The sequence below is a fragment of the Podarcis tiliguerta genome (genome assembly GCF_965153285.1).
Source record: "Podarcis tiliguerta genome assembly, chromosome: 12".
Taxonomy (NCBI): Eukaryota; Metazoa; Chordata; class Lepidosauria; order Squamata; family Lacertidae; genus Podarcis; species Podarcis tiliguerta.
The window spans coordinates 54,970,376-55,114,554 of NC_139545.1; the positions used below are offsets into that span (position 1 = coordinate 54,970,376).

General features: G+C 46.5%; 1 protein-coding gene and 1 long non-coding RNA gene across 3 annotated transcripts; one reads left to right on the forward strand and one right to left on the reverse strand.

Annotated features, from left to right (window-relative positions):
- Window positions 1–50,869: 50,869 nt before the first annotated feature.
- On the forward strand, window positions 50,870–54,410 carry LOC310661098. Its single transcript, XR_014503703.1, has 2 exons — window positions 50,870–52,396; window positions 52,772–54,410. It is a non-coding gene; the product is annotated as an uncharacterized lncRNA (long non-coding RNA).
- MYL3 (myosin light chain 3) lies at window positions 54,273–93,854 on the reverse strand. 2 transcript variants are annotated; one of them, XM_083406812.1, is made up of 7 exons: window positions 93,553–93,854; window positions 81,300–81,327; window positions 72,176–72,325; window positions 70,928–71,101; window positions 65,171–65,248; window positions 63,254–63,303; window positions 54,273–54,626 (listed from the first exon to the last, which is right to left on the reverse strand). In XM_083406812.1, the coding sequence occupies exons 1-6, from the start codon at window positions 93,682–93,684 to the stop codon at window positions 63,275–63,277; spliced, it is 591 nt and encodes a 196-aa protein (XP_083262938.1). In that variant the 5' UTR covers window positions 93,685–93,854; the 3' UTR covers window positions 54,273–54,626; window positions 63,254–63,274. The 2 variants fall into 2 exon arrangements, with proteins under 2 accessions (XP_083262938.1, XP_083262937.1); XM_083406811.1 differs by having other exon boundaries at window positions 63,268–63,303; window positions 93,553–93,847.
- Between the last annotated feature and the right edge of the window lie 50,325 nt (window positions 93,855–144,179).

A 144,179-nucleotide genomic window follows, 5' to 3' on the forward strand; every position in this document is an offset into this window, starting at 1 on the left:
GAACACATGAAAAAGGGGTGTGTGCTGAAGGAGACTCTTGAGAGTCCCACGGACTGCAAGAAGATCAAACCACTCCATTCTGAAGGAAATCAGCTCTGAGTGCTCACTGGAAGGACAGATCCTGAAGCTGAGGCTCCAAGACTTTGGCCACCTCATGAGAAGAGAAGACTCCCTGGAAAAGACCCTGATGTTGGGAAAGATGGAGGGCACAAGGAGAAGGGGACGACAGAGGACGAGGTGGTTAGACAGTGTTCTTGAAGCTACAAACATGAATCTGACCAAACTGCGGGAGGCAGTGGAAGACAGGAGTGCCTGGCGTGCTCTGGTCCAGGGGGTCACGAAGAGACGGACACGACTGAACGACTAAACAACAACAACAAAAGGGGTGTGTGGTTGCCTGTATGAGAACCTAAGCACTGTGGGCATCAAACACCAGTCTCTCTCTGAGTGCTTGAAGGAATCTGTCAGGGAGGATGTGAGTTTGATCCCAACATGTGTCTATTTATAAACTCCCAAGTTTTATTTTTGAATGCAAAACAAGACCCGAAGAGGTGTTGGGGGCAGAGAAAACGCTTTATTTGTGTAGGTTCCTGCTGCCTTGGAACATTTGAGTGGGGCTTGCCAGTGGCCGAAAGAGCTGTGTGTAGCTCTGACATGAAAGCCGCATTAAAAGTCAAGTTGTGATGAATTTTCTGTTGCCCTTGGCAGAGGCCCTTGGACGCGGAAAACCTTCTGCCCGCGAGCCAGGAGGAAATCTCACGCAGATGACTGCCTGGCTTCCAGTACCTTGAAGAAACGACAATCTCCCTTTCCCTTCTTTCCCCTTTAAGTGTTTTCACAAATTTCAAGACGTGAAACCGGAGCTCTGCTCTGTGTGAACGAAATGGGCTTCTGGCTGGCATTCTTGGCAAGGACCAAGAGGAAATAATTCACTTTCTTTATTGTTCGGTGCGTGCAGGAGGTATTTTTGTTTTCCCCAGGGGAAAAATAAAGGAGAAACTCCTTAACTCTCTCCCACCCTGACCTCCAGCTCCACCTAGACTGACCTGGGAAGAACTTTAGCTGTGATTTGGCTCGCCATCTGCGCAGGCAGGAATTTAATTTAATTCCACATGCCTCTTATGGAAGCTGGGCTTCATCAAACACTGTTCTCACCTTCCAGTGCCGCAAGCATTTGACGGTCCCGTTTGCCACAGTGGGGGAGCAGCGAGGAAGAGGATGGAGGGGTGAGGATCGGGGGCGGGCGCTCAAATGGAGGCTAAATAAAAGGTTGAGAGAAATGTGAGTAATTAACTTGGACAATTGATTGCCTCTTGACGTGGTGACAGTCACCGGGGTCAGGCAGCTTTAGAAAAGGATTTGATGAATTTCATGGAGCAGAAGGTTCTGAATGACTCTTCTGTTCTCTTCTACGTGCAATTTAACCTGTCTCTTGCTTCTTTAGGAGAAAAGGAGAATATATAAATTATCCTTTTTTCCACACCGGTTATAATCGTAAACATTTCCATCATGTTACTCTCCCAGTCATCATCTCCTCCTAAACTAAAAATTCCAGAATGCTTTAATGCAGTGGTTCTCTAAGTGAGCAATACTGCCGTTGTGTGTGTGTGTGTGTGTGTGTTTGGGGGGGCGCGTGGGTTGGACTACCTGGGGGTGGCAGGGGGTGCTGGCAGTGTAAAGTTGGTACCACTACATCACATTCAACAAATTTGTTAAATTAATTACGCGGGATAGTTTTACTTGAATTTTGTATAAATGTGTAATCAGTTGCTACTGTTTTGAATTTTATTGTGTTGTTATCTTCCTGAGTGGGTTGTGCAACCCACTGCAGTGGTACCTCGGGTTAAGAACTTAATTTATTCTGGAAGTCTGTTCTTAACCTGAAACTGTTCTTAACCTGAGACACCACTTTAGCTAATGGGGCCTCCCACTGCAGTGTGATTTCTGTTCTATTCCTGAAGCAAAGTTCTTAACCCAAGGTACTATTTCTGAGTTTGCATAGCCTGTAACCTGAAGCGTCTGTAACCTGAGGTACCACTGTATTCTGAATAATGCATTTTATAGGGCAGAAGAGGGATTCTTCAGTTGCTTCTTGAACTCCCTCCTCTGCTTCTGCCTCGGAGTCTGAACTGCTCCCTGTCACCAGCTCTTCCTACTCACTAAACCCTGTCGCTCTTTAAACATCCAAGCCCTCTTCCAAATCTTCTCCCTCTGACCTCTCCTCTGTGTCCCACCACCAATCCCCTGGCTCTGAACCTTCCTTCTCTGGGGGTCTCCCTTGAGAGTTCCCCCCAGAGCTGGAGTAAGAGACAACTGCCACCCCAATTGCCTTCTGCATGAGTCTTTAGGGAGGGTGACATCTTGACCTTTGTCTTAGGTAGCAAAATGTCTTGCAATAGCCCTGTTCCTTAGTCTCAGATTTGCTGCTATGAGCTCAGCAGGACAGCGACCAACAGAGTTGGCTCCACCAACCGTTAGCTCTGGCGCCACCTACTGTTGACCTCCCTACCAGTCCCAAGGGGCACCCCTGGGGCCATCACTACATCCCGTGGCAATGAATTTCATAATTATACGGTGTGCTTTTCGACTGTCCTGACTCTTATTTCTGGTGACCATTGGGTGACCACAGGCTTTGGTGCTAGGGGAGCAGGATAGCTGCTTTCTCTATAACCAAGAGAATGAAGAAATTCACTTCAGCTCCAAGCCATGCTTTAGACAGCCTGCTTTTGGACTTACGAAAGCCTAAACCGCAAGTGCCACCAAAAATAGCTTTCATCCTAGGTCCCCCCTCCCTTCTTAACCACCATGAGCTGGAAAATTTCCAAGGTCAGGGGGTGTTAAGCCTTGCCTTTAAGCTATCGGCCAGCTCCGATTGCAGGCTCGCTTCTGATGTCCTTAATTACGTTTTTCCACTCGGAATCAACTCTCTTGCCAACATTTAGCAAAGACTGAAGTCACCGAAAGCAACAGGCAGGTTTGAGAAGCTGACATCTTCTGTGTCCGGGCCAGAAGCGGGGAACCTCAGAACTGAGAGCTAAATGTGGCCCTTCATGCTTTTCTATCTGGCCCTCATGACTCACTCGCTTTGATTGAGGCATCTCTTGACATTTCATGCAGTTTGGAGAGGTCCTTTTAGAGCTCTTTGCAATCTCTGTTTCCTTTTAGCAACCCTGAACGATTTAGTATCACCAGCAAACTTGACCAACCCATTGCTAACCCCTAATGCTAGATCGTTTAGTAAAAATGAAGCTCCCAGTAAGTTCAAATTCATTCTTATGGGGTCTGAAGCAATGGCCACTGACCAAGAATGAGTGGATAGCTGAATGAAGGCTTTGACGCCATGAAAAGGGAATATTTCATGCCCGCAGTCTTTAGGAGAGCCAGTGTGGTGTAGTGGTTGAGAGCGGTAGTCTTGTAATCTGGGGAACCGGGTTCGCGTCTCTGCTCCTCCACATGCAGCTGCTGAGTGACCTTGGGCCAGTCACACTTCTCTGAAGACTCTCAGCCCCACTCACCTCACAGAGTGTTTGTTGTGGGGGAGGAAGGGAAAGGAGAATGTTAGCCGCTTTGAGACTCCTTAAAGGGAGTGAAAGGTGGGATATCAAATCCAAACTCTTCTTCTTCTTCTTTTTCTAGGAAAGAAATTTAGAATAACGCTGGCAATATCATAATGCAGATATACAAATCTAGGGTACAACAGTGTTTGGAAGACTGCGTACCGTTCTGGCTGCCTCACTGCAAAAAGGATATTGTGGAGTGAGAAAAAGTTTTTTTAAAAGGGCAATCAAATGTTCAAGGAGATGAGTCCCTTGTGAAGAAAGGTTGAGCATTGGGTACTTTTGGGATGAGAGTAAGAAGTACGTGGTCAGGATGCGGGTGGCGCTGTGGTCTAAACCACAGAGCCTAGGGCTTGCCAATCGGAAGGTCGGCGGTTCGAATCCCTGCGACGGGGTGAGCTCCCATTGCTCGGTCCCTGCTCCTGCCCACCTAGCAGTTCGAAAGCACGTCAAAGTGCAAGTAGATAAACAGGTACCGCTCCGGCGGGAAGGTAAACGGCGTTTCCGTGCGCTGCTCTGGTTTCGCCAGAAGCGGCTTAGTCATGCTGGCCACATGACCTGGAAAAACTGTCTGTGGACAAACGTCAGCAAACCTCAGTCAGTAAAGTGAGATGAGCGCCACAACCCCAGAGTCGTTCACAACTGTCAGGGGTCCTTTTTAAGAGGTAGAGGCAAATGGTAAAGGGACCCCTGACCATTAGGTCCAGTCGTGGCTGACTCTGGGGTTGCGGCGCTCATCTCGCTTTACTGGCCGGCTCATGCGGCCAGCATGACTAAGCCGCTTCTGGCGAACCGGAGCAGCGCACGGAAATTCCGTTTACCTTCCCGCCGGAGCAGGAACAAGTGTTATTAAAATCCTAATGTTTTTATCTAATGTTTTTATCTGCTTACACCGGTCTCCTAAATAACTTGTAAATTTTCCCCATTCTTTCTTAAATTTTTTGACTTCTTGGTTTCTGAGCTTTCTGGTCAGTTTTACCATTTTGGCGTACTCCAACTGCTTAATTTGCCATTCCTCTCTGGTGGGGACTTTGTCTTCTTTCCATCTTTGGGCTAATAACATCTGTGCGGCTATGGACGCGTACATAGAGTCTTTTCTGTTCCTTTGGTATGTAGGTACGCTTTCAACCTGCCAGGTTGGCAGGAGCTGGCACAGAGCAACGGGAGCTCATTCCGTCATGGGGATTCGAACCTCTGACCTTGCGATCGGCAAGCCCAAGGGGCTCAGTGGTTTAGACCACAGCGCCATCCACTCTGATGATATGATAGGAATATTAGAGGGAGGAGCTGTGGCCATTAGCACTGCATGGCGCTGGGCTAGGCACTTAGCTTCCTCCGGATGATGCTTGTGTGTCGTGCATCTGACATCATATATGTGCGACATGCAATGTGCGCATGACATCGAGCATGTGATACAACACTGCCCCACGCTCAATCTCTGGCCCAAGCCAGTGCCTCTGGTTAATAATAATAATAATAATAATAATAATAATAATAATAATACTTTATTATTTATACTCTGCCCATCTGGCTGGGTTTCCCCAGCCACTCTGGACGGCTTCCAACAAAAGATTAAAAATACAGTGGTGCCTCGCAAGACGAAATTAATTCGTTCCGCGAGTCTCTTCGTCTAGCGGTTTTTTCGTCTTGCAAAGCAACCCTATTAGCGGCTTAGCGGATTAGCGCTATTAGCGGTTTAGCGGCTATTAGCGGCTATTAAAGGCTTAGCGGATTAGCTGCTAAAAGGCTATTAGCGGTTTAGCGGCTTAGAAAAAGGGGGTGGTGAGCGGAAAAAAATCTCAAGACTCGCAAGACATTATCATCTTGCGAAGCAAGCCATAGGGAAATTCATCCTGCAAAGCGCATCGAAAAACGGAAAACCCTTTCGTCTAGCGGGTTTTCCGTCTTGCGAGGCATTCGTCTTGCGGGGCACCACTGTACATTAAAACACCAGTCATTAAAAACTTCCCTAAACAGGGCTGCCTTCAGGTACCTTCTAAATGTCATATAGTTGTTTATTTCCTTGACATCTGATGGGAGGGCATTCCACAGGGCAGGCGCCACTACCAAGAAGGCCCTCTGCCTGGTTCCCTGTAACCTCCCTTCTCACAGGGAGGGAACCGCCAGAAGGCCCTCGGAGCTGGACCTCAGTGTCTGGGCTGAACGATCAGGGTGGAGACACTCCTACAGGTATACAGGACCGAGGCTGTTTAGAAACACCCTGTTTCATCCAGCTCTCTTAAGTGGATGAGAGCTGAATGATAACAGACTTTTGTCCCTTTTGTCCCGTGGGCTTAGCATAAGTCGTTCCCTGATGGGTTTCTCTCAAGCAAAATACAAACAATTAGGGTAATGACAGGGAAAGCACACTAATTGGCTAGACCAAAGGCGCTTGTTTCACCACCCACTCTCTCATCTCCCTCCTGTGCCCCGCAGGAAGTTTTTGATGAGGTGGATCTGAAAGGAAAAGAATGAAAACAGTGCTCCTCCAGGTGTGAAGATATAAACCAGCTTCCCTTTTTCCTCTTGGCAGTGCGCATTGTGATGTTATAAATATGGCTTTATTGATACATGCCGGAGGACAAAGAGGCTGCAACCCACTGAGCAAGATCTGAATGCAAAAAGAGACACCTGCAGCTCTGCCTCTCTTTCAAATCAGAACCAGTGAAGGCGGTGAAGGTCCTGTGTGAGTGCCTGGAGGCAGTTGGAGGATGGATGGCGGCTAACGGATTGACATTGAATCCTGACAAGACAGAAGTACTGTTTTGGGGGGACAGGAGGCGGGCGGGTGTGGAGGACTCCCTGGTCCTGAATGGGGTAACTGTGCCCCTGAAGGACGAGGTGCGCAGCCTGGGAGTCATTTTGGACTCACAACTGTCCATGGAGGCACAGGTCAAATCTGTATCCAGGGCAGCTGTCTACCAACTCCACCTGGTACGCAGGCTGAGACCCTCCCTGCCTGCAGACTGTCTCGCCAGAGTGGTGCATGCTCTAGTTATCTCCCGCTTGGACTACTGCAATACGCTCTACATGGGGCTACCTCTGAAGGTGACCCAGAAACTACAACTAATCCAGAATGCGGCAGCCAGACTGGTGACTGGGAACGGCCGCCGAGACCACATAACACCGGTCTTGAAAGACCTACATTGGCTCCCAGTACGTTTCCGAGCACAATTGAAAGTGTTGGTCCTGACCTTTGAAGCCCTAAATGGCCTCCACTCTGGAATAAATTATTATTATTATTAGTAGTAGTAGTAGTAGTAGTATTTGCACGGGGGAAACATTATGCATTTTTTCCAGTTAATGAAAAATAAACTTGGACTGTAAAGAGCGTGGTTTGCCAACAGCACAATACTGCAAGATATTCTCTCCTCCCTTGGGGCTTGCTTCTTTCTTGAACATGTCCAGGGATCAGGGATCACATAGTTAAAAGCAATAACGTAACATCACCGTGGGTGAAGGTTTGAGTCTTGCTTTCTGCACCACTGTGGCAGCCTTCGTTTTGTACGGGCCAGTCTTGACAGACTCTAGGGTTGTGCGCCCATCTCACTCAAGAGGCCGGGGGCCAGCGCTGTCCGAAGACACTTCCGGTTCATGTGGCCAGCGTGACATCGCTGCTCTGGCAAGCCAGAGCTGCACACGGAAACGCCGTTTACCTTCCCGCTAGTAAGCGGTCCCTATTTATCTACTTGCACCCTGGAGTGCTTTCGAACTGCTAGGTTGGCAGGCGCTGGGACCGAACAACAGGAGCGCACCCCACCGCGGGGATTCAAACCGCCGACCTTTCGATCGGCAAGCCCTAGGCACTGAGGCTTTTACCCACAGCACCACCCGCGTCCCAAATTATATGGTAAGTACCACACAATAATCTCTAATTTCTTCTGTTGCTCATTCTTCAAATCATGCTCGCGATTTCATCATACTATAATATTTCTTTAAGTATTCTGAAAATGGCTTCCATTCTTCCACAAAACAATCCTCATTAGGTTCTTTTGTGATCCATAATCATGTTGCCTGGCTTTTTAAAAAATGAAATAAAATGCACACATTCATGAAAATAACCTCCCAAACAAAAGATGCATATTAGGGGAAATCATTTCTGAAAATGAATACAGTGAGCAAAATTTCATACAAAAGCATTTGCATGAGGAGTAATGATCAGTAAAATGCTGATGAACAGTAGTTGTTGTTGTTGTTGTTTTAAAAAGTAGTTGCTAAGTGAGGCATGAATGTTGCAAACTGAGCTCAAGAATGGAAAAGTGCAAGAAACCAAAACTTGAATGATTTATTCATCCCTTCCTGAATGCACATACATTTATTCAAAGAACACAAGACCCAGAGCCAGTCAATTTATTTTTACACCTCTCTCCCTCTCTGGCAGTGAAAATACCAGGATTATAAATCAAATAACGAGACCATTTGCTTCCCTTTCCTGACAATCCAAATCTGCCGCTCGAGGCAGCCACCTCATTTTGCCCAAAGGTAGGGCAGGCAGGCAGGCCCTGCTTCTAGGCTGATGGAGTTATTGGACATGCAGCCGACCAGGGAGCACATTTAAGAAACAGCACACCACCTTTCCCCGCAGGATTAGCCATGTCGTCTGTACAAAACAACACAATCAGTTGTTCTCTCAACTCGATTTCCCTGTTCATTCTGCTGCCAAAATATTTTGATTGCTATTTAACAGAAACAACAAATCGAAAGAAAGGAAGAGGGTGGGTGTGTTTGCAGTTTAATAAAAAATTGATTTCCAACCTGTTGAAAATGAATGTTTTTCTTTTAAGAAAAAGCTCCCGCAGTCTCCAAATTAAGTCTAAGCTTTGGCCAATAAAGCTCCTGAGGTCATGAATGGATGAAAGCACATGAAGAATATGCTTGTGCCAATCCACACAATAAGACACTCGAGAGCTAAAGTTAAGCTTGGCTTCAGGACGCAGGGTGCATTGTATATAGATCCAGAATTCACCACACCTCATTCTCTGTCTTCCAAAAAGAAATAGTTTCCCAGGCCCTGAAGACCCACCAATATTCCCATCACCTGGAATGGAATTGGACATTCCAGTTTCAGCGGTGAACCTCTGGAGTTTGGCAGGATCGGTATAAAATCATTCCTCTGCTCCTCTGCTCAAACTCAAAGGAGCAAAACCTGGTGATTTTGCCCTGATTTCCTATGGTCCAGGACGCCTCTGTTTATTTCCGGAGCAGTACTGAAACCCAATGGATGAAAATCTGAGCCGGAGAAGGAATTCTGAGCCGGAGAAGGAAGGAAGGAAAACAGGAGTGCCTGGCGTGCTCTGGTCCAGGGGGTCACAAAGAGTCAGACACGACTAAATGACTAAACAACAACAAGAGATCTCTCAGTTCCAGTTCCACGATGTGGGTTTGTTGTACTGTATACATTTTCTAATTCGGTACCACGCCAACCAAAGGATGGTATGTTTCTTAAATTGGGATTTCCACAAATCCCTCGGGAGTAGTTGGGGTTGAAGAAGGAAGCCATGGAGTTTATTTAAATCTCTGCAGGACTGTTCTTACGCTCTCAGGACATAAACCGGACTTCACGTTTCAGAGCTGTGAAATTCTTTTTCGAAACTAACTTTTTCTCGTAAAGGTTTCACATTTCTTCTGCCAGTTCATCTCCCCAAGTTTAATGCTCTCAGAGAAGCTGCATTGTGCTGAAGCTATTGTGGAACAGAATAAAATATTCTCAAATAACCCTTATTATTTTCAGCAAAGCATCAGCGCCATAAATAACATATGAGCCGGAAAGAGCAAGGGATAGATGGGGCAGAGGAACAATGAGTGCTGAGTCTTTAATGATCTTAGGAGAGACCTTGGATATAGTTTCACCAGTGAAGCTGTTGAAATCTGGAATAAATATCTCAATAATGTTTGCAGAAAAGGTGGGGGGTTGAGCAAACTTTGTCCTCCTAACACCCATCTTTAATATTTGAGGCCACTGACAACATGCCCATTTTTGACCTTTGTTTGACATTTTGTTGTTGTTGTTGTTGTTTAGTTGTTTAGTCATGTCTGACTCTTCATGACCCCATGGACCAGAGCACGCCAGGCACTCCTGTCCTCCACTGCCTCCCCCAGTTTGGTCAAACTCATGCTGCTAGCTTCGAGAACACTGTCCCACCATCTCGTCCTCTGTTGTCCCCTTCTCCTTGTGCCCTCCATCTTTCCCAGCATCTGGGTCCTTTCCAGGGAGTCTTCTCTTCTCATGAAGTGGCCCAAGTATTGGAGCCTCAGCTTCAGGATCTGTCCTTCCAGTGAGCGCTCAGGGCTGATTTCCTTAAGAATGGATAGGTTTGTTCTTCTTGCAGTCCACGGGACTCTCAAGAGTCTCCTCCAGCACCATAATTCAAAAGCATTAAGTCTTCGGCGATCAGCCTTATTTGTGGCCCAGCTCTCACTTCCATACATCACTATGGGAAAACCATAGCTTGAACTATACGGACCTTTGTCGGCAAGGTGATGTCTCTGCTTTTTAAGATGCTGTCTAGGTTTGTCATTGCTTTTCTCCCAAGAAGCAGGCATCTTTTAATTTCGTGGGTGGTGTCACCATCTGCAGTGATCATGGAGCCCAAGAAAGTAAAATATCTCACTGCCTCCATTTCTTCCCCTTCTATTTGCCAGGAGGTGATGGCAAATGACCAGTGGCCATATTCTTAGTTTTTTTTATCTTGCCCCTTTTGAATTATTGCTGGATTCTGCCAATAAGATAGAACAAGGTCTGGTGTCTAGGCTGCAGAATAAAATATTGCAGAACTGTTTAACCTCCTATTCACCAAAGTGCTGGAGAGAATGTGGAGCATCAGGCTCTAATCAACATTGCAGGGGGTGGACATTTCAGTTCTGTGATTCTATGGACCTGCATGGCAGACATGAAGCCTAGCTGTCCTGGCTAGTAAGTCATCAATAGTCCTCTACTCCATGAATTCGTCTAATCCCCCTTTAAAGCCATCTAGGCTGGTGGCCTCCTGGGGGAGCAAGTTCCATAATTTGACTAGGCATTGTGTGAATAATGACTTTCTTTCATCTGTCTTGAATTTTCCAATATTCAGCTTTATTAGATGTTCAGCTCTCAAATCACTGCAGCTCTTGAATCCCAGATCACCAATGAACTGGAAAGAATTGTCTTTCTTTCTTCCACTGTCTGCATAAGCCTGATGATCGTCTTCCAAAGCAACTACTCTATTCCAAACTTAAAAATGGAAAGCGTAATGCTGGTGGTCAACAAAAGAGGTTTAAAGACTGTCTCTCTGTGTGTGTGTGTGTGAGAGAGAGAGAGAGAGAGACCACAAGGGCTGACATTGATGCCAAAATCCAGCATTGCCTGAGCTCTGCAAGTGTGACTTTCTCCCGATTGAAGTGCAGAGTGTTTGAGGGCCGGGACATTCGCAGGGAAACCAAAAGGCTTGTTTTCAAAGCTATGGTACTACCAACCTTACTATATGCTTGTGAAACATGGACAACTTAAAAACGCCATCTCCAGCTCCTCGAAAGATTCCATCAAAGGTGTTTCTGGAAAATCGTACACATCACTTGGGAAGACAGGCGAACTAATACCAGTGCACTGGAAGAAGCAAAGATCACCAGTGTGGAAGCAATGATTCTTCAACATCAACTTCGTTAGACTGGTCATGTTGTGCGGATGCCGATGATCGCCTTCCAAAGCAACTACTCTATTCCGAACTTAAAAATGGAAAGCGTAATGCAGGTGGTCAACAAAAGAGGTTTAAAGACTGTCTCAAGGCAAATCTAAAAAAATGTAGTATAAACACCGACAACTGGGAAACACTGGCCTGCGAGCGCTCCAGTTGGAGAACAGCCTTTACCAAAGGTGTCATGGGCTTTGAAGACACTCAAACGCAGGACGCAAGGGAGAAACCTGCTAAGAGGAAGGCACGCTTGGCAAACCCTCACTGTGATCAACTCCCACCCGGAAACCAATGTCCCCACTGTAGAAGGACGTGTGGATCCAGAATTGGCCTCTGCAGTCACTTACGGACTCATTGTTAAAACCATGTTTATGGAAGACAATCTTACTTGGCTATGAGTGATAAGAAGAAGAAGAAGAAGAAGAAGAAGAAGAAGAAGAAGAAGAAGAAGAAGAAGGTAGCCCTGAAGAGTGTTCAGCAAATGTTTTAGAAGTATAACAAAAGGCGGTTCCTTGTTGCATGAGAATTGCGTGATGCTGTAGCGATTTCTTGCTGACATCAGATGAGTCTCACAAACTCGGGGTTGGGCAGGAGAAATTTGCCGCTGGTGTAAGCTCTGACCTATCACCGCATATTTATTTCTTAATTCTGAAGATCTTGTGAACAGCCTCTTCACTCAGTCACAGTCACAGTTATAGTTATGCAGCCTTTTATTCTCTTTTTACTGAGCTATACATCCTATTGACTTTTTGCAGCTGTGTTTACAGAAATCAATAAACACAGTTTTATTTTTATTTTGTAAAGTTGCATGTGAATCTCTCCCGTCACATTGAAATACTGCCCAGCTACTTTTCGGAGGCAGGAGCGAGAAGCTATCGCCAGTAACAGTATCTTGACTGAGCTTCATTAATATGCACCCAAGTGTGGAAATGGAACACTCGTAAATTAGATTCCCTTCTCTCCCAGCCTCTGCAAATACTGTCTTCTGGCTGCTGCTTGATTCTGTACTAATTTCCATTTGAAGCTTGTATGGCACACCAGATGTCAAATGTGAGCTGGTAGGCCTTGGTTATATGTGTCCTCTGGTGTGACAGGCAGTATAGGCTAGTGGTTAGAGTGCTTGACTGAGATCCTGAGTTCAAATCCTTGCCCAAGCACAGCGGCGGAGGAAGCCACTCGGGTACCTGGGGCGACGCGCCCAGGGGAGGAGCAACAACAACAACAACAACAACAATAATAATAATAATAATAATAATAATAAATTTTATCTATACCCCGCCCTCCCCAGCCAGAGCCAGGCTCAGCGCGGCTAACAACATTAAAATTACAGTAAAAGCATAATAGGAAGGGGAAAAAACCCAATTTAAAATACAGGTTAAAATGCAATTTAAAATGCAGCCTCATCAAAACCGTAAGGGGAGGGAAACATAAGGGTCAGACTGAGTCCAAACCAAAGGCCAGGTGGAACAGCTCCATCTTGCAGGCCCTGTGGAAAGATGTCAAGTCCCACAGGGCCTTAGTCTCTTGTGACAGAGCGTTCCACCAAGGCGGGGCCAGTACTGAAAAGGCCCTGGCCCTAGTTGAGACCAATCTAACCACCTTGTGACCAGGGACCTCCAAAGTGTTGTCATTTGTGGACCTTAAGGTCCTCCGCAGGGCATACCAGGAGAGGCGGTCCCGTAGGTACGTGGGTCCTAGCCTGCATATGGGCAAGCTGCCCATAGGGGTGGGGCGAGGGCAGGGTAAGCCGCCAATAGGGGCGGGGCACACCATGGGCCCTCTGGGGTCTGCCTGCTTCCTCCCATTCAGCTGCCGTTTGAGCAGCGCAGATAGCTAGCTACCTGAAGCTTACAGTTGCATCAGGTCTGCAGTATTTCTTCTTACTGAGGGTGTGTGTGTGTGTGTGTTGTCGTCTTAGAACTGAGCAGTATCTATAATCTTTTCGGTCCAAATTTACATGTCTGATGAGAGAAAGAGCCTTTCATCTCAAACAACTGAGGGACCAAACTGATCAAAGGTGTTTCTCTTTTCATCAAAGTCCTAGGTGTGAATCACAACTCAGACTAGATGAGCAAGCTCACCCGTGCTTGCCTCAGAAATCTTGCTTATTTCTCCCTCAGGCTTCCTCAAGACTTAAAGTTCACCTGTATGTTTGATATTTATCTTAAGCTGGGGGACGGGACGCATAGTCCTATTCACCCACCCACTACACAAGTATTCTGCCACTGTATTCTGCTCTGGTCAGACCTCACCTGGAGTACTGTGTCCAGTTCTGGGCACCACAGTTCAAGAAGGACACTGACAAACTGGAACGTGTCCAGAGGAGGGCAACCAAAATGGTCAAAGGCCTGGAAACGATGCCTTATGAGGAACGGCTAAGGGAGCTGGGCATGTTTAGCCTGGAGAAGAGGAGGTTAAGGGGTGATAGCCATGTTCAAATATATCAAAGGATGTCACATAGAGGAGGGAGAAAGGTTGTTTTCTGCTGCTCCAGAGAAGCGGACACGGAGCAATGGAGCCAAACTACAAGAAAGAAGATTCCACCTAACCATTAGGAAGAACTTCCTGACAGTAAGAGCTGTTTGACACTGGAATTTGCTGCCAAGGAGTGTGGTGGAGTCTCCTTCTTTGGAGGTCTTTAAGCAGAGGCTTGACAACCATATGTCAGGAGTGCTCTGATGGTGTTTCCTGCTTGGCAGGGGGTTGGACTCGATGGCCCTTGTGGTCTCTTCCAACTCTATGATTCTATGATAAGCAGCAATAAAACTTTTTTTCTTTTGAGAAGAGAAAGGGGGTGACCCCCAGGAGGGAGGATTTGCTTGAGATAGGTCTTGCATGCTTCTCCCTAGCTGATTGTGCTCAGAAGCACAATTTCCTGATGGTGCTCATGGGGTGTGGAGTTTCCTCTGGCCCCTGAACTGAACTGGGAGGCAGGGGAAATTACAACCCCTGCCTCCTGGAAGGAAATCTATCCATCTTCGAAAAATGCATTCCAGGAGAAAACAGGACAGGGCTCCAGCATCTTTAAGAGCCTTCTAGGTTAGGGAATTCCACCAGGGTTCTTCTTATTGTTAGAATTCCTGCTCCGTGATTGCAGTCATGGGATTGTTGTCTATCAAATGCTGGTACAGTGGTACCTTGGGTTAAGTACTTAATTCATTCCGGAGGTCTGTTCTTAGCCTGAAACTGTTCTTAACCTGAAGCACCGCTTTAGCTAATGGGGCCTCCTGCTGCTGCTGCGCCACCGGAGCGCGATTTCTGTTCTCATCCTGAAGCAAAGTTCTTAACCTGAAGCACTATTTCTGGGTTAGCGGAGTCTGTAACCTGAAGCGTATGTAACCTGAGGTACCACTGTACTATTTTTAAAAAAACTTTATTGCAAAACAATTTACATATAACAACACAGACAAACAAAGGCAATATCTCAATGACAACTAAACGTTAGCTAACAACACATCGTCTAACATCACACACACTTTTGACTTCCGATTCACCTCATTGTGCTTTCTACATATTCTTAACCTTTACACATTTCCTGTTAGATCTGTTACATATGCAGAAAATTTTCTACATTTATAGTTTTCCTTAATATTCAAGATTCAATCTAGACCTGTCAGGAGATTTGCATTTTCACAATATTGTTTTAGATATTCTTTAAATGTTATCTGTCAGGGAACTGCCATCGGAAGGACAGGAGGTGCAAGGGCTCTCTGAGGCTGAGAGAGACGCAGCAGCGGAAGAGGGAACCAGTAGAGGGGAGAGCAGGAACTTCAAGGGAAGAGGAGTCGGAGGAATGGCTCAGAGACGCTTCCAGCGAAAACAGCGGGGAGGTCTCAGGACCTCCTATAGGGACACCTATTCCTCGCCGGAAACTGTCACGCCGAGAGTCCAGAAGACGTGTTTCCGTTAAGGAGCTTTTATGTTGGAAACGATTCCGAAAGCAACCACTTTCGGATTCTGCTAGCGATTGACGCAGCCATGCTGGAGGGGCTCCGTCACAGGCAGAGGTTTGAGAACTTGATCAAACTCTGAGGGACTTGCAGTTTACGCACAAGCAGCTCTTCATCCCATCACAGCAATCCGAAAGTCACCGAAAGCTAGCTTGTGACAGGGAGAGGCATCATGAGCGAACCAGCCGGAACCGGAGGAGCAGGAGCAGCTGGAGGAGGTCCAAGCCTGGAGGAAAGGTACAGAGCGTTGGAGATCCAGCTTGCCTTGCAAACGGCGAGGCTGGAGGAGAGGAGGAATCAGGATGCAGAAAAGGGGAGGGAGAAAACCACCCCGCTCACCAGAAAGATGCCAGGATTGGTGCAGAAATTCGGGGGGGACCCCAGAAATTATCATGCCTTTAGAACAGAGATGCAATACGCTCTCAACCTGCAGTTTGATGACTTCCCCGACGAGGAATCGCGAGTGGCTTTTGTGATTAGCCATCTCGAATCAGGGGCGAAGGACTGGGTTAGACCCCTGATGGCAGCGAATAATGAGATCCTAAAGGACACGATGAAGTTTTTTCGTGCCATGGACCTGATGTTTTCCAGCGACATTGAGCAGGGGGTGGTGCGAAGGCAGTTAATGGCTTGCAAACAGGGGAGCCGGTCCGTCCGTGAGTACTGGACTGAGTTTACTATGTTGATTCATAGATTGGGGTGGGACCTATCATCGGAACCCATTCAGATGCTTTTCGAAGAGGGGCTCTCTTCGTCCCTTAAAGATGAACTTTCCCGGGCCCCCAGGGCGGAGTCTATGGACCAGCTGACTAAATCCGCGCTGGCCATAGGAGCGCGCCAGGAAGCGAGGGCGTTGGAAAGGCGGGAAGGAAAAGGAGAACGTTGGAGGGAGCTCCGCATTCCAGACATTCCAGAGCCGCCTTTCCCGCCGGCAGAGCCGATGGAAGTTGGAACAGCGCGGGCGCGCGCAGTTTCAAACCTCGGTGAAGGGCGGAAGAAGGAGGGAAAGAGCACCAAGAAATGTTATCTCTGCCAACAGCCAGGACACTTTGCCAGAGTCTGTCCACAAAGAAAAGAATGGCAAGGGATGGCAGGAGCTGTTGGGGGAGAAGAGGAGGAAAGCAAGGAGCAAGTAAAAGCCAACGCCTGGCTGCCACCGTCGGGGCACAGCAGCCAGGCCACAAAGCAGTGAAAGTGCCCACGCCGGAACCTCCCAGACCTGCTTTAGTGATAGAGGTGTTGCTAGAGCTGCCAAACGGACACCCACTACAGATCAAGGCGCTTTTGGATTCAGGCAGCTCCTGTAATTTCATGAGTAAGGAGTTTGCAGCTGAGCACCAGATACAGACCATCCCCTTAAGTAACCCCCTGCAGGTGACCACGATTGACGGCAGAGAGCTGTTGGGAGGAGAAGTGAACCAACAGACAGTCCCCATGATAATGAGGGTGGCAAGGCACACCGAAAGGATAGCGTTTAATGTGGCCACCTTGGGAGGAGCTCCCATCATTTTGGGGATGAGCTGGCTGGCACTACACGATCCTCTAGTGGGCTGGCATCAGAGGGTGGTCTCCTTTGGGTCAGCGCATTGCCTCGAACACTGCAAGCAGGGGAAGGTTCCAGGAGAAGCTAGACTCACCCTAGCCGGGATGGAGGTAATGAATAAAGGGAAGGTGCCTCCGCAATACGCAGATCTGAGCAACGTGTTTAGCGAAAGGGAAGCGGACAAACTGCCGCCGCATAGACCCTTTGACTGTCAAATCAACCTACTCCCTGGAGCTCAACTCCCAGTGGGCAAGCTGTACGCCATGTCAGACAGGGAGATGCAGGAGTTGAGGGAGTTCATTGACAAAAACCTGAAGCGAGGTTTCATCAGAGAGTCCCGAGCGGTGGGGGGCAGCCCAGTGTTTTTTGTGGACAAAAAAAACACAGATAAGCTGAGACTTGTAGTGGACTTCAGGGCCCTAAATGCCGTGTCGGAACCCCTGGCTTTTCCTATGCCCCAAATTGATGACATTCTGACCAGGGTGAGGAAGGGGAAGATTTTTACAAAACTGGACCTGAGGGGGGCGTACAATCTGATACGCATAAGGAAGGGGGATGAATGGAAGACCACCATGTTCACCCCTTTGGGAGCATTTGAATACCTCGTAATGCCCTTCGGTCTCCAAGCAGGCTCAGCATGTTTTCAAAGTTTTATGAACCACGTCTTGGGACCTTTGCTCTACAAGAATTGTGTGGCCTTTTTAGATGATGTGTTGGTGTATTCGGAAGATGAAGAGCAGCATGTGAGGGACGTGCGAGAAGTGTTGGGCCGGCTACAAGCCAATCAGCTGTGGGTGAAACTGGAGAAGTGCCAGTTTCATACCAAGGAGGTGGAATTCCTGGGGTACCGCTTGTCAGACAAAGGATTGGCCATGGATCCCGGCAAGGTCCAAGCGGTACTGGAATGGAAGACACCGAAGACCAGGAAGGATGTGCAAAGATTCCTTGGGTTTGGGAACTTTTATCGGAAGTTCATCAAGAACTTTGCACACTTGACGGCACCCATCACCGACTGCCTCAGTAGGAAGAAGAAATTTGTTTGGACGGCGGAGGCGGAGCGAGCATTTGAAGAATTGAAAAGGGCTTTCGCCTCGGAAGAACAACTTCTGCATGTGGACTTACGGAAACCCATGAGAGTGGAGACAGACGCGTCTGACCGGGCAGTAGGGGCTTCTCCAACCGGGAAGGAATACGTCGGAGTGGAGACCGTGCGCCTTCTTCTCGAGGAAGCTGAATAAGTCCGAGCGGAACTACACGGTGTATGACAGGGAGCTACTCGCCATTCACGAAGCGTTCCGGAGGTGGAGACATTTGTTAATTGGGGCACAACACAAGGTGCAAGTGTGCACCGACCACAAGAATTTGGAGTATTGGAGAACGGCTCGAGTACTCAACCAACGACAAGTGAGATGGGCACAGGAATTCTCCAAATTCCACTTTGAAATTTGTTATGTGCCAGGCCCAGAAAACGTCAGGGCGGACGCTCTCTCACGCAAACCAGAGTATTTGGAGGGGGAGGGGGCAATCGAAGAAAGACATGTCATCCCTGAGGACCGGTGGGTGTGTGGGGCGGCGCTGGTGGGGCGACGAGAACTGGTAGAGGAAACGGAAAATGATGAGTAGGCCCAGGATAAGCTCAGAGGTCTCAGGGGAGAGGGGGAGAGTCCCGAAGGTTTTGAGGAAAGAAATGGGGCACTGTATTACAAAGGGGCGCTGTATATACCAGGAGGGGAATTGAGGGGAAGAGTACTCAAGCAGTTGCACGATAGCCCCACAGCGGGACATTTTGGACAACACAAGACCATGTGGATGGTTACCAGGGAATTTTGGTGGCCCAAGGTGAGGGAAGATGTAAAGGAGTATGTAAGACGGTGTGACCAATGTCAGAGAGCCAAGGGGGAAAGAAGGGCGCCGGCAGGGTTATTAGAACCATTACCCACACCAGAACGGCCTTGGGAAGCGGTATCAATAGATTTTATGACGGATCTGCCAAAATCCAAGGGGAAAACAGCCATCATGGTAGTAGTAGACCTGTTAACCAAGATGTGCCACTTTGTAGCATGCTCACATGCAGTCACAGCGGAAGAGACAGCTAAGTTGTTTGTGGAACACATCTTTAGGCTGCACGGCGCCCCCTTGAGGGTGATCTCAGACCGCGGCAAACAATTTACTTCCAGGTTCTGGAGGAAGCTCATGAGCTTACTGCACGTGGAAGTCAATTTTTCGACTGCCCGACACCCTGAAACCAACGGGCAGGCGGAAAGAGCAAATGGCATCCTCCAACAATATCTGAGGTGTTATGTCAATGACCGAGAGAACGATTGGGTCGAAAAGTTGGCGCTGGCAGAATTTGCCTACAACAATGCGGAGAATGTGTCCACAGGGATGAGCCCCTTTTTGGCTAATTACGGGTGTCACCCCAGGGCTTTTCCAGGGGAGGGAGGCGAGAGATGGAGCGTCCCAGCGGCCGAACATTTTGTAGAGGCGATGGAAGCGATCCATCGTCAGCTCCAGCTCAACTAAGAAAGAGCCAAGGCTCAATATAAGAAGCAGGCAGACAAGAACAGAAGGGAAGGTGAAACCATAAGGGTGGGGGATCAGGTGTGGCTGTCAACCCAAGGGTTGCCGTTCAAAGGGGGTTGTAAAAAATTAAGACCCAAGAGATTGGGACCCTTTGAGGTCATTCAGCAGGTCAACCCAGTGGCTTTCAAACTCCGGTTACCCAGCCACATGAAATTGCACCCAGTGTTCCACAGGTCGTTACTGTCACCGTACAGGGGGGGACGTGAAGGGGAGCACACCAGGGGACCACCCTTGGAAGAAAGGGAAAGAAGCAACCATGTAGCGGAAATCCTCGATTCCAGGTGGAAGGGAAATCAGGTGGAGTATTTGGTGGCGTGGGAAGGGGAACCGGAGTCAGAAAACACCTGGGTGACTGCAGGGGAGGTCAATGACGAGGTTTTAACAGAAACGTTCCACCAAAGATTCCCGAGGAAACCACAGCCGGTAGCACGGTTTAGGAGGGAGTATTTCGGCACCACCGACGAGGAAGAGGAACTGGAAGGATTCGCGGAGTCGGAGTTGGAAGAGGGAATGGACTCCGATGACGAGGAGTATCGAGAGACCAGGAACAGCAACCAGTGGAGGAAGGTGTTCGAAACCTCGGACGATGAGGAAGGTTCTTTCGGGGGTTTTACCTCCTCACAACCCGTAGGGAAGGAGACGGGAGGGGGTGAAGGGGGCCCTGGAGGGGAGGTGGATGTCAGGGAACTGCCATCGGAAGGACAGGAGGTGCAAGGGCTCTCTGAGGCTGAGAGAGACGCAGCAGCGGAAGAGGGAACCAGTAGGGGGAGAGCAGGAACTTCAAGGGAAGAGGAGTCGGAGGAATGGCTCAGAGACGCTTCCAGCGAAAACAGCGGGGAGGTCTCAGGACCTCCTATAGGGACACCTATTCCTCGCCGGAAACTGTCACGCCGAGAGTCCAGAAGACGTGTTTCCGTTAAGGAGCTTTTATGTTGGAAACGATTCCGAAAGCAACCACTTTCGGATTCTGCTAGCGATTGACGCAGCCATGCTGGAGGGGCTCCGTCACAGGCAGAGGTTTGAGAACTTGATCAAACTCTGAGGGACTTGCAGTTTACGCACAAGCAGCTCTTCATCCCATCACATTATCCATTCTTTATACACTTTCCGGTTTGAGTTTCCTCTTATTTAAGGTTACCAGTCCTGTCCCCCCCAAAGAATACGGGGACTCTCTCTTTTTTTTTTTTTTTTGAAAAGAGAATTAAAAATAAAATAAAATTAAGAAGTAATATCTTCTCTTCTGTGATCTTTGCTTCTTCCAGTACACTGGCATTAGTTCGCCTGTGATGTGTAAAAAATTTCGCACACACACAAAGGCGGACTAATGGAAGATTAGTTTACGACAGATATTAGTAAGAAAACACATACAATTGCCAATCTTTAGGGAGTATTCTTTTTCGATCTGCAGCAAGTGGAATGGAGCACGAGTATAAATAAATATCTGCAAATTGAGATGCGATAGATACATCCTTCGTTTTAGCTTCTGGAGGGACCCCCAAGATGTCTCGGCAAGATAGGCTCTATGGAGGGGGGGCTGAGGGCCCCCTCAAATTTTCAAGCAGAGGGCACCCCCTCAAGCCTTTGGCTTGGAGCCAATTTGATTCCCTCCCTCTCTTTCTTTTTTCTTTTCCTTCTCCTCCTGCGATGAGGCTACATTTTAATATTTTAATGTTCCATTATTTTAATGTTGTACTTTACTTTTGTTTTTAAGTTGTAATCATTCGTCTTGTTTTTATTATTGCTTGTAAGCCGCTCTGAGCCCGGCCTTGGCTGGGGAGGGTGGGGTATAAATTAAAAAATTATTATTATTATTATTATTATTATTATTATTATTATTATTATTTGCAGGGACAAGGAGGTGCGCTGGCCCAGCAAAGCGTGTTCTCCCTAAAATGAGAGCATGGGTTGCTGTGGGGGCCACCAGGCCAGCCCTCTGTTGCCAGGCAGGTTAATGGTTAGTGCCTGGCGCAATGATTGGGTAAGCGGGTTGCTGGGGCAAATTGCATGTAGCAAATTGTGTGGGTGGGACCGTAGGCTTTAAATATTGGGGCTCGCTGCTTCTGCTTTCTCTTTCGCAGTGAGCATCGGATCACCAGCCCACCCGCTCGCCCGCCCTGTGTTCCGGTTGACCTTGCTTTGCTTGTCATGGGGTCGTCTGCCATTGGGGCAGGGGCCTAGTAGAAATTTTGCCATTTGGCTGATTGGCTGGTGCCATCTGGTTTTTGCCTACTACTTAGCAATTCGTCACAACTTGTAAGGTTGCGGTTAGGCATTGGTTATAAAAATTGGTGGTGGAGGGGTCAGGATAGGCTGTGCCTGCCCCTCCAATGGTGCTGGAAGGGAATTCCATTAAAGGAATCCTGGGGCTTGCCACGATGGGACCAGGGCCGGCATGCCTTGGGGAGCTGGTTGGGTGAGCAGTGAGGGACTGTCGCTCAGCTCAACTGATCCCCAGTGACGTAGCATGGGGGTGCAGGGGGGGCTGGGTGCACCGGGCGCAACATCTGGGGGTTAGGGTTAGGGGGCGCAAATCCACAGGTTAGGGGGCGCAAATTACTTGCCTTGCCCCGGGTGCTGACAACCCACGCTACGCCACTACTGATCTCCAACATTGTTTTCCCTTCACTGGCGTCCGATGGAGTTCGGATAGTCAGTTCTGTCCCAGGCGGGGGGACAGATAGTCATAACCAATGCCTAAGCAACCACTCACAGATTTTGTATTTTAATAAAGTTGTGGCCAAAATAGTGCCAAAAACCTTAAACTAAAATTACGTGTGAATTGTGAATTATTTCGATGGGTGGCTTGGGGACCTCCACATGCAAGTGCCAGAAGAAACTGCCATTGGCGATAGAAGATGGAAAACCTAACGCTTGGTTCAGATTTGTATCTCGTCCACCCATTTTTAGCAAGCAGAATGCTTTTCATATATAGGAACCAGTTCGGTCTTCCATAGCATTTAATTAGCAAAACGTTAACCATCTGCCTCGCAGTGCAACATAAACTTCAATAGAATATTCCTCAAACGAGATGGGCTTTTTTGTCGTCGTTTCTTTCGCTTCGTGCATCGTTTGATCATCAAACGTACTGATCACTGCTTCTCAGCTTATTATTCAAATTCTTTTGCTTTCAGTTCTTGCAACCCACACTCTCTTTCCTAACAAACTCCAGATCAGATCGGCGACGCGGGGTGTGTTTTTGCACGAAGTGGGCTTCGAGGTTCAGTGATGTAGCCGGTGAGGACCCCAGACGGGGTCAGCTCAAGACATTTCGATGCCTGAGGCACAGCAAAACATGGCACCCCTCAACCTGATATTCAGTGGTAGGCTACTCCTGAACTTTGAGGCTCAGTTTCAGCTATGCCATTTAACAGCCCTTCCTATACCCCCTGCATCTGGATACGACTCACCTGCTTTTGAAGCCTTCTGACCTTGTGGCTCCTTCATCACATGAGAGGGCATCCAGAACCTTCATTATGCCTTTGAAGGCCACTCCAATCTCTGAGCGGTGCGAAATTCCAGGGATTTCAGGCGCTTATCCAGGGTTTGATTTCCTCGGGATGAGGCACAATGGAGACTGTGGTGTCTTTAGGATATATGGTATATTTAGGTAAAGGGACCGCTGAGCATTAGGTCCAGTTGTAACCGACTTTGGGGTTGCAGCGCTCATCTCGCTTTATTGGCCGAGGGAGCCGCCATACAGCTTCCGGGTCATGTGGCCAGCATGACTAAGCCACTTCTGGCAAACCAGAGCCCCGGCCCCTCGCCCCGTCCTCTAGATAGCTAGAATGGAAGTTGGAGCCTTACTGTATCATTAGCGATTTCTAGGTGAGTGACTTTTTTCATTTATTCCCTTGCCCTGCTCCCCCCCCCCAAAAAAAACGGTAGATCACTGCCAGTTTTTAATTGTGTGAGTAGATCACAGTCTCTTGGAACTATATACAGTGGTACCTCGGGTTAAGTACTTAATTCGTTCCGGAGGTCCGTTCCTAACCTGAAACTGTTCTTAACCTGAAGCACCACTTTAGCTAATGGGGCCTCTTGCTGCCACCGTGCCGCCGGAGCACGATTTCTGTTCTCATCCTGAAGCAAAGTTCTTAACCCAAGGTAATATTTCTGGGTTAGCGGAGTCTATAACCTGAAGCGTATATAACCTGAGGTACCACTGTATATATAGTTTTCAGGTTGTGGATCGCAGGAAACCAGGAAGTACCAGAAAGGGTTACTTCCGGGTTTCACCGCTCGCACATGCACAGAAGCCCTAAATCGCTCTTTGCACATGTGCAGAAGCACCATATTGTGTGCTGCGCACGCACACACGCGCAGACACAACACTACATGTTATGGACACTGCGGGTTGCAGACGTGCCTCCCCCATGGATTATATCCACAACCCGAGGTTCCACTGTACTCATTTAAACATCCTTAAAGTATTAATGACTTTCCTTCTTCTCTTTCCATGGTTCATTTTGCGTGTCATAAATCCCTACATATTTTACAAGGAGTATACCGTCCAGCATTCCATTACTGTATTACATACTGTATTAAATGTCTTAATGCTGGCAATGTTTTCAAGTGTACACAATTTCCCCCCATATATTCAATAAGCATTTCCCAATCTTCTCCAAAGGTATGTTGTTCTTGTTCTCTTATTCTATATGTTAAGTCTGCAAGCTGTGCATATTCCGTCAGCTTAGGTTGACATTCTTCTTTGGTTGGGACCTCACTTGTTTCCCATTTTCATTTTCCAACAAAACACGGGCCACAGTAGTGGCAAACATAAATAACATTTTTTAGGAATTTCCGTCTGAATTATGCCCCAAAAAAGTACTCTGTATTTTTTTTTAAGGTGCATTTAAACATTTTTTCCCAATTCATTATAAATTATTTCCCAATACCCTTTTATCCTTTTACAGGTCCACCACATATGAAAGAACATTATTCCAACTTGACTATTCTATAACTTTCCTGTGGCGTTCGAAACCTCTTGAATCCACTGGGCCCAATTCCATCTGCAGAATTTCTCCTTTCTGATCCCTGCCAGATTTCAAGTCTCTCCTCATTACGCCCTTGAAACTTCTCTTTCCCACACCTGTTACCTATTAAGCTGAAAGAGGGAGCTCTTGCCCAGCAGACATTGAGAATGTCGGAAAACTTTGCTCTCCAACGAACTTCCCGCCTCGTTAACTTTTACGAGTGGGCAGTGCCCTTTGTACTTTAGTGTCAACTAAAGGGGGAACAAAATGCATTCTCCAGTTGTGGGGCCCATTATGAGTCTAAAAAGGGACGTCCCGTAGTCCAGAGACCAGGAATCTGGAACACTGCTCTGAAAAACAGTTGTTCTTTTATAATTGGTTTGGCCAATTGTGTAACTCTCTCTCTCTCTCTCTCTCTCTCTCTCTCTCTCTCTCTCTGTGTGTGTGTGTGTGTGTGACCACAAGGGCTGACATTGATGCTGAAATCCAGCATTGCCTGAGCTCTGAGAGTGCGGCTTTCTCCCAATTGAAGTGCAGAATATTTGAGGACCGGGACACTTGCAGGGAAACCAAAATGCTTGTTTGCAAAGCTATTGCACTACCAACCTTACTGTATGCTTGTGAAACATGGACCACTTATAAACGCCATCTCCAACTCCTCAAAAGAGTCCATCAATGGTGTCTCCGAAAATTATATACGTACATCACTTGGGAAGACAGGTGAACTAATACCAGTGTACTGGAAGAAGCAAAGATCACCAGTGTGGAAGCAATGATTCTTCAACATCACCTTCATTGGACTGGTCATGTTGTGAAGATGCCTGATGATCGTCTTCCAAAGCAACTACTCTATTCCAGACTTAAAAATGGAAAGCGTAATGCTGGTGATCAACGAAAGAGGTTTAAAGACTCTCTCAAGGCAAATCTTTAAAAATGTAGTATAAACACCAACAATTGGGAAACACTGGCCTGCGAGCGCTCCAGTTGGAGAACAGCCTTTACCAAAGGTGTTATGGGCTTTGAAGACACTCAAACTCAGGACGTAGGGGAAAACGTGCTAAGAGGAAGACACGCTTGGCAAATCCACATTGTGATCAACTCCTGCCCGGAAACCAATGTCCCCACTGTGGAAGGATGTGTGGATCCAGAATTGGCCTCCACAGTCACTTACGGACTCAGTTAAAACCGTGTTTATGGAAGACAATCTTACTCGGCTACGAGGGATTGCCAAAGAAGAAGCAGAAGAAGAAGAAGAAGAGGAAGAAGAAGAAGAAGAGGAAGAAGAAGAAGAAGAAGTGTGTGACAAACCAGGACATAAAAGGTGTCATTAAAACCAAGGAAAGAACTATAATGTTAGCAATCAAGATTGCAGATGGACGTTTTCACCAAATCAGCCTACCGGCACACAGGAATCTATTTTATGCCAATTTAGACCATTCTCCTAGCTAGCTCAATATTGTCTGCCTCAGGGATAGTCAACACGGTGCCCTCAATAGGTTGTCGGACTCCAACTCCCATGATGCCTGGTGTCTGACCTTGTTGGTTGGTGTTGATGGGACTTGGAGTCCAACAGCATCTGAAGGAGACCATCTTTGCTGTCTCTGGTCTACATTAACTAGCATCACCTCTCCATTTTTTTCAGACAAGTGTCTACAGCCCAGCTACAGCCTTGTTAGAGGCTTTCTTGCTAGCCTGGTTTCTTTGCCTGCAGTTCCCTCCTTTGCCCAGAGCTTGGTGGGGGCGCACTAGCTACACCTCTGCTTGACATCAAGTTCCAGATTCCTGCTCTCATAGCACTGGAATGTTGACTATGTTTCTGGGGTTTCATTTTCTTTCATTTTCTTCAGTCTTCTTGTGCCGAACTCCTAGAATCTGGATTCTTGGGATGCAGGATTTTGATCGTGGATTTGTGACAAGCAGTGAGTGCAAATGTTATCCTAGCAGAGGGACTTTGGGTCTGCACAAATCACATTTTGTACATTTTGAAGGAGGGTCGATTCACACACACGCAGCAACTCCTGCTTGTGAGCAATCTTGCATGTGTGAAACAGCTGCCAGACTTGTGAGGATAGCTGTCTTTACCTCCATGGGAATAGGATCAGTGGCGTAGCGTGGGGGGTGCCGGGGGGGCCGGCCGCACCGGGCGCAACATCGGGGGGGGGGGCGCTCGCACTCGCAGCTCTCTGCCCCTACCTGGCTCACTCACTCTCTCTCACTGCAGTGCTGGCTGTGCGAATCTGATCCGAGCCGCCGGGTCGCCGCCCGCTGTGGAGGGGAGGGTGCCAGGCGTGCGGTGCGGTGCGGAGAGAGAGCGAGGGACTATCTGGGGGAGGGACAGTGCAGCGGGGGGGGCCGCAAATTACTTGCCTTGCCCCGGGTGCTGACAACCCACGCTACGCCACTGAATAGGATGGCATTTTTTTTAATATTAAAAAACTTATTTATTAATGCAGCATAAAACAGTGCTTATTCACGTATCATTTCCATAAGATTGAGAACAAAGAATACTTTTATACTGTCTGGAAACCATAAGGTTGAATGTTATCATGAAAATTCTCTTTTATTATTATGATTTAAAGAATTGTTTAGTTTTTCAGTTTAAAGTTTTACAGTCAATCATCAAACAACCAACATGAAAACAAGATTCCAAAGAATCTCCTGAATTTCCCTCCTCCCCTTTGTGGGTCCTTTTGTTAACCATTTCCTCCTGCATCTTTTATAATAATCCAAATCTTTTAGATCTCCACTATATCCAAAATTCAACTATAAGTGTTATTCTTATCCTACTAATGATTTTAGCTATTTACAATGGTTTTCAAGATAAATTATAAAATTTCCCCATTCCTTGTCTTCCTGATTTCTGATTCTTCCAGTCATTTTGGCCATTTCTCCATAATCCACCAACTTAATCTGCTATTCTTCTTTGGTAAGGATTTTGTCTTCTTTCCATCTCTGGGCCATTAACATCCAAGCAGCTGTGGTCGCAGGTTATCGTGAAAATTCTCATTCCCAAAGTTAATAAAGAGTCACTGTTTTTCTATAAATCTGTCAGCTTGGGATTTAGAAGAACCTCTTGTGGAATAAGTTGGTTTTCTTAATAGTGCGATTTCCGCTTTTTCAAAAACCCACTAATCTATGGTCCATGCTTCCAAGATGGGGAATGGTTATAGCTCAGTGGTACAACATCTGCTCTGAATTCAGAAGGTCTGAAGTTCAATAGCACCTCCAGGTAAGTCTGGAGCGCAGCTGCCAGTGTAGAGAACATTGAGTTAGATGGACCAGTGGTCTGACGCAGCATATAATAAAATAATAGTAATAATAATAATAATAATAATAATAATAATAATAAATTTATATCCCGCCCTCCCCAGCCGAAGCCAGGCTCAGAGCGGCTAACAACAATAAAAGTAACACAGCATTCTAAAATCAATTCATTCTAAAATCAACTCAGAATCAAATTAATGGCAACCATTGGGCTAGAGTTCTATGAGGATTACCGAAGGAGGGGGTCAGACTGTGCCCTGGCCAAAGGCCTGGTGGAACAGCTCTGTCTTGCAGGCCCTGTGGAAAGATGTCAAGTCCCGCAGGGCCCTAGACTCTTGGGACAGAGCGTTCCACCAGATTGGGGCCACAGCTGAAAAAATCCCTGGCTCTGTTTGAGGCCAGCCTAACCTCCATGTAGCCCGGGACCTCCAGGATGTTTTTGTTTGAAGACCCTAAGGTCCTCTGCGGGGCATACCAGGAGAGGCGGTCCCGTAGGTACGAGGGTCCTAGGCCACATAGGGCTTTAAAGGTCAAAACCAGCACCTTGAACCTGATCCTGTACTCCACCGGGAGCCAGTGCAGCTGGTAGAGCACCGGGTGAATGTGATCCCACGGCGAGGACCCCGTAAGGTGTCTTACCGTGGCATTCTGCACCCTCTGGAGTTTCTGGGTCAGTCTCAAGGGCAGCCCCATGTAGAGTTAGCTTCCTGTGGTTCTAGTGCAAGAAAAGACACATTCTGGCAGCACTTAATAAGTTTAATACTAATTGTCAGTCCCCCATTTTTATTTTCTCTCTTGGAAGACACAATGGGGTTATTTTGGGAGTATGTAGGCAAGTGGCTGCCTGTTCTCCATTGAATAATCGTCAAAATATTGTTTCAGAATTGGCTGGTATTAGGATAGGTCCCAAAATGATATGAAATCAGCTAGAGGGAAGTTATTACAATTAGGAACGCTGGTGTAGGAACGGCATATTATTGCCGTCAAACCAACGATTCATGTTTTGCCAGACAGACACATGAAAGGGCTAAGGTTCACAGAGCTTTCTGATAAAACGTGCTAGAGAGAACTCTGTGAGATCACTTCCTTTGTCCGCCTTGGCAGGAAGCTGTACATACTTCCTTCCTGCCTGGGCAGAATTCTCTTTCTTCATCATGCCATCATGAACTCTGTAGCTCAGAGACCATTTATGAACTTACATTTTGAACTTTTGTAATTTAGATACTAGTTAGAAACCTGCCCTCATGTTGCTACTGTAATTGCTACTTCAAGACCTAGACTATGTAAGTAAATGCTACTTTTACTTCTTCACAAACCAATGTCTGTGTGATTGTAATTTTTAGGAGGGAGAAAAGAGGTAAAAAATCAGCATTAAAGCATCCTGGATTATTCTTTCTAGAAAGTTAAATCAACCTTACCTTAGCTTTCAAGTTTACAGCTGAAAAGGACGGTAATCTGCTGATCTCACTCACGTGAGCAAGGAAGGATAATAGCTAAATAATATATCCTCTCCTAGTGCCTAAATGCATTCTGACAGTGGGGAGAGCAAAGGCTGTCCATCAAACTCACATACCAAACTTGCCAATGGAATCATCTGACTTAGCTCAGTTGATTAGAGTGTGGTGATTATAATGCCAAGGTTGTAGGTTCAAGCCCCATGTGGGACAGCTGTATTTTCCTGCATTGCGGGAACTTGGACTAGATGATTGTCAGGGTCTCTTCCGACTCTAAAATTATGGAATCATTTCGTGGAGACGAATCAGCGTATAGAGGGAAGGTTCAAAAAATATCAACATGGTGCCTAGGGAACAACTTGCACCTTAATATCAGCAAGACAAAGGAGATGGTGTTGGACTTTTGGAGGAAGAGAGGAGAACCAGCCCCACTGTACATTGGGGAGGGCTGTGTGGAGAGAGTCTCTTCCTTTAAATTCCTAGGAGTTTATCTCAGTGAAGACCTTACTTGGAAAATAAACGTAACCCAGGTGGTTAAGAAAGCCCAACAGAGACTCCATCTCCTCAGAGTATTGCGGAAGAAGGATGTCAAACAACATTTGATGATCTCCTTCTACCGGTCCACAATAGAAAGTGTCCTTTCATACTGCATCACAGTGTGGGACGCTGGTTTGACATCAACTGATAGGAAGTGCATACAGAGGGTGGTGAATACAGCACAAGATATTATGGGCTGTCCCGTGAATCCACTGGATGAAATAGCGGAAGAATGTTGCCTCAGGTGAGTGAGGAAAAATCTCAGGGATGATTCACACCCTGGCCAGCACTTTCTTGATCTCCTGCCCTCGGGCAGAAGATATAGAAGCAGGATTAGTCGCAACAACAGGGTAAAGAACAGCTTCTATTGTGGGCTGTTAGGCTGCTGGGTGAAAAGATAACAACAGGGCAACTGACTTTCGGGTTTGGTGGGTGTGCGTCAGCAAACGAGGGGAATTAAGACGAAGAGAGCTGAGTGGGGGGTGCTCGTGCAATCTCACTGTATACAAGTTGTGCAAGCGACAATAAAGTGTTTCCATTTCAATTATATGATTCAATGAATCATGACTGAAGTAAAACAGAGCCTTGATGCTGCACATATTTAAACTGTGGAATTTGCTTCTGCGACGGCTGCCAGCTTGGATGATTTTAAAAGAGGATTGGATAAATTCATGGAGGAGAGGATTATTGATGACGACTAGCCATGACGGCTCTGTTTTGCTCCCACAATCAGAGGCAGCAATGCTTTTGAAGACCAGTTGCAGGAAACCATCAGAGGAGAAGGTGTTTCTTGCGCTTGAATCCTGCTTGCTGGTTTCCACAGGAACCTGCTTGGCCCGTTTAAGAACAGGATGCAGGACTAGATGGGCCATTGGCCAGATTCAATAGGTTCCTCTTGTGTTCTTATGTCCCCTGTGTGTTTTATCTTCTGGGCATGATGGCCTGGGAATCAGATTCAGAGGCTGAACCTGAGGAATCCCAGCCTGCACAGGAGTCCCCGCCTCCAGAACCAGCTGAGCCGGGGCTGGGGCATGAGCCTGAAGGGTCCTCACCTGTGCTGGACCCTCAGGAGCAGACACCAGCTGAGTCTGCTCTGGCTCCTGAGATGATGGAGGACCCATTGCCTGCAAGTGCTCCACTCTCAGCCCCGTCAGAGGAAGCTGAGGTTGCCTCTGGGTCCGGTAACCCTCCAGCTTCCCCTGAGCTGCAGAGGCTCAGGGCAGAGAGGCGGAGGGAACTAAGTTCTCACAGGAGGAGTGCTTGCCTCCAGGCCAGGAGAAGCGAGTCACCTGTGGACCGGGACTGCCCTATGCCTTGGGGCAGAAAAAAGCCAGCCAGCCCAGTCACAGGTTGCGGGAGCAACACTGTTGGTAACCTGTTCCTGCCGGCACCCTGTCCTGCTCTTCTGCCAGAGTTCCTGACCTCACCCGACTCCCTGCCTTGGACCCTGCTTCAGCCTTGACGGACAGCCTCCATACCACAACCTCGACCTCGGACTGGACTCGGACCACGCCGCTCGGTAACCCCTCAGGACCAGCACACTGGGACTTTGAAGGAGCTCTGGAGCTCTGGAGGAAAATGTCCTTCTGGACCTGCCAAAGGCAGATGCAGGCAATGGGAATTTGACCGCCAGGTGGGGATCACTGTGTCCCTAAGGAATGCTTAAGGGGGCTGAGCCAATGCAAACAGGAACTGAGCAGGAAAAGCAAACAGTTACTTGCTGCATTGTGGATGTTTACTGGGGCCTTTTGCAGGCACCAGAGGAGGTGCTGGCAGATGCAAAGTATCTAGGGTTGGGGTTGATCACACCTAGAGGAGTTCATATAAGGCTGAAACGAATGTATTCCAAAAGGGGCCTCTCAAAATTCTCATCTGCTGTTGACTATTGGGTGGATAGCCGCCAATATTTAGCCATTTGCGGAATATTCGCAGAATGTTTGCTATCCATATTTGAGAGCCCATCATTCTATATTTCAGCAGCCGATATTTCACACTGATATTTGAATCCAGCAGCTGAGATATCACATGCTTTGGACACTATTTGATGAGCTAAAATACAGCAGTTTCCAGACTTGGAGTTGTCTCCGGTATCAGGACAGGGGGTGTGAGACCTTGGACAGTTGCTGCCAGCCAGGGTTTGGCAATACTGAGCTCAATGTACCAACAGCTCGTGAGCCATCTTCTTATTCCTAGGGCCTTGGAGTTTGCAAACTGTTCCAGGCTCGCATTCCTAGACCTTCAGAGTGCAGCCTTGTGCAAATCAATACCGTTCCCCCCAGCGATGGCCTCTCTAATTAGTCTCAAATGTGTATTTAGTTAAGGAAATGTCTAGGGAGCCCAGCAGTAAAGTTAATTGCTTGCAAAGGTTTTAATGGTGATCTGATTGCATTAGCTTTCGACTGTTGCTGACTTTGGCAGCGGGCTCTGTAATTTTCACCGAATTTATTCTACCTTTGACCCTAGACCTTCCTGCCCCCCTTTGAAACCTGCTGCGGAAAATGCAGCCAATGAATTTGACTTTTTAGTGCGCCTCGGTCTATTTTTAGGTATGGGTGTTTGGTGGAGAATCTGCATAATTTCAAATATTCTAGCCTGGATAATCGTATGGAGACTGTGGTTCTGTATGAATTTCATAAGGGTTTGCTTTTAATTCGCTTTAGGGAAATCGGCAGTGAATTCTTGGGAATGATGAAAGGAGAGTGGTTTAATGGCTCAATGCAGTTGACTGTGAACCAGGAGGTTGGTGGTTTGAGCCCATCCGGGGATGGCTGTGAGCAGAATTCCTGCATTTCAGGGGGTTGGACTAGATGACCCTCGGGTTCCCTTCCAAATCTGTAATTCTATGATTTTATGGTTGAGTTGCTCACCGTCAGTAGCATAGCGTGGGTTGCGAGCACCTGGGGCCATGTGGAGGGGATGGCTGGGAAACAGGCGGAGAATACATGGGCATTTAACTGCTTAATCACGTCCACATCAGCTCATCAAACCAACTTGTTGGTTTGACCAACTTGTTGGTTTGACCAGTTAAAGACGAGGAAGTTAAATCTGTAATGATTCAATAGGTGAGAGATTTTGGATATCTTCTTCTTTGGCAATCACTCGTAGCCAAGTAAGATTGTCTTCCATAGACACGGTTTTAACAATGAGTCCGTAATGACTGTGGAGGCCAGTTCTGGATCCACATGTCCTTCCACAGTGGGGACATTGGTTTCCCTGTTTAGAGAAGCTTTTAATGTTTAATAGATTATTGTATTTTAATATTCTGTTGGAAGCCGCAAAGAGTGGCTGGGGAAACCCAGGCAGATGGGCGGGGTATAAATAAATTATTATTGTTATTGTTATTTCCAGGTGAGAGTAGATCCCGGTGAGGGTTTGCCAAGTGTGCCTCCCTCTTAGCACATTTCTCCCATGTGTCCTGAGTTCGAGTGTCTTCAAAGCCCATGACACCTTTGGTAAAGGATGTTCTCCAACTGGAGCGCTTACAGGCCAGTGTTACCCAGTTGTCAGTGTTTATACTACATTTTTTAAGATTTGCCTTGAGAGAGTCTTTAAACCTCTTTTGTTGACCACCAGCACTACACTTTCCATTTTTAAGTTGGGAATAGAGTAGTTGCTTTGGAAGACGATCATCAGGCATCCACACAACATGACCAGTCCAACGAAGTTGATGTTGAAGAATCGTTGCTTCAACTCTGGTGATCTTTGCTTCTTCCAGTACACTGGTATTAGTTTGCCTGCCTTCCCAAGTGATGTGTAAAAATTTTCGGAGACACCGTTGATGGAACCTTCCGAGGAGTTGGAAATGGCGTTTTTAAGTGGTCCACGTTTCACAAGCACACAGTAAGGTTGGTAGTACCATAGCTTTGCAAACAAGCATTTTGGTTTCCCTGCAAATGTCCTGGTCCTCAAACACTCTGTGGGAAAAACTATGGAAAGAGGATTTAAAATTTACAGCATGTTACATGCTGAACATGTACATGCTGAACATGTACAGCTGAGCTGAGCATGAACATGTACATGCTGAACATGAACAGGCTGTGGTCTAAACCACTGAGCCTAGGGCTTGCCGATCAGAAGGTCTGCAGTTTGAATCCCCGCGACGGGGTGAGCTCCCATTGCTTGGTCCCAGCTCCTGCCAACCTAGCAGTTCAAAAGCACATCAAAGTGCAAGTAGATAAATAGGTCCCACTCTGGCGGGAAGGTAAACGGTGTTTCCGTGCGCTGCTCAAGTTTCGCCAGAAGCGGCTTAGTCATGCTGGCCACATGACCCAGAAAAACTGTCTGCGGACAAACTCTGGCTCCCTCGGCCATTAAAGCGAGATGAGCGCCACAACCCCAGAGTTGTTCGCGACTGGACTTAACTGTCAGGGGTCCTTTACCTTTTTTAAGTAAGCAAAAATGTATAGGACTAGCTCAAATGTATGTTGGAGATGTAAGGAAAAGGAGGGCACCTGTTATCACATGCGATGGAACTGTAAAAAGATAAAGGAATTCTGGGAAATGATATATAATGAATTAAAGAAAATGTTTAAAATAGCATTTGTCAAAAGACCAGAAGCCTTTCTCTTAGGAATTCTAGGTGCAGACATACCGAAGGATATGAGAAAACTATTCATGTACAGCTGCAAGGATGTTACTTGCCCAACGATGGAAAGAGGAGAAGATGCCGTCAAAAGTGGACTGGCAGATGAAACTATTAGACTATGCAGGGATGGCGAGATTGACAGGGGAAATCAGAAATCCATTTAGCTCCATATTGTCAGTATGGACAATATGGAGCTAAATAGACCAATGGTTTGATTCAGGGGAAAGTTCCACCAGATGATGATAGGCACCCAGTTTTTGGTAGGTATAATGCCCTGTGGATGTCCTAGGCAGGCTAGGACACCCCCATCCCATCTGGGCCAGCTAAAGAATACGTCTTCGTCAGCAAAGCCCCGCAGGCTGCGTCGGAGCTCCCCCATCTATAAAAAGACAGGATATTTTGTTTCCAGCGAAATATTAAATCCCCCATTCTGTCACACCTCTGAATGGTTTCTCGCTAGGGGTAGAAAAATAATACTATGAAATTACCCTTTTAATAGATGGTTATATATACATATAGAATAATTTTAGAATTCCTTCCTTTCAGGACCGTTATTCTTGGTCGGTGGCCAACCATGTCTGGAAAAACATTGGCAGAGACTTTTGCGGGGGTGGCGCAGAGGGCAGGGAGTTAAGGGGGCAGGGAGGAGAAAAAATTATGAATCAGGAGGAGAAATGGAATCACCCTGGTGGGGGAATAAAGTCTTTATGTGGTCCAGTCTTTGGGCTTTGGCTCATTTCTGGGGCTTGGGATGAGGAGCAGCAGAGAAGCACTTTTATAAATGTGGGATTGCATGCGGAAGTCAAACGCTCCATAGAAAACTCGGCTGTGTGCTGGGCCCGGGGGTAACCCAAGCAACGCACTCCAGGTCCAGTCCTGAATCCACGGGTTCCGCGAGGAGTCAGTCCAACAGGGCCAAGGCAGGAAACCAGGCAAGGACAGGCACAGGATCTCAGGCAGGTTCTGGCAAACAGCAACATTGCTCGTGCAATCTGGGGCAGGGTCTTACAGCTTTTTATCTCTGTCGGGGTAGCGGTCGGTCCTGATTCCCCGGCGACTCACCTCCCTGTCTCGCCCGAAGGCAAGCACTCCTCCTGCGAGTACTCAGGTCTCTTCTTCTCTCAGACCTCAGTCTCTGCTGCTCGGGAGACGTCGGTGGGTTACTAGACCGAGGGGCCCCCTCAGCCTCCCCTGACCAAACTGGTAGTGGAGCAGCTGTAAGTGATGGCCCAGCTGAAGGCAACGAGGGCATCCCCACATCTGGAGCCAGGGCAGGCTCGGCCCAGCTGGTGCTTGTTGCAGGGGAACCTGTGCAGACTGGGGCTCTTCAGGATCAGGCCCCAGACTTGGTTCAGGTGATGCCTGAGGCAGAGGATCCGGTGCAGACTGAGTCTCCTCTGGTTCCGAGCCCGAGCCCGAGTCCCAGGCCATCACAGTCTGTCAACGCTGGACATTCTGGCACTCCAACATGGAGAACCTCAGACCTATAGGACCTGTCATGGTCTGGTTGGGCACAGAGGAATAGTAGGAGGTGATGACCCCTCAAGGGAACTGTAGGATGCAATATATAAGTAGCAGTCAAGTACAACATCCCTTGTTTTCCTAGAGTGGACATGCAGGGGAATGTTTGGTCCAGCCAGTTGACAGCTTCCTGTTTCCTCCTGGCTGGGACATACAGTACTTCCTTTGAATGTGACTAAAGGTGGGCGTGACCTTACCTGTCCAGGTAACAAAAGGGACAAGGCACGCAGCACTCTTCCTCTTTTTGATTCCCTCCGTTATTGGAGCAACTTTTAGCTAGAGATGCTCTGTCGGCTTCCAGCCAACAGAGGACACTAGGATCATCCCCTTATGGGATAATTCCAAATGTATATACTTTGTAACCAAGTCTGCCTTCAGGGATCCATCTGTGAACTAAATGTGAGTAAACTACTTTTATATACAGTGGTACCTTGGTTTACAACCATAATCTGTTCTGGAGGTTTGTTCATAAACCAAAACAGGTTGTAACCCAAGGCACGCTTTCACCAAAGGGACCTCCTCCGCAAAATTGTTCATAATAATAATAATAATAAAGTGTTGTAATCCAAAAAAAGAAGTTCGCAAACTGGGACACGCACTTCAGGGTTGGACGTGTTTGTAATCCAAAACGTATGCAAACTAGACTGTTCGCAAACCAAGGTACTGCTGTACTTTACACAAGATTATGGTGTGTTTATTCTTTTAAGAGGGATATAAGGGAACTTAAAGGGAAGCGGATTAAACCACAGAGCCTAGGACTTGCTGATCAGAAGGTCGGCGGTTCGAATCCCCACGATGGGTGAGCTCCTGTTGCTTGGTCCCAGCTCCTGCCAACCTAGCAGTTCGAAAGCACTTCAAAGTGCAAGTAGATAAATAGGTATCACTCCGGCGGGAAGGTAAATGACCATAGATAATATGTCACTGTTATTTTTTTGTAAACATTTCCCATTTTGGGGAAAATAATTGTTTGGTGTTACCTCTTAACCTATTTGTTAGTTGAGCCATTTCCACATAATCTAATAATTTATTTTGCCATTCTGTTAGTGATGGGGAAACAATTTAAGCACAATAAAACTGCGTCTTGCTCATGGGTGTTAGACCAATGTTTTCTCTCTTTCCTTTTTTGAATCCCGTTTCTTTTGTCATCAGTTGCCGGAGGGTGATTGGGAAGAAAGTGCGCAGGACTGAAGTTTTATTTCCCGCACAGCGCCAACTTAAGCGGCCTCATCTCTCCGGGTTCTTAGCGTAGCAGCAGCAGCAGCAGCAGCGGCATCGCCCCTGATTTCTCCAAGCCAGGTGTTCCTTGTTAACAGCGTGGCTGAGCAAAGAGGAGATGAATGAAAAGTCTTTCCAAGAGCATGGGCTAGAAATAGCTCTCCAGTCTTCCCTCCTGCCAAATCCATCTTCCCACACTCAGATGCTGTGACTTGCACACATCTGAAGTGCGCAGGCTCCTGGGGTGACTCCAGTGGCATAGCGTGGGGGGTGCAGGGGGGGCCGGCCGCACCGGGCGCAACATCTGGGGGGGCGCTCGCAATTGCAGCTCTCTGCCCCTACCTGGCTCACTCACTCTCTCTCACTGCAGTGCTGGCTGTGCGAATCCCATCCGAGCCGCCGGGTCGCCGCCCACTGTGGAGGGGAGGGTGCCAGGCGTGCGGTGCGGAGAGAGAGTGAGGGACTATCTGGGGGAGGGACAGTGCAGCGGGGGGGGGGCGCAAATTACTTGCCTTGCCCCGGGTGCTGACAACCCACGCTACGCCACTGGGTGACTCTAGATGGGGCTGGATCCACACAAAGCTAGCAGCGCTTTGCTCTGCGGAAAGCAAGGAGACTTTAGCCATCAGGGCTGGAGTCTACTGATGCCAAGATGCACACACCATCTTAAAATAGGAGGGGAGGCTCTTTTGATCTTGCCAAACTTTCTTGCTAACCTGCCACCCTCACCCATTTTGCTTCAGCTCCGTGCTTTGCAGTCCTTTTCTAAAAAAATTCATTCATTCATTCATTTATATAATTTATAAATTTAACAATTTAAAAGACTCATTTTTACATCTTTAATATATCAATGACTTCCTTGCTTCTCTTTCCATGGTTCGTTTTACAGTGGTGCCCCGCAAGACGAATGCCTCGCAAGACGGAAAACCCGCAAGACGAAAGGGTTTTCCGTTTTCAGAGGCACTTCGCAAGACGAATTTCCCTATGGGCTTGCTTCGCAAGACGAAAATGACGAAAATTTTTGAGTTTTTTTTTCGCTCCCCAACGCCTTTTTCTGAAGCGCTAAGCTGCTAATAGCCTTTTAGCAGCTAAACCGCTAATCCCTTAAGCCTTTAATAGACGTTAATAGCCCTTAAACTGCCAATAGCGCTAATCCGCTAATGGGCTTGCTTCGCAAGACGAAAAGACTCGCGGAACGGATTCTTTTCGTCTTGCGAGGCACCACTGTACATACATATCATAATTCCCTGCATATTTTACAAATTCTATACCAGTCAGTACAGGTAAAATAAAGGAGCCCTGGTTAAGTCCAGTCAAAGGCTCATCTCGCTTTCAGGCCTCGGTGGTCGGCCTTTGTCCACAGACATGTGGCCAGCAGGACTAAACCGCTTCTGGCACAACAGGACACCGTGATGGAAACCAGAGCGCATGGAAACACCGTTTACCTTCCCGCTGCAGCGGTACCTATTTATCTACTTGCACTGGTGTGCTTTCGAACTGCTAGGTTGATAGGAGCAGGGACAGAGCAACGGGAGCTCACCCCGTCGCGGGGAATTGAACTGCCGACCTTCTGATCAGCAAGCCCAAGAGGCTCAGTGGTTTAGACCACAGCGCCACCTGCGTCCCATGCCACACTCAGTAGGAACTGGCCACTGAAACCGCACTTAGAAATAAACCCCACGAAGAAATAAAGAAAATATTAAGAATATCATATAATAAATGGCCAGAGGCATTCCTTTTAGGAATTTTAAATGACGATATTCCAAAAGACAAAACTTTTTTCTTATACGCAACGACTGCAGCAAGAATCCTGATGGCTAAGTACTGGAAAGGGAATCAATTACCCACTAGGGGAGAGTGGCTATTTAAACTTTCAGAATACTTAGAATTAGCCAAATTGACAGACATAATAAGACAAAAACCAAAAAGTGCAGCAAAAAAAGGATGGGAGTGCCTAAATGAATACCTCAAAAGTCAAGGTTCGAGGATAGAAATCTGGCTGAGTCTGGAATAACCTTGTGAAGTGAAATGATATGAAAGAAGGATTTATATCTAGATGTTAGGATAGAGATAATAAAGAAAACAGGAAAACAGGAAAGACACAATGAGAGATAAAGGATCTGCTGTGGGATTGGTGGAAGTCAATGTCTTGTTGTTTTAATGTTTACAATATTAACTTGTAAGATATGGATTTCTTTTGTTGTTGTTGCTTTCTTTAGTTTTCGAATGTTGATTTTTGTGTGTTGTGTATTGTTATTTTTCGACATCTTTCGTGTGGTTGTTGTGCGGTAAATACTAATAAAATATATTTTAAAAAAAGAAAGAAACCACCCTTAGGCTCCTCAACATTGAGGGGGCGCGGATCTTTCCCAACAGATATTGAGGGGGCCAAAGACACCTTGGCCCCATAGAGTTGGTGCACCTGATCAGAAGATAGTGTCAAATTTCATTCCCACTCATGGTTGAATGAGCAATCAGTCAGACAGCGTCTATTACCACTTTCGTTAAAGTCAAGCGGATTCTCAAGGATAAGGGTTCTCTAGGCAATCAGTCTAGTCAGGCAGTCAAGACATTTGCCCGCCAAGCAATCAACACACCTGGAAGCCTTTTCCCAATCATTTCCTTGTGGATTTCCTCCTATGACGCTTTGGCTCCCAGTTGCTGGTATTTTGCATTCACATTTTGTATCTTTATGTTGGGAACTGCCCCGTGATGTTCGGATGAAAGGCTGTATACCAATTTAATGAATCATGGAATTAGCTCCTGGTCAGAAGACACCCTGCATGACTCAGGTGTATAAAGTTCTCATCTTGGGAAGCTCACTGTGAACTTCTCCCTTGTTCTCTTAGAATGGCAATGGCACCCACCTGATAAGTGCCCCAACTGAACTCCAGTGAGCTCTGGTTGAATAAAAACCCTGACTAACACCAAGGTGGGACGCGGTGTTAAACCACAGAGTCTAGGACTTGCCAATCAGAAGGTGGGTGGTTCGAATCCCCGCAACGGGGTGAGTGCCTGTTATTCAGTCCCTGTTCCTGCCAACCTAGCAGTTTGAAAGCACGTCAAAGTGCAAGTAGATAAATAGGTACCGCTCCGGCGGGAAGGAAAATGGCATTTCCGTGCGCTGCTCTGGTTTGCCAGAAGTGGCTTAGTCATGCTGGCCACATGACCCGGAAGCTGTACGCCGGCTCCCTCGTCCAATAAAGCAAGATGAGCGCCGCAACCCCAGAGTCGCCCACGATTGGACCTAATGGTCAGGGGTCCTTTTACCTTTACCTTTAACACCAAGGTACTCATTGACCACAGGGACGCAGGTGGCGCTCTGGGTTAAATCACAGAGCCTAGGACTTGCCGATCAGAAGGTTGGCGGTTCGAATCCCCGCAATGGGGTGAGCTCCCGTTGCTCTGTCCCAGCTCCTGCCAAACTAGCAGTTCGAAAGCACACCAGAGCAAGTAGATAAATAGGTACCGCTCCAGCGGGAAGGTAAAGAGTGTTTCCATGTGCTCTGGTTTCCGTCACAGTGTCCTGTTGCGCCAGAACCGGTTTAGTCATGCTGGCCACATGACCCGGAAAACTGTCTGTGGACAAACTCTGTCTCCCTCGGTCTGAAAGCAAGATGAGCACTGCAACCCTAAAGTCGCCTTTGACTGGACTTAACCATCCAGGGGTCCTTTACCTTTTTTACCTAGTCAGAACCATTGACTCCCAGTACATATCCGAGCACAATTCAAAGTGTTCAAACACCTTTAAATCCCTAGATGGCCTTGGCTCAGTACAGTGGTACCTTGGGTTACAGGCACTTCAGGTTACAAACGCTTCAGGTTACAGACTCTGCTAACCCAGAAATAGTACCTTGGGCTAAAAACTTTGCTTCAGGATGAGAACAGAAATCGCACGGCAGCGGCACGGTGGCAGTGGGAGGCCCCATTAGCTAAAGTGGTAAGAACAGTTAAGAACAGTTTCAGGTTAAGAACGGACCTCCAGAATGAATTAAGTTCTTAACCCGAGGTACCACTGTATACCTGAAGGAGTGTCTCCACCCCCATCGTCCAACCCGGACACTGAGGTCCAGCTCCAAAGGCCTTCTGGTGGATCCCTCCCTGCGAGAAGTGAGGTTACAGGGAACCAGGCAAAGGGCCTTCTTGGTAGTGGCGCCCATATATCCAGGTTTTCACAGACATTTTGCTGATTAAGCCAAGATCTGCCCAGCTGCCATTTTGCTGAGCGGTTCCCAGATGTATCCAGGAAAACCCAGACATAAGGCAGCCCTAGTACAAGGCACCTTCCAACTATATTAGGGATTCCATTCTGGATTTGTTTAGGGTTTCCTCCTTTAACCTTTTCTTCTACTGAAGATGTCCTACAAGGCAGTGGAGCTTTAGGATCAGAGTTATTCTCCTGGAAAGCCGAGTGCAGGGTGGGGACCAAACTACCCCAGAAGAAACACGATGTGTCCCCCCGCAAGAGGTACTTTTGTTGTTGTTTAGTCATTTAGTCGTGTCCGACTCTTGGTGACCCCATGGACCAGAGCACGCCAGGCACTCCTGTCTTCCACTGCCTCCCGCAGTTTGGTCAGACTCATGCTGGTAGCTTCAAGAACACTGTCCAACCATCTCGCCCTCTGTCATCCCCTTCTCCTTGTGCCCTCCATCTTTCCCAACATCAGGGTCTTTTCAGGGAGTCTTCTCTTCTCATGAGGTGGCCAAAGTACTGGAGCCTCAGCTTCTGGATCTGTCCTTCCAGTGAGCACTCAGGGCTGATTCCCTTCAGAATGGAGAGGTTTGATCTTCTTGCAGTCCATGGGACTCTCAAGAGTCTCCTCCAGCACCATAATTCAAAAGTATCAATTCTTTGGCAATCAGCCTTCTTTATGGTCCAGCTCTCACTTCCATACATCACTACTGGGAAAACCATAGCTTTTACTATATGGACCTTTGTTGGCAAGGTGCTGTCTCTGCTTTTTAAGATGCTGTCTAGGTTTGTCATTGCTCTTCTCCCAAGGAGCAGGCGTCTTTTAATTTTGTGGCTGCTGTCGCCATCTGCAGTGATCATGGAGCCCAAGAAAGTAAAATCTTTCACTGCCTCCATTTCCTCCCCTTCTATTTGCCAGGAGGTGATGGGCCCAGTGGCCATGTTCTTAGTTTTTTTGATGTTTGAGCTTCAGACCATATTTTGCGCTCTCCTCTTTCACCCTCATTAAAAGGTTCTTTAATTCCTCCTCACTTTCTGCCATCAATGTTGTGTCATCTGCATATCTGAGGTTGCTGATATTTCTTCAAGAGGTACTACCCCTCCCCTAACACCCCACATACCCCAATCAATTTAAACAAGTGAAGCAAGCCTGTGAGTAGGAACTGAGACACGACACACAAGGAAAACAGAACAGGTTGGGAAAAGGAAAGAGAAGCCCTTTGATTTTTATTACTATTTTAAATATCCAGTGCATTCCGAGCTCTGCCTGTTTTTCAAGGATGCCGAAATAAAACACTACAAGCATCCGCATTAAAATAGGGGCAACCAGCCCCATTGCCATCACATGTAATGCATGTAGCGATATGTCGAAAACAGCACATCCAAATCATCTAAGCCAGGCATCCCCAAACTCGGCCCTCCAGATGTTTTGGGACTACAAATCCCATCATCCCTGACCACTGGGTCCTGTTAGCGAGGGATGATGGGAGTTGTAGTCCCAAAACATCTGGAGGTCCGAGTTTGGGGATGCCTAATCTAAGCAGACGTTCTACAGCTTATTGCTATACAAAATTAATTGCCTTTAATACAAAGGCCGACAATTTTGGGTTTGTTTTTTTCTTCCATTCCTCACTGCTCCCAGCTGTTTCAGAGAAGGATCAGCAAATTCAAATCAGCAAATGCCAGCTGGCTTATTTTTTCCGAACAGGAATTACAGGGATTTCTTTGACAAGATATTTCTAATTGGCCCATTCTCTCTCTCTCTCTCTCTCTCTCTCTCTCTCTCTCTCTCTCTCTCTCTCTCCTTTCTGCCCTGTCTCCATTTATTCGCTTATTACTGCATTTAAGAATTGCATCCTATGCAGCCATTTCACAGCATAGAACGATTGTGTTTCCCTAGCTGCACCTCTTTAAAAAGAAAAGGAAGAATCTCACAAATACAGTGGTGCCCCGCAAGACGAATGCCTCGCAAGACGGAAAACCCGCTAGACGAAAGGGTTTTCTGTTTTGGAGGTGCTTCACAGGACGAATTTGCTATGGGCTTGCTTCACAAGACGAAAATGTCTTGCGATTCCTGGGGTTTTTTTCCCGCTCCTCACCCCCTTTTTCTAAGGCACTAAGCTGCTAATAGCCTTTTAGCAGCTAATCCGCTAATCCCTTAAACCTTTAATAGCCGCTAAACCGCTAATAGCGCTAATCCACTAATCCGCTAATAGGGTTGCTTCGCAAGACGAAAAAACCGCTAGACGAAGAGACTCGCGGAACGGATTCTTTTTGTCTTGCGAGGCACCACTGTACGTATACAGATAAACAGACGGTATGGAAGGAGAGGCAGCGTGGTGTAGTGGTTAGAGTGTTGGACTAAGAACTGGGAGAGACCAGGGTTCAAATTCCCCCACTTGGCCATGACGCTCACTGGGTGACCTTGTGTTTGGCAGTTGCTGCCTCTCACAGCCTATCCCACCTCACAGGGTTGTTGTGAGGATTAAATGGGGGGGGGGGACTTGTGTACCACCTTGAACTCCTTGGAGGAAAAAGTGAAACTGAAATGAAATGAAATGGAAGGAGCCTCCCTGGTGAATTGGTATAAAATGGTCTGGAAATGGACACTTTGCTGAGAAATTCATCAATAAAGGTAGAATAGCACAAGGTATAAAATGAAAGGCGTCCTTTACGGCAGAGTGGTAGAGTTTTATTATGCGTACAGTGAAGCATGGCTATAAAAGATTTCGTACTTCCCAGGTGCACAGCCTGGGAGTCATTTTGCACCCACAGCTGTCCATGGAGGCGCAGCTCAAGTCTGTGTCCAGGACAGCTGTCTACCAGCTCCATCTGGTACGCAGGATGAGACCCTACCTGCCTGCACACTGTCTCGCCAAAGTAGTGCATGTTCTGGTTATCTCCCGCTTGGACTACTGCAATGCACTCTATGTGGGGCTGCCTTTGAAGGTGACCTGGAAACTGCAATTAATCCAGAATGCTGCAGCTAGACTGGTGACTGGGAGCGGCCGCTGAGACCACATAAAGACCTATATTGGCTCCCAGTACGTTTCCGAGCACAATTCAAAGTGTTGGTGCTGACCTTTCAAGCCCTAAACAGCCTGGGTCCTGTATACCTGAAGGAGCGTCTCCACCCCCATCGTTCAGCTCAGACACTGAGGTCCAGCTCTGAGGGCCTTCTGGCGGTTCCCTCCCTGTGAGAAGTGAGGTTACAGGGAACCAGGCAGAGGGCCTTCTCAGTGGTGGCGCCCACCCTGTGGAACGCCCTCCCACCAGATGTCAAAGAGAAGAACTACCACCAGACTTTTAGAAGACATCTGAAGGCAGCCTTGTTTAGGGAAGCGTTTAATGTTTAACAGACCACTGTATTTTAATACTTTGTTGGAAGCCGCCCAGGGTGGCTAGGGAGACCCTGCCAGATGGGCGGGGTACAAATAATAAAATATTATTATTATTATTATTATTATTATTAGCCCTTTTGCTTGATTTGATCATTGTTATCTTTGTGTTATCTTTTGCGGGCCTCAGGAACCTGGTTATACAACGTGGACTTGAATGGACTCTTCAGATCTGGAAGGAGATTTTTTAATATAGTTATTTAATATAGTAATTAAATAAACAGAGAATTAAAAATAATTAACAGATCTCTCACACACACGTTTCCTGTAACTGTTGCATCAAGTAATGAAGACAGAGATTAAGCCTTTCAAGTAAGTTAAACCTTCCCGGTAATTTAATAATACACCGATCGGCTCATTGGAAATATTATATCCTGTGATCTGTTCGTTATAATGCAGACCTAATTTCCAAATGCTTTTAATTTTAATTTAGTGCTCATTACCCCCACCCCAGAGAAAAGTTTCTTTCCGCTTCTTTGATGACTTTGCATGCAAACTTATTTGCTTTTTGATTTATTCATTCATTTACTCACTTGGACCATTTCTGGCTCTCCTTTCGAAATGCCTGCTTCTATTTGGGTTTAAATTTTGTGAGCTCTAACCACTCATCACCACCACTCCCCTGGCTTTGAGCCTTCTTTCCTTGGGGGTTCCCCAGCTACTCCCTTCAACCCGTCCTCTACCTGAAGGAGCGTCTCCACCCCCATCGTTCAGCCCGGACACTGAGGTCCAGCGCCGAGGGCCTTCTGGCGGTTCCCTCATTGCAAGAAGTGAGGTTACAGGGAACCAGGCAGAGGGCCTTCTCAGTAGTGGCGCCCGCCCTGTGGAACGCCCTCCCACCAGATGTCAAAGAGAACAACAACTACCAGACTTTTAGAAGACATCTGAAGGCAGCCCTGTTCAGGGAAGCTTTTAATGTTTGATGCAGTACTGTATTTTAATATTTTGTTGAAAGCCACCCAGAGTAGCTAGGGAAGCCCAGCCAGATGGGCGGGGTATAAATAATAAATTATTAGGTAAAGGTAAAGGGACCCCTGACCATTAGGTCCAGTCGTGACCGAATCTGGGGTTGCGGTGCTCATCTCGCTTTATTGGCCGAGGGAGCCGGCGTACAGCTTCCGGGTCATGTGGCCAGCATGACTAAGCCGCTTCTGGCGAACCAGAGCAGTACATGGAAACGCCATTTACCTTCCCGCTGGAGCGGTACCTATTTATCTACTTGCACTTTGACATGCTTTCAAATTGCTAGGTTGGCAGGAGCAGGGACCGAGCAACAGGAGCTCACCCCGTCGCGGGGATTCGAACCACCGACCTTCTGATCGGCAAGCCCTAGGCTCCTTGGTTTAACCCACAGTGCCACCTGCGTCCCAAATAAATTATTATTATTATTATCATTATTACTATTATTATCATCATTATTATTATTGCAATTGACTTGACCAAAGTCAGAAAGGAGCATTCTTCTCCTAACCATGAAGCCCCCCCCCCTTTTAAGAATTGTTTGGAAGGTGCCAATCTCAACAAAATGGCCAAGTTGCCCACAGTGAGAAAGGAAATAACCAATGCAGACAGCGTTTTGTGGGAGCGAGTAGCCACAATGCCCATTTCCTTGCCCTTGACCTGAAGCACTACTAGACATGATGTAAACGCTCAATCATTGTTCCTGGGATTTGGGTTATGGTGAGTTGGGCTGTTTGTGTATCTGTGGGCGAGGGAGAGAGAGAAACAGAGAGTTCGCCAGTGGGCTGCAGGATGGATATTGGAAATGACAAGTAGTTGGGTGAGGTTTCTCCAGATGATTTATGATACGCAAGATGGTTTCATGGTCACGTACTGAGGTCGCTTTGCGGCACAAGTTATTCATAGATGCAAGATCATCGGAAAGTCAAGTTTCAGAAAACAAAACTTTTGCTAATGGGTTCAGAGGCTGCGCTTGGTTCTACATAGATCTGCCTTCCCCAAGCTGGTTCTCTCCAGATTTTGTTGGACTACAGTTCCCATCATCCCTGACATGGTGGCTGGGGCAGATGGGAATTGGAGTCCCATACCATTTGAGCCCCACCCCCCAATTATTAACTGATCTATAAATCTTAGAATCACAGAGTTGTAGAGTTGGAAGAGCTCCAAAGCATCATTTAGTTCGTCCAGCAATGCAAGAATAATTTGTTAAATTCAACTAATTATTTTGTTAATTCCTGGTTGTCAATCTGTTCCACCACCATCAACCACTTTTGAGACTTTGGTGCTCTTTCAGGAGGAATGTCCACCATCAGATCAGAGGTTTTGTTCCTTAAGGCTACTTGCCATTGTGGATTTCCTGAAGGCAACTGGTTGGACACTTTGAGAACAGGATGGTGGACTAAATGGGCCACTGGCCTGATCCAGTAGGCTCTATTTTCTTAGGATCTAAGGTCCCCACAAGAGGGTGGAGCCTGGGAAAGGTAGTATGAGAGGCAAAAGCTTTCTAAGGCCCTGTTTTGCTTTCCACATTTCTTGGAGCAGGTCTCTCACTTGGAGCTCTCCGTGGTGCTGAAATGCCCTGTGGACTCCAGTATGAGGACAATGGTACCTCGGGTTACATACATTCTGCCTGGACACTGAGGTCCAGCACCAAGGGCCTTCTGGCAGTTCCCTCCCTGTGAGAAGCCAAGTTACAGGGAACCAGGCAGAGGGCCTTCTCGGTGGTGGCACCCACCCTGTGGAAAACCCTCCCACCAGATGTCAAAGAGAAGAACAACTACCAGACCTTTAGAAGACACCTGAAGGCAGCCCTGTTTAGGGAAGCTTTTAATGTTTAATAGATTGTTGTATTTTAATATTCTGTTGAAATCCGCCCAGATGAAACCCAGCCAGATGGGCAGGGTATAAATAAATTATTGTTGTTGTTGTTGTTGTTGTTGTTGTTGTTGTTGTTGTTGTTATTATCCAAGACATGAGGATGGGGGCAACCATACTGTACTCTACTGCCACAATGGCAGGCAGGCGGAAAGTGATATCTCTGCTTCAAGAACCAGGCATTGGGGGCCTTGACAGCCAATATGGCTCCACAATATAAATTATCATCATCATCATCATTATTACAGTGGTACCTCGGGTTACATATGTTTCAGGTTACATACGCTTCAGGTTACAGACTCCACTAAGCCAGAAATAGTGCTTCAGGTTAAGAACTTTGCTTCAGGATGAGAACAGAAATCGGGCTCCGGCGGCACGGCATCAGCAGGAGGCCCCATTAGCTAAAGTGGTGCTTCAGGTTAAGAACAGTTTCAGGTTAAGTACGGACCTCCGGAACGAATTAAGTACTTAACTCGAGGTACCACTGTAATCTATTAAACATTAAAAGCTTCTCTAAACAGGGCTGCCTTCAGATGTCTTCTAAAGGTCTGGTAGTTGTTGTTCTCTTTGACATCTGGCGGGAGGGCATTCCACAGGGACGCCATGTGATTTCTGTTCTCATCCTGAAGCAAAGTTCTAACCCGAGGTACTATTTCTTGGTTAGCGGAGTCTGTAACCTGAAGCGTATGTACCACTGTATTGTATTTTAATATTCTGTTGAAAGCTGCCTAGAGTGGCTGGGGAAACCCAGCCAAATGGGCGGAGTAATTATGATGATGATCACAATGTTCAGTAAATAAACCAGAAAATAACACTTGCGACTATAATTTTTCCCTTTAATAGTTTTATTGTGGGGGGCGGGGTGACCTTGCTATGCCTCTGGATGGAGAGGAAGAGATCAGCTCAAAGCATCTTTGAGAGCATACCCCAACTGGGGCTCTCGATATGCATTTGTGACATTTGAGATGTCCGGCGATCCCCTCTCCCTGCAATCGTTTTCCCATATGCACCCAGTCAATTGTCTTCAGGACTTGAAAGGCGATGTCCCAGGATAGTGATTGACTCACGCCAAGGACAGATCTGGCGATTATTTTTAGCTTCTTGGAAGAGCAACTGTGTCCAGGACAATTCCTCCTCTGGAGAGTCCTTTGTTCTGGGGAGAGAGGCATGAATTGATTGCTTGGGACAGTTGCGGCTTCCTGAACTTTCGCACTGGCAGGACACTCGTTTGCTCCTGTTCCTGTCAGTCACGAGTTCGAAACACCTGCGTGGTTGGGCGATTTGGGTTGGCGGCTCATGCTATGGGCTTTGTTTCCTTGTGAAGAAGCCGTGGTTCTCTTTGGGGTGGCCGGACAGGTGTTGTGTCATAAAACATGCAAAGATTGACAAAGACAAAAGGCAATTCTGGGAGAGAGAGATATGCTTTTCCCCCCCACGGAACAAAGGAGCTCTAAATAGCTCAAAAATAACCGGATGAAGAAACTGATATGGCCCCGTTGTGCTCTCCAGAGATGTCCTGCGGGCATCAATTTATGTCTTCTCAGGTTACTAGACCCCATAAGGGTCTGAGAATGCAAACAAGGCTTCCATGAGATGAAAAAAAAAAATTAAAATAAACAAAACACGGATAGGTCTGATCTGAGCTGAAACAGGCCATTCTTTTAAAGAAAATGTTCTCCCAATTTAAATCTGCTTGTAAATATAGGCTGCATTCACATAGCAGTTCATCCCCTTTCCTCAAGCTTTCCCTAACAGTTAATTTCCTCACTCTTTGAGTTTCCACACACTGTAAAATCCACTTCCAGAAATACAGTGGTACCTCGGGTTACAGACGCGTCAGGTTACATACGCTTCAGGTTACAGACTCCGCTAACCCAGAAATAGTGCTTCAGGTTAAGAACTTTGCTTCAGGATGAGAACAGAAATCGTGCTCCGGCGGCGCAGATGCAGCAGGAGGCCCCATTAGCTAAAGTGGTGCTTCAGGTTAAGAACAGTTTCAGGTTAAGTACGGACCTCCGGAACGAATTAAGTACTTAACCCGAGGTACCACTATATAGCAGAATACAGTCTTCTACAGATTCATTTCCAAGTTCTTTGCAAACAGTTTTTTGGTTTTTTTCCTGGAAGCAGATAACAAGCGCTAAACTTGTGCTATGTTCTGCTTTATTTCCAGAAGTATACGTAATAGACAGTCTTTATAGAATTCCTTCAAATCATAAAAAGTTCAAAATGAAATCTTTAGTCTCAAAGTCTCTGAAAATCTTTAAATGAAGCGAGGTACCAAACTTAGTACAGTGGGAGATAAGCTGTGAAGCTTTGTGTATTCAACAATGATGTCCAACACTGAACGGTAATTCTGGATATTGACTACCGTTTCATAGAATTCTTCCTCAGCGTGGTGGGTGGATATAGAATGCTTCATAAACCCATCTTATTTTGAATGAATGTGTATAAATGAAAATATCAAATGCTGTGGAACAGTGCTCATTCGAAATAAGATGGGTTTATGAAGCATTCTATATCCACCCACCACGCTGAGGAAGAATTCATTTTGAACTTTTTATGATATGAAGGAATTCTATAAAGATTGTCTATTACATTAGCGGACACGGAGCAATGGATCCAAACTACAAGAAAGAAGATTCCACCTAAACATTAGGAAGAACTTCCTGACAGTAAGAGCTGTTCGACAGTGGAATTTGCTGCCAAGGAGTGTGGTGGAGTCTCCTTCTTTGGAGGTCTTTAAGCAGAGGCTTGACAACCATATGTCAGGAGTGCTCTGATGGTGTTTACTGCTTGGCAGGGGGTTGGACTTGATGGCCCTTGTGGTCTCTTCCAACTCTATGATTCTATGATTCTATGATATGCTCATCGTGTTGCCTAGACATTGTTGACGTTCTCTTTGCAAAACAGGGGCTTGTTTGGATACTCATTTCCAGAAGTGGCTTTTGCGTCACATGAATGCTCAAATATAATGTGGAAATAAACAGTATGGGAAACCTCCGGAAAATGGAATAGATGGTTGTGTGGATGCAGCCACAGAGTTGTGTGAAGATCATAGAATCATAGAGTTTGAAGGGACCCTGAGGATCATCTAGTCCAACCCTCTACAATGTACATGCAACTGTCCCATATGAGAACCGAACCCGCAACCTTGGCGTTACCATGCTCTAACCAACCGAGCTATGGAAAGGTGTGGTTTCCCCTACCCCTAAGGGCTCCAATCCAAATACAGTGGTGCCCCGCAAGACGAATGCCTCGCAAGATGGAAAACCTGCTAGACGAAAGGGTTTTCCGCTTTGGAGGTGCTTCGCAAAATGAATTTGCTATGGGCTTGCTTCGCAAGACGAAAATGTCTTGCGATTCCTGGGGTTTTTTTTCCGCTCCCCAACCCCTTTTTCTAAGGCACTAAGCTGCTAATAGCCTTTTAGCAGCTAATCCGCTAATCCCTTAAGCCTTTAATAGCCGCTAATAGCCGCTAAACCGCTAATAGCGCTAATCCGCTAATGGGCTTGCTTCGCAAGACGAAAAAACCACTAGACGAAGAGACTCACAGAACGGATTCTTTTCGTCTTGCGAGGCAGCACTGTAAAGTGTGCGATGCATTAATAAATCTGAGCCCTGCAGATTAACTGTTCGAGGAGGAAGGAGTGCAGGTGGGAATTCAGAAATAATAATAATAATAATAATAATAATAATAATAATAGTAATTCAGCCCCCCATTCTTCTCCCAAGCAGCTGACCATTGTATCACTGTCTATTTTATTGTGTTTAAAATATATTGCAAACCTCCTCGAAAACTTTGAGTAAAGCATTCTGGGAAACAATTTATAATGAGTTGAAAAAAATGTTTAAAATAACGTTTGTAAAAACAAACAAACCCAGAGGCTCCCCCCCCCCCATTAGGAATCTTAGGTGCAGAGATATCAAAGGAACAGAAACTATTATTTGTGTATGCGATGACAGAAGCACGGATACTACTGGCCCAGAGATGGAAAGAAGATTAAGTCCCAAGCAGAGACGAATGGTTGATGAAGATGATGGACTATGCCAAAACGGCAAAATTGACCCGGAAAATCAGAAACCAGGAAGAGAAGAACTTTAAGAAGGAATGGGGGAAATTTACAACGTACTTAAGAGAACACTGTAAACAACTAAAACAGTTGGCAGGCTTTGTGTAATGCTTGTAATGTACAAAAAATTATGGTTAAAATGGACTATTTTAAAAAAGAAAGAGAGAAAATAAGAGAAGCAGTTGAAAAAAGATTGATAATGGTAACCAGGGAAGGGCAGAGGAGAGTTGCAGAATTCAGGAAATCCTAAATCATGGGTAGGCAAACTAAGGCCCGGGGGCCGGATCTGGCCCAAGTGCCTTCTAAATCCAGCCTGCGGACGATGTGTTTTTACATGAGTAGTGTTTTTACATGAGTAGAATGTGTGCTTTTATTTAAAATGCATCTCTGGGTTATTTGTGGGGCATAGGAATTCGTTCATTCCCCCCCCCCAAAAAAAATAGTCTGGTCCCCCACTAGGTCTGAGGGACAGTGGACCGGCCCATGGCTAAAAAAGGTTGCTGACCCCTGTCCTAAACGATGATCTTTGAATTTTAATTTGCAACGTAAAGGTAAAGGTAAAGGGACCCCTGACCATTAGGTCCAGTCGTGACTGACTCTGGGGTTGCAGCGCTCATCTCGCTTTATTGGCCAAGGGAGCCGGCGTACAGCTTCCGGGTCATGTGGCCAGCAGGACTAAGCCGCTTCTGGCGAACCAGAGCAGCGCATGGAAACACCGTTTACCTTCCCGCTGCAGTGGTACCTATTGATCTACTTGCACTTTGACGTGCTTTCGAACTGCTAGGTTGGCAGGAGCAGGGATCGAGCGACGGGAGCTCATCCCGTCGCGGGGATTCGAACTGCCGACCTTTTGATCGGCAAGTCCTAGGCTCAGTGGTTTAGACCACAGCGCCACCCGCGTCCCTTAATTTGCAATGTAACACTTAATAAAAAAAAGTTTTGAGAGAGAAAACTTTTGAGTAGTAGTCAGCGTATAAATACTCCTAAGTAGGTCAGCAAGCAAATAAATAAATAAATGATGATGCAAATATTTATTATCCAGGTACCAGGCAGCAGGGACGCGGGTGGCGCTGTGGGTTAAAGCCTCAGCGCCTAGGGCTTGCCGATCGAAAGGTCGGCGGTTCGAATCCCCGCGGCAGGGTGCCCTCCCATCGCTCGGTCCCAGCGCCTGCCAACCTAGCAGTTCGAAAGCACTCCCGGGTGCAAGTAGATAAATAGGGACCGCTTACTAGCGGGAAGGTAAACGGCGTTTCCGTGTGCAGCTCTGGCTCGCCAGAGCAGCAATGTTACGCTGGCCACGTGACCCAGAAGTCTCTCCGGACAGCGCTGGCCCTTGGCCTCTTGAGTGAGATGGGCGCACAACCCTAGAGTCTGTCAAGACTGGCCCGTACGGGCAGGGGTAGCTTTACCTTTACCTTTACCAGGCAGCAAAAATGGACAACTGTTAGTCATCAACAGATCGCTCGACGGAGGGGACTTTCCTCCTTCTGCTCCCAGGTTCCCAGACAGACAAGGAGAAAGTGTGAAGGTGTTTCTTTGATGTCTTCTTCTTCTTTACCTGCAGAAAGTGTGAGGTTCGATCTTTGTTGGCATCTTCCGGTGGATCCCTGGAATCCCTGGAGAGCCAGTGTTTTTGTTCAGTGGGGAGAACACTGAGTTAGGTGGAGCAATGGTGTGACTGAGTATAAAAGCAGAGTCCTCTTTTTCTTTCTGGCAAGCTTTGTTTGGCTTTGTTGAGGTTGAAACCTGACAAGGCAGAAGTACTGTTTTTGGGGGACAGGAGGCAGGCGGGTGTGGGGGACTCCCTGGTCCTGAATGGGGTAACTATGCCCCTGAAGGACCAGGTGTGCAGCCTGGGAGTCATTTTGGACTCACAGCTGTCCATGGAGGCACAGGTCAATTCTGTGTCCAGGGCAGCTGTCTACCAGCTCCATCTGGTACGCAGGATGAGACCCTCCCTGCCTGCAGACTGTCTCGTCAGAGTGGTGCATGCTCTGGTTATCTTCCGCTTGGACTACTGCAATGCGCTCTACGTGGGGCTACCTTTGAAGGTGACCCGGAAACTACAACTAATCCAGAATGCAGCAGCTAGACTGGTGACTGGGAGCGGCCGCCGAGACCATATAACACCAGTCTTGAAAGACCTATATTGGCTCCCAGTATGTTTCCGAGCACAATTCAAAGTGTTGGTGCTGACCTTTAAAGCCCTAAACGGCCTCAGCCCAGTGTACCTGAAGGAGTGTCTCCACCACCATTGTTCTGCCCGGACACTGAGGTCCAGCTGCGAGGGCCTTCTGGCTGTTCCCTCCCTGCGAGAAGCCAAGTTACAGGGAACCAGGTACAGGGCCTTCTCGGTGGTGGCGCCTGCCCATGGAACTCCCTCCCACCAGATTGTAAGGAAATAAACAGCTATCTGACTTTTAGAAGACATCTGAAGGCAGCCCTGTATAGGGAAGTTTTTAATGTTTGATGTTTTATCATATTTTTAATATGCTGTTGGGAGCCACCCAGAGTGGATGGGGAAACCCAGCTGGATGGGTAGGGTACAAATAATAAATTATCATCATCATTATTGTTATTATTATTATACATCCCAATAACCATTTTTGTGAAATGGCTAACTTCTCTGGAACATGAGGTAGCTTTGCTAGCTATAACCATTTTAGCACAGCTACATACAGGAGCCAAAGATTAATGCTTTTGTGTGTGTCAGCAAGAGAAGCCTAATAGTGCTTAGTTGCCAGGACTATCTCTAATAGTAGTAAATAACTATTTTGTTACTACTAGTAGTAAATTACTATTTTGTTACTACTAGTAGTAAATTACTATTATGTTACTACTAGTAGTAGATGAGGACTACAATTTCAAGCTAATCGAGTGCCAGCATTGGTCATTCCCTAGAACAATGAGTCGCAGCATCCGAGCTCAGGGATCTGTAGTCTTTATTACAGGATAAAGACAGGGATAAGGTGGAGGTGCCCCAAAGAATTAAGGGGATGGAAAGAAACCAGTGGAAGTGGGTCTGTGGAGAGGGTTGAGCTCATTCGGGAGAAGGAAGCGGAGGTGGCTGTTCCAAGCAGAGGGAACGACATGGCGGAGGATGTGAGGAATAGGGTAGCTGGTGGCCAGACAGAGTGAAAAAGACCCCATTCCAGAGGGACAGAGACAAACACAAGACAGTTGATGGAATCTGAGCATCGATTCCAATTAGAAATACTAATTCCAATCCACAGGTTCGGTTGAAATCCAATCTCGATATCCAGTTCTGGTTGACGTGGCCTAAAAACAAAGTTGGAAACAAAGTTTTATTCATTTGCTACTGCAGTTCAGAAACACTTGGGGGCTGACCACATAACACCAGTCTTGAAAGACCTTACATTGGCTCCCAGTACATTTCCGAGCACAATTCAAAGTGTTGGTGTTGACCTTTCAAGCCCTCAACAGCCTCGGCCCAGTATACCTGAAGGAGCGTCTCCACCCCCACCGTTCTACCCGGACACTGAGGTCCAGCACTGAGGGCCTTCTGGTGGTTCCCTCACTGCGAGAAGCCAAGTTACAGGGAACCAGGCAGAGGGCCTTCTTGGTAGTGGCACCTGCCCTGTGGAACGCCCTCCCACCAGATGTCAAAGAGAAAAACAACTACCAGACTTTTAGAAGGCACCTGAAGGCAGCCCTGTTTAGGGAAGCTTTTAATGTTTGATGCATTACTGTATTTTAATATTTTGTTGGATGCCGCCCAGAGTGGGTGGGGAGGCCTGGCCTGATGGGTGGGGTATAAATAAATTATTATTATTATTAGCAAAAAAAGAGAAGAAATTAAAACAAGATGGGGTGAGAGATCGGTCGATGGATCGGTCGATGAGATAGATAGATGAGATAGATAGATGATAGAGATGATGGATAGATGATAGATAATAGATAGATAGATAGATAGATGATAGAGATGATGGATAGATAGATGATAAATGATAGATGATAGATAGATGATAGATTAGATAGATGATAGATAGATGATAGATATAGATAGATAGATGATAGATAGATGATAGATAGATAGATGATAGATAGATGATAGATAGATAGATAGATGATAGATAGATGATAGATGGATAGATGATAGATAGATAGATAGATGATAGATAGATAGATAGTTAGATGATAGATAGATAGATGATAGATAGATAGATAGATAGATAGATAGACAGATGATAGATAGATAGATGATAGATGATAGATAGATAGATATAGAAAACAGTAAGTATGGCATAATGACTAGGCTGTTGGACTACAACCTGAGAGATGAGAGTTGAACTCTTAATTCAGCTATGAAGCTCACTGGGTGGCCATAGGCCAATTGTTGTCTCTCAGTCTAACCTGTGATACGTGAGGATAAAATGGTGATGGGGAGAAGTCTGTTTGCCACCCTGAGCTCCTTGGAAAAAAGCTGGAATATACGTATAATGATGATCGAGGAAGTCAGACTACACTGAAAGTTAACTTGGATTTTGGAAGTAATGACTGCTTTTTTTCTTTTTTCTTTTAGTATTGTAAGATGTTTTGTTTTGTGTTTTTTTTCTTATATTTGTTATAAATGTGGAAAATCAATAAAAAAAATTGGGGGGAAAAAGATATCAAACCACCGAGGGAAATAGATAGAGATATAGATGATGATATAGATGATGATATAGATGATGATATAGATATAGATATAGATATAGATATAGATATAGATATAGATATAGATATAGATATAGATATAGATAGATATATAGATATAGATGCAATGGGCAGCGTTGGCTACAACTTCACTAAATTACTCAAGGCAAGAAGTCGCAGAAGAAGGAATCTGGGAAAAGTGCCTATATAGGAGCTGTAAGTTATCTGACGAGAACGGGCCGCGAGCCAGGCAAGTACTTGACCCCTGTGGGTCAAAAAAATAAGCCGTGGCCGGATGTAACAAATTGCTCCAGATTATCGAGATTTCGCAGCCTGTGCAAGAAAAGGAGCCAGCAAAGGAGGCTGCTCTGTGTGTGGGCTGAGAATTAAACAACATCCCACATGGGAAAAGGTATCGGAAGAGACGGAGAGTGACTCACGAGCTCTGGGATAAGGAAGGAGCAAAGGTTTCCACGTGGTGGGTTTTGCTGCTGCCTGGTAAGATGTGGGCTTGGATGGTTTTAGACAGGCCGGGTGAGCTCCCGTTGCTCGGTCCCTGCTCCTGCCAACCTAGCAGTTCGAAAGCACATCAAAGTGCAAGTAGATAAACAGCGTTTCCGTGCACTGCTCTGGTTCGCCAGAAGCGGCTTAGTCCTGCTGGCCACATGACCCTGAAGCTGTACGCTGGCTCCCTCGGCCAGTAAAGTGAGATGAGCGCTGCAACCCCAGAGTCGGCCACGACTGGACCTAATGGTTTGGGGTTCTTTTACCTTTAATGAAAGCTACCAGTTAGCAGAGCTTCCATATTCAGGGGCAGTATATCTCTCTCGGTACCAGCTGCTGGGATTGGCAATCTGATTTCTTTATGCCCTGCTTGGGAGCTTCCCAATTTGGACTCACAGCTGTCCATGGAGGCGCAGATCCATTCTGTGTCCAGGGCAGATGTTTACCAGCTCCATCTGGTATGCAGGCTGAGACCCTCCCTGCCCGCAGACTGTCTTACCATACTGCTCTGGTTATCTCCCGCTTGGACTACTGCCATGCGCTCTACGTGGGGCTACCTTTGAAGGTGACCTGGAAACTACAACTAATAAGAAGAATAACTACCCAGACTTTTAGAAGACATCTGAAGGCAGCCCTGTTTAGGGAAGTTTTTAATGACTGATGTTTTAATGTATTTTTAATCTTTTGTTAGAAGCCACCCAGAGTGGCTGGGGAAACCCAGAAGTAAGTGTCTAAAACCCAGAAGTAAGTGTTCCGGTTTTCGAACGTTTTTCGGAACCTGAACGTTTTTCAGAACCCAAACGTCCGATGTGGCTGTCGGCTATTGTTTCCAGGACACCTACACCAATCACAAACCCTGCCTTGGTTTTCGAACATTTCAGAAGTCAAACGGACTTCAGGAATGGATTAAGTTCAAGAACCAAAGTATCACTGTATTTGGCACTTTTGTTATTGCTGTTTATTTTGAGTTTTTGTTTTTGAGGCTTTTTCAGTTAATTTGTTTTTGTGACTGTGTGGAACCCAGTTCAGCTACTGATTGATTGATTGATTGATTGATTGATTGACTGATTGTGTGACTGTGGAAATGCATCAAAGCCCCCCATTCAAACAAGGACTATCATCAGTGCATCTAAGAAAATAATAATAAATTTAATTTTTATCATCTACTGTCTTATTTATTTTATAGTAAATTGCTGTTTTAGGGGTTGCTTTAAAAAATCTGGAACAGATTAATCTGTTTTGCATTACTTTCTATGGGAAAGCGAGCTTTGGTTTTGAAACGCTTTGGTTTTGGAATGGACTTCCGGAACGAATTAAGTTTTAGAACCAAGGTCCACCATAAGTGAGTCTGTCTGAGCGACTCAACTCACAAGGAGGGATCGACTGTAAAGATCCCCAGAGAGGGGACAGGGATCCTGCAGGTTCCTTCACAAATTACTTGCTGTGGTCTACTCTGTGGAGTCCATATATTAGAGATGGACAGAGTAGCCAATTCTGTCCTGTTTCATTTCACTGGAACTCAGTTGCAGATCTGTTCCTTTGCGTGCAGATTCTGTGATTTTTTTTAAAAAAAAGATGTGCGCACGCAAAAGTTGTGCACACATTTAAAATGTGCTCGTTTGCAATGTAAACTGCACATTTCTAAAAATGTAAAAATAAGAATCCTTCGGTGATTTTCCACTATTTCATCTAGAAAACATACTTTTTCCATTAGATTTTAACACAAAATATATATTTTCTGTTTTCATCTTTTGCACACTAAGGTAAAGGTAAAGGTACGCCTGCCCGTACGGGCCAGTCTTGACAGACTCTAGGGTTGTGCGCTCATCTCACTCTAGAGGCCGGGAGCCAGCGCTGTCCGGAGACACTTCCGGGTCACGTGGCCAGCGTGACGAAGCTGCTCTGGCGAACCGGCACCAGAGCAGCACACGGAAACGCCGTTTACCTTCCCGCTATAAAGCGGTACCTATTTATCTACTTGCACTTAAGGGTGCTTTTGGACTGCTAGGTGGGCAGGAGCAGGGACCGAACAACGGGAGCACACCCCGCTGCAGGGATTCGAACCGCCGACCTTCCGATTGGCAAGTCCTAGGCTCTGTGGTTTAACCCACAGTGCCACCCGCGTCCCTTTTTTGCACACTACCAACTGCTTAATTAAATCCCATGCTGCTTCGGCAAATCCTGAGAAATGTACATCTCACAAGGACTTAAGCCAGTTTGGGAGCCTCAAATCTGATTGGTCCACTGTGGAAAACAGACCAAACCATTTTTTCTGGTCTCTATCATGTACTTCCAAAATGAAGATCAGAATAACACAGTAAGTTGCTGTGATGAAAGGAAAAGAAAGAAGGACGAGGGAAAACATTTTTGTTTTCTTTCTGCTCCTTATTTTTCCAGCCTTAGGTTCAGTCCAAATTTCCACATCACTTTCTGATTTTTTTAAAAAAGCCCTTTTGAGTAATTTTCAATTCAGCATCATGCAGCAATTTTCTCCTTATACACACATTATTATATTCCATTTTGTACAAAGTACACATCTTGCCAGCAAATCGCCCCAGTTGGTGATACATTTTGTATATTCTTCTGCATGCATTACCCTAGTAAAATGGTACCTCGGGTTAAGTACTTAATTTGTTCCGGAGGTCCATTCTTAACCTGAAACTGTTCTAACCTGAAGCACCACTTTAGCTAATGGGGCCTCCTGCTGCTGCTGCTGCGCCATTGGAACATTTCTGTTCTCATCCTGAAGCAAAGTTCTTAACCCGAGGTACTATTTCTGGGTTAGTGGAGTCTGTAACCTGAAGCGTCTGTAACTTGAAGCGTCTGTAACCCAAGGTACCACTGTATAGACATTTTTGGGGGGTAGGTGTTCCTTAGCCAGAAAACAACCTTGCAAAATTCAGGGAAATGCTTTTTTTTTTTTTTAGTTTATGGTTTGTGTATTGTTTTTGAAGAGGTAGGTGTGCCTTCAGGTGTGAACAGAACCAAATTTCTCCCCCCACATCCATCCCAGGGAAGGTGGGGGGTTGAGACAGGAAAGCTGATACAAACAGAAAAGAATATGCTTTGACGATGGATAGCTATTGCAGGGCAAAGAGTCTAAGAACATCAGTGTGATGGCCTGGGACTCGGGCTCAGACTCGGAACCAGGGGGGGGTCTCAGTCCACACTGTATTCTGAAGGATTTCCTGGCTCTGTGAAAGCTCAGCATAGCCCTCCTGGCTACAAGTCATCGGTGGCCCTTCTCTCGTCTTCCACAAATTTGCCCAATCCTCTTTTCAAGCCACCCACGTTGGCAGCCGTCTCTGACTCCTGTGAGAGTTCCATAGCTTAACTCTGTGGTATGTCAATAAGTCCATCGTTTATCTGTCCCAAATCTTCCAACTCTCAGCTGTGTTGCATGCCCTTGAGTTCCAGCGTTAGGAGACAGGGAGGAAAACTGTCCCCTGTCCTCTTTCTCCTTGCCATTCACTCGAACTCAGCATCCTGACTTTATCTTCTCCTCTGGTTTGCTCTCTCCCTGGGGTTTTGCTGACCGGATGAAAGCCCATGTTTTAAAGGGCTTCGGCCCCACAAGCTGGGATAATTTCAAATCTCCCTGAGCAAACAAGATCAGGAGGCAACGACAGATAAATAAACCAGAGCAGCGGGAAAACAGGAACTGATAGCACAGAGTTTGGATTGTTTGCTAATTTATCTAAGACACACAGATTGTTTCCCCCCCCTTTTGCCACAAAGTTGTGGTTGCATCCTAGGTCACTCACCCCCCCCCCCCAGCCTAAAAGATATCAGCTGAGGTTCTGAGAAATCAGATGTTTATGTTGTTATTCTGTGTGTGTTTTTCTTCCAGGAAGAAATATGGACTCAGTGACTGTGGAAGAGCTGATCGGAGCTCCTTTGCAATGGCAAAATCGGCTGCGTTCTACATTTAAGGCTATAGGATACCACTTTAAACAGCTCTCGTTTGCCCCTAAGAATCCTGGGAGCTGTAGTTTGTTTAGGGGGCTTAGAGTTGTTTGGAGGTCCCTATTCTCTGCCCACAATGAAAAACCTAGACAGCATCTTAAAAAGCAGAGACATCACCTTGCCGACAAAGGTCCGTATAGTTAAAGCTATGGTTTTCCCAGTAGTGAGGTATGGAAGTGAGAGCTGGACCATAAAGAAGGCTGATCGCCGAATAATGGATGCTTTTGAATTATGGTGCTGGAGGAGACTCTTGAGAGTCCCATGGACTGCAAGAAGATCAAACCTCTCCATTCTGAAGGAAATCAGCCCTGAGTGCTCACTGGAAGGACAGATCCTGAAGTGGAGGCTCCAAGACTTTGGCCACCTCATGAGAAGAGAAGACTCCCTGGAAAAGACCCTGATGCTGGGAAAGATTGAGGGTGCAAGGAGAAGGGGACGACAGAGGACGAGATGGTTGGACAGTGTTCTTGAAGCTACCAGCGTGAGTTTGACCAAACTGCGGGAGGCAGTGGAAGACAGGAGTGCCTGGCATGCTCTGGTCCACGGGGGTCAGGAAGAGTCAGACACGACTAAACGACTAAACAACAACAACAACAACAACAATTCTCTGCCCAAAGCCACAATTCCCAGAGTTCCCTAGGAACAGGGATTGATAGTTAAACCACTCTGAGAATGGCAGCTCTTTGAGGGGTACAGGGTCATCTAGTCCAACCCCCTGCAACGCAGCTCAAGAGTCCATGACAGATGGTGTGGAGGACTCCCTGGTCCTGAGTTGGGTAACTGTGCCCCTGAAGGACCAGGTGCGCAGCCTGGGAGTCATTCTGGACTCGCAACTGTCCATGGAGGTGCAGGTCAGTGCTGTGCCCAGGGCAGTTGTCTACCAGCTCCATCTGGTATGCAGGATGAGACCCTACCTGTCTGTGGACTGTCTCGCCAGAGTGGTGCATGCTCTGGTTATCTCCCGCTTGGACTACTGCAATGCGCTCTACATGGGGCTACCTTTGAAGGTGACCCAGAAACTACAACTTCTCCAGAATGCAGCAGCTAGACTGGTAACTGGGAGTGGCTGCCAGTCCTGAAAGACCTACACTGGCTCCCAGTACATTTCCGAGCACAATTCAAAGTGTTGGTGCTGACCTTTCAAGCCCTAAAAGGCCTCAGCCCAGTATACCTGAAGGAAAGTCTCCACCCCCATCGTTCAGCCCAGACACTGAGGTCCAGCTGGCGGTTCCCGCACTGCAAGAAGCCAAGTTACAGGGGACCAGGCAGAGGGTCTTCTCGGTAGTGGTGCCCATCCTGTGGAACGCCCTCCCATCAGATGTCAAAGAGAAAAACAACTACCAGACTTTTAGAAGACATCTGAAGGCAGCCCTTTTTAGGGAAGCTTTTAATGTTTAATAGACTATTGTATTTTGATATACTGTTTGAAGCCACCTAGAGTGGCTGGGGAAACCCAGCCAGACGGGCAGGGTATAATTATAAATTATTATTATTATTATTATTATTATTATTATAATTATTCAACCTCCGTTGAAAAATCTCCAAGGAAGAGAGTCCACCACCTTCCAAGGAAACCTGTTCTGCTGTTGAACAGTGCTTACCGTCAGGAAGTTCCTCCTAATGTGTACTTGAAACCCAAACCACTTGATTCTTGTCTTTTGACTCAGTTGGTTTGGTTCCTACCCTCAGGAGCAGCAGAAAACAAGCTTGCTCTATATTCCATGGACAGCCCTTCCAGATATTGGAAGATGGCCATCATATCTCCTCTTCTCCAGGCTACACATACCCATCTCTCTCAACCGTTCCTCAAAAGTTTTGGTTTCCAGACCCTTGATCGTCTTGGTCTTCTTCCCCTGCACCCATCCCAGCTTGTCAAATAAAGCCCTTCATTTTGGATAATCAGCAAGGGCTCTTCATTGAAATTATCGAATAATGGAAAGCTATATAAATATAGGGACGCAGGTGGTGCTGTGCTTAGGAGCTTAGGACTTGCCAATCAGAAGGTCGGCGGTTCGAATCCCCGCGACGGGGTGAGCTCCCATTGCTCGGACCCAGCTCCTGCCAACCTAGCAGTTCGAAAGCACGTCAAAGTGCAAGTAGATAAGTAGGTACCACTCCGGCAGGAAGGTAAACGGCGTTTCTGTGCGCTGCTCTGGTTCGCCAGAAGCGGTTTAGTCCTGCTGGCCACTTGACCCGGAAGCTGTACGCCGGCTCCCTTGGCCAATAAAGCAAGATGAGCGCCACAACCCCAGAGTCAGTCACAACTGGACCTAATGGTCAGGGCTCCCTTTACCTTTACCTTTATATAAATATAATCCCGTTCATCCCAAAACCAACCCGTTTGTGAATAACTGTAGCCCTCCAGATGTTCTAGATGCAAGCTAACGCCCATCAGTTCACAACATCTGGAGAATCACAGTTTCCTCACCCTTTTGCTGTAAGTGGATCAATCTAGTGAAGATCTCTTTCAGCTTCTGCCTTCTGGAAGAAGGTACAGGGTTATAAAGACTAGGACTAGCCGCCTGAGAAACAGTTTCTATCCAAATGCGCTTTTGGTTTTAAACGCGGTGTAATGTAGTCTCTATGTGAGTATATTGTATCCAATTATGGGGTATCAGAGTTTTTAGGGGCCAATCAGGTTGGGATAGCAGGCTTGATGGTTTTTGAATGTCTGATGTAGATTTTTCAGTTTCGTTGTTCTGTATGGGACAATGACAATAAGCATTTTCGTATCGTATCTAGGGTGGTGGGTGGGGTTTCAAAAACAAAACAATGATGACTTTGTTCGGCTTACCTGCCATTCAGCTTGCCATGATATGCTTCACAAAGGCTGGGGGGAAAAGGAAGAGAGCCATTACTGTCTCAGAGGTGGTGTTGTGTAATGGTTAGAGTGTTGGGCTAGAGCTTGGGATATGAGGGTCCTGACTCAGTCATGAATCTCACTGGGTGTCAAAGACCAGGCTGAGGAGTACTGCTCTGATGACCAGAATCCTGAAGTTGCCCAGGAACAATGGAGCAGTATAGATATAGATATGGAGCAGTGGTTTGCAGAGGGGCATAGTTCTGAAGGCAAAAGTTGAGACTGTGGGGTGTGATACATAAGTAGCAGTCAAGTACAACATTCCTTGTTTTCCTAGAGTGGACATGCGGGGGAAAGTTTGGTCCAGCCAGTCGAAAACTTCCTGTTTCCTCCTGGCTGGGACATACTTCCTTTGCATGCGACTAGAGGTGGGCGTGACCTCACCTGTCCAGGTAACAAAAGGACAGGGCATGCAGCACTCTCTCTTTTCTCTTTGACTTCCTCCATCATCGGAGCAGCTTTTTAGCTAGAGACGCTCTGTTGTCTTCCAGCCAACAGAGGACACTAGGATTATCCCCACATGGCAGCCTTTCTCAACCTGTGGGTCCCCAGATGTTGTTGCACTACAACTCCCATCACCCCTAGCTAGCAAGGCCAGAGCTCAGGGATGATGGAAGTTGTAGTCCAACAACATCTGGGGACCCACAGGTTGAGAACCGCTGCATATGGGATAGCTCCACATGTATATATTATGTAACTAAGTCTGCCTTCAGGGATCCATCTGTGAACTGATGTTGTAAGTAAACTTCTTTTGTTGACTTTACACAAGATTGTAGCATCTTTTATGGCACCCCCATATTTTCCTTAATACAGTGGTACCTTCGTTCTCAAACACCTCTGTACCCAAACGCCAAAAACCCGGAAGTAAGTGTTCTGGTTTTGGAACGTTTTTCGGAACCCGAACGTCCGATGCAGCTGTCAGCTATTGTTTCCGGGGTGCCTGCACCAATCAGAAGCTGCACCTTGGTTTTCAAACATTTCGGAAGTCAAATGGACTTCCGAAGTGGATTAAGTTTGGCGTTTTTGTTTTTTGCTATTTATTTTGTGTTTTTGTTTTTGAGGCCTTTTCGGTTACCGTATTTTCCGGCGTATAAGATGACTGGGCGTATAAGACGACCCCCCAACTTTTCCAGTTAAAATATAGAGTTTGGGATATACTCGCCGTATAAGACTACCCCTCTTCCAACGCACACCAAATAAAAATTAAAAAACCAGTCTCCAGTCCGGCTCGGAAATCTGCTCCACTCCCCAGTAGCCGGGGGCTTCTGGGGCCAATTTTCAAGCGTATTTCTGCTTCATCTAGAGAGTTTGGTGTCCTCTGATTTAATTTGCTGTCATTTTATCCTTTGGTGAGGAGTTGCTGCAGGAGCTGCTGCTGTAGCCAGCGTAAAAGACGACCCCCGACTTTTCAGAAGATTTTCCTGGGTTAAAAAGTAGTCTTATACGCCAGAAAACACAGTAATTTGTTTTTGTGACTGTGCTCAGCTACCAACTGATTGATTGTGTGACTGCGGAAATGGATAAAAGCCCCCCATCCAAACAAGGACTATCATCAGTTCAGGTAAGAAAAAAATGACGTTTAAATTTTTATCATCTACAATTCTGTCTTATTTTATAGTATAGTACATTGATTGTTGCTTTCATTTAATGGATCAGCGGTCTCGTTAGTAAAATTCATATTAAATTGCTGTTTTAGGGGTGGTTTTTAAAAGTCTGGAACGGATTAATCCATTTTGCATTACTTTCTATGGGAAAGCACGCCTTGGTTTTGGAACGCTTTGGTTTTGGAACGGACTTCTGGAACGGATTAAGTTTGAGAACCAAGGCACCACTTTACCTTCATAGCTGATGCAACCATTGGAGTCTTCCTGGCCAGCCATTAGTTTATCGACCTCCTCCTCAGTCAACCTTTCACCTGGAACAGAAAAAAAGATACATAAATTGACTCAAATTTTCAGGGTTAAGAGCCCAAAGCAAATTACAAGCAGGGCTATGTGATTTGGTCAAAGCTCGAATCGCTACCTGATTTTGGGGGGGCAAGATTCCAGTTTTAGCCGAGTCAGGCCAAAAAAGTTGGTTAAAATGTTTCTGTATATTATGTCCGCAGCCAGAATTCTGTATGCCCAGAAATGGAAAGAAGTTTCCAACAAGAAAGGAGTGGATTTTTAAAACTACTGGACTATATGGAGATGGTGAAATTAATGACAAAAACAAGAGACCAAAAAGATGAAATGAGAGACCAAAAAGAGCGGAGATCCTTTTTGGAGAAAATATTATAGCCAAATGAAATTGCAGGCAGGACGGAAAATATAAGCAAAGGATGATAAAGGAATGTAATATGGAAAGAAACAGAAGTCCCAGCAAAGGAGGAATGGATGCAAAAACTTATGGAATATGCAGAAATGGCAAAACATACCGGAAGAATAAGAAATCAAGATAACTTTTTATAAAAGAATGGAAATGGTTTGTTGAATGTTTACAGATAAACAGATAAGAACATTGGCATGATTATGGTAATATATTTAAAGTATGTATTTAAAGTAGATGAATAAATGAGCAAATTAAGTTAATTTGGATATGCAGAAGATATTAAAAATAAATTTAAGGAACTGCAGAAAGAGAGGGGAAGAAGTCAAGTTTTGAAATGTCAAAAATGATTGTAAAATCAGTGAAACGTAGAAACCTGAAAAGTATAAATAATTTTTAAAAAGATAAAGGAATGTAATATGTATGTTCCAGAAATCAGTATTACGTTTAAGGCAGCAGAGAAAGGATATGAAGAGAAACATCATGAAAGGAAGGATGGATGTCAAAATGGCTCAGGGGCTTTTTATCTGACTGTCTACCATAGCATTCCCCCTTCAACCAAGATGAGGAATTTCAGGGTGCTTAGAGCAACATCTTCTAGCTCACAGTCTTTGGTCCCTGTGATTAACTGTGATCTCCAAGCAGAAACAAAGCTGAAAAATTCAGAATCCCTGAAGTCATCATTTGTCCCGCTCGACTTTGATCACAGCATATGGCTGGCAAATTCCTTATCCCAATAACTTCGTTTTTGCAAAGAAAAGGGAAATGAAGGACATGTTTTCCTAGCCCTCCAGACTGCACAGAGAGCTGTTTGCATATATTTTATTTTTAACCAACTAAACTTTTTATCCCCTTCATGGATCACTGCCTTGCCGTGGCGAAGGGGCTTGAAGAACTCAGAGAAGCTATGAACTATGCCGAGCAGGGCACCCAAGATGAACAGGTCATAGTGGAGAGTTTTGACCAAACGTGATCCACCTGGAGTAGGAATCGGCAAGCCACTCCAGTATCCCTGCCAAGAAAACTCCATGGACAAAGACAACAGGTATATAAAAGTTATGACGCTGGAAGATGAGCCCCTCAGGTCGGAAGGCGTCCAACATGCTACTGGGGAAGAGCGGAGGACAAGTACAAGTAGATCCAGAGCTGATGAAGCGGCTGGGCCAAAGCCGAAAGGACGCTCAGTTGCGGATATGCATGGAAGCGAAAGGAAAGTCCAATGCTGTAAAGAAAAATATTGCATAGGAACCTGGAATGTAAGAACCATGAACCTGGGTAAGTTGGATGTGGTCAAAAATGAGATGGCAAGAATAAACATTGACATCTTGGGCATCAGTGAACTAAAATGGACGGGAATGGGCGAATTCAGTTCGGATGACTATCATATCTACTACTGTGGGCAAGAAACCCGTAAAAGAAATGGAGTGGCCCTCATAGTCAACAAAAGAGTGGCGAAAGCTGTACTGGGATGCAATCTCAAAAATGATAGAATGATCTCGATACGAATCCAAGGCAGACCTTTTAACATCACAGTAATCCAAGTTTATGCACCAACTACTGGTGCTGAAGAAACTGAAATTGACCAATTCTATGAAGACTTACAACAGCTTATAGAAGTGACACCAAAGAAAGATGTTCTTCTCATTATAGGGGATTGGAATGCTAAAGTAGGGAATCAAGAGATAAAAGGAACAACTGGCAAATTTGGTCTTGGAATTCAAAACGAAGCAGGGCAAAGGCTAATAGAGTTCTGTCAAGAGAACAAGCTGGTCATCACAAACACTCTTTTCCAACAACACAAGAGACGACTCTACACATGGACATCACCAGATGGGCAGCATCGAAATCAGATTGATTATATTCTCTGCAGCCAAAGATGGAGAAGCTCTATACAGTCAGCAAAAACAAGACCTGGAGCTGACTGTGGCTCAGATCATCAGCTTCTTATAGCAAAATTCAAGCTTAAACTGAAGAAAGTAGGAAAAACGACTGGGCCGGTAAGATACAATCTAAACCAAATCCCTTATGAATACACAGTGGAAGTGAGGAACAGGTTTAAGGATTTAGATTTGCTGGACAGAGTGCCTGAAGAACTATGGATGGAGGCTCGAAACATTATACAGGAGGCAGCAACGAAAACCATCCCAATGAAAAGGAAATGCAAGAAAGCAAAGTGGCTGTCCAATGAGGCCTTACAAATAGCGGAGGAGAGAAGGCAAGCAAAATGTGAGGGAGATAGAGAAAGATACAGGAAATTGAATGCAGAATTCCAAAAAATAGCAAGGAGAGACAAGAAGGCCTTCTTAAATGAGCAATGCAAAGAAATAGAGGAAAACAACAGAATGGGAAGAACCAGAGATCTGTTCAAGAAAATTGGAGATATGAAAGGAACATTTCGTTCAAAGATTACCATAATAAAGGACAAAAGTGGTAAGGACCTAACAGAAGCAGAAGACATCAAGAAGAGGTGGCAAGAATACACAGAGGAATTATACCAGAAAGATATGAATGTCTCGTACACCCCAGGTAGTGTGGTTGCTGACCTTGAGCCAGACATCCTGGAGAGTGAAGTCAAATGGGCCTTAGAAAGCATTGCAAATAACAAGGCCAGTGGAAGTGATGGTATTCCAGCTGAACTATTTAAATTTTTAAAAGATGATGCTGTTAAGGTGCTACACTCAATATGCCAGCAAGTTTGGAAAACTCAGCAGTGGCCAGAAGATTGGAGAAGATCAGTCTACATCCCAATCCCAAAGAAGGGCAGTGCTAAAGAATGCTCCAACTACCGCACAATTGCACTCATTTCACATGCTAGCAAGGTTATGCTTAAAATTCTTCAAGGAAGGCTCAAGCAGTATGTGGACCGAGAACTCCCAGAAGTGCAAGCTGGATTTAGAAGAGGCAGGGGAACCAGAGACCAAATTGCAAACATGCGCTGGATTATGGAGAAAGCTAGAGAGTTCCAGAAAGACATCTACTTCTGCTTCATTGACTATGCAAAAGCCTTTGACTGTGTCGATCACAGCAAACTATGGCAAGTTCTTAAAGAAATGGGAGTGCCTGATCACCTCATCTGTCTCCTGAGAAATCTCTATGTGGGACAAGAAGCTACAGTTAGAACTGGATATGGAACAACTGATTGGTTCAAAATTGGGAAAGGAGTACGACAAGGCTGTATTTTGTCTCCCTGCTTATTTAACTTATATGCAGAATTCATCATGCGAAAGGCTGGGCTGGATGAATCCCTAGCCGGAATTAAGATTGCTGGAAGAAATATCAACAACCTCAGATATGCAGATGACACAACCTTGATGGCAGAAAGTGAGGAGGAATTAAAAAACCTTTTATCGAGGGTGAAAGAGGAGAGCACAAAATATGGTCTGAAGCTCAACATCAAAAAAACGAAGATCATGGCCACTGGTCCCATCACCTCCTGGCAAATAGAAGGGGAGGAAATGGAAGCAGTGAGAGATTTTACTTTCTTGGGTTCCATGATCACTGCAGATGGTGACAGCAGCCACGAAATTAAGCGACGCCTGCTTCTAGGGAGGAAAGCAATGGCAAACCTAGATAGCATTCTAAAAAGTAGAGACATCACCTTGCCAACAAAGGTCCGTATGGTAAAAGCTATGGTTTTCCCAGTAGTGATGTATGGAAGTGAGAGCTGGACCATAAAGAAGGCTGATCGCCGAAGAATTGACGCTTTTGAATTATGGTGCTGGAGGAGACTTTTGAGAGTCCCATGGACTGCAAGAAGATCAAACGCATCCATTCTTAAGGAAATCAGCCCTGAGTGCTCACTGGAAGGACAGATTGTGAAGCTGAGGCTCCAATACTTTGGCCACCTCATGAGAAGAGAAGACTCCCTGGAAAAGACCCTGATGTTGGGAAAGATGGAGGGCACAAGGAGAAGGGGACGACAGAGGACGAGATGGTTAGACAGTGTTCTCGAAGCTACAAACATGAATCTGACCAAACTGCGGGTGGCAGTGGAAGACAGAAGTGCCTGGCGTGCTCTGGTCCATGGGGTCACGAAGAGTCGGACACGACTGAACGACTAAACAACAACAACAACAACAAACTTTTTATAACGGGACGCGGGTGGTGCTGTGGGTAAAACCTCAGCGCCCAGGGCTTGCCAATTGCATGGTCGGCGGTTCGAATCCCTGCGGCGGGGTGAGCTCCCGTCTTTCGGTCCCAGCTCCTGCCCACCTAGCAGTTTGAAAGCACTCTTAAGTGCAAGTAGATAAATAGGTACCGCTTTATAGCGGGAAGGTAAACGGCGTTTCCGTGTGCTGCGCTGGTGCTGGCTCGCCAGAGCAGCTTCGTCACGCTGGCCACATGACCCGGAAGTGTCTCCAGACAGCGCTGGCCCCCGGCCTCTTAAGTGAGATGGGCGCACAACCCTAGAGTCTGTCAAGACTGGCCCGTACGGGCAGGGGTACCTTTACCTTTTAAACTTTTTATTGCACTAGCTGTAGGCCATGGCATCATTCAGAAGGAGAACAAAAAGAGGGCGGAAGGGAAAAAACAACAACAATAACCATAAAAATAATCAGGCACAGACATACAATAAAACCATGGTCACGGCTACTAAAATTGTTTGTTGCATTAAATAGAACAGAATAGCAGAAGATTCTCAGGGGAGATGTGCCAAATTAAATATCTGAATCCCCTTTGCAGTTGACCACGATTTTGTCTACCTCCTTCCTCCTGATCTTCTTAGCTGCCGGCGCATAGAGTGCTGCTTTATAAGTAACAAAGTCCTTGGTGTCACTCAGTAGCCATTTCACCCATCTCTATGCACAATCAAATCCATAATCTTTCAATGTGGGTGAGGGACATGTGACCCCCTCCTCTCAAATGTTGGAACAAAGTGGATAAGGTGTTGTGGCAGTCCTGCCCCTCCATCGTTACACTGTAATTCGCAGCGCCACCTGTCTGTGGCCAAGTGAACTTCAGCGTGACGACACCCTTACATGCTTGTTATACGTTACGATTAGATTGATCGATATAGATATAGATCACAAAATGTATACAGCTAGTTTACATTGTGACCTGCCCTGAGATCTTGTGTTGAATGGCAGTAAATAAATCTTAATGATGATGATCCTTCCAACTCTATTTATTTATTTTATTTATTAAATCTATATACCACCCTTCATCTGAAAATCTCAAGGCAGTTGACAAGATAAAAAATACAGGACAAAAGCCACAGTTCTGTGAGTCTATGATTCCAGCAAAATCAGCTTAGAGGGCCGTGTTGTAGGACTATAGATCCACTCACCAAGAGTGGCCAAAACATGGCGAAGTTCGGCTCCCATGACCTTGCCATTCCCTTCCTTGTCGAAAACCCGCAGGCCTTCCACGAAATCCTCGTAGGTCCCAGTGTCTTTGGCTTTGGAGATGTGCTGGAGCATGGGCAGAAAGGTGTCGAAGTCTAACATCTTGTTGTTCATTTCTGAGGATGGATAAAACAGGAAATCAGGTTAGAGCTGTCCATCCGTTTCGCATGCAAGTTAAGGATGCAAACGATAAGGAACAAAGAGAACACCCAAAATATAACATGAAGGCTCTGAGATCACGGTAAGGGATACATAGAATCATAGAATCATAGAGTTGGAAGAGACCACAAGGGCCATCGAGTCCAACCTTCTGCCAAGCAGGAAACACCATCAGAGCACTCCTGACATATGGTTGTCAAGCCTCTGCTTAAAGACCTCCAAAGAAGGAGACTCCACCACACTCCTTGGCAGCAAATTCCACTGTCAAACAGCTCTCACTGTCAGGAAGTTCTTCCTAATGTTTAGGTGGAAGCATCATCACCATCACCATCACCACCATCTTATTTTATTATTTATACCCCGCCCAACTGGCTGGGTTTCCCCAGCCCCTCTGGGCAGCTCCCAACAGAATATTAAAAACACGATAACACATCAAACATTAAAAACTTCCCTAAGCAGGGCTGCCTTCAGGTGTCTTCTAAAAGTCAGATAGTTGCTTATTTCCTTGACATCTGGTGGGAGGGCGTTCCACAGGGCGGGCGCCACCACCGAGAAGGCCCTCTGCCAGGTTCCCTGTAACCTCACTTCTCGCAGGGAGGGAACCGCCAGAAGGCCTTCAGAGCCAGATCTCAGTGTCCGGGCTGGACAATGGGGGTGGAGACCATAGCTGTCAACGTTTCCCTTTTTAAAGGGGAAATTCCCTTATTCCGAATAGGATTCCTCGCAAGAAAAGGGAAAAGTTGACAGCTATAGTGGAGATGCTCCTTCAGGTATACTGGGCCAGGGCCGTTTAGGGATTTAAAGGTCAGCACTAACACTTTGAATTGTGCTCGGAAACGTACTGGGAGCCAATGAAGGTCTTTCAGGACCGGTGTTACACATAGATGGTGTGTGATGGAATAAAATGTCAGAGTGAGACCCCTCATCAATAGCCTGTAGATCATTGGCACCAACACTCCTAAGACAGATCCGAGAAGCAAAACCTGTCCGGTGAAGTTGCCGTCACAAAAACAGGACAAGAAGTCTCTCACCATCAGGTTTGGGCCGGCCGAGGACCTTGAGAACTTCAGCCTGGGTGGGATTTGTCCCGCAAGCCCTCAAGACGTCTCCACACTGCGCGTACGTGATTTTCCCTTCCCCTTTCGGGGTTCGGTCGAAGAGCATGAAGACTTCCTTGAATTCTGTATAGGAGAGGAGAAAAACACAAAATGCTTGTTGAGGAAGTGGGGGAGATGGCTCAGGAAGTCAGGAGAGAAGAAAGGAAGGGGAAGGTAACAAGGAATGAATGCAATTGCAGAAAAAGTTTCACTTGTTTATGAAAAAGACAAGCCTTCATTAGCATTATTATTTTCATGGGATCCTGACCCCCTGTGTTTTGTTTTTATTTTATTTTTATTTTTTTATGAACTTCGCTGTTGATCTGGATATCAGAGATGTTTACATTCCATCTCCTGTGGACATCCTGGAGGAACTGCAATGGAGAAAGAACCAGGTCAGGAGGCTAGGAAAAATCAGGAATTGCTCAGAAACCCATGTCAGAGATTGACCTCTGACAGCAGTCCTCAGTGCAAAATAAAAATATGAAAACACCACAAGCACATCCCACTTCGTCTCTAACATCTCTGTAATTAAATAGGCATTGTGGGCGTCTGTGACAATGAGGGTTCATAAGCTAACGGCTAGTGAGGTGATGCTGTGGGTTAAACCACAGAGCCTAGGACTTGCCGATCAGAAGGTCGGCAGTTCGAATCCCCATGACGGGGTGAGCTCCCGTTGCTCGGTCCCTGCTCCTGCCCACCTAGCAGTTTGAAAGCACGACAAAGTGCAAGTAGATAAGTAGGTACCACTCCGGCGGGAAGGTAAACGGCATTTCCGTGCACTGCTCTGGTTCACCAGAAGCGGCTTAGTCATGCTGGCCACATGACCCGGAAGCTGTACGCCAGCTCCCTCAGCCAGTAAAGTGAGATGAGCGCCGCAACCCCAGAGTCAGCCACGACTGGACCTAATGGCCAGGGGTCCTTTTACCTTTACCTAGTGAGGTGGTCTGTCTGTGTCTGGGTTTTATCACTTCATGCCACAACATTTCTGAATGCCCCCCCCCCAAAAAATCACCGCACATAGAAATGTAGCACATAAGAGTAAAGACTTCAAGCTAGACTTCGGCTTCCATGCTACTTTTTTCAATGCAGGGAATGATTCATAGCAGAAGTCTTTGGGAGGCCACATATTCACTGTGAAGTGGTACGGAGGGCGGATCATGTGGGAACCTGGACACAATTCTAGGTTGGGCTTACAGGATTGGAGGTTCCGGACCTCGTATGCCGGGTGGTTAGAGCATGGTGCTGATACAGTGGAACCTCGGGTTGCGGATGTAATCCGTGACGGAGGCACGTCCACAACCTGCAGCATTCGCATCCTGAAGCGCCGCATCTGCGGTGGCACGATTTGGCGCTTCTGCGCATGCGCGAGCAGCGAAACCCGGAAGTAACCTGTTCCGGTACTTCTGGGTTTCCCGTGGTCCACAACCCTTAAACACGTAACCTGAAGCATCTGTAAATGAGGTATGACTGTAATGCCAAAGTTGTTGTTGTTGTTAATGCTACTACTACTACTACAGTCATACCTCGGGTTACAGACACTTCGGGTTGCATGATTTCAGGTTGCGCACTGTGCCGAACCTGGAAGTACTGAAATGGGTTACTTCTGGGTTTCGGTGCTTGCACATGCACAGAAGCACTAAATTGCACTTTGCGCATGCACAGAAGTGCTGAATCGCAACCCGCGCGTGAGCAGACGCGGCACTGTGGGTTGCGAATGTACTTCCCGCATGCATAATAAATAATAATAATAATAATAATAATAATAATAAATTTTATTTATATCCTGCCCTCCCCAGCCGAAGCCGGGCTCAGGGTGGCTAACAACACTAAAATAGTGCAACATTATAAAAACATTATAAAAATTAATTAAAATCAAAATTGATGGCAACCATAAAGTTTTGTAAAGATTGCCATCACATTCGCAACCCAAGCATCCACTGTATTAGTATTTATAAGCTGTTTGTCCCCTTCATGGATCACTGCCTTGCCGTGGCGAAGGGGCTTGAACAACTCAGAGAAGCTATGAACTGTGCCATGCAGGGCACCCAAGATGCACAGGTCATAGTGGAGAGTTTTGACCAAACGTGAGCCACCTGCCAAGAAAACTCCATGGACAAAGACAACAGGCATATAAAAGTTATGACACTGGAAGATGAGCCCCTCAGGTCGGAAGGCATCAAACATGCTAGATTCAGAGCTGATGAAGCGGCTGGGCCAAAGCCGAAAGGTCGCTCAGTTCGAGAGCTGGACCATAAAGAAGGCTGATAGCTGAAGAATTGATGCTTTTGAATTCTGGTGCTGGAGGAGACTCTTGAGAGTCCCATGGACTGCAAGAAGATCAAACCTCTCCATTCTGAAGGAAATCAGCCCTGAGCGCTCACTGGAAGGACAGATCCTGAAGCTGAGGCTCCAAGACTTTGGCCACCACATGAGAAGAGAAGACTCCCTGGAAAAGACCCTGATGTTGGGAAAGATGGAGGGCAGAAGGAGAAGGGGACGACAGAGGACGAGATGGTTGGTTACTGTTCTCGAAGCTACCAGCATGAGTTTGACCAAACTGCGGGAGGCAATGGAAGACAGGAGTGCCTGGCGTGCTCTGGTCCAGGGGGTCACGAAGAGGAGGACACGACTAAACGACTAAACAACAACAAAGCTGTTTGTAGAGCCATCTCTCAGCACACCATAAAACCCGCTGAACAACTTTGGGTTCATTATAGGGCGGTTGGGTTAGTTTTGTTTCGAAGGTTAACCTACCTCACAGGGCTATTGTGAAGACAGAAAGAGTGGGTGAGTAGAGAAACAAAAGGACTCGGAGCTCATTCTAACGGCTCAGTTGCCTAGAGCGTGGTGCTGATAATGCCAAGGTTGTTCGATCCCCTTAAGGGACAGATGTATATTCCTGCATTGCAGGGGGTTGGACTAAATGATTGCCAGGGTCCCCTTCCAACTCTATGATTCTATGGCCTACTGCTGTTTAGCGATGGGGGAGAAATCCTAATTCACACTCCCTGTAACAAAATACGATTAGCTTGCAGCTGCTGCTCTTCGTCAATTGCTCCGCACTGCTGTGCGTTGAATTTCGTTTGGAGGGGTATTAAAAGGTAAAGGTACCCCTGCCCGTACGGGCCAGTCGTGTCCGACTCTAGGGTTGCGCGCTCATCTCACTCAAGAGGCCGGGAGCCGGCGCCGTCCGAAGACACTTCCGGGTCACGTGGCCAGCGTGATGAAGCTGCTCTGGCGAGCCAGCACCAGCGCAGCACACGAAAACGCCGTTTACCTTCCCGCTATAAAGCGGTACCTATTTATCTACTTGCACTTACGGGTGCTTTTGAACTGCTAGGTGGGCAGGAGCTGGGACCGAACGACGGGAGCTCACCCCACCGCAGGGATTCGAACCGCCGACCTTACGATCAGCAGGTCCTAGGCACTGAGGTTTTACCCACAGCGCCACCCGTGTCCCTTTTTGGAGGGGTATTATGTTACAGATTCATACTTTAATTGTATGTTTTGGTAAACCATCCCCTGGCTTGTGCAAAGGGGCAGTCTATGAATCGCCTCTAATTTAAGCTTCCCCAACCCGGCACTTTCCAAACGGCTCCAGCTCCAAGCCAGTTTGCACTGAGGGAACAAATTTGTGAACTGAAGCAGGGCTGTCCTTTGAAATCCGCCCTTTTCCAAATTTTGTGATGCAATTCTCCAATCCAAAACATGTGTGCAAAATGTGTGTGCATCATCATCATCATCATCATCATAATTTATTATTTGTACCCCGCCCATCTGGCTGGGTCTCCCCAGCCACTCTGGGCGGCTTCCAACAAAGATGAAAAATACACTAAAATGTCACATATTAAAAACTTCCCTGAACAGGGCTGCCTTCAGATGTCTTCTGAATGTCAGGTATTTGTTTATCGCTTTGACATCTGATGGGAGGACGTTCCACAGGGCGGGCGCCACTACCGAGGAGGCCCTCTGCCTGGTTCCCTGTAACTTGGCCTCTCGCAGTGAGGGAACCGCCAGAAGGCCCTCGGAGCTGGACCTCAGTGTCCGGGCAGAACGATGGGGGTGGAGATGCTCCTTCAGATATACTGGACCGAGGCCGTTTAGGGCTTTAAAGGTCAGCACCATCACTTTGAATTGTGCTCGGAAACGTACTGGGAGCCAATGTAGGTCTTTCAAGACCGGTGTTATGTGGTCTCGGCGGCCGCTCCCAGTCACCAGTCTAGCTGCCGCATTCTGGATTAGTTGTAGTTTCCATATATATGCAAAAATGCATATATATTATTTTATTATTGTATTTTAATATTCTGTTGGAAGCCACCCAGAGTGGCTGGGGAAACCCAGCCAGATGGGTGGGGTATAAATATATTATTAGTATTATTATTATTATTATTATTGGAGAAAAGTGTGCATTAAAATGCACATACTAATGAAAATAAGCCCAAACGCACTGTTTGCTTGAATAGCTTTGTACGTTAGGTTAAACTGCACGCAGGAATATTGGGAGAAGTACAAACTAAGATGCTGATAAAAATTTTATGAAAACCTCTTTGTAAAAAAAATAAATCAGAAATCAATGATGAAATGCAATGAACTCAACTTAGCCCGGAAAAAATGAGGAACTGAAAGCAAAAATTGACAGGCCCTCTCATCGCGATGCGTGTTGAGGATCTATTTTTCGATGTGTTTTGCTTCTTGAAATCTGTTCAGCAAGCATCTCCTTGACATCTGCTGAAAGCTTTTCCTGTCTATTTTTCGCATGCAAAATACGCATTTCAAATTCATTTCAGCCGAGATGAAATGCAACATATTGTTTTGCTGATAGCTTGACAGACAAGGCTTAAACTGCAGTGTGTGTGTGTGTGTGTGTGTGGCAGCAATGATTTTTCTTCCTTTCCCGACATTTTCCCCCAGAGTATTTTACACACAGCCCTGGCTTACTCTCGCTCTTAATGGACTTCCCTTGCCGCCACTGAGGTCATCATGCTCCAAGGCCTGACAGGCACCGTTGTGGTGTAATCCTGCTCAATACAAGAACCTCGTTGGCTGGGATCACCTATCTGACTGCTCTGACAAAGAGAAAGATATAGCAGCCGGGGGCTGGTGGGAGAATGAGGCACAACAGACACCGCCACCAATTGAAACAGGGACAAATGGTAGAATAATAAATAATAATAATAATAATAATAATAATAATAATAATAATAATATTTTATTTATACCCCGCCCTTCTCAGAAAACCAGGCTCAGGGCAGCTAATAACAAATTTAAAACACTTGATGCAACAACAAAAACCAGCATAAAATACAGTATACAACGTGACTAACAATAAATGCAGAATTCATAAATCAATTTAGGGGGAAAATCCATCCAATAAACATTAGATGGTCACCAGAGCTAGCTGGCTAAATTAGTCCTATTTGGGCCAGCGAGGAGACCAGAGGAAAATTAGCTGTGGGATCCCAGAGCGGGTAATCTTCATAAAAAGGGGAGAGGGGGGAAAGGAAGGGGAATAAAAAATCAGGCTAAGTTCAAATGGAAAGCCAGGCGGAATAGCTCTGTCTTACAGGCCCTGCGGAAGGAAGTTAAATCCTGCAGGGCCGTGGTCTCATGGGACAGAGCATTCCACCAGGTCGGAGCCACCACTGAGAAGGCCCTGGCCTTGGTGGAGGATAGGGGTCAACTAGTCCAACTCCCTGCAATGCAAAAATCTCAATGGAAGCATCCATGACCACCCAACCTCTGCTTAAAACCCCCCAAGGAAGGAGCGTCCTCCCGCTTCCAAAGAAGTGCGTTCCGCCATCAAACAACTCTTACTGCCAGAAAGTTCTTTCTGATGTTGAGTTGGAATCTCCTTTCTTGTAACTTGAAGCCATGGGTTCGAGTCCTACCCTCCAGGAGCAGGAGAAAGCAAGCTTGCTTCCTCTTCCATGGGACAGCCCTTGAGATATTTGAAGATGCCTATCACATCTCCTTCCAGTCTGCTCATTTGCAGGCAAAACATACCCAGATCCCTCAGCTGTTCCTCATAAGACTCCAGACCCTTGGTGTGCTGGGCCCTGGGGTTAACCCGAGCAACGCAGTCCAGGTCCAGTCCCAAATCCAAGGGTTCCTCAAGGAGTCAGTCCAACAGGGCCAAAGCAGGACACGAGGCAGAAAACCAGGCAAGGTCAGGCTCCGGATTTCCGGCAGGTTCTGGCAAACAGCAATGTTGCTCCCACAACCTGGGGCGGGGTCCCACAGGCTTTTATCTTTGTTGGGGTGACGGCCAGTCCTGATCCCCCGGCGACTCACCTCCCTGTTTCGCCTGAAGGCGAGCACTCCTCCTGCGAGTACTCAGGTCTCTCCTTCTCTCAGACCTCAGTCACTGCAGCTCGGGAGACAGTGGCGGGTTACTAGACCCAGGGGCCGCCTCAGCCTCCCCTGACCCAACCGGTAGTGGAGCAGCTGTGAGTGATGGCCCAGCTGGAGGCAACGAGGTCATCCCCACATCTGGAGCCAGGGCAGGCTCAAGCCCCTGACTCGGCCCAGCTGGTGCTTGTTGCAGGGGAACCTGTGCAGACTGGGGCTCTTCAGGATCAGGCCCCAGACTAGGTTCAGATGCCATCTGAGGCAAAGGATCCGGTGCAGACTGAGTATCCTCTGGTTCTGAGTCCGAGCCCAAGTCCCAGGCCATCACTCTTGGTCATCAAACATTCTAGTTTGTCAATATCCTTCTTAAACTGTGGTGCCCAGAATTGGGCTCAGGACTCTAGGTGACCAAGACAGAGCAGGGCTATGACTTCCCTTGAATGGGACACAAGACCTCTGTTGATACAGCCTAGAATAGCATTAGCTTTATTTGCTGCTGCATCACACTGTGGACTCCATATTTTCCTTTGCCTACTGTCTGGGGTCTCAACCCCCTCAGAGCATAAATTGTCAGCTCATAGGAAGGAGTCAAGCTGTGTTGGGCCATACAGTAAGGTTACCATATTTTTTTTCAAAGAATCCGAGGACCCTTTCTTTTGAAAAGAGAAAAAAAAAAAAGTTATTTAAAAAATGGTTGTTGCCTTTGTGTTTTTTTAAAAAAAGAAGAAGTAATATCTTCTCTTCTGTGGTCTCCTCTGTCGTGCCACTGTATTCTGCTCTGGTCAGACCTCACCTGGAGTACTGTGTCCAGTTCTGGGCACCACAGTTCAAGAAGGACACTGACAAACTGGAACGTGTCCAGAGGAGGGCAACCAAAATGGTCAAAGGCCTGGAAACGATGCCTTATGAGGAACGGCTAAGGGAGCTGGGCATGTTTAGCCTGGAGAAGAGGAGGTTAAGGGGTGATAGGATAGCCATGTTCAAATATATAAAAGGAGGGAGAAAGGTTGTTTTCTGCTGCTCCAGAGAAGCGGACACGGAGCAATGGATCCAAACTACAAGAAAGAAGATTCCACCTAAACATTAGGAAGAACTTCCTGACAGTAAGAGCTGTTCGACAGTGGAATTTGCTGCCAAGGAGTGTGGTGGAGTCTCCTTCTTTGGAGGTCTTTAAGCAGAGGCTTGACAACCATATGTCAGGAGTGCTCTGATGGTGTTTCCTGCTTGGCAGGGGGTTGGACTTGATGGCCCTTGTGGTCTCTTCCAACTCTATGATTCTATGATTCATACATCTCAATGTTGTCTATCCTGCTTGGCTGCATGGGAGGTTTTTAAGCAGAGCTTAGGTGGCCACCTGTCATGGATGCTTCCGCTGAGATTCCTGAATTGCAGGAGGTTGAATGAGATAACCCTTAGAATCCCTTCCAACTCTTAAATTCAACGATTCTGTGATTTCTACCCACCACAATTGCCATTTCCACCCTGAAATCGCAACACCAGACTCTTTGATGTATCCTCCCTCTCAGAGTTTGCCCAACGAAAGCTTCTATTCTCACCCTGTTGTCTGCAAAGAATCCCGGATGCAAGGCCTGTTATTTCATTTTTTAAACAAGGGAACACGATGGCAGTGGCGGCGGCAGCTCCCACTCCCTGGCAGCTGAACAAACATGGAAACTTTTCAAAAGAATAATAATGAAGAATAAAAATATCAGCCTCTTCTTCTGCTTGCGTTTGGACCTATCATTATCTAAACTGCTCGTCAGCAGGATCCGCTGGGGTCATGGAGGAGCCATCAAGAAAAAGCTCTGGCTTCACTGACCACAGACAGTGGGATCGGGGATGTGGGGAACATTTTCCCTAGAGAAGGAGACAAGGCTTCAGGAAGGCAATCTGGGTCAAATCCCCCGAAAGCCCCAGAGCAATGATCATATCCAATTTGTCTCGCCTAGAGAGCTAGACCATAAAGAAGGCTGATCGCCGAAGAATGGATGCTTTTGAATTATGGTGCTGGAGGAGACTCTTGAGAGCCCCATGGACTGCAAGAAGATCAAGCCTCTCCATTCTGAAGGAAATCAGCCCTGAGTGCTCACTGGAAGGACAGATCCTGAAGCTGAGGCTCCAAGACTTTGGCCACCTCATGAGAAGAGAAGACTCTCTGGAAAAGACCTTGATGTTGGGAAAGATGGAGGGCACAAGGAGAAGGGGACGACAGAGGACGAGATGGTGGGACAGTGTTCTCGAAGCTACTAGCATGAGTTTGACCCAACTGCGGGAGGCAGTGGAAGACAGGAGAGCCTGGCGTGCTCTGGTCCAGGGGGTCACGAAGAGTCAGACATGACTAAACGACTAAACAACAAAGAAGCTCTTCCTTTCTAAAGGTTTCAAAACGATGGGTTGTATCCACCGCTCAGCAAGTGGGGTGATGCTTGCACAATTGTCGAATTGGAAGGGACTGCAAAGGCCCATCTAGTCCGACCCTCGGCCATGCAATAAGACTACCCCTTTCTCTCCTCTCCCTGGGCTCAGCCTGGAGAAGAGGTGACTGAGATATGAGAGCCATCATCAAATATCGCAAAGGCTGTCTCATGGAAGATGGAGCAAATATCTCTATGATTCTATGATGCGCTCTCTCTCTTGCTCCCTGGAATAACTGTTAACATTGCTTCAGAGAACAGGGGGATTTGTGAAAGACAGAAAAGTTACTAACCTTCAAGCTGTTCATTGCTGAATTCAACCTGAAAGCAAAGAGAGAGAAAGAGAGATTATTCACTATGATTCTTCTCCTTGATGTCCCATGACATTGACAAGGCTGACATGTTTTGGCACACTTATTTTGCTTCTCTTACTTGAAACAAGTGCTGTGTTTCTTATGCATTAATGACTCCCAGGCTGCACACCTGGTCCTTCAGGGGCACAGTTACCCGATTCAGGACCAGGGAGTCCTCCACACCCGCCCGCCTCCTGTCCCCCAAAACAGTACTTCTGAATTGTCAGGATTCAACCTCAATCGGTCAGCCACCATCCATCCTCCAACTGCCTCCAGACACTCACACAGGACTAAAATGCAGGGCCTAAAATGAAGGGGCTTGAAATATACTCGGAGTCGAGAGTGGATTTCATGCTCTTCATTCAGCTCATAGTGGTGAGGAGGAATGGAAGTTCCCCCAGAATGTCTGCCTTATATACATTATTTACACAATGGGCCCCACGTGATTGGCTATTTCCGGGATTCTCCGGTAGGCCAATCAGGTTGCGGATTCCCTTCCACCTGGAGCTGGATTGGGTGGCTCCTGTGGACCAATCAACTGCTGCATTCTGGATCCTATTGTTCTAGGACCAATCAGACTGCTGCATTCTGGATCCGATTGTTCTAGGACCAATCAGACTGCCGCATTCTGGATCCGATTGTTCTAGGACCAATCAGACTGCTGCCTTTTGGATCCTATTCAACTCAGTACATGACAGGGCTACAACCTTCAATCAAACCAATATTTCCTTTTGAATGCCTCGTAACCTGTGGGGTTTTTTTTAGCATTTAAATAAACTGTGGAAGGGCCCAAACCATGCCCCTTTCGTGCTCTGAATATCTTGTTCCGTTATCTCAATGGATGGAGGCAGAAAGCTCAGCTTTGGAAAAGGAGATGAGGACTCCACTCTTCAGGGATTTTGACACAAAGGCAGCATGTTTGCACGCCCAGGCACACAGACAAAGAAAACCTCGTCTCATAAAGACACCACAGTCTCTGCTGTGCCTCATTATCTTAAAAGGGAACAGAGACCCTGTAAAGTGTGTCCTCAAACCCTTAAATCTTGCTCCGGGGGTCTTCGGTAACGTTTATTTGTCTCAGCAGTTTAAGCAGGTTTCCTCGGGAGGTGGAGTTTTAATTTCATTTTACAAAGCGTGTTCTCCAATAAATGAGAGCACGTGTTGCGGTGTGGGCCACCGGGCCAGGCCTCTTGTTGCCAGGCAGGTTAATAGTTGTTGCCTGGCATTGTGATTGGATAACCGGGTTGCTGGGGCAAATTGTATGTTGCAAATTGGGTGGGTGGGACCATAGTCTTTAAATATTGGTGCAGTCTGGTTTCTCTTTCTCTTTGCAGAGTGTATCGGATCACCCGCCCACCCGCCCACCCTCTTTTCCGGTTGACCTTGCTTTGCCTGTCATGTGGTCGTTTGCCTTGGTGCAGGGACCTAGTAGGAATTTTGCCATTTGGTGATTGGCTGTGCCATTTGGTTTTTGCCTACTACTCAGCAATTCGTCACAACTTGTAAGGTTGTGGTTAGGCATTGGTTATAATATGCTGGTGGTGGAGGGGTCAGGATAGGCTGTGCCTGCCCCTCCTATTGCGCTGAAGGGAATTCCGTTAAAGGAATCCTGGGGCTTGCCACGATTTCGTCCAATCCCTGTCATGGGACCAGGGCCGCCCAATCCCTGTCATGGGAATCCCTGTCATGGGACTAGGGCCGGCAAGCTTTCGGGGAGCTGCTGGGGAGAGCGGCGTGGGTCCGACGCTTAGCTCAAATGACCCCCAAGTTTGACTTTCCCTTCTACTGGCTACCAATCAGACCTTGGGATGTCAGTTCTGTCCCAGGTGGGGGGACAGATAGTCATAACCAATGTCTAAACAACCACCCACTGATTTTGTATTTTAATAAAGTTGTGGCCAAAATAGTGCCCAAAAAACCAAAACTAAAATTACGTGTTATGTGTGAAGTTATTTGAGGGGTGGCCTGGGGACCTACACACGCAAACAGCAGCAGGTTTTATATTTAAAAAATAAAATACTCGGTTCCTTTTGCTAGGACGATTTCCTGGCACAACACCAAGCGAAGAGAATGGGACCCCGGCATTCCCAAATGTTCCTGGTGCTATTACAACATGTTTTTGGGAGTCTAATGAGGACTGGCACCTTGAGTGTGTGGTTGTCTGTCTTGTTCCTTTGACTCCTAAACTGAGTTGATGCAAAGCCTCCATCCTTTGATTGAGAACATGCCTCCGTCCTCTTCCACAGCCTGGCGGGAATTAGTGCAAAGCACTGGCAAAGGAGAGGCGCAGACTTTTCGGAGAAATGACATGGTCTTTTGGCAAGTGCCACAGCCAAAAATATAAAGCATTTCACAGACTGACTGTCCCCCCTGCTAATGGACTTCAGAAACATGATTTCAGATTCCATGCCCTTCCACATTTCTCTGATGAAAATAGGGATGTCCCATTCCATAATGAAAATTTTACTATTTATACCCTGCCAGTGTGGTGTCGTGGTTAAGAGCGGTAGTCTCGTAATCTGGGGAACCGGGTTCGCGTCTCCGCTCCTCCACATGCAGCTGCTGGGTGACCTTGGGCCAGTCACACTTCTTTGAAGTCTCTCAGCCCCACTCACCTCACAGAGTGTTTGTTGTGGGGGAGGAAGGGAAAGGAGAATGTTAGCCGCTTTGAGACTCCTTAAAGGGAGTGAAAGGCGGAATATCAAATCAAAACTCTTCTTCTTCTTCTGCCCATCTGACTGGGCACTCTGGGCAGCTTCCAACATACCGTATTTTTTGCTCTATAAGACACACTTTTCCCCTCCTGAAAAGTAAGGGGAAATGTGTGTGCATCTTATGGAGTGAATGCAGGCTGCGCAGCTATCCCTGAATCCAGGAGAAAGAGAGGGATTGGTGCGCACCAATCCCTCTTCTGGATTCAGGGATAGCCGCGCGAAGCCTCTTCAGTGCAACGGGAGGAACGCTGCATAGTGATCCCTCTTGCTGTTCTGACTTCGCTTCGCAGAAGAGGGGCTGCACAGCTTTCCCTCTCTGCGCAGCACCGCTTCAGCAAAGCGGCAGAAGAAATGGAGCCCCTTCTCCCACTGCGCCACTGTGCGATTTCTGTTCTCATCCTGAAGCAAAGTTCTTAACCCGAGGTACTATTTCTGGGTTAGCGGAGTCTGTAACACGAAGCATCTGTAACCTGAAGCGTCTGTAGCCCGAGGTACCACTGTAGTGATGTATGGAAGTGAGAGCTGGACCATAAAGAAAGCTGATCGCCGAAGAATGGATGCTTTTGAATTGTGGTGCTGGAGGAGACTCTTGAGAGCCCCATGGACTGCAAGAAGATCAAACCTCTCCATTCTGAAGGAAATCAGCCCTGGGTGCTCACTGGAAGGACAGATCCTGAAGCTGAGGCTCCAATACTTTGGCCACCTCATGAGAAGAGAAGACTCCCTGGAAAAGACCCTGATGCTGGGAAAGATGGAGGGCACAAGGAGAAGGGGACGACAGAGGACGAGATGGTGGGACAGTGTTCTCGAAGCTACCAGCATGAGTTTGACCAAACTGCGGGAGGCAGTGGAAGACAGGAGTGCCTGGGGTGCTCTGGTCCAGGGGGTCACGAAGAGTCGGACACGACTAAACGACTAAACGACAACACCCCGCTTATCTGGCTGAGTTTCCCCAGCCACTCTGGGCAGCTCACAACAGAAAATTAAAAACACGACTAAACGACTAAACAACAACAACATTCTAGCTACATATTGCCTGCGCTGACTGGTAGCAGCACTGCACTGACTCCAGGGTTTCAGGCAGGGGGGTCTCTCCTATCCCTACGTAAAGATGCCCTAAAGGGCTGAAATGCTATCCTTGTAGGCAGAAACCCTTTCCTGGCAGGAAGATGCAGCGGCGGAAGAATAACTTCTCTCTGCCGTCCTTTCCTCGAGCTGGACAGCTGCAAAAGGCGACGGGAGTTGTGCCAGGAAAAAGCATGCCTGCCGCTAACTGTCCTCCTTTTACGTTCGCAAACAAGTGGTTCTATTTTGGACGGTGACAAAGGGTGAGCTCAACAGGAGCCAGGTAAACGAGAGAGGAGGCAGCGCAGTTGTCTGGCTATTAAAAGCCCGATGGATCATCCCCATTCCCTCTACCTCTGCCCTTCTCAAGCCCAAGCAAAGAACAGACTGTGCTCGTAGCATGAAATAAAAGCAAGAGGCAGAACGCAGGTGAGAAACCCCAAACATCTCACTTTTTTAAAAAATATAATAATATTTATTAAAGGTTTTATAGTTACGGGGGGGGGAGTATGAGAGAAAAAAAGACAATAAAAAATTAACAAACAATACATCAAAAATAGAAAGAAAAAACAATACATCAAGACAACAAGAAAAAACAAAAACATTTAAAAACACATCCAGTTTCCATATCTTTATCTTTCATTTACTTGTTTCCTCGACTTCCTCACACCTCCCCTTTTTGTATTCTAGTTCAAATTAGCTAAATCAGCAAATCCTTTCCCTCTTTCTCAACTTTTTGTTCTATAATTAATCTTAACACAATCTAACTTTAAATTTTCCACTTTAACCCATTAACAATCAATTTTTGCTTAATTCTTTATAACATTTCTGCTAAAACCATATAACTTCATTCCAATATTCTTCTAACATTCATTAATTTTGCAGTGTTTTTGTAAATATACTTTAAATTTTTTCCAATCTTCTTCCATCAACTCTTCTCCCTGGTCTTGGATTCTGCCAGTCATTTCCGCCATTTCCATATAGTTCATCAGCTTCATCTGCCATTCTTCCCAGGTGGGTAGATCTTGTGTCTTCCAATACTTTGTGATGAGTATTCTTGCTGCTGTTGTGGCATACATAAAAAGGTTCTATCCTTCCTTGGCACCAATTGGCCGACCATGCCCAGGAGAAAGGCCTCTGGTTTCTTCATTTCGTTATATATCATTTCCCAGAAGGTTTTAATCTCACTTATTATCGCTTTATTTGTTTGTTGCACAATCACTAGATAACCCAACTCTGCATTAGTTAGATTCACTGTACGCAGCATTTTTTCAAAAATAATGTAAGAAAGGGGCAAACTTCACAACCGTCCCTCGCTGAGGTCCCCAAAGGAATGGGGCGTTGTTCTTAAAAGTCTGAGATGACTTAACCGTGTAAACAAACCACCGTTGCTGTTCTTTGTGGGCAGGAAATGGCCGTCTTTAATATTTTCTTTCTCATCAAATTTAGAAACACGGAATACAGACTATCCTTCTTAATGCAAGAACGTTAAAGGGACCTGCAGGATGAGGCCAAGAGCCCATTAGGGCATGTTGGATTTCCAACTTTCAAATTCCAAACAGGAAGGGTGCTGAAATGTTGGCACATGACTTGGGAATCCAAGAGATATTTTGGTTAAATTAATATCATTTAGTTTTACTTGGTTAAGCAAAATGGGTGTGAAATTGCATAGAAACCATTCAAAATAATTTCTAAGTACTTGCAGATTGTGTGTGTGTGAGAGAGTGTGTGTGTGTGATATTCATTCATTCATTTATCATTACCTGACATTTTCGGAAGGTAAAATTAAAATTCTTTAGTTTTTCATCAAAGCCGCCTCTCATCAAAGGCAGACTTACGGAGCTAAATGTCGTGCAGTCCCAACAATAATAGCCGATTCCTCACACCCCAAATCATATTTTAAAGACCGCTCGCTGAAGATATTTGCAAATGTTCACCCCTGAAAATGACACACCCCAATGGCCTCCCAGCATCCTGTTCTCCCAGCGGCCGACCAGATCCCTGCAGGAAATTCGAACTGCAGAATTCGAACACAGGAACAACTCTCCCTACCAGTAATTCCTGCTGTTCAATAACACCCGACGCAGCCAAAATGGCTCAAAATGTATGTAGAGAGAGAATTCCACAACCGTTTGCCACCACTATGTCAGTGGGGTGGCAATTGTGTGGTGAGTTTCCGCCCCACCCCCAGTGGAAATAAAGACACATGACACAATTATTAAGGTTAATGGGCTAAATAAGGCCACAACCTTTATTGGTTACAGGTGATGAGCTGTATTGGCTTAGGCATTGGTCCTAACCGACTATATCCGACTTCAGCCCGTCTGCTTGAAGTCCGGGAAGGGTTAACCACCAGTAGGGGGAGTCCTGCTGATGCACATCAACTAGGAATTCTCCCCTGGGGTCACCGATAGGAATTTCCTGGGAATTTCCATCTGAATTATCCTCAACAGAAAGGACTCTGGGTGTGTGTGTGGTTTTTTTTGGGGGGGGAGGTGCTATTAAACATTTTTTTCAATTCATTATAAATCATTTCCCAATACTCTTTTACCCTTTTACTGGCTTGAGAGCCTTAATCTTAAGGAAAGGAGCATATAAGAACATAAGTAGAACTCTGCCGGATGAGGCCAAAGGCCTGCCTTGCCCAGCATCCTGCACTCACAGCAGCCAAGCTGAAGAAACCGTCAAGCAGGATTCGAACACAAGACCACATCTCCTTTCCTGACCTTCAGAAGCATTGCTGCCTCCAGCTGTGGAAGCAGAGCAGAGCCATCACAACTAGGAGGCGTCCGTAATCCTCGTCTGCATGAATTGGTCTCATCTTCTTTTAAAGCCATCTAAGTGGGTGGCCATCATTGTCTCCTGTGGGAGGGAGTTCCACAGTTTAACTACCGTATTTTTCACTCCATAAGATGCACTTTTTTCTTCCTCAAAAGTAAGGGGAAGTATCTGTGTCTTATGGAGCAAATGTGTGGTCCCTGGAGCCAAATTGCCCAGGGGCAAAAAGCAGATCACACTTTTTGTTTTTGAATGAGGGAAGTGGGTGTTAAAACAAAGCCGCTTATCGGCAAGCGATCGGAAGGGAGATAAGGGACGCTAGCGATAAAGGAGGCTTTCTGGGAGGGGGGGAGGTAAAGACAGCGAACTTGCAAGGAGAGGAGACAGGAAGACTAGAGAAATTAAAAGAAAAGGAGGAGCAAAAAACTGCTCCAGCTAAGGAAAAGACACTAAGGCAAACAAGAGGGAAGGAGTGTTAAAGGGAAGCAGCTGATTGGTGGGATCGGGAGAGAGATAAGGGAGGCTAGCGGAGGCTGCCTGGGAGGGGGGAGGTAAAAGCCCATGGATCCTCAGGATTTTTTGCATTGGGTCACCCCAAATTCACCATCAGGTCACATAGCATGTCAATGGCTACAGCCTGAACCAAAAAAATCACGCACCCACTGTTTTGTGGGGCCGCAATGGCGCAAAAATGTGGTTACAAAGCCCGGATCCACATGGATCCTCAGGATTTTTGCATTGGGTAACCCCAATGGGTAATGCGGGTGGCGCTGTGGGTTAAAGCCTCAGCGCCTAGGACTTGCTGATCGAAAGGTCGGCGGTTCGAATCCCCGCGGCGGGGTGCGCTCCCGTCGTTCGGTCCCAGCGGCTGCCAACCTAGCAGTTCAAAAGCACCTCTGGGTGCAAGTAGCTAAATAGGGACCGCTTACCAGCGGGAAGGTAAACGGCGTTCCGTGTGCTGCGCTGGCTCGCCAGATGCAGCTTGTCACGCTGGCCACGTGACCCAGAAGTGTCTGCGGACAGCGCTGGCTCCCAGCCTATAGAGTGAGATGAGCGCACAACCCTAGAGTCTGGCAAGACTGGCCCGTACGGGCAGGGGTACCTTTACCTTTTTAACCCCACATTCACCATCAGATCACATAGAATGTCCATGGCTACAGCCTGCACCACAAAAATCATACGTCCACTGTATCGTTCAGAATATTATTTTTCTTGTTTTCCTCCTCTAAAAACTAGGTCTTATGGTCAGGTGCGTCTTATGGAGCAAAAGATACAGTATGTGCTGCATTGATCTACCTACTCTGGGTGTTGTACTCCATTCTCTGAGTGATGGATGAAGCCTCTTAGGCACCTGAGACGGCATGCCCAGGGGTGGGGCAAACCGCGGGTGCAGGGCACCCATAGGGACGGAACAGGGCACTTGGTGCCCATAGGGACGGGACGGGGAGTGTGGTGCTGATAGGGACAACACAGCACGGTGCTCATATGGATGGGGCATGCCACAAGGCCTCAGCCACCCTACAGCTGGGTGGTGAGGCAGCAGACGGACAGCGTGGAGCCTGCGGGCACCAAGACGCATGGTTCATGCGTGCTGCAGGCTCCGCGGTGAGTACCGCCCAGCATTTTGTCACCCCCTGTCAGGGTGACACCTGGGGCAAACCGCCCCTGCTAACTACCCCATCGGATTTGCTCTGCCTAGCGAAGTACAGACATCATCCAGTATCACACCAGCACTGTGCAAACTCGAGAAGCTCGGAGCCGCAGATGTGGGCTGTCAAGTTGAAACAGGCCAAGCCTTCATAACCTAGAAGAGTTTGGACTTGGTATCCCGCCTTTCACTCCCCTTAAGGTAAAGGGACCCCTGACCATTAGGTCCAGTCGTGGCCGACTCTGGGGTTGCGGTGCTCATCTCGCTTTATTGGCCGAGGGAACCAATGACTTCAACTTCCTAAGCAGCTGGGAATGCTTTCCTAAACAAGAATGCTTTTAGCAGGTGCCTGAAAACAGTCTAGCAAAGGCACGTTTTGTTGCAGTAGGCGGGGAGTTACAAAGTCCAGCTGCCGCCACGCTAAACAATGCAGTACAGATATTATGTGGAACTACTGAAAGGGAGGTTTAATTTATTGTGATTTCATCATGTTCTGTATTATCTGAAAAGGAAAACATTGATTTAAAAAGCAGGACTGCAAAGCAGCAATCTGCTCACCTGCGAGTCTCATCGTGATCAGCGGGACTTATTCCCAAGCCGACGGTGCATAAAATTGGTTGCAATTCTGTGCACCCCTTGCATCCAAAAAAGGTAATGGTACCCCTGACTGTTAGGTCCAGTCGCGGATGAGTCTGGGGTTGCGGCGCTCATCTCGCTCTATAGGCCGAGGCAGCCGACGTTTGTCCACAGACAGTTTTTTAGGGTCATGTGACCAGCAGGACTAAGCCGCTTCTGGCGAACCAGAGCAGCGCACAGAAACGCCGTTTACCTTCCCGCCAGAGCGGTACCTATTTATCTACTTGCACTTTGACGTGCTTTCGAACTGCTAGGTTGGCAGGAGCTGGGACAGAGCAACGGGAGTTCACCCCATCACGGGCATTCAAACCGCCGACCTTCTGATCATCAAGTCCTAGGCTCTGTGGTTTAACCCACAGCAAGTCTCAAAGCGGCTAACAATGTCCTTTCCCTTCCTCCCCACAACAAACACTCTGTGAGGTGAGTGGGGCTGAGAGACTTCAGAGAAGTGTGACTAGCCCAAAGTCACCCAGCAGCTGCATGTGGAGGAGCGGAGAAGCGAACCTGGTTCACCAGATTACGAGTCCACCGCTCTTAACCACTACACCACGCTGGCTCTCTCGGGACATGACTCATGATGCTGGGTTTCATTCCCTGGACGTCCTCCAGATGTCAGCATTCCTTGGGGATACAAACCCAGATTCATTCCACAATGAACACGTATTCTGTAGATATGGAATCTGGTCCTCAATGAACCTGTGAGCAGCAAGTTCAGCAAGCCCAGATGCTAAGCTGGTGCCAGACGTCTTGCACTGCTTTCCTTTAGACCACATCGGTGAGGCCGAGAGGGGGGGTCTTGTCGCCTGGGCGGCCCAGGACCTCCAGACACACTGCCCAGGCTTGCACGCCAGGCAGGTCATTTCTGGGCTGCTAATGCAGCAATTTGACTTCAGCCCCAGAAATGCACTTTGTTGTCTCTCGAGACAGACAGACGCCAACAAATCTGGGTGCAGCTCTAAGATATGTGGAGCCATACTTGAGTTTGTGCATTATTATTATTATTATTATTATTATTATTCTGGTACCTTGGATCTCAAACGCCTTGGTACACAAACGCCTTGGTTCCCAAACGCCGAAAACCCAGAAGTAAGTGTTCCGATTTTCCATCATTTTTTGGAAGCCGAACGACCGATAAGGCTGTCAGCTATTGTTTCTGGGGCACCTGCACCAATCAGAAGCCGCGCCTTGGTTTTCAAACATTTCAGAAGTCAAACGGACTTCCAGAACGGATTAAGTTTGGCGCTTTTGTTTTTGCTATTTATTTTGTGTTTTGTTGTTCCGGTTAATTTTTGTGCGTGTGACTGTGTGGAACCCAGTTCAGCTACTGATTGATTGATTGTGTGACTGCGGAAATGGATAAAAGCCCCCCATCCAAATAATGGCTATCATCAGCGCAGGTAAGGGGAAAAAATAGTTTTAATTTTTATCATCTACAATACTGTCTTATTTATTTTATAGTACAGTACATTGATTATTGCTTTCATTTTATGGATCAATGGTCTCGTTAGAGAGTAAAATCCATGTTAAATTGCTGTTTTAGGGGTTGTTTTTAAAAGTCTGGAGCGGACTAATCCATTTTGCATTACTTTCTATAGGAAAACGCGCTTTGGTTTTGGAACGCTTTGGTTTTGGAATGGACCTCTGGAATGGATTAAGTTTGAGAACCAAGGCACCACTGTATAGCTCAGGACCTGCTTACTTAAGAGATAGAATCATAGAATCATAGAGTTGGAATAGACCACAAGGGCCATCGAGTCCAACCCCCTGCCAAGCAGGAAACACCATCAGAGCACTCCTGACATATGGTTGTCAAGCCTCTGCTTAAAGACCTCCAAAGAAGGAGACTCCACCACACTCCTTGGCAGCAAATTCCACTGTCGAACGGCTCTTACTGGCAGGAAGTTCTTCCTAATGTTTCGGTGGAATCTTTTTTCTTGTAGTTTGGATCCATTGCTCCGTGTCCGCTTCTCTGGAGCAGCAGAAAACAACCTTTCTCCCTCCTCTATATGACATCCTTTTATATATTTGAACATGGCTATCATATCCTTCTCCCTTGCATACCAAGGAGGCCATTGCGTTCCACAGGAGAATATTTCCCTAAAAATGTCAGATGTGCACACCCAGTAAATCAGGGCAGGCTTTCGATATGGCTGCCCTGTTCTATGGAACAGCATCTCTCTTGGGATGTGGCCACCATCAGTTCTTTGCAGGGAAAATGAAATCAAAGGTTTCTGTTATTTTTGTAAAAGGTTTCACAGCTGGGTCAGAAGGTCTCTACATCAACAGACATTAATTCTCTATTGTCTTAAAAACTATTGTTGCTGGAAGAATCCACGGGTTTGAAAGCTTGCTTAGGGTTCAAATGAGAGTCAGTGGACACTGTGGTTTTACTTACACCTATCTGAAACCTGGGCATAGGATAGAGGGGCTCACAGCAGTAACATCCCAGCAGATCTCACTTCTCCATTAGTCATATATTTGGATACGGCACAGAGCAAGCAGGTCTCTGTGTCTCCATCTTCCAGCCTGCCTCTAGCTCAGCTCACACCCAAAACTCTGTTTCTCCTATTTAGCAGCTAGGTGAAGCAGAGAGAGGTTCACCCATTAGCCTGGAGGGTACCACCCCTTAGCTGTAACTCCTACAACTGAGCTCATTCTTTTGGGATGCGAACGAGGGTACTTAAAGTGACCAGCTGAGCTCCTCGTCTTACAAATAAACTTGTCTGAGCAGTTCAGCAACTGTTTAGATTCCAACCCTCACTGGGCACAAGATCCCAAGACTTGGAAGGGATTCAGGGCATCATCCAAACTGACCCCCCCCCCAAAAAAAAACCCTCACAACACTGTCCTTAGCTCCGGTTGATTTACTTGTGCTGCTTTCAAAGCTATTGTACTTGTTTTTTGTGTTAATCACCTTATAGCGAAGAAGAAGAAGAAGGGGAGGAAGAAGAGGGGGAGGAAGAGGAGGAGGAAGGGGAAGAAGGAGAAGAAGGAGAAGAAGATGAGGAGGAAGAGGAAGGAGAAGGAGGAGGAGGAGGAGGAAGAGGAAGGAGGAAGAGGAAAGAGAAGGAGAAGAGGAAGGAGAAGGAGGAAGAGGAAGAGGAAGGAGGAAGAGGAAGGAGAAGGAGGAAGAGGAAGGAGGAAGAGAAAAGAGAAGGAGAAGAGGAAGGAGAAGAAGAGGAGGAAGGAGAAGAAGAAGAGGAGGAAGGAGAAGAAGAGGAGGAGGAAGGAGAAGAAGAGGAGGAGGAGGAGGAGGAGGAAAAAGAAGAAACTTCACCCGGTACCCAAGGAGGGAACAGTCCTCCCCTACCCTGTTAATGCACAATTTAAGGATGTCAAAAAAGACACTTACTTTGATGTTCGCCGGGTTAAACTCCACTTCCTTGCGGACTTCTGGCTCGGGTGGGGGTGCTGGTTTAGGGGCCGCTTTGGGCTCCTCTTTCTTAGGTTCTGCTTTCTTGGGTTCTGGTTTCTTGGGGGCCATGGTGGTGGTTCTGCACCAGGATGAAGGAGGAGAGGCTGGCCGCTCGGGAAGGTGATCCAACAGAGCGAAGGATGTCCCTCCTGGCAGAGGCCTTTATCCACCTCCTGGTCCTTGGATGTCACACGCCGTGTCACTTGGCTTCCAAATCAACCCCCGCCCCCCCACCTCAGCCATCGCCCCCTCCCCAGCCACACATACCAGGTCTCACAATAGGGCCATTCCTATAAAAGGAGAAGATATCTGGCCCGGCTATTTTGGAGCGTCCGCTTAGGGCATTGTTCTGAATTAGCGTTGAAATGGAATGATGGTTGGAGGGTATCGGGTACGGAGCCTGGAGAGAGAGAGGTCAGAACAGCCCATCTTGGGGCGAGGTGGGGGGGGCAGGAACGTGGCCAGCTGTATCGATTTCATCCCCCGAGGTGCAGAGAGGACGGCTGTTCCCCAATGCCACACCAGGCTCAACATTTGCATCCGAGGGGAAAAGGAGGGAGGCTGGAGAAGGGTTTCATCGCAAAGCCGTCCGGAACGAATCGGTTTGGAGGAAATTAACTGGTGAGGAGTGATCAAACATTAAAAATTTCCCTATACAGTGGTACCTCGGGTTACAGACGCTTCGGGTTTCAGACTCCACTAACCCAGAAAAAGTTCAGGTTAAGAACTTTGCTTCAGGATGAGAACAGAAATCGTGCTCCAGCGGCACGGCAGCAGCAGGAGGCCCCATTAGCTAAAGTGGTGCTTCAGGTTAAGAACATTTTCAGGTTAAGAATGGACCTCCAGAACAAATTAAGTACTGAACCCGCGGTACCACTGTACAGCACTGCCTTCAGATGTCTTCTAAAAGTCAGACAGGACCAGTGCTTTTTTCCTGGGGGTACACATACCCCTAAACATTTTTTGGGGGGGGAAGGGATGTGGTCTAAACCACTGAGCCGCTTGGGCTTGCTGATCGGAAGGTCGGCGGTTCGAATCCCCGTGACGGCATGAGCTCCCGTTGCTCTGTCCCAGCTCCTGCCAACCTAGCAGTTTGAAAGCACGCCAGTGCAAGTAGATAAATAGGTACCACTGCAGCGGGAAGGTAAACAACGTTTCCAAGCCCTCTGATTTCCGTCACGATGTCCCATTGCACCAGAAGTGGCTGGCCACATGACCCAGAAAGCTGTCTGTGGACGAACACCGGCTCCCTCGGCCTGAAAGCGAGATGAGCGCCACAACCCCATAGCTGCCTTTGACTGGACTTAACCGTCCAGGGGTCCTTTACTAAGTTTGGCCTCATTGAGGGGCAGTATTTCAATATGAGTAGGAAAATGAGAGTACCCCAAAACATATTTCTGGAAAAAAGCACTGGGCAGGTTGAAATCAGGGCAACTTCCATTTGAATCACCTCTAAAACATGTGACTCAAGTTGACTTCCCTACGAAGAAATGTTGCATTGTTTGGGACTTTCCAATTTGGAGAGAAGGTGAGCAATGCCTCAGTGGCGTAGCATGGGTTGTCAGCACCCGGGGCAAGGCAAGTAATTTGCGCCCCCTAACCCGGGGCAAGGCAAGTAATTTGCCCCCCCACTACACTGTCCCTCCCCCCAGATAGTCCCTCGCTCTCTCTCCGCACCACACCGCACGCCTGGCACCCTCCCCTCCACAGTGGGCGGCGACCCGGCGGCTCGGATCGGATTCGCACAGCCAGCACTGCAGTGAGAGAGAGTGAGTGAGCCAGGTAGGGGCAGAGAGCTGCGAGTGCGAGCGCCCCGCCCCCCCCCCCCGATGTTGCGCCCGGTGTGGCCGGCCCCCCCTGCACCCCCCATGCTACGCCACTGCAATGCCTGTTGCATGATGTTTGTTGCTTTCCTTCGGACAGCTAGGTGCTTCGGAGGCAGAAATGTTTGGCAAAGCCTTGGCGATCCTCTGCTGCACAGTATATTCTTCAGACTCGAGCGAGAGTCTCAGATTCCAGCAGGGCAGGGATGGACAGCGGATATTTAGCCTGAGATATCCTCTGACTTTTCTTTTCACTGGAACTCCTGAGATTTAAGATTTCCTTCTCTCCTTTCCCGCTCCTCTAGCTCTCCCCCTTCCCACCTCCTCTTCAAATCCCCACCTCAATATATTCTAAACTTTTAAATGTTAGAGCCGCAACACTACTGTCCTTTTAATTCTGCCTTATGTGGACAGCATTGTTCTATTGAGGCCCGCCGTGCTTCACAGACCGCAAATCTCTGGGAAATGTACATATATAAATAAGTTGGCCGTGACTGACAGCTATTTATATCCTGCTCTCTGGTTGGCGGAGTGGCTTACAAATGCCAGGGATGAGACAGTCCTTCTGCTCGGGCTCACCTGTCTAAAAGACATGGCACAAAAGGAAAAGGCGTCTGGAGGGAAGAAAAGAAAAGCAAGCGAGGGCTCTAGTTCTCCGTTGCAAAGTTCTTGTAATGTAAGGTTGCCATATTTTGAAGAGAAAAAAAGAGGCTCTCGTTCTAAATGCCCCAACTATATAGAAGCTGTGATATATTGCAGAGGGCGGCAGGAGAAGAGAAAAGGAAAGCAAGTTTTCAACCACCAGTTATGTCTATGTCGTATCCAGAAAGTATAGCCAGTTTGGCAACTTTTTAAAATCCACCTGGACAGAAATTTAACCCTGAAAAAGAGGACGCGTCCTGGAAATAGAGGATGCATGGCAAGCCTACAATGACTGGAACAGTGGCCGAATCACAGATCCCAAATCCAGTCAGGCTGATTCAGGTAGCCCAGGATTTCCCCAGGTTGGTTTGGGTCCACTCTGGGGCTCTCAAAAGGTGGGGGGTAGTCTGGCGACAAGGCGATTGGGTAGGAAGGAGACAGACAGGTAGCCAGCCGATTGTGTCTCCTTCTCCCCCTTCATGACTGCATGTTTTGTTAAGGATTCAATCCCTAATTAAAGACTATCCAATGCCCACCAATCAGTCTGGGAACCAGACCCAGGTGAGGTCAGCCCCAGATCATCCTGGGTGAATTTGGAGGTGTTCTGTGGGGATGCAGGTGAGGATATATTGTTTGATTATAGCCTTTCCAACTTGTGTAAACAAGTTCACAATTTAGCAGAGTAACATTCCCCTTTTTAAACTCACAGCGGATGCATTTGCTCAGGCTCGCTAAAGCCTCTATAATAACTGTTCTGGTATTTTCCCCTTATTCCCTCATAAAAGATAAGACATGACACAGTCTTCTATAAAAGTATAAAAAGAGTTTACTCACACATCATTCTGTTCACAATCGGATCCCAGAAGGCAGGCTTAGAAAAGTAACATACACCTGGAAACTATCTCATAAGGAGACAGTCCCTTTGTCCTCTCTTGGCTGGAGGCCAAGAGAGCATCTTTGGCTAAGCAGATGTTGCTTCTTCAATGCATGTAGTCAGAGAGAGAGAGAGATGGCTGCCCTGCCCTGTGCTTTTGTCGTTACCTGCACAGGTGAGGCCACACCCACCTCTAGTCACATGCAGAGGAAGTCTGTCCCAGCCCAGAAGGAAACAGGAAGTTTAGCTGCTGGCTGGACAAACATTCCTCCCCATGCGTAAACATGTTCACTCTAGGAATGTTGTACAGTGGTACCTCGGGTTAAGTACTTAATTCGTTCCGGAGGTCCGTTCTTAACCTGAAACTGTTCTTAACCTGAAGCACCACTTTAGCTAATGGGGCCTCCCGCTGCCAGAGCATGATTTCTGTTCTCATCCTGAAGCAAAGTTCTTAACCTGAAGCACTATTTCTGGGTTAGCGGAGTCTGTAACCTGAAGCGTATGTAACCTGAAGCGTCTGTAACCCGAGGTACCACTGTCCTTGACTGCTCTTGTGTTTCACATCCCACACTCTGAAGCACTGAATCAGGCCCCCAATTGCAGCCAAGTAATGGACTGGTGTAATGGGATGCGGGTGGTGCTGTGGGTAAAAAAGCCTCAGTGCCTAGGACTTGCCGATCGTCAGGTCGGCGGTTTGAATCCCCGCGGCGGGGTGCGCTCCCGCTGTTCGGTCCCAGTGCCTGCCAACCTAGCAGTTCGAAAGCACCCCCGGGTGCAAGTAGATAAATAGGGACCGCTTACCGGCGGGAAGGTAAACGGCGTTTCCATGTGCTGCGCTGGCTCGCCAGAGCAGCGATGTCACGCTGGCCACGTGACCCGGAAGTGTCTCCGGACAGCGCTGGCCCCCGGCCTCTTAAGTGAGATGGACACGACTGGCCCGTACGAGCAGGGGTACCTTTACCTTTAATGGACCGGTGTATTTATCAGATTTCTACCCCATTTAGAATAAGCAACCTGGCTTATCCTTGTGGCCATCTGAGGTTGCTGCCTTGCAAAGAAACTTGTCTGACAAGCTCAGCAACAGAATCCTCTGTTTAGTTTCTCACTGGGTAAAGGGCCCTGGGAATTGGAGGGGACTCCAGACATCATCCAGACTGACCCCAACCCGTACCCCAAACCTACAGCAATATATATAAAAAGGAGCCTTCTGGATTTCAGACAGAACTCTATAGCTTTTTTCAAAGAGTAGCTAGCTTGATGTCCTTGACACACTTCCAAATTATTTATTTAGTTCTTACATTTATATACCACTTTTTTCTCCCAAGAAGCTCAAGCTGGCATACATGGTTCTCCCTCTCCTCGCCATTTCAGCCTCACAACAACCTTGCGAGGATGGTTACGCTAAGAGACAGTGACTGGCCCAACAACAACAACAACAATAATTTATTTTTTATACCCCACCCATCTGGCTGGGTTTCCCTAGCCACTCTGGGCGGCTTCCAACAGAACACCAAAATACAATAACCTATTAAACATTAAAAGCTTCCCTAAACAGGGCTGCCTTCAGATGTTTTCTAAAAGTCTGGTAGTTGTTGTTCTCTTTGACATCTGGTGGGAGGGCGTTCCACAGGGCAGGTGCCACTACTGAGAAGGCCCTCTGCCTGGTTCCCTGTAGCTTGGCTTCTTGCAGGGAGGGAACCGCCAGAAGGCCCTCAGAGCTGGACCTCAGTGTCCGGGCAGAACAATGGGGATAGAGACATTCCTTCAGGTATACTGGACTGAGGCTGTTTAGAGCTTTAAAGGTCAGCACCAATACTTTGAATTGTGCTTGGAAACGTACTTGGAGCCAATGTAGGTCTTTCAAGACCAGTGTTATATGGTCTCGGCGGCCGCTCCCAGTCATCAGTCTAGCTGCCGCATTCTGGATTAGTTGTAGTTTCTGCGTCACCTTCAAAGGTAGCCCCACATAGAGTGCATTGCAGTGGTCCAATCGAACAGTGAACCACTGAACAGATTCTTTTATTAAGGCTAGCGGCCTGCAGGCACGTTGCATTCCTTTTTAAAGCGCAACTTTCCACCAGAGCTTGGCACCCCGAGCCAGAATCTTGCCCCGTGATGTCATGCGTATACAGTAAAGCCACTTCCCAAAAATACGACCTCCCTTTTCGCATTTGGCGGAATTCAGTGGGGAAACCCGATCTTTCTTTCGAGCACTGAAATGCAACACCCCGGCGAGAGCTTAGAACAATACTTGGGAGGTGAAGTTTTGCCTGCGCAGACCGTCTGCTTATGCCCACCGGCTCAGCGAGGGAATATGGAGCGAAGCCAGCGGTGTCTCGCTCCAGGGAACAGCACAAAACCTTCCTAAAGTCTGAGGATCTGGGGTTAACAGTGTGGCTAACCACTGCCTCAAAGGCTCATCTTGAAATTGAGAGACGCCCTCTCCGGATTCTGCCGTCCCGTTTAAAGTGTTGAAAATTCACGGTGAAATCTGTACATCCATCCAAGCGGGAGCGTGCGTGTTCCTCCTTCAAAAAATGTGGAGTCCCCTGTTCCAGATGGAAAATGGTCCCTGCGATCTCTGAGAAGTGATAAGAAAAGTTTTATTTTTAGGAGGGGAGCTGCTGGCCTTTTGAGGAGGCTAAGAAAGTGAGGCCTGAGCCAGGGACTTTGCTAGGTCTGAGCAGCATCATACAGCTTTCTCCAATTGTAGCACAGAGTGTTTGAGGACCAGGACATTCGCAGGGAAACCAAAATGCTTGTTTACAAAGTTATTGTACTACCAACCTTACTGTATGCTTGTGAAACGTGGACCACTTATAAACGCCACCTCCAACTCCTCGAAAAATTCCATCAACGGTGTCTCTGGAAACTTTTACACATCACTTGGGAGGACAGGCGAACTAATATCAGTGTACTGGAAGAAGCAAAGATCACCAGTGTTGAAGCAATGATTCCTCAACATCAACTTTGTTGGACTGGTCATGTTGTGCGGATGCCTGATGATCGTCTTCCAAAGCAACTATTCTATTAAGAACTTAAAAATGGAAAGCGTAATGCTGGTGGTCAACAAAAGAGGTTTAAAGACTGTCTCAAGGCAAATCTTTAAAAATGTAGTATAAACACGGACAACTGGGAAACACTGGCCTGAGAGCGCTCCAGTTGGAGAACAGCCTTGACCAAAGGTGTCATGGGCTTTGAAGACACTCGAACTCAGGACACAAGGGAGAAACGTGCTAAGAGGAAGGCATGCTTGGCAAATCCACACCGTGATCAATTCTAGGCTGGAAAGCACTGTGGAAGGATGTGTGGATCCAGAACTGGCCTCCACAGTCACTTACGGACTCAGTGCTAAAACCGTGTTTATGGAAGACAATCTTACTCGGCTACGAGTGATTGCCAAAGAAGAAGAAGAAGCTCAGTTATACAGTGGTGCCTCGCAAGACGAAATTAATTCGTTCTGCGAGTTTTTTCGTCTTGTGAATTTTTTCGTCTTGCGAAGCACCACTGTGCATTGACGGTTTCCCATAGGAATGCATTGACGGTTTTAAGAAAAAGGCGCAAGACGTTTTCGTCTTGCAAAGCAAGCCCATAGGGAAATTCGTCTTGCGAAGCAACTCAAAAAACAAAAAACTCTTTCGTCTTGCGAGGCATTTGTCTTGCAAGGTACCACTGTACCTCTTTAAATCACCACGAGCTCACCCAAAAGAATCATGGGAATTGTAGTTCATAAAGGGCACTGAGCGTGGTTAGGAGATCTCCTATTCCCCTGGCAGAGCGACAATTCTCAGAGTGGTTTAGCAACCAGTCCCTTCTCCCCAGGGAACAGGGGCAAATCTCAGCAATGCCAGAGGCATCACATGAAAGCCTTACCTGGGGCACTCATTAATTTTTTAAAGGAAAAACAAAGGCAATTTCTTATGTCTCAGTTTGGTGGGATTTTATTGAAGACATTTTAAAAAAATAAAAATGCATTTACCTATTCCACAGCTCTCTCAAGTTATTTGAGGTAGGCAACATGTAATTGGTTGAAAAAATATTTGATGTCAGATGGAGCCTTTTTATTATTGCTGCTCCTTGTGCCTCTGATATTTTCAGCTTATGTTTCTGTATACATCAGAATCACAGAATTGTGGAGTTCAAAGGGACCTGGGGGTCATCTAGTCTAACCCCGCACAAGGCAGGAATTTTAACACACAGTATCCCATCCAATTTGAAACCATACCAGACCCTGCTTAGCTTTGCAAATGTTCTCACAGTTTTATTGCTGCACCACTAGGTAAAATACACCTCTTGTATTTTATTTTATTATTTTTTCTCTCATTTCTTATGATGGTACTCTCCACTTACCTGTCTTTATCATATTTCAAGTATCCTGATAACCAGTTCTATCTTGTGAATCCCAAGCCAACCTGGGTTCAATTTGGTTTATTCTTTAGGTGTTTGTCTCTGGAAGTTCTGTTTTGCTATTCAGGTTAGATGGGTAAAATTTAATTTTTTAAAAAATGCTTTTTTAAAAAGGGGGGGCAGGGAGAAATTCCAGACGCCAAGGCAAAACAGTGGGAGGCAGCCACTTGGCCACGGCCAGTAGAACTGTAGAGTTGTAAGGGACCCCAAAGTCATCTAGTCCAACCCCCAGTGATGCAGGGATGTCCTGCCTGTAAACGGGGGTGGGGGGGATGACTAACCTGCCACCCTCCAGATATTGCTAGCCACAACTCTCCTGCTCCCTGACTCCTCACATAGAGGAGGGAGAAAGGTTGTTTTCTGCTGCTCCAGAGAAGCGGACACGGAGCAATGGATCCGAACTACAAGAAAGAAGATTCCACCTAAACATTAGGAAGAACTTCCTGACAGTAAGAGCTGTTTGACAGTGGAATTTGCTGCCAAGGCGTGTGGTGGAGTCTCCTTCTTTGGAGGTCTTTAAGCAGAGGCTTGACAACCATATGTCAGGAGTGCTCTGATGGTGTTTCCTGCTTGGCAGGGGGTTGGACTCGATGGCCCTTGTGGTCTCTTCCAACTCTATGATTCTATGACTATTGGTCACACAGGGTGGGGCTGGCAGGAGTCAGGAACCCCAGAAAATTTGAAGGGGAGGCAGTGGCGTAGCAAGGTAAGGTGGTACCCGGTGCGGAAAATTTCTTGTCAAACCCCCCCCACACACACACACATTGAAATTATTATTATTATTATTATTATTATTATTATTATTATTATTTGCCAGCAAAAATTGTTTGACTTTACAGTGGTACCTCAGGTTACATACGCTTCAGGTTACATAAGCTTCAGGTTACACACTCCACTAACCCAGAAATAGTGCTTCAGGTTAAGAACTTTGCTTCAGGATGAGAACAGAAATCGTGCTCCAGAGGCACAGCAGCAGCAGGAGACCCCATTAGCTAAAGTGGTGCTTCAGGTTAAGAACAGTTTCAGGTTAAGTACGGACCTCCAGAATGAATTAAGTACTTTACCTGAGGTACCACTCTATTTCATATTCTCTTACAAAGGAATGTGGATTCTGGGCCTCTGATAACAAGCAGGCGACTGCGGATAGATACTCAAATCTACAGGATGGATTGTGTTTTGGCTTGTGCTGTTTTATTTATGTTTATTGTTTATTTATTTAATAAAATTTATTTCAAAAACAACAACCTGCAAAGTGGTTTACCAAAACAAAACACCACAGCGGTAAAATCAAGAAAAATTAACAACCCTACGTTAAAACATACAAAAGCTAAAATATTAAAACGGATTAGAATTACTTCAACTTCCTAAGCAGCTGGGTACGCTTTCCTAAACAAGAATGCTTTTAGCAGGTGCCTGAAAACAGTCTAGCAAAGGCACGTGCTTTATTGCAATAGACGGGGAGTTCGAAAGTGCAGCTGCTGCCAAGCTAAACAATGCAGTACAGATATTATGCGGAACCTGCAGTAGTGCTTGAAACTACTGAAAGGGAGGTTTAATTTATTGTGATTTCACCATGCTCTGTATTACCTGAAAAGGAAAACATTGATTTAAAAAGCAGGACTGCAAAGCAGCAATCTGCTCGCCTGCGAGTCTCATCGTGATCAGCGGGACTTGTTCCCGAGCCGACGGTGTGTAAGATGGGCTGCAATCCTATGCACCCCTTGCATCCAAAAAAGGTAAAGGGACCCCTGACCACTAGGTCCAGTTGTGGCTGACTCTGGGGTTGTGGCGCTCATCTTGCTTTATTGGCCAAGGGAGCCGGCGTAGAGCTTCCGGGTCATGTGGCCAGCATGACTAAGCCGCTTCGGGCAAAACCAGAGCAGCGCACTGAAATGCCGTCTACCTTCCCGCCGGAGCAATACCTATTTATCTACTTGCACTGGCATACTTTCGAACTGCTAGGTTGGAAGGAGCAGGGACAGAGCAACGGGAGCTCATCCCGTCGTGGGGATTCGAACCACCGAACGTCTAATCTTCACCAAGGCCAACTATCCAGACTGGTCCTACGTGGGCCAGAAAAAAGCCAGGGAAGTCCCCAAATAGAAGTTCCATCACAGATTGAGAACGGAAAAAAGAAAGAAAGAGGGGGAGGGAATCAATTTGATTCCAAGCCAAAGGCCAGGCGGAACAACTCTGTCTTACAGGCCCTGCGGAAATAAATCAGATCCTGCAGGGCCCTGGTCTCATGAGACAGAGCGTTCCACCAGGCAGGGGACAGTGTTGAAAAGGCACTGTCCCTGGTTGAGGTTAATGTGACTTCCTTAGGGCCTGGGACATCTAGGGTGTTGCTATTTATGGACCTTAAGGTCCTCCGCGGGGCATACTGGGAGAGGCGATCCCGTAGGTACAAGGGTCCTAGGCCATGAAGGGCTTTAAAGGTCAAAACCTTTATGACACCCAGGGCAGCCCGCACCCCCCTTCCTACACCACTGCAGAGGAGGCACCTCTAGCATAAATCTTTGGGAGGCATCTGGCAGAATTTGAATCTTGGCCTCATACTGCAAAAGCAGTTCTTCTCTTCTCCTGCTCTTAGCTGACTCCTCCCTTTGAACAAAACAGAACTCACACAACGAGACACTGTTTCTCATATATATATATATATATATATATATATATATATAATCACACAGCTGCAGAGACCGGCTTTTACTTCTTTATTTAGAAGTTTCCCCCCGCCCCACCCGTCAGTCTCACTCACTTAATTTACTTTTTTAACAGAATGCTCCAAAACACAATGGGGACTGCGTATAAATAGCAGAAGCTGGTCTCAATTAAAACATCCATAGTCTGCACGTGCCTCCGAGAGCTCTCGCTCGCATTGTATTGGGGGGGGGGGCGAGCTACGGCTCCCCCTTTCTCCCTGACTCCCCCACCTACCTACCTACCTTCCTTCCTTCCTTCCTTCCTTCCTTCCTTCCTTCCTTCCTTCCTTCCTTTCTTCTTTCCTTCCTTCCTTCCTTCCTTCCTTCCTTCCTTCCTTCCTTCCTTCCTTCCTTTCCTTCTTTCTTTCTTTCTTTCTTTCTTTCTTTCTTTCTTTCTTTCTTTCTTTCTTTCTTTCTTCTTTTTCATTTCCCTAAATTAATCCATTCCCTGATGGGGCATGGTTTAAATGCATTCCAGACATATTTATTTTTCTGCTGACAGCCAATGTTTTTGGGGAAAAGAGGGGAGGGGGTGGTTTTAAGAGAGCCACATGATACCCTGGGTGGGAGTTTGGAAAGAACTGCAACTCGGATCGAATTCTCCAGCGGGAATCGGGAATTGAAGCCCTAATGCAAAGCAGAATGGCACTGTGAAAAACTGAAGTCTCCTCCGCTGAAGTAATATCGGACACTTAGCAAGCTGGAATGAAGGCTCTTGCGCAAATTCAACTGGTTTCATTTTGTGGAAACCACCCCCACCCCCCAGGTGCTGAAGATCACTTCAAACAAAATACTCACCTTCCTCCTTCTCTTGCCCAGTTTGCAGAACCTTCCCCCCCCCCAGCAGTTTTCCAAGGGGCAGCGAAAAGGGGCGAAGCCATTGCTCTGCATGACAAACCTAGACAGCATCTTAAAAAGCAGAGACATCACCTTGCCAACAAAGGTCCATCTAGTTAAAGCTACGGTTTTCCCAGTAGTGATGTATGGAAGTGAGAGCTGGACCATAAAGAAGTCTGATCGCCAAAGAATGGATGCTTTTGAATTATGGTGCTGGAGGAGACTCTTGAGAGTCCCATGGACTGCAAGAAGATCAGACCTCTCCATTCTGAAGGAAATCAGCCCTGAGTGCTCACTGGAAGGACAGATCCTGAAGCTGAGGCTCCAAGACTTTGGCCACCTCATGAGAAGAGAAGACTCCCTGGAAAAGACCCTGATGCTGGGAAAGATGGAGGGCACAAGGAGAAGGGGACGACAGAGGACGAGATGGCTGGACAGTGTTCTCGAAGCTACAAGCTTGAGTTTGACCAAACTGCGGGAGGCAGTGGAAGACAGGAGTGCCCGGCGTGCTCTGGTCCATGGGGTCACGAAGAGTTGGTCACGACTAAACGACAACACCCAGTCGATATCAGATAGTGGAGGGCAGGGAGCCTTGTGGCCCTCACTCCTCACTCCCTGTATCAGGTGTGGGGCAAGTGGGTGTGGCTTAGGGGAGGCAGTGGCATAGACGTCCACCCTTTCTCTTGAGGTTGCCGCCAGATAATTCCCTCCCCTGCTCTTTCTTGGAGCCGAGTGCGAAATCACACGATGCAGGGAGGCTCACGCAAAGACCTGCTGGACTTTGGAAAAGCAGGGAAACTTTTGAACTCAGAGTGCACTTTCAGTATCCCAGATCGACGGCCGGTGGGAGGGGGATGCTATAAAGGTTTTTATTGCTGTTTATTTGGGAAATGACTGGCTAGGAGGGCGAGAGGTCATGGTGCCTGTAAATGGGTCATATTGTTGATCCCAAACTACCAGCCAAACTTTATGGCTCTCAGGATCATTGTAATCGACTAGACCGGGGAAGGTTATTGGGAAGCCAGGAGTGAAATCGGCTGTGGCAGGCCGGAAGGCTGCCAAGGAAATACAGTATTTTTTGCTCTATAAGACTCACTTTTTCCCTCCTAAAAAGTAAGGGGAAATGTGTGTGTGTCTTACGGAGCGAATGCAGGCTGCACAGCTATCCCAGAAGCCAGAACAGCAAGAGGGATTGTTGCTTTCACTGTGCAGTGATCCCTCTTGCTGTTCTGGCTTCTGAAATTCATAATATTTTTTTTCTTGTTTTCCTCCTCCAAAAACTAGGTGCGTCTTGTGGTCTGGTGCGTCTTATAGAGCGAAAAATACGGTGAGCAGCAGGGGTTTATACTGCGATCTTCTGCACCCAAAGAATATGCCCTGCCGCTGAGCTATATGGACTTCTACATGCCAAGCATGTGCTCCACCACTGAACTATGTGGCCCTTTGCACACTGAGCTGCGCTGGCCCACAAGGAAGCAGTGGCGTAGCGTGGGGGGTGCAGGGGGGGCCGGCCGCACTGGGCGCAACATCTGGGGGTTAGGGTTAGGGGGCGCAAATCCACGGGTTAGGGGGCGCAAATTACTTGCCTTGCCCCGGGTGCTGACAACCCACGCTACACCACTGCAAGGAAGCACCGCAGAGCAGCAAGAAGGTGCTATAATGGTTTTATTGCTGCATTTTGGGAAGGGATGACTCAGTGGGCAAGTGTGAAGCCACATTGTAGCAGACAAGAGGAATTGTGTGGCGATTCCCGCCCCCGCCCCCCCGAGTTGGAATAAATAAAGACACAGGGCGCCAGAATTTTAGGCTAATGGGCGAAAAATGGCCACAACTTTATTGGTTACAGGTAAGAGCGGTATTGGCTTTAGGCATTGGTCCTATCTGACTATCCGGCATGAGAACCGGAAAGGGTTAACACCAACAGGGGGAGCCCCTGAGATGCACATCCCTAGGTGCTCCCCCAGGGGTCACTGCTCAGGGGCGCACTTTAGGCCCTAGCCTCCATAGGTTTAGGACGAGGCAACGCCCCCCGGAATCCTTTATCGGACTACCCTTAAATATTTGGAGGTGGTGATGGCGCTTCTCCCCCCCAACTCATCAGCATAATAATATAAAAGGATGTCACATAGAGGAGGGAGAGAGGTTGTTTTCTGCTGCTCCAGAGAAGCAGACATGGAGCAATGTATCCAAACTACAAGAAAGAAGATTCCACCTAAACATTAGGAAGAACTTCCTGACAGTAAGAGCTGATTGACAGTGGAATTTGCTGCCAAGGAGTGTGGTGGAGTCTCCTTCTTTGGAGGTCTTTAAGCAAAGGCTTGACAACCATATGTCAGGAGTGCTCTGATGGTGTTTCCTGCTTGGCAGGGGGTTGGACTCGATGGCCCTTGTGGTCTCTTCCAACTCTATGATTCTATGATTCTATGATTCTATTCTATAATACCCCTACCAATGCCTAACCACCAAAACCAAAGGCGTGACGATTTGCTACGAGGTAGGCGATAAAACCAAATGGCTTTAAAAACAATGCCAATTAGCCAAGTGGAATAACTCCCTTGCGGCGACCAACCGAGGTCCATAGCAAAGTCCGAGAGAAAACCTAGAGGGTGGGTGGGTGGGAAACTGCAGCTGGACGAGGGAATGAAAGGGGCGATCTCAGGCCGCCCTGTCCTTAAATGAGCCTAGCCCTGCCCCTGCAGCCAGCCAATTGGCTGGCCCAGGGAATGACGTGGCCTGAGGATTCCCCAGGTCGCGCGGGGCCACAGCCAGCCCCGTGCGGATGAAGGTGGGCGTGAGCCCGCAACCCCCCCCCCTTATGTCGGGAGTGGCTTTGTTGCTCCCAGACTCCGATCATAGGAGATATGACACCTATCTTCCAATACAGTGGTACCTCGAGTTAAGTACAGTGGTGCCCCGCAAGACGAATGCCTCGCAAGACGGAAAAGCCGCTAGACGAAAGGGTTTTCCGTTTTGGAGGTGCTTCGCAGGACAAATTTCTCTATGGGCTTGCTTCGCAAGACGAAAATGTCTTGCGATTCCTGGGGGGTTTTTTTCGCTCCCCACCCCCTTTTTCTAAGGCACTAAGCTGCTAATAGCCTTTTAGCAGCTAATCCGTTAATCCCTTAAGCCTTTAATAGCCGCTAATAGCCGCTAAACCGCTAATAGCGCTAATCCGCTAATCCGCTAATGGGCTTGCTTCGCAAGACGAAAAAACCGTAAGACGAAGAGACTCACGGAACGGATTCTTTTCGTCTTGCGAGGCACCACTGTACTTAATTCATTCCGGAGGTCCGTACTTAACCTGAATCTGTTTTTTAACCTGAAGCACCAGTTTAGCTAATGGGGCCTCCTGCTGCTGACGTGCTTCATCCTGAAGCAAAGTTCTTAACCTGAAGCACTATTTCTGGGTTAGCGGAGTCTGTAACCTGAAGCGTATGTAACCTGAAGCGTATGTAACCCGAGGTACCACTGTATCTAAAGGGCTGTCACATGGAAGATGGAGTGAGCTTGTTTTCTCCCAGTATTACAGGACCACAAGTTTCACTTGCGTCCACAGTGTGATGCTGCAGCAAAAAAGGCCAGTGCTATTCTAGGCTGCATCAACAGAAGTATTGTGTCCAGATCAAAGGAAGTAATAGGACCATTGCCTTGGTCAGACCACACTTGGAATACTGCGTCCAGTTCTGGGTACCAGAATTTAAGAAGGATGTTGATAAGCTGGAACATGTGCAGAGGAGGGCGACCAAAGTGATCAAGGGTCTGGAAACCAAGCCTTATGAGGAACGGTTGAAGGAGCTGGGTATGTTTAGCCTGAAAAAGAGGAGACTGAGAGGAGATATGAGAGCCATTTTCAAATATCTCAAGGACTGTCACATGGAGGTTGGAGCACGCTTGTTTTCTGCTGCTGTGGAGGGTAGGACCCGAACCAATGGATTAAAAGTTACACACAAAAAAGGAGATTCTGACAAAATACCAGGAAGGACTATGGTAGCTGTTTGACAGTGAAATAGACTCCCAGCAGAGATGGTGGAGTCTCCTTCCTTTTAAAGCACAGGTTGGGTAGCCATCTGTCATGTATGAGTAAGTTGAGATTCCTGCTTTGCAGGGGTTTGGACTGGATGAAACCTTGGGTACATTCTCTGGTTGCGACAGCTGCTACAGGCAACCAGAGAAAGCTTGATTCCAGGTCTCTCTCATCATCACCCACCAGTGATTCATTCTCTGGCAGTGCTCAGTGGAAACCAATTCGGGAGAAAGCCGGCCCATTGAAGGACACAGCTAGGGGCAAAGTCTACAACCTGCCATCAGTCCTGGCGACCTTTTCAATCCCAGCCAATGCAGGCAACTCGAGGCTTTATCAGGCCTATGATTAAAAGTGATTGCAGAGCCAAGCTTGGCTCAAAGAAAGGCACGGGCCCTGGAATCTTAATCGAAGCCTTATGTACATTCTCCAAAGCACTTCAAGACCCACAACATCATAGGGTTGGAATCCGGCGTTCCCTGGCAATAACTTTAAAAAAAAAAAAAATTCTCATTCCCTAACCCCTGCTTGGCAGCTTCTTTGAAATAAACCAATTGCTGTGAGCCACACCATTGGGTAGCCACATCAAAACGAAACCGCAGGTACTGTAAGCAACCTCAATCGCAGCTGCGGAACACTGAAATTCAGAAAATATTAATGCCGTTCACAGAGGTAGCAGACGGTCAGGGTTTTCGTTTGCTTGTTGAAGTTTGTAAAGCAACTGGAGCTCCGATCGGGAGATCAACAGCCCAGCATTGTCCCACTGCACTGCAATGGTTGCTCACCAGAAGAGGACGCTGCTGGCTTGGTGTTCGCTGCACCTGAGCGCCCCCAGTGCAGGTGGCCAGAAGGAGTATTGCACCTTATGGACTCGATAGTTGTCAGGTGATGCAAAAGTGTGTGTGGCAACCGAACTTCCTTACACAATGGTTCCTTGGTTCTCAAACCTAATCCGTTCCGGAAGTCCGTTCCAAAACCAAAACGTTCCAAAACCAAGGCGCGCTTTCCCATAGAAAGTAATGCAAAACGCATTAATCCGTTCCAGTCGTTAAAAACAACCCCTAAAGCAGCAATTTAACGTGGATTTTACGATCTTACGAGACCATTGATCCATAAAATGAAAGCAATAAACAATGTACTGTACAGTGGTACCTCTCATTACAAGCTTAATTCGTTCCAGAGGTCCGTTCTTAACCTGAAACCGTTGTTAACCTGAGATGCGCTTTCACTAATGGGGCCTCCTGCTGCCGCTGCGCCGCTGCCACACAACTTCCGCTTGCACCCTGGGGCAAGGTTTGCTACCAGGAGCACCTACTTTTGGATTAGTGGGTTAGCTTTTCTTTTTGCTATTTATTTTGTGTTTTTTTTGTTTTGAGGCTCTTTCGGTTAATTTCTTTTGGTGACTGTGTGGAACCCCGTTCAGCTACTGACTGCTTGATTGTGTGACTGTGGAAATGGATAATAGCCCCCCCCCCCATGAAAACAATGGCTATCGTCAGTGCAGGTAAGAAAAAAAATTAATTTTTATCATCTGCAATACTATCTTAATTATTTTATAGTACACTGCAGTGATTATTTCTTTCATTTTATGAATCTGTGGTCTCATTAGATAGCAAACTTCATGTTCAATTGCTGCTTTAGGGGTTGTTTTTAAAAGTCTGGAACGGATTAATCCGTTTTGCATTACTTTCTATGGGAAAGTGCGCCTTGGTTTTGGAATGCTTTGGTTTTGGAATGGACTTCCGGAACGGATTAAGTTTGAGAACCAAGGTACCACTCTAGAAAAAGGCTGCATGTGGAAAGATCTGAGTAGAAACATGCAAGCATCTTTAAGTGCAGAATCTCCCAAACCCCAAAGCCCTGAAAGTCAAGTTATATTTTTTAATAAGATAAGGGGGGGAATAGCATGTTAGAAAGAGAAAACACTTAAGTAGATGTTTGGAGTAGGACCCTGGCAGAGACACATGCCCGACTGACATGTTCTCTCCCTCGTGGACGATCGTTCGGGAGCTTAAAAAGCTTTCTTCAGCCCGAACATCACAGCGACCGATGCCCACAGACACCGGCACACTTAGGGATCCGCAGAGTCTTCGCAGTTCGCGTAACAGACCTCAGCAGCTAAGCATTTTGGCTAATCTACTTTATTTACATATAAACACACACAGAGCACTGCAACATGGCTCCCTCTCTCTCTAGCCTCAGACAGCAAAGAGAGAAAGAACAAAGGACGATAGTCCCACTTCACGGAACACAGTAACACAAACATCCCGTCTCCATCACTTCCCACTCTGTGGAATGAAAACATACACCATCACGTGAGAGACAACAATCCCATGACTGCAATCACAGAGCGGGAATTCTAACAGTAGAAACACCTTTGCAGTTTTAAATGCAGAAATATTTGACAGAGCGATTTGCATAGCAAATTTTTGCTCTCCTAAAAAGCACCAGCAATTCCCTCCCTCCCTCATTCCAGCCCCTCAAGGGCCAAAATGTACTCAGTTGTTGTTGTTGTTGTTGTTTAGTCGTTTAGTCGTGTCTGACTCTTTGTGACCCCCTGGACCAGAGCACGCCAGGCACTCCCGTCTTCCACTGCCTCCCGCAGTTTGGTCAAACTCATGCTGGTAGCTTCGAGAACACTGTCCAACCATCTCGTCCTCTGTCGTCCCCTTCTCCTTGTGCCCTCCATCTTTCCCAACATCAGGGTCTTTTCCAGTGAGGCTTCTCTTCTCATGAGGTGGCCAAAGTATTGGAGCCTCAGCTTCACGATCTGGCCTTCCAGTGAGAACTCAGGGCTGATTTCCTTAAGAATGGATGCGTTTGATCTTCTTGCAGTCCATGGGACTCTCAAGAGTCTCCTCCAGCACCAGAATTCAAAAGCATCCATTCTTTGGCAATCAACCTTCTTTATGGTCCAGCTCTCACTTCCATACATCACTACTGGGAAAACCATGGCTTTTACTATACGGACCTTTGTTGGCAAGGTGATGTCTCTACTTTTTAAAATGCTGTCTAGGTTTGTCATTGCTTTCCTCCCAAGAAGCAGGCGTCTCTTAATTTCGTGGCTGCTGTCATGTACTCAGTTATGGTTCCATAATTCGTCCTCGCCTTACTGGTTGTGGTCATATTCTTAAAACAAAGAATTGTCCTTGGGGAATCTGAAGGAACAATGCAAGAGTCTTTCGTATCTGAGACCAAGTTTAGAATCTGAGCGGAACATGAGAAGAGCCTGCCTGGATGTTATTAAGGATTTGCCAGAACCAATACAGTATCAGGTTTCCACAGAGGCCATCTAAATGCCCATAGGAAACCAATAGACAAGGCATGGAAGAGGAGGCAGGAACGTAAGCATTTGTCCCTAGCATCTTGGGAACTGGGTGTTCTAGCCAAGTATGAAGATCAGCTATGGGGAGTCATTAAGATCAGCTATTTCCTCCACAAGTAGGGCTGAATCTCTCCCTAGAGACTAGGCAGACATGCATCTTAAGAACTTAAGAAGATCAGGCCAATGGATCTTCTGGCTCAACATCTGTTCTTCCAGGGCCCAGCCATTGGCCTTTGGGAAACCCAGAACCAGGATTCGAACACAAGACCCCTCTCTCCTCCTGTTGTTTCCAGCAACTTGTCTTCAGAAGACCGGACCTCCAGAACAAATTAAGTACTTAACCCAAGGTACCACTGTAATTTGTTTTTGTTGCAGTGTGGAACCCAGTTCAGCTACTGATTGATTGATTGATTGATTGATTGATTGTGTGACTATGGAAACATTGTTTATTGCTTTCATTTTATGGATCAATGGTCTTGCTACAGAGTAAAATTGATGTTAAATTGCTGTTTTAAGTGTTGCTTTTCAAAGTCTGGAATGTATTAATCCATTCTGTATTACTTTCTATGGGAAAGCATGCCTTGGTTTTGGAACGCCTTGGTTTTGGAACGGACTTCCAGAACGTGTTAAGTTTGAGAACTAAGGTACCACTGTAGTTAAAACTACGGAATTTGCTCCCACAAGAGCTAATGATGGCTACCAACTCTGATGGGTTTAAAAGAAGGTTAGACAAATTCACGGACGATAAGTCTCTCAATGGCCACATTCTGCCTGTCCAAGAACAGTTGTATTTGGCTTATCAGCCACAGCAGTCCTAGCCACTTAGGTTACCTGAGCTTACAGCAGCAGAAATGGATCCAGGGCATAGCTGTCAACCGTCCCTTATTTGGTGGGAAACTCCCTTATACCAGCACTGTGTCTTGCTGCTGTCCCTTATTGATGATGTCCCTTAAATTTCCCGGGTTTCAAAGGAAGCAGCTCCTCTCCCTCCCTCCATCCTGGCCAAGGAGGAGAGAGGCTCCAACTGTGTTGCTCACCCAATAAGGAGTCTAAGAACGACTGGGGGGTGGAGCTTGCATGCCTTGTGCCGATCAAATCGGCCACGTTGCCTGGGGACTCGCCTTTGCTCAGCGCTTCCCAGCGGAGAGGTGACAGTGGTTTTCCTTGCTGCATCCCCTTTGCCTGGTTGCTGCGCTGTGGGAACCACCGCTTGAGGCTTTGTTTGGCTGCTGGCTGGGCTTTCTGCCTTTGGCTCAGAGGGGCTCAGAAGTTGAACATACCTGTGCCTGGAAAATCCCTTATTTTGGCTGCTGATCCCTTATTTTCAAATCTGTAAGTTGACAGCTATGATCCGGGGGCATCTTGGATAGCTCAGACAGAAACGCACAAGACTGTCCATTTCAGGGCTGTGGGTTCAAATCACATATTGGGCAAAAGATTCCTGCATTGCAGGGGGTTGGACTAGATGACCCTCAGGGTCCCTTCCAACTTTCCAATTCTATGATTTATGGACCTGTTCTTTCAGAGGGAGCCCAACGCTGTCCAGAAGAGGAAGCTACCCAGTCTCCTGGACACAGGAACCACCCACCCACCGGTTCTTAAGGTTGAGTAACTGAGTGACAGGCTTGCAGCCTGATTTGGCACCCAAAGAAGGAGCGGAGGGGAAACATATTGCCTCTGGAGTTCTTTGGCATCGGCGTGACGGCCAAGATCATATTCTCTGTTTGCGCTTTGCGAAGTCTGGCATGGCAGGGCATCAGGGAGCTCAAAATATCAGAGCAGATATCTCTGTGTGTAGACAGGAGCCCTGCCAGCTACTTGGCAGGAAAGTGATCAGTTTCTTTTTTTCTCTTTTTCTTGTGCCCACTTTTGGTTCTGCTGAAATGCTCAATTCCCGGAAGAGGGTGCTGGGAGGCAAGTCTTCCCTTTCAGAAACCTGTCTTGCTCTTTAAGGTACGAAATCTGGAGCATTTACAGCTCAGTTAAGGAATGACAGCTCTGCTCAGAACACATAGGAGTAAAAAATCTGCCCTGAATCTGCCAACACTCAGTAATAATAATAATAATAATAATAATAATAATTTATTATTTGTACCCCGCCCATCTGGCTGGGTTTCCCCAGCCACTCTGGGCAGCTTCCAACAAAGATAAAAAATACACTAAAATGTCACATTAAAAACTTCCCTGAACAGGGCTGCCTTCAGATGTCTTCTGAATGTCAGGTAGTTGTTTATCGCTTTGACATCTGATGGAAGGGCGTTCCACAGGGCGGGCACCACTACCGAGAAGGCCCTCTGCCTGGTTCCCTGTAACTTGGCCTCTCGCAGTGAGGGAACCGCCAGAAGGCCCTCGGAGCTGGACCTCAGTGTCCAGGCAGAACGATGGGGGTGGAGACGCTCCTTCAGATATACTGGACCGAGGCCGTTTAGGGCTTTCAAGGTCAGCACCAACACTTTGAATTGTGCTCGGAAACGTACTGGGAGCCAATGTAGGTCTTTCAAGACCGGTGTTATATGGTCTCGGCGGCCGCTCCCAGTCACCAGTCTAGCTGCCGCATTCTGGATTAGTTGTAGTTTCCGGGTCACCTTCAAAGGTAGCCCCACGTAGAGCGCATTGCAGTAGTCCAAGCGGGAGATAACCAGAGCATGCACCACTCTGGCGAGACAGTCTGCAGGCAGGGAGGGTCTCAGCCTGGAGACTAACATAGGAACGCAAGAAAAGCCTGCTGGATGAGGCCAATGGCCCATCTCGTCCGGCATCCTGTTCTCACAGTGGCCACCCATATGCTTGGGTAGAACCCGCAAGCAGGATTCGAACCCAAGAGCAACTCACCCCTCCTGCAGTTTCAAGCAACCTGCATTTAGAATCCTTGCAGACAACAGAAGCATACTGTTGTCTGACAGCCCTTTTAAGAGAGGACGGTCTTCTGAAAAATACGACACGTTTCAGCAAAGGGCACCCGAAATGCCCAAAGGGATGGAATTATGTGCGGCAGCGTTCGGGACGTCTCAGAAAAGACGAGTAAGTGGTGATATGGTAGAAGATATTTGGAGAGAGTCTCTTCCTTTAAATTCCTAGGAGTTTATCTTGGTGAAGATCTTACTTGAAAAATCAATACAACCCCGGTGGTTAAGAAAGCCCAACAGAGACTCCATCTCCTCAGAATACAGTAGTACCTTGGGTTAAGAACTTAATTCGTTCCGGAGGTCCGGTCTTAACCTGAAACTGTTCTTAACCTGAAGCACCGCTTTAGCTAATGGGGCCTCCCACTGCCACCGTGCAATTTCTGTTCTCATCCCGAAGCAAAGTTCTTAACCTGAGGTACTATTTCTGGGTTAGTGGAGTCTGTAATCTGAAGCGTACGTAACCTGAAGCGTCTGTAACCCAAGGTACCACTGAAACTGAAAAAGCCTCAAAAACAAAAACGCAAAATAAATAGCAAAAACAAAAGTGCCAAACTTTATCCATTCCAGAAGTCCGTTTGACTTCTGAAATGTTTGAAAACCAAGGCGCAGCTTCTGATTGGCGCAGGTGCCCCAGAAACAACAGTCAACAGCTGCATCAGACATTCAGCTGCCAAAAAATGTTCAAGAACCAGAACACTTACTTCTGGGTTTTCGGCATTTGGAAACCAAGGTGTTTGAGTAATAAGGCGTTTGAGAACCAAGGTACCACTGTACAAGCTAAGTTAGATAGTAAAATTCATGTTAAATTGCTGTTCTAGGGGTGGTTTTTAAAAGTCTGGAATGAATTAATCTGTTTTTCATTACTTTCTATGGGAAACTGCGCCTGGGTTTAGGAATGCTTTGGTTTTGGAACGGACTTCCGGAACGGATTAAGTACGTTGATGCTGCAACTGCAGACGACCCTGATTTTTCTCTCTTCCTCTGAGAGAATCCTCCAGTCTCCGAAACATTTCCCCACCGGACTCCACAAGTCCGAGGGAAATCCAGATTTTCGAAAGCTGACCTCTTTCCAGCGGACAAGTTATCGCTGTCTCTCCCCCGGCGCCGCCCCCACCTCGGCAGCGAGCGCCGTCCTTTTTAATTTCCTGCAATCCAATTAAGACGGGGACCTGCGCTCGTTCGCAGCTTTATCTGCTCTGTAGCTCTTTATGCGGCCGAGTCCATGGGAGTGAATGGAGGGTCTGTGACCGCTCCGTGGGATTCCAGAATAACCTGTCTTTCGGGCGGCATCCCTGGGTTTTGCTAAACAAACAGACGTGGCTACCCCCATGCCTGCCCTAGATCCTTCGGGGCCTGCGCTCCTTATGAAAGATGGGTTTATTCTGAGGTCAAACGGTACAGTATGAGTGGACCTAATTAGCCGTTGCTGCTCCGGACGGTGTGTGCTATTTTGTGGACGGCTCCCGATTATGCATTGATTATATTTTTGCAAAATGGCACAAGGCTCCTTCAAAGCTTCTATTTAGGGCCAGAACACACGATGAGGTCAACATTCTTGCCTGCCACTAACTACCACTTAGACGGAGCTCTCGACCACACCTTCGAAATAGCCCCAGAAAGCAAAGGCGTTATTCTCTCTTTGGGAATGTGTCATGGGAACACAGGAAGGTGCCTTAGGACATGACGCTGGCCCAGCCGTCTCAATATTGTCCGCACTGACTCACAGAATCTATTTCTTTTCCCCCGGCAACAATATTTTTATTGAATTTCTTTTTTTTTTTTTTTACAAATTAACTTCAAATTAGTTAGATTGTTTCATGTACAGTGGTACCTCAGGTTAAGTACGTAATTCGTTCCGGAGGTCCGTTCTTAACCTGAAACTGTTCTTAACCTGAAGCACCACTTTAGCTAATGGGGCCTCCTGCTGCCGCTGCACTGCTGGAGCACGATTTCTGTTCTTACCCTGAAGCAAAGTTCTTAACCTGAAGCACTATTTCTAGGTTAGAGGAGTCTGTAACCTGAAGCGTATGTAACCTGAGGTACCACTGTATTGTCTTCCCACTGCCACCTCCGCAGTGTTTTTATTCAAACCCTTAGATACCGCATTATATATTAAATTTTCATCTATTACCTAAATCCCTCTAATAGAATTATTTTGCATCTGTGCAGGGTTTCAGGTGGGGGATAATTCTTGCCCTTGAGGAATACAGTGGTACCTTGGTTCCCAAACTTAATCCCTTCCAGAAGTCCGTTCCAAAACCAAAGCGTTCCAAAACCAAGGCGCGCTTTCCCATAGAAAGTACAGTGGATGCTTGGGTTGTGAACCTGCTCTGTGCGGGAAGCACATTCGCAACCTACAGCATTCGCAACCTGGTTCTTTGCATGCACGGGTTGCAATTCGGTGCTTCTGCGCATGTGCAAAGTGCAATTTAGCACTTCTGCACATGCGCAAGCGCCGAAACCTGGAAGTAATCCGTTCTGGTACTCAGTGCGCAACCCAAAATCGTGCAACCCAAAGCATCTGTAACCCGAGGTATGACTGTAATGCAAAAGGGATTAATCTGCTCCAGACTTTTAAAAACAACCCCTAGAACAGCAATTTAACATGAATTTTACTATCTAACTTAGAGACCCTGGATCCATAAAATGAAAGCAATAAACAATGTACTGCAGTCACACAATCAATCAATCAATCACTAGCTGAACTGGGTTGCACACAGTCACAAAAACAAAAACGCCAAATAGTTAGCCAAAACGGACAGACCTCAGCGTAACAGTCAAAACGGAGCACGTTCGGCTTACAAAAAAGTTTTGCAAACCAGAACACTTACTTCCTGGTTTGAAGAGTTTCGGTTCCAAGTTGTTTGAGTGCCAAGGCATTTGAGAACCAAGATACCACCGTACTTGATATGTTTCGCATAAATATGAACCTTGGGTCTCAGCATGGAATAATTTTATGATAGTCGTTCCTTGTTAAGATGATGATGATGATGGTGATGATTAGCATCTTTGATTTCTATTCCTTTTTCCTTTAAGATGCATTTTAATTTGACATCTTGCTTCTTGTGTTTGCGAATCTTATTTAGAAAATCATAATTTAAATGAAAAAGAAATTGGGGAGGGGGGTAGATTCCGGTAGAGGACGCGTGTGGCGCTGTGGTCTAAACACAGAGCCTAGGGCTTGCAGATCAGAAGGTCGACGGTTTGAATCCCCGCGACGGGGTGAGCTCCCGTTGCTCGGTCCCTGCTCCTGCCAACCTAGCAGTTCGAAAGCACGTCAAAGTGCAAGTAGATAAATAGGTACCGCTCCGGAGGGAAGGTAAACGGCGTTTCCGTGCGCTGCTCTGGTTCACCAGAAGCGGCTTGGTCCTGCTGGCCACATGACCCAGAAGCTGTACGCCGGCTCCCTCGGCCAGTAAAGTGAGATGAGCGCCACAACCACAGAATCGTCCGCGACTGGACCTAACGGTCAGGGGTCCCTTTACCTTTACCTAGATTCCAGTAGAGCTCTGCTGCATTGGGCCCTCGTGGCAATTCTGCTAGAGAGCTGGAAGGATATCGGAAGCTTTGGAAAGCTGCATGTCTGCTGTGATCAGAAGGCATCCTTAGAGGGACAGAGGGACAGCTGCCCCAAATGAACCATCATGGCCTTCCAGCCGCTCCTCCAAACCACGTATACCAGCCTTTTTTCGGTTGTGTCCTCTTTTCCAATTTGGTTTCCAGGGACTCAAAAGGGACCTGTGTGTGAGCTCAGCCTGTGCCTCCCATCTCTCCTTCCCACAAACCACACAGGCCGACCAAGCAGGACATCAGGTGAATCCAATATTTGGGCTTTATTTGACCACGGCCAAACCCAGGATTTTTGCGAGGCATTCCAAGAAATAGTGAAGGCCCTTGTGGTTTTTATTTTTAAAAGAAGAAGCTTCTAGAATTCTCTGTTCTACCCAAATTGCTTATCCTGGACAGATGGACAGAAAGAGAAAGGAGTTGATCTGTCCTCTATAAGAAGCTTGGAGGGGAGGAATGTAGAAAACAGCAACCCAGGTTGTGAGCATTTGAGATATATGTTCCACTTCTGTGCCTGTTTAGGAGGGAAAGTTGCTGGGGAATATGGAATAGGACTTTCCAGGGGTTGCCATATGCCCTCCTTTTCCAGGACACGTCCTCCTTTTTAAGGGTATGTAAAATGAGAGTCATCATAGCAATTGATAGTTAAAAGTTGTTGTTGTTGTTTAGTCGTGTCCGACTCTTCGTGACTCCCTGGACTAGAGCACGCCAGACACTCCTGTCTTCCATGGTCAAACTCATGCTGGTAGCTTCGAGAACACTATCCAACCATCTCGTCTTCTGTCGTCCCCTTCTCTTCCATCTTTCCCAACATCAGGGTCTTTTCCAGGGAGTCTTCTCTTCTCATGAGGTGGCCAAAGTCTTGGAGCCTCAGCTTCAGACCATGTGTGTGGTATAAATAGTATCATTATGGAATGGGACGTCCCTATTTTCATCTGTGAAATGTTGGAGGGTATGAGAATGTCTTTGCTTGGCACAGGGCTGGATTTAGGTTTGATGAGGCCCTAAGCTACTGAAGGTAATGGGGCCCTTTATATGTCCAGCTGTCCTTTGTCAACAACAAATTGTTGCTGTTTTTTGTATTGAATATATGCTATATGGTAATTTATGGACCGCATAGGTATCTCAAGCCATTTGCACATGCAGAATGCAGGCACCCTATATATAGAAAGGAGCAAACCCGTGATATTTTAGGGAGCAGGCTAGCAGCCGGGGCCCGTGACTTACATCCTAGGAGCCTACACAACACCAAACACTGTTGCTGTATGGAGGTTTTATTTTATTTCTTTTTCATCTTATATTTTGGAAATGTACATCCAGTTGTTTTTTTCCTTTAATTTTTTTTTTGGGGGGGGCAGGAGAGTGGGCCCTTAAGCTATAGCTTCTTTAGCTTATGCGTAAATCTGGCACTGGCTTGGCACCTAACTAACCTTCCAAAATCCAGACTCTTCGGATGTCCACGATTTCTACATTTGCTACAAAATATGCCCGTGCTCTCAGTAAACAAGTGATGCAGGCCCAGCCGGAGATTGTGACCAGCCAACATCTCTCCCCACAACCTCACCTGTGCAAACAGCAAAGCCATCCCTGTGGGAACCTGGGTGGGGTCTGTGTGTTCGAGTTAAAAACAGAGGCTGCAATTTGGAGACATCTGGTCTTCCAGCTGGCAGGTAAAGGTGGTGTCGTGGGTTTCAGAAATAACCCCCCGGCCTTGCCTGAAACAGATGCTTGATGCTCTCTGTTCCTGGTTTGGCTTGACAGGGCTCCATAGCCTAATATGAAACCCCTCAGAAAGAGACCATGGCTGTTGGGGAAGATCTGGCAAGAAACAAGGCAAGCAGAGAATGCAGGCCATTGACGGCGTTCTGAAATAGAAGGCTATGGAAGTTGAGGCCGTCGGTTAGAGAGGGGACCATCCCAACTCAGAGCACACAAACGGTGCTTTAAAAAAGATCATTGTTGTTGTTGTTTAGTCGTTTAGTCGTGTCCGACTCTTCGTGACCCCATGGACCAGAGCACGGCAGGCACTCCTGTCTTCCCCTGCCTCCCACAGTTTAGTCAAACTCATGCTGGTAGCTTCGAGAACACCGTCCAACCATCACGTCCTCTGTCCTCCCCTTCTCCTTGTGCCCTCCATCTTTCCCAGCATCAGGGTCTTTTCCAGGGAATCTTCTCTTCTCATGAGGTGGCCAAAGTCTTGGAGCCTCAGCTTCAGGACCTGTCCTTCCAGTGAGCACTCAGGGCTGATTTCCTTCAGAATAGATTGGTTTGATCTTCTTGCAGTCCATGGGACTCTCAAGAGTCTCCTCCAGCACCATAATTCAAAAGCATCCATTCTTCGGCGATCAGCCTTCTTTATGGTCCATCTCTCACTTCCATACATCACTACTGGGAAAACCAGAGCTTGAACTAGACGGACCTTTGTTGGCAAGGTGATGTCTCTACTTTTTAAGATGCTGTGTAGGTTTGTCATTGCTTTTAAAACAAACAAAGACGACAGGCATATAAAACTCCATGGACAAAAAAGATCATTAGAACCCTAGATTCCGCCCCCCGCCCCCAATGGAACGGTTTTCTATTGAAAAATGGTGGTGAAAAATGGTGGTAAAGCTGAAAAACATCTCCATGTATGCGACAATGGCCGCGAGAGTTTTAATAGCACAAGGATGGAAGACTGAAGAAACCCCAACGAAAGAATCATAGCAAGAAAAATTGATGGACTGTGCAGAACTTGCAAAACTGACATACAAGCTACGGGACAAGGATAACTGTAACTTTAAAGATGAATGGGAACCCTTTACAAAGTATTTGAAGACGCAACAAAGCGAACTGGGCTCCTTGGCTGGCTTTGAATAAACATTCACAAACCTTTTATTGATAATAATCAGCTAAATAGTTTGAGGATCTATACAACTGTGTAACATACAGAAAACAGCATTCTTAGAGAAATCAAAGACTGGAACTGAGGGAAGTCGGGGGTGGGGGTGGGTGGGTTTTGTGTGGGAGGGTGGGGGGCGGGAGGAAAAATGGGGGGGGGGAATAATGATGATATGTTTCTGGATAATATGTTTTGTTTTAATTTTGAATAAAAAAGTTATTAAAAAAAAAGAAAAATGGTGGTTAAGAAGCTAAACTAGATGTAACGCGAAAGTGAATGGAGGAGAAATTCAAATTCCTTTGCATTTCGCAGAATCATAGGATTGGGAGGAAAGGAAAGCCTTAAATGGCTCAGGACCACAATACCTCAAGGACCGCCCCTTCCCATATGAACCTACCTGGACCCTGAGATCATCTTCTCAGGCCCTCCTTCGTGTGCCTCCTCCTCGAAAGGTCTGGAGGGTGGCAACATGAGAACAGGGCCTTCTCTGCAGTGGCTCCCTGTCTGTGGAATACTCTCCCCAGGGAAGTTTGCCTGGCGCCTTCATTATACACCTTGAGGCACCAGGCAGAGACATAGCTGTCAGCCGTCCCTTATTTGGCGGGAAAGTCCCTTATCCCAGCGCCGCTGTCCCGCTGCTGTCCCTTATTGAAGATGTCCCTTAAATTTCCCAGGTTTCAAAGGAAGCAGCTCCTCTCCCTCCCTCCCTGCCAGCCAGGGAGGAGGGAGGCTCCAACTGTGTTGCTTGGCTGCGTTGCTCACCCAATAAGGAGTCTAAGAACGACTGGGGGGTGGAGCTTGCATGCCTTGTGCCGATCAAATCGGCCACGTTGCCTGGGGACTCGCCTTTGCTCAGCGCTTCCTAGCGGAGAGGTGACGGTGGTTTTCATTGCTGCATCCCCTTTGCCGGGTTGCTGCGCTGTGGGAACCACCGCTTGAGGCTTTGTTTGGCTGCTGGCTGGGCTTTCTGCCTTTGGCTCGGAGGGGCTCAGAGGTTGAACATGCCTGTGCTCCTTGGAAAACCCCTTATTTTGGCTGCTGATCCCTTATTTTCAAGGCTGCTGGTCCCTTATTTTCAAATCTGTAAGTTGACAGCTATGGGAAAAGACGTTCCTTTTTAACCAGGCCTTTGGTTGACCTGATGTACATCCTATGTCCTTTTAAAATGTGGTTCTTGGGGGAGGAGGGGTTATTGCAGGGGTCGGCAACCACAAGCGGCCCACAGGGGTCATTTAACCAGCCCACGAGCTGCCCCCGAACTGAGTTTCCCGGTCGGCAAGTCCCTGCGCGCTGCGGTAAACTGGCGCAGCGCGGCACGGGGACTCTCTTCCTCAGCACCGGAAATTGCCCATCTAAGGCCATCTTCCCAGATCTGAAAGTCTGATGTGAGACGCCTCTTTCATTCTCTCCCAGGTTTCCCATAAATCCTCATTTGCAATCCTGATAAATCGCTTTAGCTTTCTGATAAAGGGGGGATTAAGTAAAACCCACGCCGCTCACCAAGCTGCCATTTGCTGAGCAAACGAGAGAAAAGGCTCCCAAGTCTTCGGAATAATGGAATCAATGCTCCATCTGCTCATTTGAGGCGATATTAATAGGCTTCAGTTTTAGCTCGCAAAGCGGAATCAGGCGGGGGGCGAGAGAGAAAATATGTGCTTTAGAATAATAATTCCCGGGAAATTGCCTTTATCATAAAACTTGAGGATCACGGACACGTTGTTAATCTTTAATAGCTAGATTAGAAGGGAGAGGTAAAGAGTTGGGGGGAAAAGTCATGTGCTTTTGAAAGTTTGCAGTAATAGTTTGGGGGCGGGGGGGGTCTGGATTTTGAGTTATTGGCTAATTGAGGGAGGTTGAAGAATGTGATTCCTTTGTGGCAGGCTGCAAGATTTGCTTTATCTATTCACACACAGACACACACACACCACCATCACCATATCATACAGAATATCAAAATGCTTTATAGTCTATAGCCTATTTTAGTCCATAGTATTCTTCCTGCAATCCCTCTCCGGTTGTACCAGTTACTCAAAGCCCCATATATTATCTTTCTATAGGTTCTATCTATTTAAATCAGATTCATTCAAATTGATTTATAGAACAAAGGAGGCTCTCGTGACAATAAAGAGTCTCATTTACATAATAAATAATTGAGAACATTTTTTTATTCATTTCCATTTTCATAAGTGTCTGCAGTGGAACGTCTAGTCTAGCAAGAGCGTGACTCAATTTTAGCTGAAATGCTAATTTTCCCTTGGAGGCACCAAGAATGACTGGCAAATGAGCTCTCCGAAATACCCTGCTGAGCAATTTTCAGCCAAAGAATCGTAAGTTATATAGGCCCGAGCCACACACAAAGCTAAGTCATGCTTTATGAAACTATAAATTGTGGCTTAGCTTTATGGGTGAACCCTGACCAGGGTCTCAACTATGGTTTGCTGCCATGGTTTGCTGGCTTACAGACCTCGATTTTCTTTTTTTAACCATGGTTTGCCATTATGTGAGTCCCACCCCCTTCCTTAACCACGGTTTCTTTCTCCACCCCAATCCCAGATCATCACCCGGCTACTGGAAAACAAACCAAGTTTCAGAAGAACAAACCATGGTTTCTTGGATAGTCTCTGGAACAACTCAAAGTTATGTTTATTGTGTTTAATAGTTTGTTGTGTTTTATCATGTTTTGATATGTGTTGGAAGCTGCCCAGAGTATACCACTAGGTATTATCATTATTATCATTATCATTATATCATTATCATTATCATCATCATCATCATCATCATCATCATCATCATCATTAACAATAACCTATGGTTTCTTGAAGAAATCATGGTGTAACAGTTTGTGTGAGCTAAACCATTCTGAGCTCTTTGGATAGCATTTAGTTCCTTAGGAAAGAAACCTAGTAAAGACTAGGACTGTGAGCATTGCGTTTAGAAAATACAATAATAATTATTATTTAATAATATTTATACCCTGCCCATCTGGCTGGCTTTCCCAAGCCACTCTGAGCAGCTTCCAACAAAAGATTAAAAATACATTCAAACATCAGTGATTAAAAACTTCCTTAAACAGGGCTGCCTTCAGATGTCTTCTAAACGTCAGATAGTTGTTTATTTCCTTGACATCTGACGGAAGGGCGTTCCATAGGGCGGGCACCACCACCGAGTAGGCCCTCTGCCTGGTTCCCTGTAACCTCAATTCTCGCAGGGAGGAAACCGCCGAAAGGCCCTTGGAGCTGGACCTCAGTGTCTGGGCTGAACGATGGGGATGGAGACGCTCCTTCAGGTATACTGGGCCAAGGCCTTTTAGCGCTTGAAACACTGTTATTGTATGTTGTTGTTGTTGTTTAGTCGTGTCCGACTCTTCGTGACCCCCTGGACCAGAGCACGCCAGGCACTCCTGTCTTCCACTGCCTCCCGCAGTTTGGTCGAACTCATGCTGGTAGCTTCGAGAACAGTTATTGTATGTAGGTTTTATTTTATTTGTTTTTTATCTTATATTTTGGAAATGTACATCCAGTTTTTTTCCTTTAAAATTTTGCCCCCCCCCCCCCCCGCCAAGGGAGCAGGGCCCTAAGCTATAGCTTCTTTAGCTTGTAAGTAAATCCAGCACTGCAACTCACAGCCGGGCAATGATATCAGGCCATAATAGAGACAGAACAGAACAGCAGCTTGATTGACACACCCAGTCGAGAACCGAGGCCCTTACATAACTGACTGCCCAACACCGCCACCTATGGCCGGAACAGCAGCATTACAACGAAGGTTCCCCATGACATCAGCATCCTCTCGTTCCATTAGCTCCAGACCAATTCACAAACGAATCTCCCATCTCCCCGGCAGGAACACTTTCCCCGTCTCTCCCTTTTCGCAAAACTTAATTAAACATTTTGACACTTTCAGTGATCTGGCCGTAATAACTGTGAGCCTTTAGAAAAGCTATTAAAGGGAAAGGGATTTTTGTGTGTGTTTTTGCATTGGCATTGCACACACACAAAAGGCAGAGGGAGCGGGAGGTGAAACTTTTGTTAATTACAACTTTTTGGAAACTGGATGGGGAAAAATCCTTTGGCACTGTCCTCCCATCTGAAAGGGGTACAGCGTTGCCTCCATCTGAGTGTCCTCAATTGACACAGCTGTTAACAAGTTGTTCAGCCAGAAACCACGGTAACTTAACACATCGCTGTTCGCATTCCACGCTGAGACATTTATTAACTTCTCTCAAGTCAAGGCACTCAGCGATGTTCTTTCTTTCCCTCCTGCCTGGGCTAACCGGCTTCTTTTAATAAGGCAGAAGGCTCTTGCTTTGCTTCCATTAAGGAATGTTTTAGGGTGATGATGGAATGCACATAGAACCATAGACTTGGAAGGGACCCCATGGTTCATCTAGTCTGACCCTCTGCAGTGCACAAATCGCGGCTGAAGAATCCCTGGCAGATGGCCATCCATTCTGAAAATTCAATGGAGGGCAGTCCACCACCTTCTGAGGAAGTCTTTTCCACCGCTGACCAGCTCTTACCATCAGGAAGTGCTTCCTAATCTCTTCTCTTAAGGTCCGTATAGTTCAAGCTATGGTTTTCCCAGTAGTGATGTATGGAAGTGAGAGCTGGACCATAAAGAAGGCTGATCGCCGAAGAATGGATGCTTTTGAATTCTGGTGCTGGAGGAGACTCTTGAGAGTCCCATGGACTGCAAGAAGATCAAACCAATCCATTCTTAATGAAATCAGCCCTGAGTGCTCACTGGAAGGACAGATCCTGAAGCTGAGGCTCCAAGACTTTGGCCGCCTCATGAGAAGAGAAGACTCCCTGGAAATGACCCTGATGTTGGGAAAGATGGAGGGCACAAGGAGAAGGGGACGACAGAGGACGAGATGGTGGGACAGCGTTCTCGACGCTACCAGCATGAGTTTGACCAAACTGCAGGAGGCAGTGGAAGATAAGAGTGCCTGGCGTGCTCTGGTCCATGGGGTCACGAAGAGTCGGACACGACTAAATGACTAAACAACAACAACAAGGGGCCTGCTAGCCTGCTCCCTAAAATATCACTGGTTTGCACATTTCTATATATAAGGTGCTTACATTCTGCATGGACTGGTTGCACCGCAACATGTGCAAATGGCTTGACATGCCTATTAGGTCCATAAATTACCATATAGCACATATTCAACACAATAAACAGTGACAATTTATTGTTGACAAAGGACAGCTGGACATAGAAAGGGCCCCATTAAGCTTAGGGCCTCATCAAACCTAAATCCGGCCCTGATCCAGATCAAGGAAAGTCATAGTCCTACTCTCTTCTGCCTTGGTCAGACCACACCTGGAATACTGGGCACTTCAGTTTAAGAAGGATGTTGACAAGCTTTACAATGTTTAATAGGTTATTGTATTTTAGTGTTTTGTTGGAAGCCAGCCAGAGTTGCTGGGGAAACCCAGCCAGATGAGTGGGGTATAAATAATAAATTATTATTATTATTATTATTATTATTATTAGCTGGAAGGTTTGCAGAGGAGGGTGACCAAGATGATCAAGGGTCTGGAAACCAATCCTGATGAGGAATGGTTGAAGGAGCTGGGTATGTTTAGCCTGGAAAAGAGGAGGCTGAGAGGAGATATGAGAGTCACCTTCAAATATCTGAAGGGCTGTCCCATGGAAGATGGAGCAAGCTTGTTTTCCACTGCTCTGGAGGGTAGGATCTGAACTAATGGATTCAAATGACAAGAGAAGAGATTGTTGTTGTTGTTTAGTCGTTTAGTCGTGTCCGACTCTTCGTGACCCCATGGACCAGAGCACACCAGGCACTCCTGTCTTCCACTGCCTCCCGCAGTTTGGTTAAACTCATGCTGGTAGCTTCGAGAACACTGTCCAACCCTCTCGTCCTCTGTCGTCCCCTTCTCCTTGGGCCCTCCATCTTTCCCAACATCAGGGTCTTTTCCAGAGAGTCTTCTCTTCTCATGAGGTGGCCAAAGTATTGGAGCCTCAGCTTCACGATCTGTCCTTCCAGTGAGCACTCAGGAACGCTGATTTCCTTCAGAATGGATAGGTTTGATCTTGTGCGTCCCTCGTCCGACAACATACACAGGACCAAATTTTCATAAGGGAAGATGCTAAGCTAAGCTGATTTCGTAGGAAGCGATTTAGTATGTGTGAAGGATGTTGCCCGTGTTCTTGAAATTCTGGGCTTCTCTGAAATGACTGAAGGTCCATCGTCCAACATCTTACATCCCACAATTGGTTGGCCAGATACTTCTTGGAAGTCCCAGAGCAGAGACGGGAAGGAATGGACCTCCCACTTTGTGTATTCCCAGAAACAGCCTTCAGTTAGAAGTTCCACATTAGAGGCATCGATGGACCTCTCCTCTCTCAATGTGTCGAATCCCCTTTTAAAGCCATCTAAGATATCGGCCGTCACTGCGTCTCGTGGCAGCTAATTCAATAAAAGTATAATGTATTTTGTGAGAGAGGCCTTTTCTTTTTTGCTTGCTCGAGAATCTGCTGTTGATCAATTCCGCTGGATGCCTTCCCCACCCAGGAAGAACTTCCAGTTCTTCGTTAGGGTGAGATAATAACGCAAACAGTCGGAGAAATTATTAGACTTTTATTGGGACTCTTCTGTCAACTCTTGAAAATCCCTGAGGGGAAAAACTCCACATTTGCTTTGCATTTCGACTGAAGGACAAGTCAGTGGGAAGGCAGCATGGTGCAATGGTTAGCGTGCTGGGCTAGAACCTGGGAGTAAGGTAAAGGTAAAGGCACCCCTGACCATTAGGTCCAGTCGTGGCCGACTCTGGGGTTGCGGCACTCATCTCGCTTTATTAGCCGAGGGAGCCGGCATAAAGCTTCCAGGTCATGTGGCCAGCAGGACTAAGCCGCTTCTGGCGAACCAGAGCAGCGCACGGAAACACCGTTTACCTTCCTGCCAGAGCAGTACCTATTTATCTACTTGCACTGGTGTGCTTTCGAACTGCTAGGTTAGCAGGAGCAGGGACCGAGCAATGGGAGCTCACCCCATCGCCGGGATTCAAACCGCCGACCTTCCGATCGACAAGCCCTAGGCTCTGTGGTTTAACCCACAGCGCCACCCGAACCTGGGAGATTAGGGTTCAAATCCTCACTCGGTGATCTTGGGCCACCCAGACTACCTTGTCCCTACACCCAGACTACCTTGCAGGGTTGGTGTGAGGGATTGAATGGGGAGGGGGAGAGTCATGTAAAACTCCCCTGAACATCTTGGTGAGATATATATGCAGTGAGTGAACAAATAAATAAAATAATTAACTTCAGCCTGAATAGAACTCCGAGAAATATTGCTAATTTTCTCAAAATGTTATTTGGCTTCCCTCAAGGAGGCTTGCAGGGGGAACCACAAATTTATTTCACATTTCACATTGGGCTACATTTTGGTGGCAACTCTTGTGGTCTGGTCGGTCCTCAGTGATGGTGACAATTTGTTGGCTCAGAACACCCCTAACCTCAGTTCATGCATTTCTGACTGGCAGGCTGGCCGTCCCCATGAGGACAGGATGTTCCCTGCCTAACAGAAACCAGAAAAATGTCTGAAGAGGACTTTAATTAAACCAGAATTTGGGAGGGAGGAGTGGAATGGCCAGCAAAGGCATTGCACGCAGAAATGTAGCATCTCAAGGAGAAGGCTAAAATAGATTCCTTATCCACACACACACACACAAATATATATATATATATATATATATATATATATATATATATATGAAATGTTATTTACAACATAACATAAACCCCCCACCCCCCAATACAGAAATCCACCCTCATTAAACACAAACATAACAAACAATAAGCATAACATACAACAAAACAAACAATCAAATAAAAGACTTCCTTTATCCTGTATCTGGCCTCCTTATTTACTTCTTAAAAGCTGTTTTCTTTATGAATAATTATTAAGATTTTTCTAATTATAACTTAAATATCCACAAAATCTCCTGCAGACATTAACAGAAACAAGTCCAGGTATGTATTTTAGGGCACTGTTTTGTGAAGTATTCTCTGCATTTCCCCCATGCTTTTTAAAACTCTTGTCTAGTGTGATCTCTAACTGCCTCTGTTAATCTAGCCAGTTCAATAAACTCTAACAGTTTGTCTTGCCATTCCTTTTTTGTTGGCACAGTTTCTTTTTTCCAGTTTTTAGCATTTAGGATCCTTGCCGCTCCTGTGGTAAAGAGGAATATTTTCTGATCTTCTCTTGCTATACCTGTGTCCGTTATCCCTAGTAAAAAAGCTACTGTATTTTTTATAAAGTTATACTTAAACATTTTTTAAGCTCGTCATATACTATGCTCCATAGAACATAGATTCCATAGAACATAGATTTCTTATCCTAGACATGCTAGCTTTTCACAGACAAGACTTTTTAAAAAAAATGTAGGGAGAGCGTTCAAACATGCATCCCCCGCCCCCGATCTTCTTTCCGAAGTGTTCCTGTCCAGGTAAGACTTTACCTGACTATTTAGCTCAAACATCAATATGAACTTGAAGAGTTAAAGCCTGTTCAATAAGAATTCAACTACGCCTAGTAAAGAGAGGAAAGTGTTTCTCTGGAAAAGAAAAGAAAAAGATCAGCTTTCATTTATGAAAACAAACTAAGTTTCTAGACCTTATGACATGGAATATATTATTAATTTGTTCATTTATGAATTGCCTTTTATGTACATCGCAAGGTGGTTTACAAATACAAACAGCTAAAAAATATTTTTTAAACAGCTGAACATTGCAAAATGGAGAACAGAAACTTGCTGAAACAAAAATGGATTTCTGCTAAGTCCAAGTAGTAAATATCTGCTGAATTCTTAAAAGGGAAGCTGTACACAGAAAACCCTGAGTTACTGTATTTTTTGCTGTATAAGACTCACTTTCCCCCCCCTAAAATGTAAGGGGAAATGTGTGTGCGTCTTATGGAGCGAACGCAGGCTGCGCAGCTATCCCAGAAGCCAGAACAGCAAAATGGATTGCTGCTTTTGCTGCGCAGCGATCCCTCTTGCTGTTCTGAGATTCAGAATATATATTTTTCTTGTTTTCCTCCTCCAAAAACTAGGTGCATCTTGTGGTCTGTTCCGTCTTATAGAGCGAAAAATATGGTACTTGAAATGGTGTGTAGACAACGGCTGTGGAAATCTCAAAAACCAGAGAGGTGGCTGACTGAGATTTTCATGGTAGTTTCTTCTGTTCCCTGCAAACCTCCTTCTCCCTTCCCATCGCTTGCGAGCAAGATAATTTTTGCAACTTTTCTGAAATGCATTTCTTCTTCCTTTCCTTTTCTGTTTAAAAAAGGCAGCACTGTGCAAAACAAGGGACGTGTATGTGTTCCGTTTGCATAACGCACGCAGGTTTCAAAACCTCTGTTCTTGCTGCAGCTTTTGCCTTTCCTCAGCACGGTAGTTGCGCAACCTTGGGGCGAAATCTGGACCAGTTTGCAGGCCAGAGAAACTGAGCAGCAGCAAACGCCAGCGCTGGAAAGTTTTCCCCTTGGCGAGGGAGGTGTCTAAATATTTTGCTGCCCATCAGTAATGGCTGAATGGTTCACTGTTGGAATCAGGGTTGCCCAGGAACATTGAAACGGTGGTCAAGGGAGAGGGGAAGAGACAAAGGATGTCACATAGAGGAGGGAGAAAGGTTGTTTTCTGCTGCTCCAGAGAAGCGGACACGGAGCAGTGGATCCAAACTACAAGAAAGAAGATTCCGCCTAAACATTAGGAAGAACTTCCTGACAGTAAGAGCTGTTCGACAGTGGGATTTGCTGCCAAGGAGTGTGGTGGAGTCTCCTTCTTTGGAGGTCTTTAAGCAGAGGCTTGACAACCATATGTCAGGAGTGCTCTGATGGTGTTTCCTGCTTGGCAGGGGGTTGGACTCGATGGCCCTTGTGGTCTCTTCCAACTCTATGATTCTATGATTCTATGATTCTAAGAAGAAGAGTACAGGGAGGAATTTGGTTGGGTTGCTTTGCTATGTGAGCTTACTGAATTGGTACGTCCAGAAAAAGAGGAAGGCTGAAAAAGAGGAGACTGAGAGCCATCAAATATCTCAAGAGCTGCCGCATGGAAGATGGAGCAAACTTGTTTACTCCTGCGCTGGAGAGTAGAACCTGAATCAATAGATTCGAATGAAAAGAAAGGAGATTCTGAGTAAACATTGCAATAAAAAAATTAAGGTCTTATACAGTGGTACCTCAGGTTACATACGCTTCAGGTTACAGACTCCGCTAACCCAGAAATAGTGCTTCAGGTTAAGATGCTTCAGGATGAGAACAGAAATTGTGCTCCAGCAGCGCGGCGGCAGCAGGAGGCCCCATTAGCTAAAGTGGTGCTTCAGGTTAAGAACAGTTTCAGGTTAAGAACGGACCTCCGGAACGAATTAAGTACTTAACCCAAGGTGCCACTGTATATAATAAATGTTCATAAATGTACCAACCAAGCATGTACATAGATATGTGGACCACATGTCTGGAGCAGCACAGGAAGACTGTCCTGAAACCATTTTGACTCCCAAACTGACCGAATGTTTTCTCTGCAAGGAGGGAGGGGGTGGGGGAACCTTCCCATTGTCTCAGGAATTGGGAAATCACCATCTCAAAGGAATGGCCAGACTACCAGGAAAGGCAACCAGATAAGGCATTATCAGATTTTTATTTTTTTAAAAAATAATATTTATTGAGATTTTCCAACAACATAACACCAAAAGGCATTATCAGATAACCTGGCAGACAGGAAAAACAACAACATTCAAATTTCTGTTGTAGACCGCTTTTTCAGTGGTGTGGGATATGATGTCTGTGAGGGGTGGTCTTGGGTAACACCCCTTCTGTGATGTATGTATGATGTATGGAGGGGTGGTCTGGAGCTCCAGGGCAGGGAATATATAAAGGCATGGTCAGCCAATTGGTGCCAAAGAAGGATAGAACTTTCTTTATGTATGCCACAACAGCAGCAAGAATACTCATCTCAAAGTATTGGAAGATAAAAGATCTACCCACCCGGGAAGAATGGCAGATGAAGCTGATGGACTACATGGAATTGGCGGAAATGACCGGCAGAATCCGAGAACAGAGAGAAGAGTTGGTGGAAGAAGATTGGAAAAAATTCAAAGTATATTTACAGAAATATTGCAAAATCAATGAATGTTAGAAGAATGCTGGAATGAAGTTATATGGTTTTAGCAGAAATGTTATAAAGAATTAAGTAAAAACTGATTGTTAAAGGGTTAAAATGGAAAATTTAAAGTTAGAATGTGTTAAGATAAATTTTAGAACAAAAAATTGAGAAAGACGGAAAGGATTTGCTGAAATAGCTAATTGAACTAGAATACAAAAAAGGGAGGTGTGAGGAGGTCGATGAAACTAGTAAATGAAAGGTAAAGATTTGGAATATTGGATGTGTTTTTAAAACTTTTTTTTGTTTTTCTTGTTGTTATCTCTGTTCTGTTTTTTTATTGTTTTTGATGTATTGCTTGTTAATTTTTTATTGTTTTTTATTGTCTTTCTTTTCTTTCTTTCATTACTTTTTCTTTTTCTGTAACTATTAAACTTTTAATAAATATTATTTTTTAAAAAAAGAACCAGGGGATATATAAGGGCAGGCACACCTCCTCCGTCCTCCTGCATGTGAGGGGAGCACCCTGTTGCAACAGCTTTAATAAAGATCAGGCTTACTAGCTGCTTTGCTTCTCAATATTCTCTGGTTGGCCTCTAATATTTCCTCCTACCAATAGGGAACCCATGGAAGGACTCTGTACGGGCCACCCCACCCTCTCACTATATATAAAAGTCTGGTGACTTCTTTCCCAGTGTATCTGAAGAAGTGTGCATGCACATGAAAGCACATACCAATAACAAACCTAGTTGTTCTCTAAGGTGCTACTGGAAGGATTTTTTTTATTTTTTATTTTGGTTCAACTACGGCAGACCAACACGGCCACCTACCTGTAAAGGGAAACTAGTGATGCATAGCGATATCTATGCAGATTTCAGGTACAGTGGTACCTCAGGTTACATACGCTTCAGGTTACATATGCTTCAGGTTACATATGTGTCAGGGAACTGCCATCGGAGCCAGAGGGAGAGGGAGGGCTCCAGAGGGATTCCGGAGAGCGTCCCGGGAGGGAGAGAAGCAGCACATCTTCTGGGGAAGGAAATCAGCGTAGCACCAGTGGAGGAGGGGGGCAGAAGGGGGAATCGGAGAGGTGGCTCCAAGACTCCTTGCCGGGGACCAGCGGGGAGAGCACAGGTCCTCCGATGCCCACACCCTCCCTGCGCAGAAGGCTTCCGCGCAGGGAGAGTAGGCGGAGACTAGGCATCAAAGAACTTTTATGCTGGAAGAAGTTCAAGAAACGCCCACTGACGGATTCTGCCAGTGATTGAGACAGTCACGGGCGAGTGGCTGTCCAGACAGAAAGGGTTCACTCAGGCAACCCACCCAGGTGTGGCGCCGATTTACGCACGAGCAACCCCTAGAACCATTACAATATGCTTCCGGTTACACACTCCACTAACTCAGAAGTAATGTTTCAGGTTAAGAACTTTGCTTCAGGATGAGAACAGGAATCGTGCTCTGGTGGCGCAGCGGCAGCAGGAGGCCCCATTAGCTAAAGTAGTGCTTCGGGTTAAGAACAGTTTCAGGTTAAGTCCGGACGTCCGGAACGAATTAAGTACTTAACCCGAGGTACCACTGTATTCTTAACTGAAAAGCTTTTGCCTGCGGGTCCAATTTTCACCAGATGGGGGCCCTGTAACCCGAGCCAGCAGTCCCTGGCAGTACCCAGTTGTGGAGATGAAGCAACTCACCGCATGGCGATGTCACCATTGTTACAAGGAAGAGCATCAAAGCCAGTTGGCCTCTCTCTATCTCTTTGCTGAGCCCTAAACAAATCTGTGTGGGATTAGGTAACACGATTTACTTATTGTACACAATATGATAACCGCTTTTATGGAACAAACGTTTGCAGTCTGGAGTCAACATTTAGATCTCCCCAATTCCCAGGCAATGATTGTGCAACTAACAGATTGGGAATGCGCTGCCAAGGATCAAAAACAACACAATTGACCCTCTCTCACCAAAGCGCTCTTGGTATGCAGTTGGGAAGCAAGCTTTCATTTGCAAAACCTTGTGTAGGGAGGGGCTAGAATGACGGATAGCCTGGAGAAGAGGAGGTTAAGGGGTGATATGATAGCCATGTTCAAATATATAAAAGGATGTCACCTAGAGGAGGGAGAAAGGTTGTTTTCTGCTGCTCCAGAGAAGCGGACACGGAGCAATGGATCCAAACTACAAGAAAGAAGATTCCACCTAAACATTAGGAAGAACTTCCTGACAGTAAGAGCTGTTCGACAGTGGAATTTGCTGCCAAGGAGTGTGGTGGAGTCTCCTTCTTTGGAGGTCTTTAAGCAGAGGCTTGACAACCAGATGTCAGGAGTGCTCTGATGGTGTTTCCTGCTTGGCAGGGGGTTGGACTCGATGGCCCTTGTGGTCTCTTCCAACTCTATGATTCTATGATTCTATGAATTTTTCTTCTCCTCCTCCTCTAAAACTAGGTGCATCTTATGGTTGGGTGTGTCTTATAGAGCGAAAAATACGGTACTTCAAGTAGATAGGAAGTGTGCGTTGAAGTCTAAAAGTTCTCCTAAGTGAAAATAAAAATGGGGACAAAACTAGAATCCATTGGCTCTTGTCTGTCATTAGCTCTGGCGCCACCTACTGTTGGACTCCCTGCCTGTTCCCCTATCCCTAGTCTTTCCCACCTGGAATCGTAAAAATTTTAGAGTTGGAAGGGACCTTGAGTTCTTCTTTATGTTTAATCAGAATCTCCTTTCTGGAAGCTTGAGGCTGTTGGTTCAAGTATGAAGGAGTTGCGTATTTCTAACCTTGAAAAGAGAAGAATGAGAGGAGATATGATAGCCATTTTCAGCTTGTTTTCTCCTGCTCTGGTCTCCTCTTTTCCATGCTAAACATGCCCAACTCCCTCATAAGGCTTAGTTTCCAGACCCTTGATCATCTTGGTTTCCCTCTACAGTGGTACCTCGGGTTAAGTACTTAATTCGTTCTGGAGGTCCGTTCTTAACCTGAAACTGTTCTTAACCTGAAGCACCACTTTAGCTAATGGGGCCTCCTGCTACCGCCGCACGATTTCTGTTCTTATCCTGAAGCAAAGTTCTTAACCTGAAGCACTATTTCTGGGTTAGCGGAGTCTGTAACCTGAAGCGTATGTAACCCGAGGTACCACTGTACACACTTTCCAGCTGGTCAATATCCTTCTTAAATTGTGGTGCCCGGAATTAGACAGAGTATTCCAGATGTGGTCTGACCAAGGCAGAAGAGAAAAGAAGTATTATTATTAAAATTTATATACCGCCCTATACCCGTATGTCTCAGAGCGGTTCACAGGATAAAAGTACTACTACTTCCATGGATTTGAGGCACTATAAAGTGGTACCTCTGGTTACGAACTTAATTCATTCCAGAGGTCCATTCTTAACCTGAAACCGTTCTTAACCTGAGGTACCACTTTAGCTAATGGGGCCTCCTGCTGCCGCCGCATGATTTCTGTTCTCATCCTGAGGTAAATTTCTTGACCCAAGATACTACTTCTGGGTTAGCGGCGTCTGTAACCTGAAGCATTTGTAACCTGAGGTGTTTGTAACCCGAGGTACCACTGTACTTTAGTTGATGCACCCTAGAATAGCATTAGCTTTCTATTTTTGCTGCTCCATCAGACTGTGGACACATTTATTGCTGGCAAACCAGGTGTCCCCATCTTATATTTGTGCAGCTGTGTAGAATCTTAGATTTGTCCCTATTGAAATTTATTTTGTTAGTTTTGGCCCAGTTCTACAATCAGTTAAGGTTATCTTGAATCCCTTTCTTCAGCATAGCTGTCAACTTTTCCCTTTTCTTGCGAGGAATCCTATTCGGAATAAGGAAATTTCCCTTAAAAAAGGAAAACATTGACAGCCGGCTACCCCTCCCATCTTGGTGTCCCAGTTTGGTGTCATCTGTGTGCGATCCCAGGATTGTACAAACAAGAGTACAATTTGGGGAAAGTAAGGAGATCATTTTTTTCAGGCTCAAATCAATTCATTCTGAGTTGTACAGAAAACTGAGCATATCCTAAGGAACATCTTCTCTGTTGTGGAGAATCCATTTGTGAGAGACAGAGATCCAACTCATAGCTGGTCTCCTGGGATAAGGCTATTTTAAATCTCTGGTCACCGGCTCGAAACCTCTTTTGACAATCTATACTGCCACCTTGTGTGGTTTTAACCTTTTTAAAAAAAGAGCAAAGCCAATCTCATCACACTGATTTCATCTCTGCTGTTTTTAAAAGATTGGGCTTACCTCACTGGCAGATGACATGCGAAAGGCCTGCGGTGGCAAAGACTAGCCACCATGGTTAAAAGTAAAGGTAAAGGGACCCCTGACCATCAGTAATAATAATAATAATAATAATAATAATTTATTATTTGTATCCCGCCCTCCTGGCTGGCTTTCCCCAGCCACTCTGGTTGGCTTCCAACAAAGAGTAAAAATATATTAGAATGTCACACATTAAAAACTTCCCTGAGCAGGACTGCCTTCAGATGTCTTCAGATGTTCAGGTCCAGTCGCAGACGACTCTGGGGTTGCGGTGCTCATCTCGTTTTACTGGCTGAGGGAGCCGGCGTACAGCTTCTGAGTCATGTGGCCAGCATGACTAAGCCGCTTCTGGCAAACCAGAGCAGCGCACAGAAACGCCGTTTACCTTCCCGCCGGAGTGGTATCTATTTATCTACTTGCACTTTTTGTGCTTTTGAACTGCTAGGTTGGCAGGAGCAGGGACCGAGCAATGGGAGCTCACCCCGTTGTGGGGATTCGAACCACCAACCTTCTGATCAGCAAGCCCTAGGCCCTGTGGTTTAACCCACAGCGCCGCCATCAACAGCCCCCTCTTGCATGAATTTGTCCAATCCTTTTTGAAAGCCATCTCAGCTGGTGGCCATCATGTGGCAGCGAGTTCCATAGTTTGATTACATGATGCGTGGAGGAGGGTTTTGCTCTATCAGTCCTGAATCTCCCAACATTCACACTTCCCTGAAGTGCACTCCTCCAGGCAAAATAATAGTAGATAAACATGCAGCGAAATGTCCCTTATTAGGGGAAAGCATGTCTAAAGATTCCTTGCACGTGGGAGCCGCGTGTCTGAGCAATGCAGAAGAGGCCCAGACACTGTGTCCTCTAAGCCACAATTACTCAACTTTAAGAAGGAGCAATGTGAAGAAATGTTCAGCAAGGGAGCCCTGCAATGTTCAGCCTTACCCCAGACAGTTCACCTTCCCCAAAAGGATGAAGCTTGTCATTCAAAAGGAACTTGGAAACTTCTCTGACACCTTTGTCAACATGCCCCTCGATTTGCCAATGCTAAGGTACCTAGGTTTCTTCCACCACCCCATACGCAAGAAGCTGGTTCTCCCGCTTCCACCCTCGTTTCCTTTCTGTGCTCACATATCTCTTGCTACATGGACCCCGGTGAATTCTGCGCTCTCTTGTTGCAACAGTGACATCAGTCCTTGAACACCCTTTCTCGCCAGCCAGCAAGATGCTTCTACCAGGGTTGGTGACCAATGGAAAGACTGTGTCTCAGTGGCAGGGCTTGTGATTTGGACATGGAAAGTTCCCAGTCCAAGTTGAAAGGAGAAGGTGAAAGGTGCTGTTTTTCTAGAAAAAGAAGTGCCAAAACTCACCCTAAACGCCTCTCTCTTTCTCTTAGAATGGCGCACACCTGAAAGGTGCCAGAACGCAACTGAGAGGGGATAGAACAGCCTGCCCCTGATGGGAGGGATGCGGGTGGCGCCGTTTACCTTCCCATCACAGTGGTACCTATTTACCTACTTGCACTGGTGTGCTTTCGAACTGCTAGGTTGGCAGGAGCTGGGACAGAGCAACACTCTGTCGCGGGGATTCGAACTTCCGACCTTCCGACCGGCAAGCCCTAGGCTCTGTGGTTTAGACCACAGCGCCACCCGCTTTCCAGAAAACCATAGAGTGGTAAAGTACCCCAAAATGTCATGCAGTCCAACCTGCAATGCAGAAAATGCCAGTTTCATCAGTGTAACACAAGTCATGTTTTTTCCAACTTATGTTTGTTTCCAGTCTCCTCCAACAGCTCACAAAGTTAATGGCGCCAATCTATGATGCAACAGTTTCTTCTTCCCACATTCCTGTGCCTGTTTTAGCTTTGCAGAGGAAACGTTTAATTAAAAATAACTTGTACTATGGATTTATGCAGCACATTTATTCATTTGGTGATGACCCAGATAGTGAGATTATCTCTCCTCTCACCGCAAGTCTAAAAATCTGATTTGTGTTTCCTAGAATTCCTTCCAACTGCCTCACAGTGACTCTTCGGTTTTCTTTTGACTTTCTCGGAATCATATCCATTTGGTGGTCTCTTCAAATTTAGATGGATTTCCTTTCTGGTTCCCGCCAGAGATATCTCAAGAGGTCAGAGCGAAGGGTCTAACTCAAGGTTTCCATTATGTGGATGCTGTCCCCACCTCTGAAGTTTTGAAAGCCTGCCAGTCTCTGTCAAAATTGGCCAGGAAGTGTCTTTCAGTGGTGCAACTTTTGTGAGCTCAAGAGTCATACAGAAACTTCATCACCTAAGACACATGAGCAAAAATACACACAGTAGAGGAAACTGTGAATGAAAATGCATCAATTTGTGAACATAGCATACAGAAATGCATCATATTAGGGGGAATTGCTTGCAAAATATATATGTGTATATTGGGGATACACGCATTAAAATGCTAACAAGTTATCATGAGGAGATAGATGATAGATAGATGATGATAGATAGATATAGATAGATAGATAGATAGATAGATAGATAGATGATAGATAGATGATAGATAGATAGATAGATAGATGATAGATAGATGATAGATGATGATAGATAGATGATAGATAGATAGATAGATAGATAGATAGATAGATGATAGATAGATAGATGATAGATAGATAGATGATTGATAGATAGATAGATAGATATAGATAGATAGATAGATAGATAGATGATAGATAGATGATAGATAGATAGATAGATAGATAGATAGATAGATAGATAGATATAGATAGATAGATAGATAGATAGATAGATAGATAGATAGATGATAGATAGATAGATGATAGATAGATAGATGATAGATAGAAAGATAGATAGATAGATGATAGATATAAAGATAGATAGATGATGATGATGATGATGATAGATAGATGATAGATGATAGATAGATAGATAGATAGATAGATGATAGATAGATAGATAGATGATAGATAGATAGATAGATAGATAGATGATATAGATAGATGATAGATGATAGATAGATAGTTAGATAGATAGATAGATCGATGATAGATAGATAGATGATAGACTCTCTCACTCTCTCACTGTATTTCATGAATTGCTGTGGAATTGTGGAGAACTGAACTTAAGAGCAGAAATATGAAAAGCTGAAAGAAACCAAAATTGTCAGGTCCGTCCAACCTCAGTTACATTATTCAGCAGGCATTGGGTCATACAGAAAATGTATTTCTTTGGACTTAGAATGACAGAATCATAGAATTGAAAAGTTGGAAAGGAGTGCAAGAGTCATAGAATCATAGAGTTGGAAGAGACCACAAGGGCCATCGAGTCCAACCCCCTGCCAAGCAGGAAACACCATCAGAGCACTCCTGACATATGGTTGCCAAGCCTCTGCTTAAAGACCTCCAAAGAAGGAGACTCCACCACACTCCTTGGCAGCAAATTCCACTGTCGAACAGCTCTTACTGTCAGGAAGTTCTTCCTAATGTTTAGGTGGAATCTTCTTTCTTGTAGTTTGGATCCATTGCTCCGTGTCCGCTTCTCTGGAGCAGCAGAAAACAACCTTTCTCCCTCCTCTAGGTGACATCCTTTTATATATTTGAACATGGCTATCATATCACCCCTTAACCTCCTCTTCTCCAGGCTAAACATGCCCAGCTCCCTTAGCTGTTCCTCATTAGGCATCGTTTCCAGGCCTTTGACCATTTTGGTTGCCCACCTCTGGACACGTTCCAGTTTGTCAGTGTCCTTCTTGAACTGTGGTGCCCAGAACTGGACACAGTACTCCAGGTGAGGTCTGACCAGAGCAGAATACAGAGTCATCTAGTCGAACCCCTTGCAATATGGGAATCTCAGCTAAAGCATCCATGACAGACACCCATCCAACCTCTCAGTGCTTTTTTCCCGGGGGGACGCAGGGGTACACATACCCCTAAACATTTTGTGAATCTTTGAACTTTTGTCCATTTATTGTATTTATTTTTCCCGATTTGAACTGTAAAATAGTGATTTTCTTGAGTCAAAGTGAGCAGTGGCGTAGCATGGGTTGTCAGCACCCGGGGCAAGGCAAGTAATTTGCGCCCCCTAACCCGTGGATTTGCGCCCCCTAACCCCCAGATGTTGCGCCCGGTGCGGCCGGCCCCCCCTGCACCCCCCCACACTACGCCACTGAAAGTGAGAGTACTCCTAAATATATTTTTTTAAGAAAAAAGCACTGCAACCTCTGCTTAAAAACCTACAATGGAGGCGAGGCCACAGTCTCCTGAGGGAGTCCATTCCACTGTCCAACAGCTCTTGAGGAAACTGATTTTGGATGGGGAATTTCCCTTTGTTTCATACTTGCCTGGGAACCTTTTGATGGCACCTTGTGCCTAGTTCCAAACGGAGACCTTCAGTTGACAGGGTGGATTATAAATACTGCTCCGCATCACGTCAATCTCTGAGTGGTGAGACATCCTAAGGGTCCGAGGCACTTACCCAGGCTCAGATTCCTTGGTCAGCAGAGACTGTGGGGTCTTCAGGATATATGGTTTTATCACATATCTACAGCCTGACCGTATGTATGGAAGTGAGAATATATGGAAGTGAGAGCTGGATCATGAAGAAGGCTGATTGCCGAAGAATTGATACTTCTACTCGGCCCATCTGGCTGGCTTTCCCCAGCCACTCAGGGTGGATCCCAACAGGATATTAAAAACACGACAAAACACCAAACATTAGAAACATTCCCTAAACAGGGCTGCCTTTAGACGTCTTCTAAAAGCCAGGTAGTTGTTTGTTTCCTTGACATCTGATGGGAGGGCGTTCCACAGGGCGGGCGCCACCACCGAGAAGGCCCTCATTGGCGACCACCTTCTGTCAGAGGCTCACTTTGCCCTTATTAAGACACAAGGGACATGGAGATCCGTATGTGAGAAGTAAGGAAAGGGACACTGTGTGACTAATAGCGGATGAGCTTTTTTGCACAGCCAAAAAAAAAGAAAAAGGAACAGTCCTGAAGAAAAGGAAGGTGGCAATGCCCTTTTTATATATATAATGAACCCGGCTCATTCTAGGTCTTCTGGGTTAAGATTAACCAGACCGGATGAGCTGCGGTTAAAGGAAAACATAATGAGCACTGGGCTGTGTGACTTGGCACCAAAACATCTTGCCGGATATGGTCTCCCCTGCAAGCTAATGGTTGACTACTTTGGGGGGTGGCGGCGCAGAGTTAACCATTTTGAAAAGCTTTGGGTGCATTTTCTTCCTGGACAAAGTCCAGCAGCCGTAGAACAGAATAATGAGCAAAAAAAACCCAAAGCCCACAAAACCCACATCTCATGAGGTCAGCAGGATGTTTAGCACCACGAGTCCCAGGACTCGCTTCCCCCGATGTCGTATTCTCAAGAAGGAAGCTCAAGTCTTGGGCAAGATCCTGCAGAGACCCAACAATTCTCACGTAACCAAAGAGGAAGTCAGGAAGCCAACAGAATAGGGGCGAGGAATAGAAATGGATTGTTATTATTTATTAAGTATTAGTGTGGGTTGGGGGTGTTCCATCTAGATGATGCCCTGAATCCCTTCCAATTTGGGGGGTTCCTGCGCCCAGGGACCGTTAGAAGCTAACACAGGATTCTGTTGCTGAGCTGGTCAGACAAGTTTCTTTCTGAGGAAATGACCTTAGCTGACCATCCAAGTGTCCTCATCAGCGTCTCAAAAGAATGAACTCGGTTGCAAGAGCTACAGCTGGACCAGAGCATGCCAGGCACTCCTGTCTTCCACTGCCTCCCACAGTTTGGTCAAACTCATGCTGGTAGCTTCAAGAACACTGTCCAACCATCTCGTCCTCTGCCATCCCCTTCTCCTTGTGCCCTCCATCTTTCCCAACATCGGGGTCTTTTCCAGGGAGTCTTCTCTTCTCATGAGGTGGCCAAAGTCTTGGAGCCTCAGGATCTGTCCTTCCAGTGAGCACTCAGGGCTGATTTCCTTCAGAATGGATAGTTTTGATCTTCTTGCAGTCCATGGGACTCTCAAGAGTCTCCTCCAGCACCAGAATTCAAAAGCATCCATTCTTTGGCGATCAGCCTTCTTTATGGTCCAGCTCCCACTTCCATACATCACTACTGGGAAAACCATGGCTTGAACTATTGTTGGCAAGGTGATGTCTCTGCTTTTTAAGATGCTGTCTAGGTTTGTCATTGCTTTTCTCCCAAGAAGCAGGCATCTTTTAATTTCATGACTGCTGTCACCATCTGCAGTGATCACCTCTTACTCACCTTTTATTCAAACTAAAAAGTCCCAGATGCCACGACCTTCCTTCACAAGGGAGCCGCTTCATCCTCCACCAAGTATTTTGGTTGCCCTTTCCCGAACCCTTGCCAGCTCTTATTTATGCGTATACAAGCCCAGCACACCGGCAGGTATTAAATTCCTTGCAAGGTGAGGTACATTAATCAAGGAGAGCCAGCCTTTCCCAGCTGCATTCATGCCACAATCTCTTATTACACAGAATCTCAACACAATTGTTTCCCGGTGAGTCCAACCTTGATATCTGTTGAGATAGCAGAGCAGGGAGAAAAAGACAGACACCTTCATTGTTCCGATGGCATGTTTTGCGGACTCTAAATTCCTCCCCAGGTGACAAACTGGCAACGCTTTCTGCCAAGGCAGCACTTGATGGGTTTCCAATTTATCTTGGCTTTCCTGTTCTGTTTTTCCTCCATTGTCCACTCCGAATATGTTTGTTTCTTTTGTGTTTTGCGGTGTTGATGCTTTGCAAGAGGTGGGACGGTGATAGCCATTATTATTATCATTATTGCTAATATTGTTATTATTCTTGTATGCTTGGGCCTTTTGACCATTGAGGCGTATCAGGTACAATCAACAATGTTATCTGCAGCCGTCCGTTTGCATAAATAAAAGCCCCGCTGTTCATTTCCGGAAAATTGCTAGTGGATTCCCCGTGCAGCTCATTTGGCGAGCTAAACCGATGACCTGTCATATCATGGAACGCTTTAGATTTGCAAAAAAGCCTTCCTTGGCATCTGCTTCTCGATCACCCTTGAGAGGTCTGCATGATGGGTGTTTTGTACTGAGTTGAATAGGATCCAAAAGGCAACAGTCTGATTGGTCCTAGAACAATAGGTTTCAAAATGCAGCCGTCTGATTGGTCCTAGAAAAATAGGACCCAGAATGCAGTAGTCTGATTGGTCCACAGGAGCCACCCAATCCAGCT

Bases quoted from the DNA above. Each gene is read 5' to 3' on its own strand.
- MYL3 (XM_083406812.1), bottom strand. From the start codon at position 93,684: ATGGCCCCCAAGAAACCAGAACCCAAGAAAGCAGAACCTAAGAAAGAG. The intron at 65,249-70,927 runs GTGAGTGGATCT...TTTCTGTTCCAG, and splicing joins CCATGTTTTGGCCACTCTTG to GTGAAAGGTTGACTGAGGAG. The intron at 63,304-65,170 runs GTAAAGTGGTGC...TTTTCCCCCCAG, and splicing joins TGGTTGCATCAGCTATGAAG to CCTTTGTGAAGCATATCATG.